General features: G+C 36.0%; 1 long non-coding RNA gene across 2 annotated transcripts; it reads left to right on the forward strand.

Moving 5' to 3' along the window:
• The first annotated feature begins 9,630 nt into the window (after positions 1-9,630).
• Positions 9,631-118,936, forward strand: LOC138698753 (uncharacterized). Of its 2 annotated transcripts, XR_011331935.1 has the most exons (4): positions 9,631-9,737; positions 12,537-12,635; positions 108,958-109,116; positions 116,698-118,936. It is a non-coding gene; the product is annotated as an uncharacterized lncRNA (long non-coding RNA). The 2 variants fall into 2 exon arrangements; XR_011331936.1 differs by lacking the exon at positions 12,537-12,635.
• The last annotated feature ends 25,243 nt before the right edge of the window (positions 118,937-144,179 follow it).

A 144,179-nucleotide genomic window follows, 5' to 3' on the forward strand; every position in this document is an offset into this window, starting at 1 on the left:
ACTATACTCTTTTAGAAGTCCAAACAAAGAAATGTAAAGTTTTAATTCGATGCTACATGACATTCTGCTGCGAAATATGGACTCAAACACACCTTCAACGTCTAGAACTCTAAACGGACTTCAACGAGCCAACTATAGAATCATCACTATAGACGAGAGCAGAAGTCAGATTCCCACTTATCTGAAATATTAGGAGGGGCAGGACTCTGCACAACAGTCTGAAAAACTTTAATTGCTGTTTCTCGAAGATTCACTTACATATTTTACAGAAAATAACATCGTTTGATTTTGATTTTTCATAATTATAATACCAATGGAAAATGCTTAAGACAAAATAGTTAAATACTACTGCCATTATGCATTACTTTTTCCCTTTTACTGCTTTGTTTGCCCTTCATTAATCCTTGCAGCGATGATGAACATGAGTAATTAGTTTCTTCCACTATACGACCCAATTTATAATTCTCTTCCCTTTCATTGCAGTTTTATTTTGAGCAGATTTCTTTATTAAGAATTTATCCTTATCAATAGTTACATTGTAATCAATGATCAAGTCCTCACTTAACAAGCACACACCCGTAACGACAATCACCACAAGACATATTCACTAAAGCTAAATGTTGATAACGATTACTTTTAAATTCCGTAAAAAATTTAATTGTTTAAGGAAAAGTGTTGAATATTAATAATAATTTGTTAACTGATATTGGGCAAAAATACATTAGAATACACAGTTAACATTTCAGTGCTCGCACTTATAATAATTCCGTTATTGCTCGTGTGGGCTACTATTGTAGCCAATTACAATTTTGGACTTTATTTTAATGTTATAATTTGTAATCAATTTTTAATTGTTAATTTCCTTGTTTTAATTTTTATTATATTATTTAATTTTATATCTTTTATTTTGTTGTTTAATCTATTTGTATTCAAGAGAAGTTTCTTCGAAAATAAAATTACTGGTTTGCTCGCGTGGGCTACAACTGTAGCTCAAGGAATAATAACCACTCTCAGTTTGAATATCTAAACTACAACAGACTGATGCATTGTTACAAGTGTGCATGAAAGGTATGGTATACAAAAGAAAATGTTGCCGCTTGATTCGCTAAAACATTACATTTATGAGAAGTTGCTTCGAAAATAAAGTTACGGGTTTACTCGCCTACAACTATAACCCAGGGAATAATAAGCATTCTCGCTCTGAACAACTGGTCAAGTCATAAACTATAAGAGCACTAATGCATTGTTACAAGCGTGAAGGAAAGGTACACAGAAGGAAAATGTCGCTGCTTGATTTGCGAAGACGTCATGGCACTATACAAAAGAGTGGGCTACAATAGTAGTCCACGCGAGTACTGAAGTCTTAATTGAATTATCAATTCCATATTATTATTTATGCTTGGCAATGTTTATGACCGTTACTGTTTGATCGCAATAGTTCATAGGTCTGTACTGAAAACATGTGGATCATAGACAAGGTTGCCGTTGCATAATGTGTGAGGATTCACCAATCCCAAATGCAAGAGAAAAGGACTGGAGAAGACATTGTGAGTTGCGTCACTGATCTAATAGCCTATGATTATTGAAACAGCTGACCCTCTCCGTGGATTTGAAATAACCATTTTTGGCTTATGACCTAGTTACTTAAGAAGTAGTTGCTCTTTCAAACAAATTAATTACATTTTTAAAATCCATTTTGAGTGGCGAGGCTCTTCTATTAATTTTATTGGTGCGACGCACCTGACTTCATAAGTTGAGAGGGCAGAAAGTGCCTTGTCCACCAAAGTCGGCACCTATGGTAGAAGTAAAGTGTAAAGAAAGTTGTGCCTTTCAATATTGTCCACACTAACCTACACTCAATTCTTACAGAATTTGAGCAACAGAATGTATACCTACGTGTAAACAGAACAACAGTGCCAGACCAGCATCCCCTAAACTTGGATAGTCTCAAACTTTCAACCCAAATTGATAGCAGCTATCAAGGCACTGTGAACCAGCCAGATTTTCAAGAAGGATATTTCGTACCAAATAGTCCAGAAGAAAAGATATTGCAGTCTGTATCGTTGGACAGAATTGTTGAAGAACTCATTAAGGTGTGAAATTCAGTAGTTATTATTAGAACTGAAGGGTTGATAGCAAAAACCGGACAAGTACAATATTTCAAATTTTGAGCATAGTAGAGTTTTCACTTCATATCAAGCGGCATCTATTGACATAACAAGTTTCTACAAAACCAGATTTGTGCCACTGAAATGAGTGTTTGAAAACGTAGAGTTTCTGTAAAAAGCGGATTAGTGCAATGTTTTTCTAGCAAAAGACTGACATGTCACAACCTTATCGGGTTCTTGTTAGAAAATATCATGAAGATGGCATTAGTGTTGTCTTCTTTAGTTTCATTAGCTGTTATTATCGATGTTACTGGTTAAATATTTCGTTTTACAAATGAATGCTCATCAAATGAATAAGAACCAAATATGCAATGGACAAAGAAGAGGAAGAGGAAAGAAAAAGAAAGAAGACAAAATAAGAAATGCCACAGTTAAAAGTGAAGAACATATAATTCATGTTGGGAAATTGATTCCAAAACATGTGAAAACAGCTATAATAATATTATTTTTTACTGATCATAGTTTATTGTGTTGTTATTAGAATAATTATTTGTTGGTACTTAATATACCTGGTAAGAAGAATTCAAAGACTGAAGGACACAAATTTAGAAAGAGAAAAATATAAACATAACAATATTGTTTTTCTTGTTCTGGAAATCAGTACAATATTACGTTTTTAATTTAATAAAACACTTATAAAGTATTTTTTTGTATATTGATTCAGTTAACAATATGAATGAAACATAATGTCATATACTTTTTCTCAATTAATGTGTGTACACATAAAATTTTCTGAAAAAAGTGGATATGTCCAAATGTTTTTTTTTTTTTTGTTTCAAGAAACCATACAAAAGAGAACAGTGAAACATTTTACCAAAGTCGATAGATATATAAGATACCTGTATAAAATATGTTAGATTATTATATTGTACGAGAAACGTAAGGGACAATTTTTTTTTTTTTTTTTTCGTTTTCTGAAAAATTAATACGTTGGACTTGTCCGGTTTTTGCTATCAACCTTTCAATTGTCAATTAAAGTAGTCCTGTTGAACGAGATGGTGCACTAGGACGACATGGCGTCCTGGACAAGCTTTCTTGATGCCCTCGGTTAAATAATGTACGTAAGTCTATTGTAATATTTTTATTTTATATATTCATCAAAATCAGAAGAACATTTGAAATCACACCTTTATTCTTTTATGAAAACTTATGCTAAAACAATGTAATTCCGAGCAATCGTTGGAATCCAAATTTCAAAGTTAATTTTCACTATTCAACGTAATCTACTAATGATTTAAACTGCATAATTGTTTTACAAAACTCAGTTTACTATATACACATTTTAAAAATAAACGTTACATTAATTATTATAATCGAATATCAAGTTAACTTATCTAACCAATAGTTTTTGGCAGTCGGAAATATAAGCACCTGAATAGCTATTGTCATTCTTTTATCAAATTCTTCGGGCCGATTAGTTAGATGCATTATTAATTATTACTGTTCTTATAGAAGTCTACTTTCGTGTGAATTTATTCTAAAATGGGTAAACAATAAAAAACGGTATTGTAATTATTAATTGGAGGGCAGAAATTGTTTCATTGGAAACACTGGAGCCCCTCCAATCTTCATAACAGCAATGCCTCTGCAGAGCTATATTCCTCTAGGTCATAAAAATTTTGTTACTGATTTTCCAATAAACTCCAAAAAAAATAAAATAAATAATCAAGCAGCACAGTTGAAATCAAAGTTATCGTTACAACAAAAAGCATTTAAAAAATTCGGTCGGTACTCGAACAGTGTATCTGTTGCACCATACAAAACATGTTTTCTGTTAATTTTGAGGAAGTCTTTCAGTGACGGGAATAAAACTAAAAAAAAAAAGCTATGTACTTCCGAACCTCTGTTTAATGATTATAATAAATAAATTCACACATAAGAAGTCTTCTTTCATCATAGTCTGCGGCTAGGGGAATTTATAATAAGTCTAGCGATATCCAATATCAGGTGAGTTACAGTATTAAGAATAATATAGTCAATAAATTAGTTTATAACAGAAATGTGTTAGAAACCTAATAATGTACATATTTGTATAATTTTAATAACACTAAAGTCACTAAACACTTCATACCTGCATCAAGTTGGTATGTGGCTCGAAGATAGTTAAAAAAACTTTCAGAACTGAGTTTGTCAGGCATGATTCATTCATTGATTATTCTTTCACTGCAAACCCAGTTTTCTCCAGTGTTTCACATTTTCTGCCTTCCTCTTTGTTTCCTCATATGATCCATATATCTTAATGTCGTCTATCATCTGATATCTTCTTGTGTCCCGAACTCTTCTCCCGTTCACCATTTCTTCCAGTGCATCCTTTAGTAGGCAATTTCTTTTCAGCCAGTGACCCAACCAATTCCTTTTCCTCTCACTGATCAGTTTCAGCAACATTCTTTCTTCACCCACACTTTCCAACACAGCTTCATTTCTTATTCTGTCTGTCCACTTCACACGTTCCATTCTTCTCCATATCCACATTTCTTGTCGAGTTGGTATAGCGCTGGCCTTCTATGCCCAAGGTTGCGGGTTCTATCCCGGGCCAGGTCGATGGCATTTAAGTGTGCTTAAATGTTACAGGCTCGTGTCAGTAGATTTACTGGCATGTAAAAGAACTCCTGCGGGACAAAATTCCGGCACATCCGGCGACGCTGATATAACCTCTGCAGATGCGAGCGTCGTTAAATAAAACATAACATTTAACATCCACATTTCAAATGCTTCTATTCGCTTCTCTTCACTTTGTCGTAATAATAATAATAATAATAATAATAATAATAATAATAATAATGATTTATTTAACCTGGCAGAGTTAAGGCCATACGGCCTTCTGTAACACTCAACCAGGAATAAAAACTGCGTTACAAAAACACTACAAATTTACAAAGTACACTACAATTTTACACACAAAACTGAATAAGATAATAATAATAATAATAATAAAATGTAAACAACAAGTAAGAAGAAATCAGACATAATATATAACATACAGAAAGAAAGAAAAAAGCAAAATAAAATGTGAACAGCAGATCAAAATAAATGAGACATACAAAGTATAAAAAATAAGACAATTATTGATAATAATAATAATAATAATAATAATAATAATAATAATAACAATAAAAATAAGAATAGTAATAATAATGATAATAATTATAATAATAGTAATAATACTAACATTAGTAATAAAATAGTGCAGTACAAAGCATACAATGAATACAATATTTTTAAGTACACACAGTAAGGAAAATTATGATTATATATAGCTCAACTTATCACATTAGAGATATACAATTATCGGAAAATATGAAAACAAAAATATAAAATAAGTTAAATATCACTAGAACATTTTGAAAAATGTGAATACGTGGAAACATGCAATACAACACTTGTCATAATAGTAAGTTAGTTTGGCAACTCGTCATAAGATAATTTTCTAACTTGGATTTGAAAGATTTCAATGTTCGGCAGCCCTTGACTTCAGGCGGCAGAGAGTTCCAGTGACGAGAGGTAGCAACAGTGAAAGATGAGGAATACAGAGATTATGTGTGAAGTGGAATTTCTAGTGTGTTATCGCATTGTGATCGAGCATTAATATTATGATAGCGAGAGAGAGTATGAAAACGAGCGAATAAATAATAGGGGGATGAAGTGTGCATAATTCGATATAAGAGAGAAAGTGAGTGCAGATTTTTCCTCTCACATAACCTAAGCCATGATAACTTCTCGAAAGAAGGTGAGATATGATCATAGTATCGAACATTACAAATGAAGCGGACGCACGCGTTATGAACACGCTGTAGTTTCTGAGCGGAATCAATCCTGAGATCACTGAACAAAACGTCGCAATAATCGAAGTGAGGTAGAATGAGTGTCTGTACCAGCGTCTGTTTTAATTTAGATGGATAATGATATAATCTTTTTAGTGAATGGAGAATAGAGAATGCCTTCTTACATGTATATTTAATATGCGTATCCCAATTGAGGTTAGATTCGAAATGCACTCCGAGATTTTTTACGGTAGAGCTAAACGGGATGATTGTTTTATTCAGTTTCACAGGTGGAATATTCAGGTCGTTGACTTCAGGAATTAATCTACGGTTCGCGAACAGAATAGCCTGTGATTTACATGCGTTTAGGTTAAGCTCAAATTGTTGAGACCAGGAAGAGATGGAATCAAGGTCTTCATTAGGAATATTAATGCTATCATTTAGTGCATCAGGACGGGCTGAAATATACAATTGAACGTCGTCTGCATATATTTGATATCTGCAGTGCTTAAATGATTTAGAAATTCCATTTATATAAATAGAGAAGAGCAAGGGGCCTAATAATGATTCCTGAGGAACTCCTGTGTCTACAGTACGCCAGGATGAGAAACGATTATTAGATATGACACGCTGCTGGCGGCCAGTAAGGTAGGAGTACATCCAGGTGATAGCACTATCAGAAAGGTGTAGCGTTTGTAGTTTAGTCAATAGTAGATCGAAGTCAACAGAATCAAAAGCTTTCCTATAGTCCAATAAAACTAGTACAGTAGCTTGTCGTTTATCCATGCCTGCGCGTATGGCCTCAGTAACATTCAACAAAGCAGTAGAAGTGCTATGGCCATTTCTGAATCCTGATTGTAAAGGGTCTAAAAGATTAAATTCTATTAGGTAGTCTGACAACTGCTTATGAATGATGCGTTCCAGGGCTTTAGATAAAACGGGAAGAATGTCCATGTTTCTGTCCCATACAATGCTACACTCCATATAAAGCACTTCACTAGCCTCTTCCTTAGTTCTTTTTCCAGAGGTCCGCAGAAAATGCTCCTTTTTCTACAGTATTAAAAGCTTCCTTGGCCATTGCTATCCTACTTTTGACTTCCTGACAGCAGCTCATGTTACTGCTTACAGTACACCCCAAGTATTTGAAACTGTCCACTCGCTCTACTGCCTCATTTAGAATTCGCATGTTTATCTACTGTATTTTCTCCCTATGATCATGCTCTTCGTCTCATTTGTATTTAACTTCATCCCATACTGTTCACAGCTGTCATTTAGCTCCAGAAGCATATCCTTTAGTATCATTTCCTCTTCTGCTAACAACGCTATATCAACAGCAAATCTTATGCACTTTATTCTTCTTCGTCCTATTATCATTCCTGCCATGTTCTGAAAACAGTTCTTTACTAAATTCTCCAAGTAGATGTTGAACAGGATAGGTGATAAAGGACATCCTTGACGTACTCCTCTCCGAATTTCACTTCCTTCTGACATTTCTTCTCTTATCCTGACTTTCACTCGTTGTTTCATATAAAGATTACTGAACAGTCTTCTCTCTTTCCAATCCACGTCAAGTTTCTTGGGATTTTCCGGTCTCTGATCGGGTCAAAAACCGTGATAAAACTGATATTTAATTGAATTTAATTGAATTGCGGTGGATTTCAGTGAAGTCCAGAGGACCTAATAATTAGTCAAATCCACTCTCCTCACCACCACGCTGGAACCCCCGGGATTTTTTAAAAATGCGAAAGAGAGAGTGGTGTGCGGAATGCAACGGAAAGCTACCGCATTTATCTTTCCCAAGGAAAACTGCAAACATGGCATGATGAGTCTTTCCACTGTAAAAAGGCATGATTGTAGGCCTACTCATTTTATAATAATTATATTATCACATTATTCAGGACAGACATAAGTACATACATAAATACATAGCCTACGTTGGCTACGTCATACGTACGAACGTACATACACACATATACACATGTAGTACGTACGTACTAATTCATTTCATTTTGATAATTAATATGCATTTACTTTAATTTAATTCGATTCAATTTATTGTAACTTAATTTAGTTAATTAATTAACTTTCTTTTATTTAATTTGTTTTAACTTAATCTAATCGAATTGAATTCATTTTTTCTATTAATTTATTGTAATTTATTTTGACGTACATACGTACACATGCACATACACATATACATACATGCATGCATGCATGCAGAGAATGATTTCCAGACTATATTTTATACCTGCTAATCCAAAATACAGGACAGCAAGAGCGCTAATGGGTTCATTGCCAGATGCCAGGCATTAAATAACAACAACATATTTTATACCCTCAATTACGCAAAACTAATCAATGTCTTGATATCAAAAGTAAATTACAAAATGTAATGATCATTTCAGTCATAAAACTTCAGTTGAAGTTCCACATCATGTTCTGGCAAAGATTGTTATGAAGCAGCAATAAATATTCACACTAAGTAGGACTCATCATAATCACTATCATCATCAAGGTGGACTCTTGGCCTGTTCTCATAATCATGTAGTCGACTGGGAAGAGGGAAACTCTCCATTTACCTATCAGGAATTGAATTCGTGCCCGCTAGGTTTATAACTTGAATCCCTACATCATTTGAGCCACAGTGGACTGTTCTCTTTATCGTAACTATTGTATTTTATATACTGCATAAATAGATTGCAGAGATACCGCACTGCGGCAACCCGGCTGTCAGTCGAGGCACTCGCAGACCCTAGTTATGCAGGCAGCTTGTTATCGGTGAAACGCTGCGCAGTATTAGTAATTCGACACACCTCAAAGTATAAATGTAACGCATTATTAAATATAGGTTTCTGAGCAGTCACTCACCAAAATTAATAAATATGTTGCTGAATCTGTTTATGCTCTTTTTCTAAATAATTTATCTCACCGGTTTAAAAATGACGCATCAGTCGTTGCATTTCCCGTTAAGAAATGGAGATTATGTATTTCCGGATGCTATTTTTCAGTTCTTCCGAAGTGTGTGGATTATTTTTGTGCACTTTGACTTTTAGATTTTCCCAGAGGTAAAAATTAACGTCACGTTCAGAGATCGAAACGGCTACACTTTCCTATTTGATAATTTTATCCTCGAATATTGTGTCAACTTCACCTATAGAATAGGCGGCTGTTTGTTCTGTCGTACAATCCTGTTGGAAAGGAAGAGTTATTTTTCCTTTTGCCTTCACTTCCATTTGTGAGAAAATCAAAAGATAAAGTGTATAAAGCTAATCCACATACTTTAAAACAACTGTAAAATACCATCCGGGAAAACAACGTCTCCATTTTTAACGCGAAATGTAGCGAGTGATGCATTACTTCTTAAATATATGTGAACAAATGTTTACAACAAAAGGAGAGAATGTCAGCATCACGTTCTTAATTTAGGTAAGTAAATTATATTTTAACTTATATTTCGCTATGTTTTATATTAATAGTTTGTGATGTGCTGAATGACTGATAATGCGCGATGTTTCACCGATAGCAAGCTGTCTGCGTAACCAGAGTCTGCGAGGAGCTCGGCGGAGACAGATTTTCCCGTCTTGCGGTTTTACTGTAATCTATTAACCTATTAGATATTCGATAATCAGTATTTGACAATATCTTGACATTTGAGCGAGATTAAATAAAAATGATTGACATTTTACAATGTTTATAGAAATATCAGGAAGAATATGATGCATTCAGGAAGATGGCTGAAGATCAACTTTCCTCCTATGCGGCTGCTTCAGTGGAATGGCACAGGATTTGGAATATTAACATAGAGAAGGTACAGAAACTTTACACTGTTTAATTATTTGTGAGTATATGCATGTCACATGTAAATTCATTTAAGAAATTGTTTGTTCAAAAATAAAATTTTGAAAAATATTATTCACTGATTTATTTAATATTGCATACTTCTGCAATGACGTTTGTAAAAGATAGTGTGAGATATGTTGCAAAAAATATAGACACAGAGGTTCGCTACACTGTTTACGCATACTAGAGTACTGACTGGTGAACGGATAGTCAACTTGAAACCACCGTAACGCACCGTATCGGTCCCCAACATTACAACCCTAATAATAGATGCGCAACAAATGTAACAAGCACACTGGAATTTTTTACTACAACTCCGTTTGTTAACATTATGTGTTGCTATAGGCGCCGCCTTCGGGCATGATCGGTTGCTCAGGAATGCCCTGGAAAGAAAGTGGGCATACTCAGCACACCCGCTCATGTGATTTCTACTTCTTTATTGTATAATTATTATTATTACTATTAGTATTATTTTTATTATTATGATTATGATTATTATTATTACTATTATTATTATTGTTATTGTTGTTGTAACTTCAATTTACTTACGAGGAAAGAGTAATAGAACGGAGAAAAATTCTCTCCAGCGCCGGGATTTGAACCCGGGTTTCCAGCACAAATTTGGATACCACACGGTTGTACATGTTTGTCGTTCTGATTCACTGACATTGAGAGGTTCGCTACCACTTTGTATTCTTAGAGATATAGTCCAAGCTCACGCAACTTAACAGTTTCTGATGCTTTATATTATTATTGTTATTATTATTATTATTATTATTATTATTATTATTATTATTATTAAACCTTCACGACAAAGAAAAACCCCATTAAAATTAGGAGGTGGTGAGACGTAGGCCTAACTTCTCAAACATTTAGGAAAGGTTCCGCAATTTATATTATGAGCAGAGCTAGGAAGTTGGTACAGAAACTGTCAAGTTGTGTGAGCTTGGACTATATCTCTAAGAATACAAAGTGGTAGCGCATCTCTCAATGTCAGTGAATCAGAACGACAAACATGTACAACCATGGGGTATCCAAATTTGTGCTCCAATCATCCAAGGCCTTATAAAAATAAAAGAATAAACGAATAATATAAAAAACAATAATTTGTAATTATAAACTTCGTAACCGCCAATCTGAAATAATTTACCCGCACATATATACATATATATAGGGTGTTTCCGGGCTAGTGTTACAAACTTTCAGGGATCATGTATCAATTTGAGATAAGGAACCCTGTCCGAAAATGACTGAGTCGAAAGTTATAAGCAAAAATAGTTGTATGGAAATAAAATAATTTTATTCCTCTGTACACCTTATTTATGTGTATTTATCTGTACACCTTACACATACTGTATTCATCTGTCGTTGTTTACGTTGTCTACTTACAGTATTCCATTCAGTGTGTTATCTGAGGGGTGGGGACAGGAAACTACACTAAAGCAATGCAGATAGCGTAATGTGTAACGGACATGGTCGGTCCTAATATGCACGTTTGTAGTCAGCAGTGTATGTGTACAAGTTGCAGTGTCCAGTTGATCAGTCCTATTAAAATGGAGGAATACACGAGAGCGAAATATGCATATCTGATTTTCGAATACGGATGAGCCAATGGGAACAAGCTCACAGATTGTATTGTGGCAAGTACCCACGTAGGAGACATTCGGCCCATATCATCTTCCCACGACTGTTCCAAAGATTAAGGGAAGGAGGGTACGTGGTGCCAATTTACAATTCCATTTCCACACAACTATTTTTACTTATAACTTTCGACTCAGTCATTTCCGGACCAGGGTTCCTTATCTCAAATTGATACATGTGCCCTTCCCCATCATCCCTGAAATTTTGTAACACCAGCCCGGAAACATCCTTTATATATAACATACAAGGAATACCGTTACGATTCTAGCCTCATTATAACAAATAACAATGAACATTTTCATTTTACCAAAATAAATACTCTTTTTATGTTCATAAAAATTGAAAACAATATTTGTACTTTGAACATATTCGTTCGTCACAAGACATTTCTGAAGCAAATCTGAAAATATTGTACAGTATTTCTTACTATCAAGTGAACAACTACTGTACATTCTGAATCTAATAGTGTATCTCGTATGTGGCACATAATATTAAACCCATAATTTGTTTTCAAGAAAAATTTTCATTTCTGTTGTAGTGACAGGTAGGAAGTTCGCATCATAATTCCAATGTTGAACTTGGACTGTAACACAATCGAAGGCATAGTAGCACAGTAGCACGAGACGTTAACAGACCAGCAAAATAAACAAGTATTGACGGCTGGTAAATGAACTTGTCTTTCTAATAACAGATGAGTTTACTTTTTGGAATCATGCATAACATTAGCATTGCGTAAATAATACAATAATATCACAATAGCTCACTTTGTTCAAAATCTAAACTATTAATATATATTAACAATATTCTTAAGAATACCCACGACAGTACACAGCTCCACAGAATGATACTATGCGTAGTTTATGTGAACTGCGTATTGCGTGTAGCTAGCGGAAACAGAGCGAGGCGCGGATGACATCTATACTCCTCGATGTACTCAACCGAAATCTTCTGTTTTGGTACGAGCTTCCTACCAATGATTATGGATAGTGGATCAAACAACAACAAGCTTGAAAACTCGATTTCCATCCGAAACAATGTCACATCTTGTAAAAATGGAACAGATTTTACTGGGCCTGTGTTATTTCTATATATTTCTATATTTCTATGTATGGTGACGATTGTGAAGGTGTAAATTTAACATCGATGGAATAGTCAACGAGTTCATCAGAGTTCATCAGTAAAACAGCTGTCAGGAAAAAACATTTTTCAGGTTCTATCATCGTAGGTGAGTGTATAATAGTTTTAAGTATGTATTTCATATTTGACAACAAAATTATACTAGTAATCATCCGGGGCTCTATAGCCCTTTAAGGGCTCAGACCGATCAGCCGGCTGCTGCTTTCAAGTCCACATGCCGAAGCAGAGGTGGACGATCATCCAACCAGAATGTAGGTATCGTGTGGTTAGCACGATGATCCCGCAGCCGTTATAGCTGGCGTTTGTAACCTGATTTTGCTACCTACTGCAGCGTCCCAAATGCATCACAATGCTTGTGGGCACCGATCCCGTACAATGGCAGAAATTTCATGAGAAAATTTATTTCCCCATGAGGACTCGAACCAGCGTGCATTCCGTAACGCGAGTTCTAGGCAGGATGCCTTTTAGGCCACGACGCCACGGCGCGGGACACAAAATTATATTATGAGTTTATAAATATAGGTACGCAGTGTATAACATGGGCCTCGGATCTTTAGGCTCGTTCAGTGTAGGCTGAAACATATGTTCTTTAATGCACCCAGTTTTTGGCAATATGATCGCTCGAGAATTTCTCGTGTTGCATACATTTAGAGATTTTTACATAAAATTGTTGTAGGCCTAACCTATAGGGGAAATCGGGGGACTATGGGCACGTGGGGAATATGAGCAATATTACGTTTTCATGTCGAAACTCTTGCAACGAATTATGTTTATTCGCTAATAGCGGTTAGTATAAAGTGAGGCTATCGTAATCGTTGCTGTGGGAAACGCGCTGTGCAGTATTCTCACGTATTAGTGTTAAAACAGACATCTAAAACGTGAGTATTGACTTCCAAGTACACTAAAACTTCACAATACGTATTTTAGATATATTATATGCAATAGATTACACATGAACTTTAGAAAATAGTTTAAATCTAATACTATACATACAGAATACACATCTTGAACTGCCGTTCTATTGAGTCAGACGTTGTTTTGTGAATAGTTTACGGTAATGCCAACTGTTGAAAGTAAACCCTATATGTCGGGGTAATATGGGCGCTAATGTTACACTTCATAAAAATGACTCTTCAATCTTGATAAAAATGGCCTACAAATGATTACAAGAGCGAAAGATGTCATTCCACCCAAAGAACACAAAGTGGTGCATTGCATTTACCCTAAAGAAAAGGGAGAAACCATTATCCTTATGGCGTGTTTCATTGCAGCAGGGAACTACTTTCCTCTAAGTATTATTATAAAAGGAGTGAGGACAATAATGACTGAAAGAACAGCTGCCTGCTATCAGTAAATTATAGTTCCATAAGAAGTCTCCCTACATTAACGGAGATACGAGGTGTGATCATTAAATTCCGAGACATGTCCCATAATTGGAAATAAAATTACCTCATTTAAATTTGGCTGCTATCCCCTTCAAGCTAGTCCACTTGGGCAGCTATAAACTGATCCCTACGTGTCTGCCATTTTTGAAATGCCTCCTGGAAGTCTCGTTCTTGAAGTCTGTCAAGCACCTTCTGCGATTCGCGTTGGATCTCCTCCACAGTGCCAATACGGTGACCCTTTAGCTTGAATTTCATCTTCGGAAACAAAATAAAAGTCGCAGGTGGCCAAATCTGGTAAATACGGGGTGAGGAATGACGACCATCTTATTACGGGTGCAAAACTGGAGTGTTGCGAGAGCTCTGTGAGCTGGCGCAGTGTCGTCATGGAGCATCCATTTGTTCTTTGTCCAGAGTTGTGGTCGTTCATATTCAAAATGGACGTGAGGATCATTATGCAAAATTTGCCGAATTTTTTTCGACATTTTCGGCAGTGTTGCACGTGTGTGGTCGACCTGGCCTCTCGTCGTTCTTCAGCGATGTTCTACCATTTCTGAAACGCGAATGCCACTCTAAACACACCTCGCCTGACTCACTGCTTCATTCCCGTAGGCTTGCTTCAATATTCCATGGGTTACGGTTGCCGATTTCCCAAAGAATTTGACGTTGGCTCTCTGTTCCAATTTCGAGTCCATCGTGATTTCGCAAATGCGCGGATGCACGTGTTAACAAAACCTTGTGTGACACAGGTCTCAATGAAGATAGCGCTTCGAAACTTTGCGTCACGTCTTTCAAGGTCGTCTAGTGTCACTGCTGCGCATGCGTGTCAATCACGTGATCCCTTCGCCCACAGCAGACACAATCTCGTAAATTATTGATCACACCTCTTATATTTTTCTCAATAATCAAGAACTTCGTTGTTTATTTCAACATCAGTAAGTATGCACCTGCAATTTTGATAGTAGATTGACGTACTGTAATTCACATAGTTGTAATCCTGACACTCTTAACTTCGCAGTAGAAAACGGATTATGCATGTTTTGCCTTACTCCACACACCACAGTCTGGCTTCAATCAGCAGATAGGTGTCTGTTTGGCCCTCTAAAGAAAGCTTACAACAGTGGTGCTATAGCTTTCTACAGGTAACATAGGAGACCTTTTACGAAGGTCGAGTTTGCTTCCATTGTCAAAGAAGCATGGAACAGCTTTGTCAATGTATGTCTGGCTGTAAATGCCTTCCGAGTTTCAGGCCCATTTCCATGCACATGAGTGTCATTCCTGATTATGCTTACATTGGCACTGCAGCATCAGGTGACAAACCTACAATTCATACAATTCCTTCCACTGATTCAAATGTCTTAGAATCTCCAACGTCATTCATCGTCAAAGAGTCGTATCATCTGCCATAGGCGTTACGCAATAACCATCACAAATTGCATATACAATATATAATATAGTTAATACAGTTATATTTTCAAGTATTTTAAGTGTTTTTTTTTCGCTTCTTTCAGTTGACTGTGATTCACATCATTAATGCCCATTTTACCCCCACACTCGGAGGAATATGGGCAAAGCACATTAACTTGCATTTTCTAGTTTTACTTGCATACGTTTATGAGTAAGCAGTCAGGATTCTTATATAGTATAGGTAAATTGTTAAGAAACATATCCCAGCTATGACATTAATTATTAGAAAAACCCGAGAGATATTGCACCCGAAATAGTACTAAGATGCCCATATTCCCCCGACTTCCCTTACCATTCGAGCCTAAAAATCCGAAGTTTAAGAGCATGCCCCAAAGAATTTCAAAAGTCGGCGCCTATGTGTATTAGTCGTAGTGATATGAAAGAAATCGAAATCTTAAATAATTTTGAACTCGTTAAAAAAACTCAGGCGCCACATAAAAATTTTGGTTGTCATGGCTACCTGGCGCCCGGAATTTGTCTTATTTACAGTTTCTACAATAAGTCAAATACATCTAGATAGGCTACTTTACACCTAATTAAAGTTTGGAATAAATTAACAAATGGAAAAACATAAATGTCACCAGAAACTTGAAATAAAAAATTATGGGTGTGTGCTTTACACATTACACTCAATGACTGTTTCAAATTAAAAAATTCTCTTTCCTCCTGATAAAATATATTTGAGGAGCCTGATATGTCACTTTTCAGAAAATGCTACAAATATGTGTCTCTATAATAAACGAATTTTTATGTGAAATTTCATGATTATCTATAGCAAAAAATAATATTTCACCACAGATAATATTTTATTTATTGCAGAGATTTAAGTTTTTGGCATCTGAAGTGTATTTTCTGAAAATGGACATGTCAGGTTTTGAAAGAATCCTCCTCATTTTCTTCTAGTAGAGTACTCACTTCTAAGCGCCTAGCTTTGTTTTGTTTTCGGATGTTCACTGAACAGGAGATCTGAACTATATAAGTAGAGTTGGATGCCACCGAGCTATACTCCATACATACCTACACTGTTACGGGTTGCTTGGAGACTCAGATAACCAAACGCAAAACTCTACATATTACACACAAAATTTGTTATGTCAAAATATTAAGTTCTCCGTTTTTCATTTGTGAAGGCCCTAGTTTTGATCTCGACATCTTTCATGCACTTTTAGCAGTACATAAAAGGTTGTAAGACCCTAGTTTTGTCCTGAACATCTATTTTTCCGACACGAATAGTAGAATTGTAATATGGGATACCCCAGTCCCATAATACCACTACTCATACCATAGAATACAGTATAATGTAGCCTTGAATAAATTAAATTTACACTAGCATTTGATTTTCATGATGATGAGTATTACAAATCTATATTTTCGAGCAAACAAAAAATAAATATTGAACGATATGTGACTATGGATGAGACACAGGTTCACCACTATAACCCTGAAATCAAAATCCAAGTACGAAATGGAAACATAAGGGTTCACGAACTCCTAAAAAATTAAAAGTGCAGCCACCAGCAGGCAAGTTTTACTCTCTGTTTCTTGGGATGCCCAAGATGTTATTTTGACAGACTATTTGCAGAAAGGAGCCACAATAACTGGCGTTTATTTACGATGCAAATTTAATTGAAAAATTACGGGATGCTATCAAGCAGAAACGCCGTGATAAATTAAGGCGAAAGGTTCTTTTCCACCAAGACAATACTCCAAGTCACAAGTCCTTGGTTTCAATGGCAGAAATTTCAACAGCAAGATTTGAATTGCTGGACCATTCACCCTATTCACCAGATCTGGCAACCAGCGGCTTCGAGCTATTCTCAAAACTCAAAGAACATCTGCGTGAGAATACATTTTCATCACATAATGAAGTCATGCAGTCCGTAAACCAGTGGTTTGCAGAGGTTGGACAACCATTCTTCCAGGAAGCTGTGGAAATATTGGAGCATCGCTGGGAGAAGTGCATCAGTCTACTAGGGGACTATTTGAAAAAAAAAATGAGGTAAGATTTTTTTTTTCAATTGTAAGTGGATCACGGCTAAAGCGTAGAGATCAGCCGTCGTGTTAGTAGGCTATGTGAAGAAAACAGATCTTTATATCAATCGTGTTGTGACGATCTGGGTAATAAATACATCACCAAGTGGGAGGTTACTGGATTAATATCTGGAACCAGATGAACAATTTTCAAGGAGACTCTTGACTTCCTGACCAATTAAAACACCGGTTGCTGTTATCCAAGCCATAGCGGCCTCCATACTGAAGAACTCACTCGGATCATTTTATACTCTGTTATTTAACTTTATTTAAGTAAAGTTTTAAATTATGAATTAAAAGGCAGAGAGCATCCACTTTGCTGACAATATACAGCATCTTAAATTAGTAATACAATTATTTTATTGATCTTACACAATGTTCGTTATGATTTGATTAGGAGGCCGATCATATTCATTTCCTAATTGGTGCGACTATCAAAGTGGATTCTTTCTGTCTTCACTGGAGAAGGTAGTCACAGATCACCCTGCTCCATTAGCTATCATGTTACACACAGTCTAATATATAGTCACGCAACTCCAAAGGCCTACGTATAAAAAATGCCAACGTTTGACAGCTGGCGCGGCAGTAGTACTCAGGCAGTTAGCAAGTTAAACGTTTACAGAGTACATAATGATAACACATCAGAGAAATGATTTTGCGTAGTTCATTTGATATTTTTATGTTATACCGTAATTTGTATATGGTTCTATTAATTTTATTTTATAAACCTACAAAAATTTTACACCCAGTTAATCTGAAAAAGTTATAAGTTTGAGAAATTGAGAATAAACTTAATTCCTTCTGTTACTTTCAAGAGAATCGTAGTTTGAAGTGAAGGCTATAACTTATTGAACATGGATGGAAAATTCAATTTATTCCTAAATGTATTTATGCGTCATTTGAACTCTGTACATGTTTCCTGTTAGAAAAGGCAATATTAGTAGCCTCAAAAACAAGGACGTCATTTTAATTTTAGCTTGTGGATATTTTTTAGAGCAGATCTATCGAGTGAAAAGTTCTTTTTTCCGTAAGTATTGGCTTTTTTATTAATTTAAGCCACAAACAGGGATGAAATGTCTTTTTATGGTAAGTTTTCCCCAATTTCCAATATATTTTCAGTTTTCACACACAGGCCTACTTTTAACTTATCCTACTTATACGATAAATTTACCGTTTATTAACGTTCTGTTTATTAGAATGGCCCACTGTGATACATTTTGGACAGGTCTTAGTGTGTCATCTAAAGAAACAATGTTAGTACTCGTATCTCATTAATAAATAACGCTACAAGGTTGCCTCCCATTAATATTACTTTCCCCTCTGAGTTGTACACCTTCTGTTAATTATGGTTCATTTAACGACGCTTGCAACTGCAGAGGTTATATCAGCGTCGTCGGTTTGCCGGAATTTTGTCCCGCAGGAGTTCTTTTACATTCCAGTAAATCTACGGCATGAGCCTGTCGCATTTAAACACACTTAAGTTTAAGTGCCATCGACCTGGGCCGGGATCGAACCCGCAACCTTGAGCATAGAAGGCCTAGAAGGCCAGCGCTATACCAACTACGCTACGCTACGTTTCTGTATGGAACAATATTTTTCATTTGGTGTTTGCGTACAAAGTTATTTTGAGTGGTCAAGATAAATGGGACACCTACATTTATAGTGAAAGGTGCTGTAAGTAATATCTGAAACGAAAATGTATCTTAATATTTTATGTTTCTGAATCGACAACGAATAAGAAAGCAGCATCTTTCACTAAACTATATTCTAGGCAAGCATAAGATTTGTATGAATTTGCTTGAGAATACCTCTTTTCATTATCGTATTCTCTTTTGGGGAACTGAAACATTACCACAATGTCACAAGGGGATGCAATTCATGAACACTCGTCTCTTTAACATCACTCTCTGTCAAATCATCCTCGAATTCTAGAACACTTTCAGATTCAGAGACCTCAAGCGATTTTCTTTTTTCAAGTAGCAGTTCTCTCAAAGAAGTCTGAAGCCCGGGCCCAACATTTAAAAGATGCTTGCTTATTAAAGATTATTTTTCATTTTCGGAAAGAAAGTCCTAAAGATTGAGCTTAGGCCTTTCTAATAGAAAATTTGATTCACTTTATCATAATGAACATTTTATTCCATTAGATCTATTGTATGGTTCAGCACAAGGAAATGAATGAAATTATACTTGAAAATCATAGAGGATACTGAAATCTATAAATATAATTTGATACCCATGTGTTGATTCAACACCGTCGAAAATGGTCTATTTGCTATTGTCGCAACAATGTGCTGAAATATAAACACTTATCAGTTCACAACTGTGATTAGCAGACGTACCGAAGGCTTGAAACAGAAATTACTAAAATGGCAGCCTGAAAAATGCTCGATAATAATAATTAAAAAAAAACGATTCTCGCATTATCGCTTTATAATACACTTTTGCAAGATCACACGCAGCCTATCTATTATTAGAAGTTACACGTCATTCTTTAGAGTGGTCTCAGCCATAGGCGGAGAGAGAACAGTTTCCATGGGGGAGGGGGTAAAGCAAAACCACAGAATCCCGATATAATAAGGTTATGGGGGACATTATTTACCTTCTCCCCCGTTGTACCTTGACCGTGGTACAGTATATCGGAATACGATCATTAATGAAGGTATTTTCGGGAGGCATATTTCTTACAGTGTTACATCCATATCCGCGATGTTTCAGACCAAGTTGTATAAGGCTAGAACTGTAGGTCTACTACAAATTATAACAGGACATAACTTAAAACAATCTCTATATTTCTCTGTCATACACACTACGTAAGTGCTAACAGAAACTTTTTTTATCTGAAGCTTACCTTCCTGAAGATATCATATGAAATGTAAATTCTAATTATTTTACTTAATCTCTCGTCTTTAAGTTTACACACTATACCAGGATCACTTTTCTTTTTTCTGCATTGTTCAGCAGTATGCTATTCATATTTCTCCAAGTGGCGGCCTGAACATCTGCAGACTTCTAACACGTGAGTACAGGCTGTTACAAAAGAAACATTACAGTGCTTCCATTCCCCAAATGAAGTATAGAAGTTACTATACATTTAGAAATTTAACATAAATATTATAGTCCAGACACATGATCTGAAGATGATCGTCAATTTAAGCACAGAAACTTTAGCAAAAAACATCTTTTCAATTCAATATTTTCTAATATTAAAAGAAAAAAAAAAGAGTTCAGACAAGTTTGGGGGGGGCAGTGCTCCCATGCCTCCCATAACTCCGCCTATGGTCTCAGCGAATAGAGAGTAATAAGAATGGACACAGCGAAATTCCAGGTTGTTTTTTTTTGTGCATGCGTTAGTTTAGCTTTAACTGGCAAATCTGCTAAAAGGTATGTCTTACATAAGAACTGCAACAATTAACATATACAATTTTTAACAAAACAGTTTAAGTAGTTATAACTTATTTTGAAAGATCTACAATAAAACTTTAGAAGAATATAGATGTCAATGGAATACCTGTACGAAATTCAATTAAAATGATACTCCTTTAACGATGCGTAAAATAAATAAACTTTGAAAGAATCTCTCTTAACTTAGAACTACATTTAATTCATCATTAATCTACACATAATTAAACGCGTTTAACACTAATGCCCGTGTGCACCATTCTTGATTAAAATTTGACGATGGTTAAGGCGGCACTTGACCATCTTCAACGCCAATTTGCGGAGTATCAATCTCGAACAAAGTTAAACAAGCGAGTTGACGATGATCAAATTTGATCACGGGTGTGGGACCGATTATCTTGAATTGAACATGGTCAAGTCGAGAAAACCAAAATGGCGGCACGATTTGACGTACTTGATGGAATTGAAGATGAAATGATGCATCTTGAACACGCAAATCACTGCGAAAATAACAGAATTGGTGTTATTGTAGAAAGAGTAAGTTTGTAGATGAATAATAAAAATGTTTTTTTTTTCTCAAAATAGACTAATGTGTTATATATGTTTCTGCTTTGGAAGATCGGGACTTTACTTGAGGACAAAATATTATTTAGGCCTAACTGTCCAATTTTGTTAACATAGTAATAAAATAGTTATTCTATGCCGGTAATAATATAGTAAAACTAAATGACCATTTTGTAGAATGCGAGATTATCACTTATTAGCTATAGATTTGCCGTTTGAAACTATTAGCACCTACCTACATGAGTACATGACGTTTTGGACAATTAGGCTATTTATGCTTGAATTAAGAGAAATTCCAACCTTGTGAACACAAAATAAGTGGATAAAATTCAGAACAAGGATACTTTCCTTTCCCTCTTACTCCAAAATTCCAACCTTGTGCACACAAAATAAATTGGCACCAAAAACTTCCTTTTCGTATGCATGACGATGCGTATTCGACATACACAGACGAATTGCTTTGTTTATATATATATATATATATATATATATATATATATATATATATATATAATTGTTAGCGAGGTATTCGTAAACTGAAATTTCCCGAATAAATTATTGGCACTGAAATGTGTCTTTTCGTAAGTAAGATGATGAGCATTCGACAAACACATACAAATCTGCTCTTTTTAGTAGCCTATTTCAAGATAATTGTCAGTGAGGTATCCGTATACTGAAATTTTCCCAATTATTATCAATAATATGAAATAACCACTGTATAAATTACATTACAAATGATGTGGAATTATGTAAACACGTATAACTCATGTTGAATTGTGAGGTTAAATCCAACCAGGTAGCCTGCTTTTCTCTTAGAGAACTTCCGTCAGTACTTTTATTCTCTAATATGGATACAGAATTGCTGAGGAGATCTGAAAGAATTCCCACTTCGAACTGTGAGAAGTTGGGTGCTCTTTTCTTTTTTTCTTCCATGATTATTGAAACTTATTATTTGAAAACTACGAGGATGTTTGAAGCAGTCCGACAAACAAAAGTGAAGCGATAATTGACAGTGTGTGTTCGTTCGCTGTTTTATACGCGGTAACCTAGCGCTCAGATGATTCTTCTCAATTGAGCGTACCGTCAGCTGACGGTACTGACTTGATCGAGGGAAAATATCGGTGCACCGCATCTGTAACTTGATCATTGTCAAGAATTAACCATGTTTCCGTGATTGCTGATAAACGGGCTAGATGATCGAGAATTGTACATTATTGGTTAATTCAAAGGCGTACAGGGATTCCAGAAGGGATGCGCAACCCCCACCTAGAACCCCACTAGCGCTTCCTTATGTCCCACGTAGATACGAGGGGGATCCAGGAAATAACCACCGTTTTGTTGTAATAATTAAAAATATATATATTTATTTGAAAAAACAAAGTCTGTTACATAACTGAAGCTTCCTTTACTTCTCTACATAATCACCACCTACATTTAAACATTTGTCGTATCTGTTCACTAGCTTTAGAATTCCCGTGTTATACTCCTCTGCCGCCAGTTCATGAAGCCAGGTGTTCACTGTCTTCTTCAACTCTTCATCACTTCCAAAACGCGTACCACCCAGAAAGTCTTTCAGCTTAGTGAAAAGGTGAAAATCGCTAGGAGCAAGGTCTGGACTATAGGGTGGATGGTCAAAGATTTCCCAACCGAATTGATCCAGCAATTCTCGAGTTGAAGCAGCAGTGTGCCGGCGGGCACAGATTTTGTGGTAGCCAAGATATTGCGACACAATTTCACCAAGCAAAGAACGAGAAATGTCAGGAAAGGCAATATGCAATTCGTCGAGTGATGTGCGCCTGTCTTGCAAGATTCTGTCGTTCACTTTATTCTTCAGGTCTTCTGTGATGAGTGATGGGTGTCCGGGTCGAGTTTCATCGTGGACATTTGTTCGCCCATTGTTGAACATTTCGCACCATTTTCTCACATTTCTTTCATTCATTACAGTATCACCATACACTTCTTTCAATTGCCGGTCAATTTCTGCAGGTTTCAAAAGTCGGGCATTCAAAAATCGAATCACACTCCTCACCTCACAGTCGACGGGATTATCAATCACGTCGTTCATTTTGAAGTAACACAAAATGCACACTGGCGACTTGTTGCAACCAGTACTCACAACATTATGAGAACACATGTTAAGGAAGCCAGTTGACCTTCAAAAAAGGAAGGGGAGTCAGCTGCGCGGCGGGTATGCGCGAACGGTCGTTATTTCCTGGATCCCCCTCGTACTTCATGTTGTGTTCGAGTTTCGTGCTCAGATCCCTATACACGAGCCCTTAGTTTTCTTTACACATCGCTGTACAAAGCACTGACAAGAATAGTATTGTTGCAGTGAATTACTGCGGAAACGATTTTAATTCTCGATTCCCTTGAAATTAGAGTTCGAAGCAAGATGGCTATGATCTTGCCATTTTATTGGTTATTCAGTAGCCTCAATTACTGCTGCTGCTTATTCTATACTTTGCGGCTGCGCAGAGGAGTTTACACTGTGGCAATACTGCTCTTGGTGAGTATTTTTTGTGCTGTACACTGTATGAAGCAGATGATTCTGAAACTGCAGATTTTTAATAGCGATTGCTTTAATATTGATCACTGATCTTCCTCAATTTTAGTCCGGATCAGCTTACTTAATACCCGAAGGGTGAAACCTAACCATTTTCCTCTGTTACCGGTACTATATATGCTAGTGGATTATAATCATTTTCCAGCTCTCAGATTGAATTTCCTTTTACCAACTTCGTTTCGAATTTCGGGTACTGAAAAATACTACAACTGGCAGTTATTTTCTGTTATGTTGACAGCAATAATTTCTGTTTGCACTGAAGGAAACTGATGAAAATGCAAGTACCTAAGCTTGTGAATTAATAATTAATTAGTAATACCGGTATTAATATTAATATCAATATACAATTCAGTAGGGATGAAGTTACAGGAGATTGGAGAAAGTTACACAATGCAGAGCTGCACGCATTGTATTCTTCACCTGACACAATTAGGAACATTAAATCCAGACTTTTGAGATGGACAGGGCATGTAGCACTATGGGCGAATCCAGAAATGCATATAGAGTGTTAGTTGGGAGGCCGCAGGGGAAAAGACCATTGGGGAGACCGAGACGTAGATGGGAAGATAATATTAAAATGGATTAGAGGGAGGTGGAATATGATGGTAGAGACTGGATTAATCTTGCTCAGGATAGGGACCAATGGCGGGCTTATGTGAGGGCGCCAATGAATCTCCGGGTTCCTTAAAAGCCAGTAATTAAGTAAGTAAGTACACAATTCAGTTCTGTTGCGTTGTGATTCCAATTCAACTCTATATTCAGGTAAGTGTAGTAGAAGAAATAGCTTATAGACCTACTTGATATGAAACGTGGACATATATTTCACATTTTAACGAATTTATTTCGTGTTTAGATTTTTATTAAAATTCCAAGAGAGGAATAGCGACTTCTCCAAGAAATAAAGTGTAAGTACCGTAGTTTCCCCTAACTATGGTCCACATTTTTCACATTTTTCTTTGTATATTCAGTACTATTCATCCAGATTAAGAGAAATTTTAGCTTCAGACTCTTGTAAGTGTATATTAAATAAATATTGACATATGTGTTTGAAATTATTTAATTACAATTGTTAAAAAAATAATAAGCATTGGTACATAGTTGTATTCTGAGTTGTCCAATTATGGTCCACTCATTCATTTATGCTTGAAAGCATGAATGGACTATAGCTGGAGCTGTAATTATTCGTAAATCAATACATTGAGTTTCTAATTTAAGGGTAGAAACATAATCTAGCACAGAAATATTAAAAATAAATTAAAAGTACATGGATTCTTTTTATTATTACACATTGCATAAACACATACGTAATAATCAAATGAAATCTGAAAGTAATTTTCCTGCAATTATGAACAACTACACTCACCGCCAAGAAAACCGGGACACCTAAAGTTTCTCAATTTTTTTATGAGGTGAGAATCAGGAAACCCATTATGAAATGAAGAAAACATTGCTTCCCAGAAAAAAAAAACTCTTTTTTTATTATCACTTGCGCTATTATTTTCAACGCCAAACAATGAATATAATTAAATTAAAAAATGGTATCAATTTTCTTCCAAATGTTCAACTGATTTTGTGGCCACCCAGATGTTACTAATAGCGGGCATTGCCTCTTCGTGACTGTTACCATTCGCCGACTCAACCCTTTGATCAGATTCTGGATGTCAGTCTGGTCGATTCTATTCCATTCCATTCTTTGCTTAGAACATTTAGGAGCTGCTGTAAATTGCTGTGAGGAGTTAGACGACTTCTAACCCACTTTCCTAGCATTCTCCACACATGTTCAATAGGGTTTATATCAGGACGTCTTGCTGGCCATGCAATCCTATTCAATCCAATGTTATGAAGGAACTCATCCACGATTTCTGTAGCATGAGGGCGAGCATTGTCATGCATTAACAGGAACTTTTCACCAATAAGTGAGGCATATGGTACCACATGTTAAATCAGACCTTCTTCGATGTATCTTGGAGCAGTCAAAGCACCTCCATTAATGAAAACAAGTTCTGTGTCAGCTTCATACGAAATGCCATCCCATACCATTACTGATCCACCTTGGAAACTGACACGAGAACTGAAGGTACATTAGAAAAACGTTCTCCTTCTCTTCTCCACACTCTTTCACGTCCATCTGTAAACTAAATCTCGATTCATCTGTGAAGAGAACTCGTCGCCACAACCCCAGGATCCAATTAGCATGATTGTGAGTAAACCGTAATCGTTCAACATGATGTTGCTGGAGCAATTCTGGGCCTTTAGCTGGTCTTCTGGAATTTAGTCCACATTCATCCACACGTCTTCTTACAGTTCTCTTACTCACGTTAACTTATCTTATTTTCTGGAAGGCTCTTCTGGTCTCAATAGCTGTGGAATGGCGATCTCTTCATGTGTTTAGGGCAATAAAATGGTCGTCACGATCCGACGTTACTCGTTTTCTCTCTGAACTGGGTCTCCTGGAATAACCTCATGTCTCTCTAAAGCGATGGCACACTCGTTGTACGGTCGATAGAGGAATCCCAAGAATTGCAGCCACATAACGCTGACTATTCCCATCTTCTATCAATGCAGCCGCTTTTGCTGAATGGGTAGGACTTAGTGACATTTGTATACAATTAAGTACTTCAATACTCCCTCAAAAGAGCTTACCAGTCTGTAGACTTTTTCACCTTAGCTTGAAATGAGTCCGAGAAGTTTACACACAATATTACAAGAAGAACGAATCTTTTTTCAGATCATTGTTGGCTATTACGCATTCATTATTACTTTGTTACGTATCACAAAATAAATGAATAACTAAATGAACCTCAGCACACCTATAATTATTTTAAAAATCCTACTATTTTTTAAAATTTTAAAGAAAATGTAGTTGGTCCGGTTTTTTTTTTTTTTTTTTTTTTTTGCCGGTGAGTGTATATTAAGGAACAAAAGTACGGTATCAAAATAAACTAACACATTCTTAGCAAATGCAAATAAATTCACTGATAATGTTTATACTGAGAACTACATTCAGTAGGCTTATTTTGATTCTTTGAATCTCCACTTTTCTTGTAATTCTGAAATTGAAAATAGATCTCTCTTTTTCGAGACGCATATCGGGGGTTTAGAGTCATAACAGCGTATCTACAAAATTGGCCATTTTGACATATCTACATCATTACTGACTTGGGGAACCAATCTATTTAATGACAAAACAGCGGAACGTCTATCTTTAACCGTTACGGAGATAGTGTGCTGCGTATCTACAAATGCACGTGATTATTTAATGTCAGAACAACGAATCTCTTTATACATTAATTTGACTCCATATATTACGCTATGGTGTTGAATGTCAAAACAGCGTATGTGTGGATCCGTTGTTTTGTCTCTAAATGCGTATCACTTATTTTCAGATACGAAATCATAATACAGAGTATCTGCATCCTTATATTCACTAACTGTTGGCGTAATCCTTGAAATAAAGGATTTTAAAAATTATTGTTATCCCTAGTGCACTCCAATTCTACATATTGTCGACCTGGTTGCCGAGTTGGTATAGCGCTGGGCTTCTATGCCCAAGGTTGCGTGTTCGATCCCGAGCCAGGTCGATGGCATTTAAATGTGCTTAAGCGCGACAGGCTCATGTCAGTAGATTTACTGGCATGTAAAAGAACTCCTGCGGGACAAAATTCCGGCACATCCAGCGACGCTGATATAACCTCTGCAGTTGCGAGCGTCGTTAAATAAAACATAACATTTAACATTTATACATATTATCGGTACTTTCAGTCATGCAAAGATACCGTTCAATGAACTTGTGCTGAGCAATCGATGTGTTTTTTTAGAGGAATAAAAATTCTTAAACTCCAGAAAAATGAAAAATGTGTTACTGAAGACAATTCAGATTCATTAACTTCCGCAATGCCTTTTCAACGTTAAGGACCAATACTGAAGTCTGCAATGGTAAGATTATATACCGGTAATGTTGTTTCATTACTCGTCGTTAATATTCAATTTTAGAATTTTGATAAAATCAACAGATGTCAAGTGCGTTATAATTGCTTATAAACCATTTTACTTAAAAATTAGTCACTACGTACATACTTCAAATCAAAATTATCCCTTTATGCACATTCAGAAAATTACGGCCATATTCCATAATCTGAAAGTTCAGAATATCTACCAAAGGCAAATCAATTGCTGGACGGTCAGTTAAACAGAAAGATTGTTCAAAATGTATAACGAAATGCAATTTCAAATTTATTCAGGCTGAGTGGCTACCAATTCATGAAGAATTTTGGAATTTAAATGACACAGATAATCAGATTTTAACCAAAGGTAGATGGTGAAAAATGGTAAGTCTGTCAGGCATAGTTTCTTGCAACACTCGATTTGCCTGAATCGTTCACACATGAAATGCTGTATGTATAAAAGGAATGAACATTATATAATTTCGAGAGATCAAAGAGGTCAGCACAAACCAGCTTGCCTAAGTCAGATGCTGTAATGGAAGGAATTACATTTCATATTAATGATTTTCCAAAAATAATATCACATTATGCCTGAAAATATTCAGAGAAAGAGTACTTGCCTCATTAGTTAAATCGTAGGAAAATGTTCAAACTGTACATTGAAAAATGTGAAAATGATGGCATAACTACTGAAAAGAATAATTTTATCGAAATATATTCACAACACAGAATTTAACTTGCCCTTCCATTTGCCTAAAATGATTTGTGCGATACATGCTACAGATTTTCTCATATGAATGCCACAGGCAAAGAAATTCACTGTCGAGGTCAGAATGCTCACAATGAACAGAAATGTTCAGCGAGGGCTAGAAAAGACAACATTGATGCGGAAGCTGCAACTGGAAATCCATTTAGCTGAATTTGATCTGGAGGCTGTCTGCTACTGTCGCAAAACAGATGCTAAAGCATTATTTTATCGGCGAAGATTGGCTGTGTACAACTTAACTGTATACAATAAATTTTCTGTAGAGAAGTCACATGTTATGTGGAGTGAAAGAACTGCCAAACGTGGATCTGCAGAAGTTGCTTCATGTCTTTTTAATTTCCTACAAAAATGCAGATGGTAAGGAATGGAATTCCTTTTTCAAAACATGCGGTGGGCAAACCAGAAATATAAAATATGTCTGTTATGTTTCTGCATGCTGTTGGGCATCTTGACATCCCTTTAATCAATTATATGTCCTTTGAGTCAGGCCATAAATAGAGTACGACTCTGATCATGTCTCAGTAGAGAAAAGAACAAAATTATTTCACATGGGATGATTCACTATTGTCAGAATGACAAACAAAAAAAAACCATATAATTAAAATTCAGCATGTACCGAATTTTTCAGAACTGAGGCGCTACATGAGAAAGGACAGAAAAGTTTTCAGTGACGTAAATAATGTCAATTGGCTCAAGATGGCTTGGTTTCAGTACAAGAAAGAAGACTTAGAATACACTTATTTTAAAAACAGCAACAGGACTTCTCAAGAATTTGAGTTTAGAAGAATACTAATCCGCAGAACTAAACCAAGAATGCGAGATTCTTTTACACTTCAGCCTTTGTTTTCTTCTCCAGTTCCTATTCAGAAACAAAAACTTAAAGATCTTCTGGATCTACGCTATATGAGGATTATTCCTGACCAGTATCACCACAATGCTATAAGTAATTAATAAATAATGTTACAGACGGGAAAGAAGCGAAAGTTAATGATGATAATGATGATAATCAGCAATGTGATGCACTTGGAGAGCTATGATAAGTAGAGAAATCCGGTTAAGAAAGCCAGCTATAACGGCTAGTAGGGGGACCATCGTGCTAACCACACGATACCTCTATTTTAGTTAGATTCCACCTCTGCTTAAGCATCTGTACTTGAGGCCCGCAGCTGGCTGGTCGGTCTGGACCCTTAAAGTGCTGTAGCGCTACCAATATTATTATTATTATTATTATTATTATTATTATTATTATTATTATTACTGAGGACTATTCCTTCTTCAATATAACAATTTTTTACTATTGTTTCAGTGATACAGGTTTTTGTAAAAGTCATTGCACTTTGTTATGGTGAATTATGGTATATTGCCATCAGTTTAGTATTTTAAGCATTTTGGCATATTATCCAGCACCTTGCTAATCAATATTAGAAGAAAGACTTATAAAACTGTTTGTTTCACAGTAATTAGATGTAATTACAAAATAATATATAAATAATTCAGTGCATTATTTCTATTGTCATTAATATTAAAAACAAGTGTAACTTGCAAAAAGAACAATTTATTTAAAGTCAAAACAACGTATCTACAACACAGTCTTTTTTTTTCTTATGTAACACTTAGCTTAAACACAAAAAAATTGTTGAGCGGATGTAAACATACTCTAATAACAACGAGTTATCACATATGTCGCACACAATAACATAGGTGGTAACAGTGATAGTGTTTCAGTTGTTGCAAAACTTCTTTTGCATTTATCTCAAAACATGAATTTTGTAGATACGTCGTTATGACTCTAAACCCCCGATATGGAGTCTTCAATTTGTTTTATTATGTTTTCCTTTCTATGGAACAAACTGTCTTCCATTTCTCACCACCTCAGTAATTGCCGCGTCTTACTATACATGAAACAATAGCTCTATTGTTCTTTAATTCCGAAACTTTCCCTGGCCACAATTCCTCCCCATAAGTAACTACCATATAACTATGTGCCTTTAGCATTAATTTAACAGATTTCGCCTTCTTTTCCACATCTGACTCACTATCTGTAAATATGGAGAGTACACCGGAAACATAATCTGTATCCAATTCAATTTCATCGCTCTCATAGTCACTTACAGGGACGTTGTTTTCCTTCTACCCTGAAGTTTTCGTTTTACCGGACCATCATTCGTGCTAGTACCATTGATGCTGGAACAGCTTATTTCTTCATTTACTGGACTATAATGTTAAATGGTGTTTTAGAATATACTGAGACACCGTATTCGCAGAAGTAAATAATCACATTGATCACATTTTATTAAAACAAATATTTCAAAATGAAATACAACTATGGTCCACGAAAAACTGTGGTACATAGTTGAGGCCTGACTTCTAGCCTTGAGGTTAAACATTTTTCACGCAGAGTCCTTAACCTCTGCCAGTGTAATTATTACGTGAAAGTAAACACTATATAGCCAGGTTTAATTGTACAAACAATTATATATCTATAACTTGCCAGTTCTACAGAGGAGAGCTTACTAAAGCAGACAAACACAAACTGAATGATTTGGTGTCTTCACACATTCATTAGAACGATGCACACTGACCTTTTTAAGCATCCATATCATTGCCACGTGTAATGGTAGAGGAAGCATCTATGGGGAACATAATTCCATCACAGTGGCGCCTCAAATACCGAATTCTTGGGGGACTAAGTAGTACATAATGCGTTTTGGACCATAGTTGGGTGCTTGGACCATAGTTATGGGAAATGATGGTATTTTAAGTAGGCTATACATTTCAAAACGGGACGAAATTTAAAACAAACTGCTGAGCCATTTATACCCGAACCCTTACTTTCTGAAGTCGAAATTGCGATAGAAAATCTGAAAAATTATAAGTATTCAGGTATCGATCAAATTCCAGCAGAATTAACACAAGAGGGTGGAAGCGTATTATCTAACGAAAGTTATAAGCTTGTACTTGCTATTTGGGAAAAGGAAATTGCACCAGAACAATGGAAGGAGTCCATAATCGTACCTATCTTTAAGAAGGGGGACAAGACTAAGTGTAGTAACTTTCGAGAAATATCACTTTTGCTGGCGTCGTACAAAATTTTGCCCAATATTCTTTTGAGAATATTAACTCCATAATATGAAGATGAAATTATTGGGGATGATCAGTGTGGTTTTAGGCGATATGACTCGGTTGAGAGAGAAGGTTTACATGAAATTCTTATTGAATTTGGTATTCCCAAGAAACTAGTGCGATTAATTAAAATGTGTCTCAGTGAAACGTACAGCAGAGTCCGTATAGTTCAGTTTCTGTCAGATGCGTTTCCAATTCACTGTGAGCTAAAGCAAGGAGATGCACTATCACCTTTATTTTTTAACCTTTCTCCAGAGTATGCCATTAAGAAAATCCAGGATAACAGAAAGGGTTTGGAATTGAACGGGTTACATCAGCTTCTTGTCTATGCGGATGGCGTGAATATGTTTGGAGAAAATCCATAAACGATTAGGGAAAATACGGGAATTTTACTTGAAGCAAGTAGAGGGATAGGTTTGGAAGTAAATTCCGAAAAGACAAAGTATAGATTATGTCTCGTGGCGAGAATATTGTACGAAACGGAAATGTAAAAATTGAAAATTTACCCTTTGAAGAGGTGGAAAAATTCAAATATCTTGGAGCAACAGTAACAAATATAAATTATACTCGGGAGGAAATTAAACGCAGAATAAATATGGGAAATGCCTGTTATTATTCGGTTGAGAAGCTTTTATCATCCAGTCTGCTGTCAAAAAAACTGGAAGTTAGAATTTATAAAACAGTTATAGGCCTATTACCGGTTGTTCTTTATGGTTGTGAAACTTGGACTCTCACTCTGAGAGAGGAACATAGGTTAAGGGTGTTTGAGAATAAGGTGCTTAGGAAAATATTTGAGGTTAAGAGAGATGAAGTTAGAGGAGAATGGAGAAAGTTACACAACACAAAACTGCACGCATTGTATTCTTCACCTGACATGATTAGAAACACTAAATCCAAACGTTTGAGATGGGCAGGGCATGTAGCACGTATGGCCGAATCCAGAAATGCCTATAGAGTGTTAGTTTGGAGACCGGAGGGAAAAAGACCTTTGAGGAGGCCGAGACGTAGATGGGAGGATAATATTAAAATGGATTTGAAGGAGGTGGAATATGATGATAGTAACTGGATTAATCTTGCTCAGGATAGGTACCAATGGTGGGCTTATGTGAGGGCGGCAATGAACCTCCGAGTTTCTTAAAACCCAGTAAGTAAGTAAAGTGGTATTCTGTTTTCGGAATTCGTACTAATCATTTCACGTGATCAAACTAAACGTATTTTTAGTTCAGGTCTCATGAATCGTAAACTGTTTAGTCAAAGCAATGAATTTGATATCGGCAGACAAAATAAATTTTAATATTAGACCGTACTAATCCAAATTAGCAACATAATATGCGAGACGTCCAGGAGGAAAATATACTATTTCATAGAAATTATTGAATAATTAAAGGAAACAGTTCGCAACGTAAATATGAGATGTGGTAAATAAGACATCGTTGTTAATACTATATAATTATTGTTATTATTATTAATAGTATTATTATTTCAGTACCTATCACTGTGATTTTACCCTCTTTGATGATATCTGGTATTAGTTGGCAACACTGAAGAGACGGCCAAATTAAACTTTTAGGAACGTAGGAACTACACTTACGTGATCCTCATTATAGTAACAAGCATAAAATCTAGATTATTATTTTCGTCTTAGACGTAGTCCTTGGTACACGACTTGAGATGAATCTATTATTACGCCAGTATGCTGCTGCTGCTGATGATGATGATAATGATGATGATGATGATGATGATGATGATGATGATGATGATGATGATGATGATGATGATGATGATGATGATGTAGGAATAATGCCCATTCTCGGTGCGGGAAAAGACCCTGCGTAAAAACTACCCAAGTTTTCATTATTCATTATTCAGAGGCAAACAGACTAACAGCTGGTACCTATGTTCGATGAAGGGAAAGACTTATTCTACATCAAATATTATCCCCAAGTTTCTATTATTCTAAGTAACATTCAAACGCTGACAACTGGAAAATGTACACTTAATGTTCATAGACACATACGTAGGTAGTACCTAGTATTCTTGAAGTTGATACAATACATTTTCGAAAGCACAACCCTCTCCTTACATACACTTATGCGCTCGGATGTGAACCGCGCTTCGGCCAGCAATTATTTCGCATCTGTTCTTTCGCATGCTGCGGCGTCCCATATTGTAATGAAGAAATGTCTACTTTGGTTCCACTTTTGTGCTGTGAACACAAAAACTAACGTTCAACCACGATCAAGACAAAGGAAAGTCATATTATGGTTAAGTGTAATTAATCCGTGGAAGTGCGATTATTTTTAGTAGAAAACGGACGTCAAAACTCAGTAACTGTTCGGAATTGGACTCACATTATTTTATTTGCAGCTTTTACTGGAAACTTTCTCGAAACCATATTTTAAGGTTATAGATTTTCTTCGTGAATTTTATGGATGTATATGATTACTGACACATCAGAAGAAATTCTGTAACCGAAATGAAATCAATTAAATTTTTGAATGTTTCTGTGATTATTATAATATGCATAAACGTTTCATGCAAATATAGGAGTTTGATGACTCCCCTGTTACATTTCTTCTTATAATATCGTTGAAGCTACCGGCGTAACTCAGGCGGTAGCGCCTTTGACTGCTGATCCGGAGTTTCGCTTGGGCTGGTAGTTTTTTCCGAGGTTTCCCCAACCGTAAAATGAATGTCAGGTAATCTATGGCGAATCTTCGGCCTCATCTCGCCTAATATCATTTCGCTATTACCAATTCTACTGACGCTAAATTGATACAGCGTCGTTAATTAATCAAGCAAAAAGAATGCCGTCGAACCCCGAATAGTGACACTCCACACTTGGCTTGTTAAATGATAAGATATGAGAAAACCTAAGTAAATACAACTCACCAAACTGGGTCATACAGAACCTATTCATGTTCTAGATCTCCATATTATGTACATACATCAGTACACTACAATCTTTATTTTGAGAACTACGAGCTTGGATGAGTTGTGCATATGTTAATTTCAGCAATGTCTTCTTACAGGTGTTGTATGATATTTCACCTATACGTCTCACGGTATACTAATATAAACCCTTATACAGACGTTTAACTATTGTATTTTATACTCACACAATGTACAGCTCGTTTATAAGTCGTGTGTAGATTCTTTACTAATAATCACTACATACATCGTGAATAACAGTACAACCCGTTATGGTACAACTGTTACATAGCTACGTCATAGCCCTGATCACAAATAACAGATTGGCCATCCCCATGTTAAAAAAGATAACATGTGAAAGAGAACAGCCACCAGGATCGCCACTGTCGATTGGTAACGACCGCTAGATGGAAGCACAGCTGCTGCATGCAATTCAAATGAGAGTTATAACATGACTTCTATCGCAGTCACTAGATGACAGCATAGTGAAATTAATAAAAGTTGTTGCCTTCAAAGCCCATAAGGCTGATCAATCTGTTACATGTGATCTGGGGTCATAGTATCATTATTACTTCATTACAAAAGGTAATAGAATAACTAAGGTTCTCTATTGCATCCGATAGAGCGCGCTAGTGTGCCGCGCTAAGTATCGATAGTACAACCGGGCCTGATCGATTACCACGCTATATTTTGGTCAAAGAGTACAGCTACAGCAATATTATTCTAATTATTCCGTACTCTTTGCTATGTTCTTCTGTGATTACAAGGTAACAACCAACGAGCACAGAATGCATAGAGTAGACATGAACAGCTTGGAGGTGAAGCCGCTTTTGTAGACCGTCGCCATTATGATGCTACCAAAACATTGGGCTCCCGGTTAGCACATGGGCAGTTGATTGTGATGTTGCATCGTTATTTTAATTAATAAATGAAGTAATTTCAATATGCCTACATGTACTACGTATGGCTGCACAAACAGGTTTTCAAAAAAATTCCTGAAATAACTTTTCACAGGTAAATGTGCGTGTGTGAAATGTACTTATTACCGGTAGATAATGAACGATTTAGCCTAGGTTACTCGGTTAGATTCGTATTGTTCACGTATTTGTTTGATTAAGAGAAAGGATTAGTGTATTAATATTATTGTAATTAATTTTTATAATTACGAAATCAGACATGCTTTGCAGACTTAGCATTTACGAGCGAAGCTAACCTAACAACCCATGTTGGAAGTTTGTGTCGAGTGCTGTAGAAAATGGGTGAACCGAGGTTTCTCTTAAACCGAATACACGTATTCGTTTGATGAAGAAAAAGAAATAGTGTATTAATATTATGGTAATTATTTTTTATAATCACGAAATCAGACTTATGCTTTGCAGAGTTAGTAGCTTCATTAACTCGGTCGTGATCTGACTTGACCCACTTGGTAATAAAACTTCACTTTTGTTCGCCGTTATAATCTAATTATATAATATAAACGAAGAGCCTATCAAATATTATATGGTTAAGAGCATTCCACTTTTTCTCTAAACAAAATCGGGACATCTATACGAAATACTGGCAAAAGGAAGAGAATGATAATTTGCGTTAAGAAGTAAGTTGCATGATTAAATCGAAGCAAATGGATCAACCTATAAAAGTAATTGTTATAGGGTAGCATTTTTATTGGACTAGTAGAAAAATAAGGTCAAACTGTTATCTTCCTTTTTTATCATTATTGTTTGTTTAATCTTCCAGAGTACCTATTAAATACCATACTGCAATTTGAAGAGCTGTCAATTTAAATAACCTGTATATATATGTGATTTATCGATGACAGTTTTGTAATTTTTGCTAAAAAATACGTGCCTAGCGATTTTGTATTACGAAACAAACAAGAAAGTGTGAGTCCTCCAGGAAATTAGGGACATATGGAATTCTTATTATCAAAAGATCTTCTATAACGTAATAGCTATTTTGCAATGTTTTGGTAGCAACAAGATGGCGTCAGGTCCATCAAACCGGCTTCACTCTGTCCAATGGTATTAAGATGCTAGTGTCTACTCTATGTATTCTGTGCTCGTTGGTAACAACTATCATGAAATGACAATCAATACGAACAGCTGTTGGAGGGGCGGCCATTTTTTTCTTTATATACAACACTTAAACAAGGGGTTTTGCGTATATAACTACTGCAAAGCAATTCTCATGTCTCTTTATACATCCATCGCTTATACAAGATTTATTAGTAACGTTTTATGTTCCAACTCTGCAAAAGTCTCGTTTAAAAACTATACACGGTTTATTAGCAAGCCGTACATGTTTAAAATAAAGAATATATTATTTTAGTAAGTTGCAATTTTGGTTTTTCAGCTCTACGATGCAGTAATATACATTTACTGGATTTTGATCACATATCAAGTGGAACCACTAAACGAGCATGTAACAGAATACGAGGAAAAAATCAGTCATTGTAAGTTAACAATACAATTTGATTTCTTCGGTCTCTTGTAATTCTATATTGATAGATACTAAATTGGGTCGTTCGGAATTTACCTATCGTTTTCATGAAAATGTTATAAAATTAATTATAGGATATAAGGTAAAAGTTGGTAATACTGTGATACGAGTAATATTGTGATAGTTCTTTTTTAGAATGTATTACAATTTTACTGAGCGAAAGGAAGATATGGTTTTTGCGTCAACGTATGAAGGGAATGTTCGTGGACAAATTGCTGCACAAAACCGGTCCTTCTCTCGCTCAGTAAAATTGTAATAAATTCTCAAAAAGAACTATCACAATATACTCATATCACAGTATTGCCAACCTTTATCCTATAGAATACTTTATAACATGTGTTGTAGTACATCGTTTTACATGAAGGAGAAAGCAACGGTAGATTATTTAGAAGTGTATAGTTTATATTATTTTCACAATTACTGGTGATGAAATGATCCCACAATGTTTCGAAGGTTGATTGTGCCATTGTTTTCATATTAAGAAGAAACAAAGGGGCGAAAATGACATTCTGCTCGTTGGAGTCGTTATGTCTCAGTCTTCCTACGAACACTTTTAGGCTTAAATTATTTCATTCCCAGCAACTGAAAAATTCCAAACTACACCTCTCGTGGTATGTAGTGCAGAAACGAATTCAAAGCTGAAACTGACATTTCTTTAATTCCTACCTATATCAATTCAACTTACTGTTTCAGTAACAATATAGCCTGCTTATCTTCGAAGGAATTACTAAAAATAAGTTTCTTGCGCCATTTTATGCAACGCCTCATTTTCTCCATGAGAAGACGTGTGCTTGTGCTTGTTTGTAGGCCTACTTCAAGAGCTATTATAGTGTGCATACAAAATCACCCATTACTTGGCTGAAGAAAATTCCATAATATTATTATTCAATCAAGACAAATCAATATTAATATGAAGACAGAAGTACGAGTATTGATGAACATTTAATTCGGTCTGTTGTTCTGTTTGACGGGAGAATACTACTGCAATTTTATGAAAATATTTTAACGAGTTTACTGGATGAAGTACCACTTGAAACTAACTCGTTTCAGTCAGAACCTCCTATATTACCGGACCTGACACTGTAAGCGGAAGTAAACAAACATTGTGGACAACTGAGTGGTTAACGCAACTGTGAAAGTATAAGTACTTCATGTGATGTTTATTGTGTTTCTTGTATCATTTGCCTCTAGTATAATTGTTGAAGGGTTTATAAGTTAGTATATAATAATAGAATTGTGACATTATAATTAATATAAATTGTTTTCGTTGAGAACAAACCTTGGAAGTGTTGTTACCGGTATGTCGTTACCAGACTTAACCTTAAAATGCCTTGCACGTGTAGTGTCCCAGGTTGCAAATCGAATTACGATAAAGAAAGTCCGTTTGTATATGTATTTTTGTTTCCAAAAGATAAAGATTTAAGGGATAGTGGACAAGAAGCATTCATTGTGAACATTTTATCCCAACAAACAACTCAGTGGTTTGCATAAAACATTTTGATTCTGATTTCGTTATCAGAGAAGATAAATTTCCATGTGCGGACGGTTCGTTTATAACTGTGTCTTGAATAAGTTTGATGGTGCATTAGAACATCTACATACAGTTGAAATTGACAGAAGTACACAGGAAATTCTAATCTGCATTGGTGGCTATGCTTCTCATAGTGTACTTAACTCGTTAGGATCGAATACAGAAAAGTATGTATCATGTGTGTCATCTTTGTCTACAGCCAAGGACTTGATAATTGGAAACAATAAAACATTTTCTTATTTTAATGGCTTAAACCGTGGTCTGAAATGCCCTTCCGATTTTGTTGTTAGTTTGTGTACACTTGTGTATAAACTATTTAACATTTTACGAAACGAAAAATTTTAAAATGACTTCTTACAGTTGAACTGTCAGAGGAAGCTTGTCATCAATTTAGCAATGGCTTTCTTTGAATTAAATGCCACAGATTTTGATGTAATGTGTAAATATGAAATGACTTTAAGTGAAGTGCAGCAAGTATTGGCCAACATATTTATTAATAATTACTGCAAGGTTCAAAATGAAAAGCATACATTGAAAGACAAAAATAAAACCCATCGAAAGTGTTCCAAGTTCAAAAAATAGGCTCCTGTGCTCTCCAAGCTGTGAATTCCTCATCCTTTTTAGTTGTACAGCCTAGCTAATCCCTTGTGTATGTATAAGTGGATATTACAGTGATAAGCTATAGTGAATAGTGTCATTTCATTCTGAATCAACATCAGTGGATATAGTGAGAAACTACAGTGAATAATGTCATTTCATTCTGAATCAACATCAGTGGATATAGTGAGAAACTACAGTGAATAATGTCATTTCATTCTGAATCAGCATCCGTGGATACAATGAGAAATTACAGTGAATAGTGTCATTTCATTCTGAATCAACATCATTGAATATAGTGAGAAATTACAGTGAATAGTGTCATTTCATTCTGAATCAGCATCAGTGGATACAGTGAGAAATTACAGTGAATAGTGTCATTTCATTCTGAATCAGCATCAGTGGATACAGTTAGAAATTACAGTGAATAGTGAGAAACTACAGTGAATAGTGTCATTTCATTCTGAATCAGCATCAGTGAATACAGTGAGAAACTACAGTGAATAGTGTAATTTCATTCTGATTCAGCATCAGTGGATACAGTGAGAAATTACAGTGAATAGTGCCATTTCATTCTGAATCAGTATCAGTGGATAAAGTGGGAAACTACAGTGAATACTGCCATTTCATTCTGAATCAGCATCAGTGGGCACAGTGTTAAACTGCACGTAGTAAATAGCTAGCTTTATTTTCAACCAATCTCAGTGAATACAGTGACAAAGTTTAGTGACAAGGAAGACAGGACTCCATATTATATAATTTCCAGTTGCTGATGAAATCGATTTGTATAATCCAGGTAAGATTTCCTAAATCCTGAAGTAGCAGCTATTCAGTATTATATTACTGCCTTCTATTTCCTCACAAATCTTAAATTTACAAGAGTTAACTGGTCAATTGCCAATATTCATATATAAAAACATATAGGCCTAGGCCTAATATAATAATAACATATTGAAGCTTTTAATTAGTTTTCTTTTATTATTGGTGTATATGTAGATATATTTTTATGCTACTGAATGTCCTATGTTCATTTATGTAGTGTAAGGAACTTTATTATTTATTGTTTTATTGAGAATTTTGTTAAAATAATCTCATCGATGCCGTATTTATTTTAACTCATTGCAATCTACGAAAGCCCTCTCCTGGCCGCCATCTTGGATGCCAGTGTCAGGTCCGGTAATATAGGAGGTCCTGTTTCAGTGATTGCTTGTGGTTTATGGATACTCATGAAAGTGTTTCTCCTCGTTCTAATATAACAGATTTCCAAATAAGTGGACTGTTCGTGGAAAATTCATTTCTACGTTGCCCTTTCACGGGCCTAAATATACTGAATTTTACTATCACGTTATATTATAAAATGTACAGATACGAAGTTAAAGTTTGAGGCGAGTCTTGATGGGAGTCCACCTGTATGTAGGCAACAATCTCACGCGGCTCTCCACAAATAGCATATATACAGGGGCTCTTGTTTATTGCACATGTGCAGTGTGTTGTAAGCGAAATTTACTCAATAAAGGAGCACCAAATTTTATTTCTGTATCTGTACCCATAGGAAAATTATTACAATAATGAAAAAGTAATAATTTCGATAGTTTCACGAAAATACGTGTTTCCAGCATTCCTACTAGAGAAAAATAGTGTCTGTCTGTTTATCTGTATACAGTTGTATCTTCTAAATTATTAGTATACTTTGGTCATAATAAATATCTAGAAATACATTTATCAGGGAGTTTTGTACAGTTTTTAGTAAAAATTTTAATTCATCTTTAATTAAAATAAAATGGGCAATGACAATTTAGTGCAAGAAACATCGTTTTTTTCTTTTGTTACTTTTAATATCACATAGTTATAATAAACTGAGAAATAAAATGACAAAGTTTATATCAAGCAAAAAATTGTAATCCTAAGAGGAATATTAAGAAAATAATTATGATGCAGATAATTGAGTATACAAGCACTTTTTTATTATAATTGGTTCGATTGATGAAAAGCACTTTAAATTATGATGCATAAGACTGATTACAAACACAGGACACAACGATACCAGAGTTCATTGTCTTTACCGAATTCACCACAAACAGCCACTTGCTGTTATTTTTTTTTTTCTGGTTGAATGTTGAAACGCAGGATGAGTATTGGGAAGCACAACCGCGTTTGAATACCCGCCATTATAATAGTTTGGCTGTGAATGGTCATGAAAGCACCGGAAGATGCAAGGACCAGGAACACAGCAGTTCTGCAGATGGCTCCCAAGCCGAAACTAGTCAACTAGGCATCTATAACTTAGTTCTAATAAACACGTGGAAGTTATAATATATTATATTCAAGTGAAAGCAAAGTAACAGATGACCTTTATACTCAAGTTAGCATAATTAGTTGTACTTTAGGACATATTACATAAAATCCAGATCACCCAGATACATATTACTTAGGTACCTCCTCAAACATAATGAAGCCACAAAATTATAAGAAAACTTCAAACAAATCGACTGACACACTGGAAGCGCTTGAATCAACAGTACAGCGCTAACACTCGACTAGATTGACGTTACTGATGTTGCCGCTAGACTAACTTACGGAACACGGCCATAGAATACTGTCATATTCTAAAACTTACCATTATACCATTACCCACTCTCACCTATTATTATGAATAAAGTATTATTATATAGCTGTAGTATAGATTCCATAGACAGTCTCTTGTAATTTCTGGGAATCCCATTGTAGCAACAACGGTTTGAAATACTAAAAATAATGTGCCGCTTGTTTACGCACTGATCTTCCGCGTCCTATAGGCGAACTCACTGTGCTGTTATTGCCATCTGGTATAAACAACTGACTCATAGTCAGTGGCGGCTCATACATATTTAATGCCTAGTGCCAAAATCAGTGGTAGATCCAGGATACCCTAAGGGGGAGGGTAACTCTTTTTCCTACTATTTCCTCCCTGGATCCGCCTATGGTCTAAACCAAAGACAAGAAATAAGCAATAATAATAATAATAATAATAATAATAATAATAATAATAATAATAATAATAATAATTAGAGACAAGAATTCGTTGCAAATGCATGTTTTTATAGGAACATAGGACATAGGTCAAACTTAGTACTTATCCATTTCATTATTTCCCGGTTCCAAATATGTGTACTTTTCCCGTGCATATTTGCATGTTTTCGACTTTTTGTGGATAAAAACATCCATAATACATATTTAGGTAATTTTTAGCTTAATAATGCATATAATATAGATTACATTCAGTTCAAATGCATGTTTTAATGGTTTTATGTGGACACCTCAGTTTCTCGATTTTATGTCCCATAATTTAGCTTCAGGAATCAGGATTGAAGAAGAAAAAGAAAAGAACTAAATAACAGAAAAATTAAATAAAATGTTAAGATTTTCACAATAAGGTGTTAGAAGACCTTTCCCTGGACGGAAGTCCACTTTTACAACACTTTACCGACGACCCTCTATACACTGCGTGTCATAAATGAATTTATTACGTTGGATATTTTGAGAATAGTAAGTAGAGAGGAAATATAGAGGGTTCAAGGAAATTGCCGACAAATAATTTAGGTCAAAAGCATTCTCTTTCAGGGAGGTTGTAAATTCTCTTCCTTTTCTAGTACTAGGAGCAATTTAGATTCTTCTAAAATTGGAATCATCATTAAACTGTGTTTGCAGTGTGTGAATATCGTAAGTTGTTAATGTGCTTGTTTATTCTGTTTGCGCGTGTTAATGTGGTTCTAATATGTTTCCAATTTAAAGATTCCAAAAGTGTACTCTTTGCACAGTGGATTACAGTAAAGGAAAAGATTTTATTAGGTCAGATGAGGATGTCGTATTTTGCGACTGTTGAAGTAAAGAGTTAAGCAATGCTGTTCTGTTTCCGAATATTTTATATGACAATTGTTCTTTGTAAAAAATTACAAAACTTGTTTAAAATAATTATTAAATTACGATGTCCGTTTTTAAATCGTATCTAGGTAACCGTAAGGTTTATTATAATTTCAGATGAAATGTACTAAAAAATTTCAAGTCGACCAGTATGTCGCATCTGTTTCACACACTGCAAGAATGCAACAAAAGAAAGAATCTTCAAAGAATTTCATAGATCCCTCAGTTATGCCCGTGGGAAAGTGAATGTAGCGGCGAAAAACAAATTGGACAGGGTCATAAATGCTAACCCGGACTGCGGATTCTTTTGTTCAGAGAAGAAGGTTATTTGTGGCGAAAACTTGACTGAAGAATTTGACCTGACACTGTCACAAATATGTTCATTCAAGTTTAAACCTGTAACTTCTTGCAATATAGAGAGGTCATTTTCTGCCTACAAAAACATATTGACTGGCAAGTGCAGGAACCTCACAGAAACCAATTCAAAAATGTTGTTAGGTTTTTAACTGTGCAAAAAAAGTGAAGTGAAATAAGACATTTGAAACAAAAATAAAAGTGCATATTTTAATGTATTTTTCGCTTGATCATGCATATTTCATTGTATGATAGTGCATGAATGCATGCATATTTTGGGATTTTATAGTGCATGAAGTTCTCGTCTCTAATAATAATAATAATAATAATAATAATAATAATAATAATAATAATAATAATAATAATAATAATCACTCACCAAAATTTATACAACTGGAGCACTTGAGCACTTTTGTTGACCAGGTTAATATGCGCGATAGATAAAACCCATTAGCCGATTCTTCTGACTTGAAAATAAATTCATCATTTTTTTGTTGAAGTTGTCTATTTTGCAAACAAAACTCCTCAGATTCATCGTGCCCTCTTAGTGCTAAATCTAGTGCCCCACAAAATCGTATGCAATTTATTATTAAATTTAACACATATCTGTTTTTATCAACTTGCTCATTGTGTTTTTCAATCGCGAGTCTGTAGTGTGAATTTAACTGAGTTTCAGTGTTCGCTTTACCCAGCATAGGCAAACTGAAGACGTTATTCATATTAACCTTTGACTTAAGATGTGTTTTTGTTTTACCCCATAAATGTACTAAATCTGTCACACCCACTTTTGACCAGCTAAGTTCACCTCCGAACAGAACACACGGGAAACAGAAGAACGCATTTTCCGCATCACATCCACACAACCAGTTGTTTTTTAAATAAATATCTGGGTTGAATTTGCGAGATCTGTTAACTTTAGCACTTTGCTGCTTTTGATGAATATTTAAGTGCGGTGTTGGTCTGCCTAATTCTTTAACACGAAGTTTGTTTTCATATGTTAATGTTAAAAGCGGAGATTTCAATAAAGCGCCAACCGAATTCATTTTTTCACAGTACACAACACGATAACACGACCACTATTACGATGACAATCTCACGACTTAACACGTTCACACAACAATTGGTACTGTTGTAGAAATAATAAAGTGAAAACTTTCTCAAGCCAACCTGGAGAGATTTTATTATCTTATTGTTGCAGTCTTCGCTCTAAGAAACTTGTTCCGACAAAGCGGAAGGACAGACAGAGCGAGAGGCAGTAAGGGATCGGCGTAGAAAATGGGGATGTATACAGTTTCACAAGCATTGCAAAAGCCGCGGCAAATTGTGCCTGGCACATTTTAGATCATGTTTTAGATGCTGAAAAGGACGAGCAAACATGAAGATTGCGCGCGCATCCCATTATATTTCTTATGGGATGTAGTGCCTGGCACAGATCCATCCTCCAAACACTGGTTACAACGTGTTTCCCTGCAAAGATCATATTGACGGTAGAGTTTGTATAAGCGTAACTTGTTTCTCTCAGATTTTGAGCGGAAAATATGAATTCCCCTTTTCCTTCTGTATTCCGGTAGTGCCATGGCACAACGGCACTACCTCTAAAGCCGCCCCTTCTCATAGTTGTTTCCCATAGCCTCCACATTTTTAACGCACTATTTCAGCCCTGGGCACAACGGGGAAGTGAAACGGAACTCAGAAACCTCCGCCCATGTCCTTTTCGCTTATACCGCCTTACAAACAAACGCACAGTAGGTACCGTGCATCAGTGATGGATTTCAGTCGACCAGAGAGAGCCAAAAGTTCGTAAAACTATGAAGTCTGTCTTATACATTCCGTCACTGAGCAATGTTTACCTTCCTGTTTACTTGTCTCCGCTGGAGAAGGTAGAGTGGGGAGTTAGAAGGAAATCTTCAGTGACTCGATTAAGGTATTATTGTCCAGGCCTGCACTGTTCTATGATATTACTACCGATACAAATATTAATAATAATAATAATAATAATAATAATAATAATAATAATAATAATAATAATAATAATAATAATACTTCATTGATAACAGTAGTAATGCGGAATGTGGAAATGATTTCACGTCTGTAATTCACCGGGATAAGTAACGGACTAAAGCTTGCAATACTGACTGAATTCCGGCTGAATTGTATTCTTTATTACAATTCATCTGATATGCGACACGCTTCTGAATTAAAGATAAGATCTGAATGCTGACCTCGATCTTCTTCCTCCACCAATCCAAAACACTCTAAATCAGTAATATTCGATCTTTTTTCTAGTGTATCCCCAAAATACACTTTTTTTACCTTCGTACTCCTAAATTGCATTGCAATTATGTAACAAATGACAAAAGACTATGATTCATGTTGAATTCAAAATAAGTTATTATTATTATTATTATTATTATTATTATTATTATTATTATTATTATTATTATTATTATTATTATACAATAGTTATTATCGCAGTAATAATAGTAATGAATTATTTAAAATATTACTGTAGGGAAGAAAAACAAGACTTGTTGATATTGTAAAAGAAAATATTATGTAAACTGCAATAATTACACCACTCAGCATGGGTTCTGCGGACTATAAACTAAACAGTTTTACTTGTCAAGTTTTCCGCGCTGATTACGAATGTAGTTTTTACCTAACACGTCAGAATTTTCCATAAATCTTATATTTTTATTTTATGTATAAAATAGAATCAATTTGTAAGTGCTTTTAAATTTTGGAACTTTGTATAACTTTTACGGACACAAAATACTTCAGTCTTTTAACAGTAATCAGAGGAAGAATAACGCCTTGGAAAGTTTCAGTGATCCTCACCTGTATACTCGAGATGCGGCTTCTTTTGTTGCATTTCCCCTTATTTTAGACTTATTGAAAACACTCGGAGACGAAATGTCTGGGGCCGATAAAAAAAGTTATTTTTTTTTCTTTTATCATATTAATAATGTAAAAAGAAGTGCTTATATAAAATTTGGTCACTCGACCGCAATTACGAGGGCCGTAAAAAATAAGTTCGCCAGGGGCCCTTAACAAAAGAAAACACATTTTCATTGGAAAAATTCATTGGATCAGACACAGCTATTGATGAGCTATTTTTCAACTTATTTCCCACTGAAATTGAGACATTTGTCATACCATGGGATCGACAGAGAGGTGCAGACGGATGTCAAACGCAGGTTCCGAACTCAGGCGCCTGACTTCTACGTCACCAAGATACAAAAATTGATAATAATAATAATAATAATAATAATAATAATAATAATAATAATAATAATAATAATATAATGGGTTATTTTCCTGAAAATCTAGGCGCCTTTAGTGAAAAATATTATTATTATTATTATTATTATTATTATTATTATTATTATTATTATTATTGTCCTTATACTGCTTGTACCTAGAGGACATCGTCGACCAGGAAGACCTTTAAGAAGACTGCTAGATGGGGCCGAAACAGGTCTACAGAGGCCTAATTCGTGAAGGATGATGATGATGATTATTATTATTATTATTATTATTATTATTATTATTAATTTATTTATCTATTTATTTATTTATCTATTTATTTATTCATTCATTCACTCATTTATTTATTTATTTATTTGTACTGACAGTTTAGGCCATAGGGCCTTCTCTTACACTCTACCAGGTCACAAAGTATACATGCAGTGAAAATTTAACAAATAGGTAAAAAGAACAGAATACTAACATAACTTATTACAAAAAAATAATAATAACATACGTTTTTTTTATTTTATTGGGTTATTTTACGACGCTGTATCAACATCTCAGGTTATTTAGCGTCTGAATGAAATGAAGGTGATAATGTCCGTGAAATGAGTCCGGGATCCAGCACCGAAAGTTACCTAGCATTTGCTCGTATTGGGTTGAGGGAAAAACCCGGAAAAAACCTCAACCAGGTAACTTGCCCCGACCGGGAATCGAACCCGGGCCACCTGGTTTCGCGGCCAGACGCGCTGACCGTTACTCCACAGGTGTGGACAACATACGTTTACTGATGGAAAAAAAATGGTAGGTTCCCAAATACGCAAGTTAATATTAGACAGTGAATTTGTAAATGTGATGAACGATATGGAGAAAAAACGCTTGGAATGGTTTCAAAATGGTAGTTCATAATTTCCTAAGGAATTATAAAGACCCTAATTATAAAGAAATTGTAGAAAATATGTTGAGGTTCAGAATATGAGTGTAAAGGTTCATTTCTTGCATGCCCACCTGGGTAATTTTCCTGAAAATCTTGGCGCTTTTAGTGAAAAATATGTGAAAGGTTTCACCAGGACATAAAACAAATGGAAACTAGATACCAAGGGAAATGGAATGTAAGTATGATGGCTGATTACTGTTCGATGTTTAAGAGAGGCTGTTCTTCAGAAACCATTTCTAGAAAGTCAAGAAAACGGAAATTTCAAGCAACGATCAGGGCAAGTTACACAAGAGTGAATATTATGCTACTAGCTTCATTATTCAGTTATTAGTTCCAATTTTATCACCAACTCTCATTTATGCATGCTTAACAAACATAAACATGATATATTTATCTGTAAAATAAAACTTTCTCGTATTTTCGTTTTTTGTAAATTGTGAAAAATTCTGACGTGATGGGGAAATTTGGAGGTCAGTTTCGAATACAGAACGAAAAATCTTTTAAGATTCACCTATCAGACCTAAGCAAAAAACATAAATAAAAAATGCAGGACTATTGTTATCAACAAGCATAATAAAATATGTCAAATGTTTACATATGTCGTCAGTGGAATGATTACCCTCGGAGGTACGCGTACCACAGATTGAATACCACTGCTGTAGACTTCTAGATGTTTCACTATGTAGTGCCAGCTCTATTATGTCCTTGTTGCTCTGAGGTATTTGCTTCTGAGGATTGGTTGTGATGAGAGATCAAGATGTCTATGCATTGCGTATAATCGTTTGGCGAAAAACGTTTACTTCCATCTGAGAATGAGTATTTATATTGCGTGTAAACATCAGTGTTGAATCTAGGGTGGTACCGGGAAGAAATTCCCCGTCGGCGATCATAGTTCCCTCCCCGGGTCTAATTGTTGTATATCTACTAAAATCTAATGATGCTTCTAATTTAATTCGATTTTTTTATTTTCCACTATATTTGGTTAGAAAATAACTAGTGTGGAAATTCTGATTTAGCCGTGTCATTTTAAGAGTGCGACAACAATCGATGTGTGTGTCATAATTTTTGTAACAGCGATTCTCCGGACTCCTACAGTTAGAGTGTAGCCAACTTGGGGGTTTTCCCCCAAAATTTGGGAAGAAAATACTTTTAGAGGGGGAGTTTTAGGGGTATAAAAATGTTAGGGGTATTTTCAGGGGAAAGATAAATTTTAGTGGGTTTTTTTTTTAGTATTTTACTGAACCCCGTCATTAGGATTTATTTTTTTAATTAATTATAGTGAAACTACTGTGTTGTGTAATTGAACAATTAATTTCACAATCATGAATCCTATCTTCGGCCGGCATCGCATCTTGTAAGCATTAGAGGTGGGGAAAAAATAACGTAACAGTTATTTTGGAACCGTTCCTTGTTTGGAACTGTTCCAAAAAGTAACAGCACCTTGGAACACTATGTTCCAAAATAACAGTGTTGCTCTGACCTAGTACGAAATACTTGCGGTTACAAATAGGCCTACTCGTTTCACTTTGGAACTACATTATGACAACGCCTGTTCCACAGAACGGAACATGTTTGGTACTATTGAAAGCAGTGACGCCAACTTTTGAAAAACAGTAGGTGGGCTCAAACATTTGACGAGCCTTAAGTTAAATAAATCTCACGATAAATTATTGGGTGGGCTCGGATTCCACGAGCCCATATAAGTTGGCGCCACTGTTTGAAAGCAGAATTAGGAATCCTTTCGTCGTATTGAAATAAATGTTGGAAACTAAAGTAAAAGATAAATAGTAAAGATACGAAGATAGCCTTTAAAAAATGTACACACTATCTTGGAGCTGATGTTAATTAAGTATAGGATTCTATCAAATAACATAATGCCTGTATTATAGGAACTACATTGTGAATTTTATCAAGGGAGATGAAAATATATAGGTTATGTTTTATTTCCAAATATTTTACAGTTTTAGTTTCATTGCCAATTCTTGAAATTAAACTAAAATCTGTTGAAACATGACTGTATTATTGAAGTTCTTTTGTTTAAAAAAAAGTACAACGGTAAATTTTCATATTTCATTACAATGAGATTATTATTCTTCATGACGATACATTATTAATACGAATTTTAGCACGGCCAAAATTATTATAGCTTTTATTTACGCATTTTTGGAGAAATTGAACACTACTGTGACCTTCAGCTGAGCAGAAGAGGAAGAATAGGTTAGGTTTTATTTACCACTGGGATCCATTTCGATTTCGTGACCAATTTACAAATAATTTAAAATTACATTACATTTCCTGCTTCGAACAAACCTGATCTACGAATTCAATTTAGCATTAGAAAAGATTTCATTTCCAGGAATTCACATCTCGACTCATTATGACATCGTACTGCATCACAAGTATGTGACCATTTAGCGTCCGTACATGTTCTTAAATACCACTGTTACATTACGTACTAGTAGTACGTGGCTCTTCCACTGTTACAAAAAATACTTGCTGTTACAAAAAATAACTTGCTGTTACAAAAAATACTCGATGTTATGGAACTACATTATGAGTCATGACTATAAAATAACGTAACGGCCTGTTCCAAACCAACACTGTTACATTGCATACTAGTAGTACTGTACCTGTTATACAAAATACTTGCTGTTACATGTTACAATATACTCGATGTTATGGAACACGGCCGACTTGATGATACCTTCGCTTTCAAAGGTGAAGCGAAGCTAGCATCAAGTCGGCCGTGAATGGAACTACATTATGACAACCGTTGCTGCAGTGTTATCAATTTACCGACTTTGTCACTAGATCTGGCTACTTTTAACAATTTTCAGGGACAAAATAAATACCAACTTTTTATCCTGAACTGGCGTCTTGCATTAATACGTGTATAACGTAACTGGTTTCGTGGTGTCAATACTGTCAGTATGACTTCTGGACTTTCTCATGGCCCTCGACTTATACTATTGCCTTTTTTACCCAAATGTTTGCATAAACTACTTTGACTAAAGGGTTTTAACAAAAATAAATTGTCACACGCTTCACAGAATGACAGAACTGAATTTAGGGACTTGACTCTGGAGGAGTTTCGTTCATTCCTGGTGTGTTTTATTTTGGTACAGTTTCCACATTATATATATATATATATATATATATATATATATATATATATCGGCGTAGGCTATAAAATATATGGTGGTACTGTTATTTTGGAACTGTTATTTGGAACCTAGTATTTTCATGGAACTGGAACAGTTGGAACTGTTACGAGAAAATAACAACTTTTCCCATCTCTAGTAAGCATGTTTTCTCCCTTGCTCTCTTTATACTCGTAGGTTATCGTATTATGACGCTCTCTCCCGCCCCATTGTCGAGTTGCAGAGGTACTATGCTTAGGTCATGTCCTACGCAACAATGTAAAATGTTGTTATATAGTTGTCCCGATCTAAATTTATTTATAACTTTTGATATATCTGATTTCCATTTCTGTCATATTCTGCACCAATATTTTCTTAATTAGATCTGATTTTATTCATTTTATATTAAATATGTGCGACAATTGCCAGTTACGTGAGCTATGAATAGCATGTTTAGTTTGAAACTTGCCTGCTTGCCCGCGTAAAAGTCGGCACTCAGCAAGATGCAAGTGTTCTGTGTTCTGTAAAGGTACGAGTGGATATGAAAGTAATTATTGTTAAGCGGTATTATAACGTGTTATTACTGCAGTTTCTAAAATTTGATTTTTAAGTATTTGCGGTTGCAATAGTTACACTCTGTGTTCAAATATGGCATTCAAGGAAAAAGGAAAATATGTTCAAAAATATTCAAAGCTCTGGGAGACAGATCCACTGTTAAAAGGTACGTTAACATAGGTAATATTTATATGTGGCAATACAAAAATAATTATTTAGTAATTTCTTATGTGGAAGGATTTTTAATTATTAAAATAAGATATTTATTCCAAAGGTACATATTCTTGAAATTCCTTTATAAATAATTTAAACTGATAGGCATAAAATAGTAATAAAAATATCCTTTATTTTAAATTAATGATCTAATTTATTTGGATTTCTCATAATTCGTCCTCGCATTGTAAGACTAGTTGGCTCCTGATCCATCCGGATAACAATGTGTTGCATTTTGCAAGTATTGCCACAGTACATTGAAAGCCCATAAAAAGATTTGTTGAACCATGAAAAAAAAAACACGAAGAAAAAATTAAACTTGACAGAATTGTAAAATCATGCCAGAAACTTCAACCAAATAAAGATATGAGCAATAGTGTTAAAACTACAGAACTGAAAATTGCTGTTCATATTGCTCAGCATAGTTCCATTAGGAGTGTTGATCATTTGGGAGAACTTGTTCTATCATTAGATCCTTCTTCCAATTCTTTGAAAAATTTGAAACTACATCGTACAAAATGCACGATGCTTATCAAAAATGAAATAGCTTGCAGTTTGCAAGAGGATTTAATTGCAGATATAGAAAATTCCTCTTATTCCCTAATAATTGATGAAAGCATTGACTTGACAACACAGAAACTTCTTTGTATTATGATAAAATACTTTTCTTCTGCCGAGAGACATTGTAACGACATTTTACTGTCTATTGCAATTAAGTACAGGTGATGCCTAACATATTTATCACGTTATAAAAAGCAAACTAGAAAGCGATGGTCTCAAATTAGAAAATCAGGCAGGAATTGGGTTGATGGTACTAATGTAATGGTAGGATCGTTCAATTCTGTATCATCTCATTTGAAGAATGACGTTCCTGATTTAATAGTAATGAAATGTGTTTGCCACTCCCTTCATCTTTGCGCAGAAAAGGCTGCCGAAGTTTTTCCTCGCCAATTAGGGTTTCTAGTAAGAGAAATACATAACTAGTTCTTTATACTGTCCAAAGAGACTAGAACAGTATAAAGATTTGTTTAAAATTATCAATGAAAATCAGAATCCAAAAAAAGTTCAAGGTCTCAGTGGTACACGTTGGCTTCCTAGATGCAAGGCTATTGAGACAATACTGGAACAGTGGGACGAACTAAAACTTTTGTTTTCTCTTTTTAAAAATGAAGATAAATGTTACACGATTGAACACCTGTACAATATCATGGATTGTTCTGCTTATAAAGCATTGCTTGCATTCCCTAAATTAGAATTAAAATCCATTTGCAGAGAAAACATGCTATTTCAAAGTGAAAATGTAGAAGCAGTAAAATTGCTGGAGGACATTTTTCTTTTTTTCAAATCTCTTCTCAAAAAGATAGTCAATTGGAAAAACAAAAAGATGCAGATCTCCCCTATTTCACTTTTGAGAACCATTTAATGCACACATCACGAATGTACTTTGATTAGGATTTTGAATACCTCTCTAAAACACTTAAAGCTGAAGATTGTTCTGATTTACGTGAACGTTGCAGAATGTTTGTAATTATATTGTTCTATGAGCTTCAAAAATGTTTGCCAGAAAAAAAAATTGAAATTTTGAAAATGATGACAATGTTGCATCCATCTGTAGCAACAGCACAGAAAAAACATGATATTATGCTGCTTTCTTCGAATTTCAGTAGATCAGATGTGCGAGATATGATAGATGACATTGTATCTGAATGGAATAACTTACAAAACAAGCAGTGGGAGAATACTTCTAGCTCTGCTGAATTCTGGCCTGAAGTACTAGAAGATTCTGATTCACCTAGAAGTGTACGTTTTGGCAACATTGCCAAGTTTGCAAATCATTTACTTACAATTCCAATTTCTAATGCTACTGTTGAACATGCATTTTCTTTGTTGAGTGTTATAAAGAGCAAATTAAGAAATAAACTATCTCTTGAACTAACGAATAGTTTATTGACAGTGAGATACTACCTAATGAGAGAGAAAATGTGTTGTAACCAATTCAGGCCATCTTCCAAAATGTTGCAGAAGTTCAGTGTTTCAATGTACGATCATAAAAAGTCAGAATTCTCCACAGAAGAAGATGAATTAATTTTAGAGGATCTTTCCGACATTCAAATTTAATTTAAGAAATTTTCTTCCAGTGCAAGAACATACAGGATTATACTGTGGGTATTCTATCTATTGCATGTCAGTGTCAGTATGATGTGTAAATATTCTTTCCATTCATTTGTGTATATTTAATCACAGGTCTAAGTTTTATGTTGCGTTTTTGTAAGTATAAATTTAAAAATTTAGGGGTTTCTCTGAATTTTATGGGGATTTTTAATATGATATAGGGAGATTTCTTGTTTCTCGGTTGCCAACACTGTACAGTTAATAGTTTAACGAGAGCAAACAAAGATTTCTTGTGCCATGTCAGGTCCGGGAAAAAATAGAAGTGTTTTTCGGACTTTTTCCATAAGGGACAAAGTGCGCAAAATAGCCAAAATTATGTAACTAATTCAGAATAAAAAAGCAATAAAATGGCTGAAGACAGTGTTACTGTTGGTGAAATAGGACCGGTTATAAATTCAGAGTGTAAAAGTAATAATGTAAGTAGTGAAAACGTTTCTGTTGATAGAAAAGTGATTAATCGGTTTGCAAGTTACTACAAATGAATGTAAAAGTGACATATCGGAGAAAAGAAAAACGGTAAATGTAAAATATAAGAAAAAGAAATGGGAGGCAAAATATGACGCTTTATTATTTAAAAAAATGATGACAGTGCGTCAATGACTCACAAAAGATCAGTGGAAAATTTAACATGATGCCTTTTATAGATTACAGAAAGACAATGGGTAAAACTGGTAAGTTGAAGAAACATACTAGTTCTCAGTATCACAAACAAAGCGTTTCCATGGAAACACTGTGTTCACAAAATATTAAGACACCAATTCACACAATAATACATGATGAGAACGTTAAACAAAGATCAGAAAATAGACAGTCATTGTCATCACTGATTTGTGGCCTGTATTTCTCAGCCAAGGAAGAGATTCCCCACACGACCAAATATGAACCCCTTGTAAAGAGAGTGATACTAAAAAACAATAACACACTAAATGATTGGATAAATAGTCAAAGTTATCACTCAACGCACGTATGCAAGGCAACTCGTAGTGAATTTTTACCTTGTATGGGTGAAGTTTTAGACAGCATGATTCTTTAGAATTACAAAATAAGTGTTTTCAATCATGGCTGATGAAATAAAAAATACAAACAATGTATCAGATTAACTGTCATTATTTGCTATGTGAATGACGATAATAAAATCAAATAAAAGTTTTTATGCTTAGTTGAAATGGGAAACTCAGATTCCGCAACAATCACGGAAAGTATTGTTCAGGAATTGTTGAAAAGAAAAATGGATTTTAGCCTACATTTTGTCTCGTGATTTTACTAGCGAACGCAGCAAATATTCTCCCATTAAACGTGTGCTTCATGTAAGGAAAGATATCAGTTGTTTCATAGATCAAGCAAACGAGAAAAAATTCTTCATGAGATATACTAGAAGACCCTATTTTGAAAATTCCTGAGTGTATTGATATCAGATGGCTTAGTAACTGTATTGTAAATTTATTTCAACTCAACAACAATGTAATTTATTATTTCAACAATTACTCTTCACTCTCTACAATTTAACTTCACTCCCGTCAACAATGGGATTTGCTCTCCGCACAGCAACACAGCGTTCGTTATTGCACTCCACAGACGACAATGACAATTTACTTGGACTATTACGAACAACAATGAACTGTTAATCTTAACTAATATTTACAAAGCACTATTTACAAATCAGAACTATCAGTTCTCAGTTCACAGTTCTTCTAGCTCAGTCACTCGAGTTCACAGTATCTCGAACCACAGACCTTCAGAGACAGTCCACTGTACTCGAACTCAGGTCCCTCCAACTGCGGTCCACTGCACTCGAACTCAGGTCCCTCCAACTGCGGTCCACTGCACTCGAACTCAGGCCTTCGGAAGCTGACACAGTTGCGGACGCTCACTCAAGTCGAACTCCGGTACACAAGCCTGGCTGGCTTGCTCTGTTCACTGGCTTACTGACTGAACTAATCACGAATCACACACTGTCCGAGTTCACTCGCGTTTCTTCTTTTATAACCATAGCGACGTAGCCTGGAAAGTTCCACGCGTGTCCAGAGATAGCACTCCAGAGAACAATCCAGATCCCTCTCCTCTCTGCCAGCACCATATGCGCGCGCAAACTCCCTCGCCGAGTAGGCCCTTTCCCCTCTCTTCTCTCCGCCGCGCGCCGTCCCTCAGTGCTCCGTGGAGCCCGTGTCGACCCACGCGCGATCTGCTCTCTTGCGGGACGCTGGTCGTGAGTTCGAATCTCACGTCGCTGTCACAGTATTATAAATCAGTTCATGCTGTGAAAATGCGTTATGTTGCCATAATAAGGGTGACCAGACGTCCTCTTTTATCCGGACATATCCACCTTTTTAGGCCTTTGTCCGGGGTCCGGGCGGGTTTTTAAAAAACCAAGAAATGTCCTTTTCGTAACTTGTATGCCTGGTATTTTGAAATTATCTGATTTGACGCCTTTTTTTCAAGTAATTTGCCTGTAGGTGGCAGCAGCATCAACAGAATATATTCTTTGCCAACGATCATAAATCTCTTTGCTTACAAAATAATATTAAATTCACACTTTGTGCGGCCTTTTTATGTATTTTGATAACAGTTATAGTAGCCCCTTGGCTTTAATATCTAGTTAATTGTAAACCCATTTTATATTATTAACTTTTATCACATGTAATGCTGTACTAAAAATAGATATTGACATAATTTTAAGTATAATATAAACCTGAGCCTAAATCTAAATATATATTTTCTGTCCTCTTTAATAATTATAGTTCCCTTGATTTTCATATGTGTCTACCTGTAAAATCATTATTATTAAGTTATGTCTAAATTATTTTGTAATATTAATATACTTTTAAGTATGATATAAGCCTAAATATGTACTGTAAATATTGTGTAATAAAATAGATATTGACATAATTTATAGTATTGTGGCACCCGTCTGGAACTTTCTGGTCGCGTCTGGTTGTGCGCGCATCTAGCGAGAAGGAAAGCGCGGGGAAACGGAAACTCGAGCTTCGGTAGGAGGGAGGGGGAGAAAAGCTACTATAATTGGGCGGAAGTAAGGAAGCATCTGGAATCGGATTGTTGTGGAGGTCCAGAAGCTTCGCGACGCAGAACATTATAGATGTTCGTGTAAATAAAATAACACCGTGAGTTTCCAACGAAAGTCAGTCTTCGGACTTCAGTCGCGAGTAAGTTAGTCTTCAGTCAGCCTTCAAGTCCTGAACAGCAGCGAGCAAGGTGGACTTTAGTTCGACGTGCAGTGAACTTGAGTGAGTCCGTAACTGTGGCAGCGTCCAGGCGAAGGCGACGCGTCCGGAAGACCTGAGTTCGATGTGCAGTGAACTTGAACAGTGAGCTAGAAGAACTAGCCAGGGCAAGCGAACTGAGAATTGGCAGTTTTGTTCTGCACATAGTGTTTTGTGAACATTAATTGAAATTAGGGAGTACATTGTTGTTCTTCTCAATAATACACATGTATTGTCATTGTCGTCGTGTGGAGTGCAATAACGACTATTGTGTTGCTGTGTTGAGTGGAATACCCATTGCTGTAGGGTGAATTATTGAGAATAAAAGTGACATTGTTGACGGGTGTGTAGTGGCAAAGTAAAAATAAAAAGTTACAGTATAATATAGGACTAAGTCTAAATCTAAGTATATATTTTCTGTCCTCTTTTTTCGAATAATGTCCTCTTTTTTATCGATGTGAATCTGGTCACCCTAGCCATAATGATGGCTTGTAAGCATGCACTGTACACTTGGAAGGCGCGGATCTATAGTCGCGACGCTGTTATTCCCGGCGTGATTCCTCCTCTTTGCTTACGTCTTAGGAAGTGAAGGCTCTATAAAGTCTAGGTAGGTAGTATCGTTCGCCATTTTTGTTCTCTTGTTGCCGAGCTACCAGACGAGGAATCTATTTGCCACACCGTTAAATATTATCATGTCATAGCTCCTATGATAATAAATCAAACGCACTGTAATTCAGTAAATAATTGAGCGGCAAATAATGTCCTCGTGTGCTCTCTGCGAACGCCAACGAAAGAGCCAAAATGGCGGGCGATTATATGAAGTATTTATCGAGCCTTAGGAAATGCATAACGTCTTTATCAGCGAATCACAAGACGCAGGCATGTTTAAATGTAGCCGACCTGCAATGTGATTTGCTGCCGGAAATTAGAGCGACAGGACTATAGCATCAGTAGCAGGGGGAATTTTGCTGGAAATGGAAAAATCAAGCTTTCTGTTGACAGTAATTATTTTGGATATGGCACTGTTGACTGCGTAAAATTAACCAAAATATTACTAAGGGAAACTGTAGTATTGTCAACACTTCCTACTTTGATATCAGCAACTTACAATCACCTGCAATGTTTTGTTTCAAGTGTGTTGTTCCAAACTCCCACAGTAAAATTCTCCAAACTTTTGACGACATGAAAAAAAAAAAAGGCATCCATATCCCGATGTATTGTTCCTAATGAGTCAATTGGCTACACTTTGAAATCTTCCAAGAAATTTGTTGATACAATGATGGACCAAATGAAGGCTAGGTTCAATGATAAAGCTGTTTCCTAATAAGTATAAGTGTCAAATTTCACTCAATTAAAGCATTTAACACACTAACTCATGATATCATCATCTTGACTATTTATCTAAATATCAGCAGGCCTAATAAAAAAACAATGTGGGCTCATATTTGTTCGTTTAAATACATATATTGGCTATAGAAAAACCTGATAACCTTGTATCTTATATTCTTCAATTTAACGTTGGGTATGAACATATAAAAGCACTTTGTATTCCTTTGTGGTGCTTGTCAGTTTTTACAGTCACAACAGAACGATCTTTCTGCGCAATGAATTGCGTTTGCACAAGACTCCGAAGTCGAATAGAACAAGAGACACTTAATGCATGAATGAAAATTTGTATTGAAGTAAAAGAGAAATTACCCACCAAATAATGGACATGTATGCCAGGCAAAAATCTCGAAGAATAATAATATTGTAAAGGTAAAGTAAGCCTACAAGCTTCAAATTCATTATTATTTGCATGAATATTTCTGTCCTCATTGAAAATTTTTAATTTAGAGTCTTAAAATATTGCTTAGAAACCTTTTGCAGTGAAAAAAAAGAGAAATATACGAACCTCAACATAAAAAATTGTTATAAATAGTGACTTACAATAACCTACAACATTTTAAAGCAATATAAAAGAACTCTGAAATAATAGTCCCCGCAATAAATGTTTATATAATTACTCTTCAAAATTTTCAACCCCTCCTGGAGAATCATCCCCCCTTCGAAGCAAAGTGGCTGGATTCAACACTGGTAAGGTAAACATTATATTTATTACACTCTTCATTGGTTGCTTTATTTACGCTGCATGTGTCACTCAGTCCAACTCCTACTCCCAACAACGGATTGCCACCACATAGAGATAGTTCTAGTATCCCTATATGTTTTAGAGTTAAAATTGCTTTATTTGAATATTACTGTAATAATATGATTCCTGCATAGTACTTAGCACTTGAACCATTGTTTACGTCTAATTTTACATAAGCTCTTCATTCTTCTTTCCTTTGCAGACTTTTTATACCTGAAATTAGGAAATTTTGTAATACTAGCTGTGGCACCAGGTTTCGAGATATTACTGCTAGTGGGTACGTACCAGGTATGCTGTCAATGAACATACCATATAGGTCTATCGAATAAGTTTCATTCCTTAGTTCGATATATTATTTTACCAGTAATATCATTTCATAAACTACATAATGTAAAATGAACTTCTCCAAAACATATTAAAACGAGATAGGCCTACTTTATAACAGCTTGCATAAATAAAACTATTTGAGAAACCGAGATTTGTAACTATTCACAAGCCTAACGTAGAATAATTTGAAATAAATACACTATATGTACCTAGTGGTTATAATTAAACTGACGGTGTTCAACGTGGCACAGCACGAACTGTAATGATCGTAGGAGTGTGAAACCTCGTAGATATGCTAATCAAGCAATGCGCTCGCGAATTATGCAAGAAAATGTTTAGTTTCAAATCTTGCCACCAGGTGAAAATATGACGCTGTAAGCAGTCGGAACGTGGTATGAGCGCAGGAAAGATCAACACATGATAACGGTGGTTCTGGTACGTTTATTAGGGACTATGGTTACAAACACCTCAGCAACATGCTGCATCCGTAACACGGCATGGTCGACAGTTTCTTGCAACATATCTGATGAAATCCGGAGCGACATGTCGTTGTATTCTAGCCTTTATATCAGGCAGATACCGGATATGCCTCTGATAAAGACGATCTTTCAAATATCCCCACAACCAGAAGTCACATTGATTTAGGTCGGGGGATCTTGAAGGCCACACATCTGAAAATTGCCTAGAGATGATGCGGTCGTTACTGAAAGTTTTTCACAGCAAATCTTTCACCTGGCGAGCAACAAGTGGTATTGTCCCATCTTGCATGAAAATAATGGTGTGGTCAGTTGTGTTCTTGCAAAGCTGGAATCGCGTGTTGCACAAGCAGGTCCCTATAACGTGCAGATATCACTGTACACCTAATAGGCCCGCGAGGTGTAATCTCCTCAAAGAAAAACGGACCAAGAACGAAGGAGCTTGTGAAACCACGTCAAACAGTAATGTAAGCTGAGTGCAATAATTGTTCCTGCACAACATGTAGAGGAGTCAAACCCCATACGCGACAGTTCTGTGTATACACTGCACCGTCCAGAGTAAAATGCGCCTCGTCAGTCCACAGGATATTCCCCGGCCACATGTTACCCACTTTCATGAGTGCCAAAAACCGAAGGGCGTTGTGAAATATCTTGGGGTTTCAATTGCTGCACAGTATGAATTTTGTAGGCATACCAGTGTAAAATCTTGCGAACTGTTGACCAGGGGAGCGACACTATTGTAGACCACTATTTATTCAAGAAAAAAATTTTAACTGTCATAAATTTATATATATTCCAATGTCTAATGAAAATTAAGAAAAACTTTAAAACTTATCATCCTAAAACAGAAGTTCATTACTATAATACAAGATACAATCATTGTATCTCAGAACCTAGAGTTAGATTAAGTAAGTCCAAAAAAATGGTTCAATTCTATTGCTATAACAATGTTTAATGTTTAATAAGTTGCCACAAAAGGCGCATGATGCAACTTATTTAAATCTGTTTTGTATAACTGGTTAATCAACCATGCATTCTACAGTATTAGTGAATTTCTTGACTCCACTGTAGGCCTAAATGTTTTCTAAATTTGTAAGCTGCATTGCTCTTTATTATTACGATTATTATTAGTATTGGTTATTGTTATTATTATTATCAGTATTGTATTTCATTTGTATTGTTGTATTCATCTGTTTTTATATTTTATGTCAAATATTATCTCTTGTAATTTAGTGTAATTTATATCTACTGCAAGAAACTGTTGCTCATGACATTAATAAACGATTGATTGAATGATTGATTGATTGATCGATCGATCGACATGACACATCTCGAGCACTGGTTGTAGAATTTGAGAGATGTGCTACACTGTCAGCTGTATCTACAGAAACTTCGTCAACAACTTCCATGTGGATGGGCCGTCGTCCTTTCCCTGGTGCGACTCCTAATTCACCTGTTTCTTCGAACTTCATCATTTTCTTCAGCCATTTATTGACATGCAACCGGGAACTGACACAACGCAACGCCACCGGAAGAACATACTAACGTCAGAGTTACAGCCAATTGCACGTTCTGACTCCATATTTTCACCTCGTGGCAAGACTTGGAACTAATTTTTTTGCATAATTCGCGAGCGCATTGCTTAATTAGCGTTCCTACGAGGTTTCACACTCCTACGATCATTACAGTCCGTGCTGTGTTACTCTGAACATCGCCAGTTTAATTATAATCATCTGATATTACAATTACTTTAATTACTTTAATTCCGTGTAACTAAACTATTACAAATTTCATTAGTATACACGTAAAGATTTTAATAAATAATTTTAGAGGAAAAGTTGTTCCGGAGCCGGGTATCGATCCCGGGACCTTTGGCTGAGCGCGCCAACGCTCTACCGACTGAGCTATCCAGGAACTTCACCCGACACCGTTCCAATTTTTTCCCTTTATATCCACATACTTCGAGTGGCTGACAAGACACCAGAAACCCACATCGAGTGCACACAAACTCTGTGTGACGGTGTCGGGTGAAGTTCCTGAGTCCTTATACTGGATAGCACAGCTCGGGGATCCCAATCCAAGGACAACATTGACTAAACACTATTTATAGCGATCTGAACTGTAACTATTATCCTAATTTAATTACAACGTGTCTCAAAACGATTGCTCCGATTTTAATATGGTTTATTTAGGAAAGTCTGAAAGCTGTAAGAATGCAGTGAGTCTCAATAGACAGTTCCTATTTCAAATAATTTATTAAGCGTATGGCTACGATAAAATGCACATGTATGTGTGTTGGCTATTGTTGTGTTGGAAAATGTTACAGCTGTACAATGTACGGGCTATTCCATCTCAAATCGACCGAAATATAGAGAAAATTGACCTTGCAATTATTAAATACAATGAGACTTTTTCTGTCCGTAGACAACTGTGATACAATGTTTTGTGCAACGTTTGAGGCATCAGAACTTCATAGTGTCTAAATTAAAAATTTTTAATTTATCGTATTTTCATAAAATTAGCAACTTTAAACTGTTATGGCTCCGAAACCCTTTCACCCAATGATCAAAATCATGGTTTATTTTGATGGTGAAAAGTTAAAGTTTATATTGACATGTAAACAGTTTTTCTTACTTTTTATGGAAATGGAGAAATTTAGATTTTTCTTCATTAAGACGCCTTTGCCCACGAAAAAATATTTTAAAAATATATGGTTAGATTCCGCATTGAAAGTACAAATAAACACATATTTTTTACTGGTGCACCGTTGGTAAGAAAGTACTGAAAATATCAAATAAAGAAAATAAATAGTACGCGCGTGAGCTAACCAGCTGACTGTGAGGCGGTATCTAGTCGAGGGAAGCAAGGCCAGGAGACATACACGTGATGTTTCGTCTAGTAGCGCATAGCTGGGCTAGCTTTATCACAGGTTTTCATAAACACAGGAGTAAAATGACGCCCAACGCTCGCTTATCTTCATCTCTCGGCCAGTGCGAGCGGTACTGCGCCGTTCAAGTCCAGGCGTATGAAAATAATTCATTTAATATCCCCGAAACTTATTGCCGTGACACTAAGCAAACAATACCGAATCCCTCTTAATAATGCAAGGTTTTTTCTCAATATTTTTTTACATTTAAAAAAAATGGGCAAAAAGCCTAAAAGTAAGTAAAATCAGATTATCTCTCTCTCTGTATATAATAAAAATAAGAATTACTTCTTATCATAACCTACCAAATGTCAGCTTCAAAATGAGCTCTCGTTCAATGTTCTGCAGTAAATGGTTCCAGAGTTCTGAGCGCTGAAAGAGGCTTGTTTTTCTAAAATATGCTAAATTTATTGCTCAACAATACGAAAATCGCTAATATGTTTTCGCGGGATATCAGCCGAGTTAAGATTTTGGAATGCTCCAAGCTTTCGACTGCTATCTCTGCAGCCATCTTCAGGGAAGTGATGTCCGAACAGAAAGTCGAAAGTTTATATAGATGTTAGGCTGTCTCAGGTGAAACGGGATTGGTTGGCCGATCCGTTGGCTTGGAGCTCACATATTTAGTTTTGTACAGCCCCCAACCCCTTGCAAGGACGCGTTTTGCGTACCTTTTAAATTTTCCTCCCAATTCTCCTTCGATTTTGTCGGTTTTTTTTCGGGTTCGGACATCACTTCCCTGAAGATGGCTGCAGAGATAGCAGTCGAAAGCTTGGAGCATTCCAAAATCTTAACTCGGCTGATATCCCGCGAAAACATATTAGCGAACCAACGCCGAGAAAGCCTCAAATCATAAATACGAAAATCGTTAGACTTTCGATAGTATATTTTTGCAAATGCACTTTCCTCAGCACCTTGTATAAATAGGGAAAAAATTATGGTATAAAAAAATGGGAGCTTTTTACTGATCTATTTCATATGGAATAGCTCGTACGTAGGTACACGGTAATATGCAATACTTCTAGCACATATACCACCCCTATGATGGCTTGCTGAAGTGGAAAGTACGTGAATGTGTAACGGAGACGGATTGTGTAATTCGTTGCTGGAAATAACGTTTAGTATTTCGACCTTACATTTTATATGGAAATAAATGTCATATTTAAGGCGATGGAGCACTCAAATTTGTGAAAAAAAATGGCCAAAAAATGCATTTTTTGTTTTATGCATATAAAATTAACTTGATGTTTCAGCTTTCTAAAACTGATTTCATTTCTGCCCTCCGACCATTTAAAGGTCTTTAAATGACCGTTTAAATGCCTTGGTGCGTAGCAAAGGCGTGGACGTGGCATCTCCCTGTTACCTGCCAAGCGAGAATCTTGAAAGTGATGTAATTTGCTTGTTATTAATTCATATTTCCCGCAAAAAGTTTCTGTCTGTGTGCGTGCGTGTGTGTGTGTGTGTGTGTGGGGGGGGGACGCGAGAGAGTAAGGGATATTTCTGTGAGAGTCAGCACTGCAAGAGCAGAGCTTCCAAGTTTGTTTTTGTAGAAAAAGGAAACTCTGTTTGTTGTTGTTTTGGTGTGCTTTCACACGTGTTTCACAGTTTCTTCATTGTTCCGTGTTTATTTGGTCGTTATATTAGATTGTAGGGTGTTTATAGTATTTTTGTTTACTTCTTTTGTGATATAAATTCGTTTTTACAGTTATTTTAGTAGTGAATGTAGTCACGTTATAAAGTTATATAATTTACAAAATCATGTGTAGGTTAGAAAATTTTTGTATATAGTGTTCTTTAGATTTTTACATAGCTTAGGTTTATTTCGAGTGATTTATTATAATTTAAAATAGGTAGAATTTAAAAAGAAATTAAAAACAAGATTATTGGTGCACAAGTGGTGGAATAAGAATGATAGGCCTACACCAGACATTGAACCCCAACCTTCTAGCACAGTCTACTATATACAGTCGCGAAGCTTGAGGCGTTTTTTTGCAAATCTCGTGATAAAGCGCTCCAAGCGGTTAGCAACTAGAAACAATAGACTGTCCATGGTCGACTTTGGACTGTGTCGTATTTCTATCGAGTGATAGCTCGTTGCGTATTTCACATTGATGCTTGTGAAATGTTCGTTATTGGTTATAATGAAAATGTTAATGGCTAAAATATAATAATTGGAATAATAATATGGGACAAGGAGGAGACGTTTGTAGTGCTATAAATTGTAGCAACAGTAAGAGAAAGAGGCCAGAGTTATCCTTTTTCCGATTTCCGAAAGATTCAGAAAGGTTCCTAGGTTTCCACAAGAATCTGTGCAGAAACAAAACTCTTAATTTTGAAGTTCTTTGTGACTGTTAGAATATATTATATCCTTAAATTTCACAATGAAATGTTTCAGTCTAACCGAAAGGACATTAGATACCAGTTAAAGTTCTGTCACTTAGGCTGCTAAATTTCCAGAGAAATAAAGGTTAGGTATACTTTTTTTTTTCAGAGGATATATTTTTAATTGTAGCTATTAATTTTGTTATTATTTTTATGTGTTATTTTACTAAAGACGTAGAAAAATTAAGTTTGTTTTAATGAAATTTATTGATTACGTTTTATTTTCAATTCTGGTGGGATTATTATTGCTTAGGCCTACTTTTTTTCAAAGGATATGTTTTTAATTATAGCTGTTAATTTTGTTGTTATTTTTATTTGTTGCTTTACTAGAGACGTAGAAAAAGTCTGTTACAATAAAATTTATTGATCACGTTTTATTTCCAATTCTGGTGTGATTATTATTGCTTAACCTCATCCCACTTTGTTAACTATGTAAGCCTACACTACAAGTACCGGTACACGTAAGTTACTCCATTAATTCATGTTTCCATTATTATTATTGGTGTAAAGGAAAATGCAAATTAATATTTATTGGTTTCATAGTTAATTATCGCTATAATCTTGAATGAGTGAAGCCATTATAGTAAATTTCAGTTCGTTTTGCACAAAGAAAAATTATATTAACTTATTTCTTGCCGGTATCTTCGAGTTTATAGTGTAATTTAATATACTTCATTAAAATAATAAATTAACTTTATGCATTTAATATTTCAATAAATGGAAGGAAGGTGTTAATTTTTCCAAAAGAACACGACAACGAAAGTGTAACATATTTTGTCGTCTGCTAGGAGAGAGATCTGCGATGATGAGGCGATAGTAGCGATCCTAGTGGTGGGCAACTACCCATGTTTGCATTTTTACTACATATTGAGCTTCGCGACTGTATATAATAGACTGTGCTTCTAGTTTAGTTGAAGAAATTAGGCCTACTGTTATTCCTATAGCTACAGCTGATTCACGTCCTTCAGCAAGCGTGAGAAAATTATCAACATTCAGTGTAGATCAAGATAATTTAGGCCTTCTTATAAGTGAGAGTAAAAGGGCAAATAATTATGTGTTATTCCATACAAGTATGTTGGAAAATTTATTTCAAAGTTTGATATGTGTAAAGTGTGGTGCTACAGGTCTGAATATAGTGTAGAAGATTTTCAAGGTTTTACTGCTAATGTAACTGTGAAATGTCCTGCCTGCCAGACATGTTGTGCACAGACATATACAAGCCCTCGTGTCTCCTGTGAATCATCATCTAGACCACCATTTGAGGTAAACAAAAGGGTAGTGTCTGCTTTTTGAGACTTTGGTAGGGGGCTATGCAGCCATAAAAAAAATTTGCATGTCAATGGGGATGCATGTCATGAGCAAGTCAACTTACATTTCACATTTACAAGATAGGGCAGAAGATGACAAAATATTGCGACATAATGTTTTGGATATGGCACATAATGCTGTTCGAAAAGCATATACAGGTCTGAATCAAGATCAGGCTCCTGAAAATGTTGTAGACATAACTGTGTCTTATGATGGAAGCTTGCACAAAAGAGGCCATATGTCACACTATGGTGTAGGCATAGTTATTGATGTACTGACTGGTCTTGTCATAGATTTTGAGTACGTTCCACATATTGTGCCACATGCAGTAACAAGGTAAAAACTCTCAATAAAGACAGTGAGGCATATAAAGAATGGATGCAAAACCATAAAGAAAGTGGTGAGTGTGAGGCTAATTATAGTGGGTCAGCAGGGTCGATGGAGGTGGCAATAACTGAAGTTCTGTGGAAGCGTTCAGTAAATGTATGTGGCATGAGATATGTTACTATGCTCTCCGATGGTGACTCTAAAGCCTTCAACCATCTAGAGTCCCTGAAGGTGTATGGAAACGAAGTGAAGTTACAGAAAGATGAATGTATCAATCATATATTTAAAGACTGGTGACAGGATTGAACAATACAGTGAGTGTGTGGAGAGCAAAGGGTGTGACAATTGGTAGTACTAAAACAGGCAGACTGACAAAGGACAATCCTAAAGCTGCAGCTCTATTATCGACAGGCAATTAAAAACAATATTCCAAATGTGCAACACATGAAGACTGCAATATATACCACTGTGTACCATGCAATGTCTACAGCTGAAAAACCTCAACACTTCAAGTGTTCCAGCGGAGCATCGTCATGGTGCTTCTACAATCGTGCTACAGCCAGAGGTGAAATACCGCCAAAACATGACAAGACCACCATGACAACAGTACTGGATTCCTCAGTGGTAACTAAAATAATACCTGTGTACCAAAAGCTTGCCAGTAATGAACTTCTTGAAAGGTGCAAGCAAGGCAAGACACAAAACTTCAATGAATGTCTACATAGCGTCATCTGGAATTATTGCTCTAAGACTGTTTTTGTGGCAAAAAAAAAGTGAACATTGCTATTATTTCATCTGTTAGTGTTTTCAACGTAGGTTGTGAGGTTAGTGAAAAACTAAAAGAATCTGCAACTGGCTTGAACATGAGTGAGAGTGGAGTGAAAGTAACTGTGCAACGCGACAAGCGAAGAATTAATCAGAGTGAAGTAACACACAATACTGGACACCATTCAGTCAGGAAAAGGTTGAAGTTCTCTGAAATGGCTTCTCAACACCAGGAAAAGAGAGCAGAGGGAACCACATATGTAGCTGGGCAATTCTAAGGTAACATATCATGTTAGAAGCATGTTTTATTTCAGTGTTAGTTTTCTCCCATTTAAAATTTTTAATATACTGATATCATAAAAGGCCTATTACAAAGGAAGTTATGACTCAATAGAGTTGAAATTTGCCATACATATAATATAGTGTGTAATAAAAATAGTGACATGCTTTTTTCCAGTCTGCATGCAGGAACTGTGCTATCATTAAAAGAAATTAATAGTTATAATAAAATTCATTATTTTTTTTAAATATGAAACATAATATTTTTTTTTTTTAGAAGAAAGAAACATGATAAAACAAAATGCATATGTCACTTTGTTATTACAACTCTTAGGAGTATATAAAAATAATTTTATTGATTTTCTCCCAAAACTTTTTTTTAAATAGCATTTTTTATACGATAATGAATAAATTAATGTAATAATTAATATCTCAAAAACTAATTGAGATAATCTAATGAAACTTGGTACAGGTGTTTCACTTACAATATGAAATATGCAGTAAAAATTTCGAATCATTTGGTTAAGAACTATGGAAAATACAAATTTCAGTGCTCCCTCGCCTTAAACTAATCATTTAGGATAGGGTTTATTCACATCACATTTTAATTTATTTACATGCCGATTCCTCGTTAGTGATGTTAGTTATGTTGTCTTGTTCATTAATCCGGTCGTGTAAGTATAACACATGGTATTTTAGTTCATGAATTCCCAACTGTTTCTTAAGCTTATCTTGGACGTGACCAATGATGATAGCTGCTGGACTATTCTTTTGTCATTTACCGATCGTAGAGACGGTCTTCATAACAGTGTACAATTCATTAATTAATGCCTTATTTGGTGTTCTATAAAATCAACCTCTATTTTTTTTTTCGTTTTTTTCACCCGATTTATCTTTAGATGCAGAAAAATCCAAACGCCCCTTAGCTTGCACAGCAGTCTTGTCAGTAATCAAACACTTTGACATGCCAGCAGCTGTGCTAGCCGAATCAGTAACATTGTAGCTATTACAGTTCATTTTTTCCGTGTCTACAATACTGAATAACATTACAGAGTGGCAAAAGTGTTGCAGCTTGTTAGTAAAATAGGAGAAGCATACTGTAAGTCAGAGGAATACTCTAAATCCAACGGACTGATGGACGACTTGTAGCAGCCAGTTCTCTACTGAGCATCATCGAAGTATCTGAAGTCCCGCTCGTATTACTGTATACGCGATATAGCTATATTATTTGGCTGACGAAATCTCAGAGAGCTTTTTATGTTCTGAATTTCGTAGCTCATAATTCTGTTATAACTGCAGGAAGAGGAAAACGAGTTCATTTTTCAGCAAGATGGTGCACCACCTTGGAAAGGGAAGGGATACTTATGGCCCAGCACTGCGACCTGTTACGATCTAATGTGCTAACTCTCAAGCTAGGCGCATTCCCAAACCCACACCGGCTGACTAGAATAAGGTTCGCTGCGTATCCAGGTTTCGAACAGAAAACCCCCTCGTCCCTAGGCACGCTCCCTCTGTGCGTCGCCAACCGGCGATCGGGAAATGCTATGGAATGACGAAATGGAGAAATTGTGACGGAATTATGTAATGTTTAATATGGAGAAAAACGAGGGAACTCGAGAAAAACCCCCCAACTGCGACCTTGTCCGCCACAAGTGTCACTATGGATTTTTCAATTAAAAATTCCAGACCACTGGGACTCGAATCCGGGCCGCCTGCGTGACAGGCCGGAGGCCTAACCACTCACCACCGCAGGTAATGTATAACCTTACTTCCACCATCATGAGCGTCTCCCTCAACGTTGATTGGCCGTTGAACTGCCGAAGACCAGAACTTGACGAGGTGGTCTCCGTGTACTCAATTGACCTAACTTTCTGTGTTTTTTCTAAGAGTGTACGTATAGTACCTGATAAAAAATAAAGTTGTGATTGCTCTTATTGCATGAGCTTGCACTTGTGGAGGTTGCCCAATAGCAATAAATTCATGGACCAGCGATGACGTAATGGAACAACACTCATCGCTGTCACAGTTCGTTTTTTTCTTAGTAGGTTATTTTACGACGTTGTATCCACATCTCGGGTTATTTGGAGTCTGAATGAGATGAAGGTGATAATGCCGGTGAAATGAGTCCGGGGTCCAGCACCGATAGTTACCCAGCATTTGCTCATATTGGGTTGAGGGAAAACCCCGGAAAAAATCTGAACTAGGTAACTTGCCCCGACCGGGATTCGAACCCGGGCCACCTGGTTTCGCGGCCAGACACGCTAACCGTGGACCGGTTAGCTCGTATCCGATCGTAATGTCTGCATTCCACATTGTTCCGAGTGCAGTGCATTATGTTTGTTTTTATCACAGTATGCAGGATACTACAAGTTTCGATTCTCAACAGATCTTCGAAGGCACTGAAAACAATGATAGTGATAAAGAAGAGAATTTAGATGTTGCGCCATTGGAGACTTAAGGTACGGTCACACGTCGCTACTTTTGCTGCGCAACTTTCGTACTGCAGCTGCAAAAGTTGCGTATCGTGTTCACACGTAAGCCAAAAGTAGCGCGCTGCACTCTACTTTTCGTGCTGCGCAAGCCGAGTGCAGCAAAAGTTGCAACTGGAGGTTGCGAGTCTGTTCACACACAAGGCGCTACTTTTACAGCCGCAGTCATACTGCAGGTTTCCATCTCCGTGTTGACTTCTCAATATACATTTTGTGGTTATGTTCGCATTATTAAGAAACGCATGCGAAAGCTTACTTATCTATTATTTCCTTTTTTGCCCTATTCAGAAATTGGCATTATTTTTACTATAAAGCTTTTAAAGACGCCTATATACTTAAATGATAACCAACAGCATAGTCACGTAATCAATGTTGGCAACCCTCCTATTTGAAACTACGCTACTGTGTTGTGCATTTAATAACTGTTACAAATAATTTATTTTCATCACATCTGACATTAAAATACATCCAAACAATAAAAGTATTATTGGCACATGGGTGGCAACACTGGTCGCAACAGTAGCAAAAGTTTCAACAAAACCGATATGAAAAATGCTGCGGCTGCAACCCTGAGAACCCTGTTCACACGTCGCTACTTTTAAGCTGCGCGCAGCATGAAAAAGTAGCGAGCAGCAGATTCGGCAGCCGCTACTTTTTGGGTTGCACCGTTGTTCACACGTCGCAGTACGAGAGTTGCGCAGTTTTTTGTACTGCTTCGCTGCAAAAGTAGCGACGTGTGACCGTACAGTACCTTTACAGCGAGTAAAAGGGAGTGTGCCAACCTTGCTTACGAGATTACACAAGCTGGCGCATAGAGCTTGAAAAACGAGTCTGAAGTGGTTCCCTCGTAATGCCAATTCCGCCGCTCGGAGCGCTGTTCTGCCCTATATATTCATAGCAGAACTTAAAAGACATTGACATTTGGGACATTTAAAGGACTCACCATTGCTTATTAAATGCTTCGTACAATATTTTATGGACAATAGACGTAATATCCAAACTTCTACTCCTCAATTATATTACAATAAAAGGCTGTCATTCTTGATATTAAAACATATTACATATAAACTGAGGGACTGTCTGCTCTGTACTTCAGTTCATACACCAAACATTTCCGGAAATAAATTAACTTGACATCTTACATATACGCACTATAGCCTACCCTTTTCACCTAATATTATTAATATTGTTATTAAATACGATATTGCAACTAATTAAGGTACTGCATTATCTTTAATTTCCTTGAATTCATAATTAAGCATTTGCAAGAAGGCCTGTAAAGGGCAATATTTATATTGAAGTGTAGGCTTTCAAGGCCGGTGTCAATAGTAGAAAAGTTTTCCGGGCTATGAGGCCGTGGTCTGTTGGTTGCGTGACCAAACGTTTCGTTCACTGCTGCGGTCAACATCTTCAGTGGTGTCTATTGCTGGTGAGGCTGGTTCTACTGCGCGTGCCGATTACGGTCTGCGCTCGAAAAAAAATCGAAAGAGAATTGGGAGGAAAAATTTAAAAGGTACGCAAAACGCGTCCTTGCAAGGGGTTGGGGGCTGTACAAAACTAAATATGTGAGCTCCAAGCCTGTTAGCCACTAGTCTCACTCCGGGTTACGCTGCTCCACTGAAGGAACTCTAGAAAATTTTGAAGGGGAAGCCGAAATTGGACATAACCTCTTAGGTACCACATACGCGAGGGGGACTGAGATTTGATCAAGTGATCACGGAACGGGAAGAGGAAGAGCTGGCTGGTGTTTGCCGTTAGGATGGCAAGACGCTGTCATCTGTTGTTCGATGACAAAGCATGTGAAGGCCGTCGGAAGAAGCGCCGTGAAATCTAAATCTGCAATTTGAGAGGTCCCTGTCCTTTCAAATTGCGACTAATTGAGTGACCTCGTATATTTAATAGACAATTTATAGGTTCTGAACTAGGGCATAATAAACGGGAATATATATGGGGAAGGGCATATAGGTCCGTGGCCCATTTCTTATAGGGCTCATCCCGACATTTGTCTTACGCCTGAGGAAAACCACGGAATACCTTGGGCAGGATGAGTAGTCTCATATAAGAGACCAGCCAATTTGGCTATTATGTAGGAGGTGATTGTTGTCATGAGCCTTGTTGATTCGTCTCAATTTCGAGACCAGCCATTTGGCTATATGATGGCTCAATTACGAAGGGAGGGAGAGATGTAATAGTTAATTAATTTAGAGTTAATTAGGGAGATTCATGGGGATATGAGTGCAGGTTCGTGGCCCATTTCTTTTAGGGCTCATCCCGACATTTGTCTTAGCGCCTTAGGAAAACCACGGAAAAACCTTAGGCAGGATGAGTTGTCTCAATATCAGAGACTAGCCAGTTGGCTCTTAGGTTGGATGACTCTATGAATCGATGGATCTATACTAGCCAATTGGCTCTATGATAGTTCCATCGATCAACAAAAGTAGATATTGTTAGGGAGGGATTGTGTTTAGCCCAGTTAAGACAAGGTCATTTTAAAGCGGTTGCACTATCCAAAGAGTCTCATGGAGTTGAGTCGTGGCTACCAAAACCTGGGAGTAACGGCAGCCTCCCTGTCCTCCTGTCTCAATAGTATAGCTAATGGACCTGTCTGGTGCAAGACCCCACACTGCCAGCTGCGCAGAAGATACGACTGGACCCAAATTGAAGCGATCGCTCGCCACCATCTTGAGGAGGACGGAAAGCAATGCTGATAGAACGCAATCGTAAAACAAACTAAGATATATTACTATACAACATAAAAACAATCGAACATGAGCCTAAGAGTAACAAGGATAAAGACAAATATAAATAGTAAAACGTAATTACCTGCATTCTTGTGGTATAACATCAAAATCAAAGATATTAATCCTGCAACTGTCAGTCAATAATCTGCGTCGTCTTTGTGACTTGGGGGTATTTATATTTACATTATTCATATCCGTAGGATGGGCTTGCTGAAATATATTTCAATAACCGAGTGAGAAAATTAACTTAATCTTGCACATTGTGTGAGGACGAAAAGTAATGCTGATAGAACGCAACCGCAAAAGACACTAAGATTTATTACTAGGCCTATACCATAAAAAACAACCAAATATAAGCTAAAAGGGTAACAAGGATAAAAAACAAATATAAACAGTGGAACGTAATCACCTGCATTCCTGTAGTAGTCTACAACAGCAAATAATTAAAGAAACTGGAACTGTCAGTCAGTAATCGTCATCTTTGTGAACAACAAATATTAAGATGTTATGCTAAAACTGTCAATTAAAAATTCTTGTCTTCGTGATTAGGCCTATTCATATTTACACAATTCATCAAATCTGTACCGATGGAATTCCTGAAATATTTAATTAATCGAGTTAGGACATTAACTTAATCTTGCACACTGTGTGCATTTTGCTTAGACCTAATAATAAATATTTCAACAAACAAGGAATGCATCAACTATTATTATTAAATCGAATATGTGCAAGAATGTCAAAATATTGTAACTAGGCCGTATCTAGATAGTATGAAAATACTTAACCACATTTATTTTGCTCTCGCTTATTGATTCATAAATAAAATTGATTTAGAGAGATGCTGTCTAACTATCTTCTTGTGCAAAGCAATACTGGTGGTGAATTGATGGTATAAATTTATCTCGTTTAACAGCAGATAACCATTTACTGAGAAGCTCAGGCTTTTGCAATGGAAACCTAAAAAGAAAGTTTGCGCTTACTCCTATAAAACATTCTCTTCTATTAACACAATAAATATGTACTAATGTTCTCAGTCATTTTACAATATCCTAATACAATATATGTAACTAACTTACTTGTGAAAAGAAATTTCCGAATTCTTCTTACGTCGATTCGTACAGTTGTTTGCGGCACAACTATGCACCATGATTCCACTTACGGAATTTATATAGGAGTACGATGAAAATAAATGATAAAAGAACACTATTTGTACAGTTGTATGCAGCACAAGAGCACACGATGGTTTCACTTATAACAAAGAAATATGATTAAAATACTACTATTTGTATAGGCCTCATATGTAGCACAGTAGTAGGCCTACACTGTGATTTCACGTATATCACAAGAGAAAGATTCATTTAAACTATATAAACACTATATATATATATATATATATATATATATATATATATATATATATATATATATATATATATATATATACACACACACACACACACTATTGATTAAATTAATACGCGCTTACTCCTAACACATTTAATAATACTGAATAACCTTCTATGTTATTTCAAATTAGGCGGAATCGTGATGTAAACATATAGTAGTCACATGGCATTCACCCTCAAGATGGAGATGCTCAATTTTTGGTCGAGGAACAGCGCTCGTAGTGAGTCTAGGTTAAACTATAAAACGTCTTTGGTCTGGTGTCTACGCCGTAACCTAGGATCATACTGGCCGAGGCCAGATATGAGCGGGTTGGGGTTAGCACGAGCTTCCGCATACAGGTTCCTAGCCAGTCGAGCAATGAACTCGTCTATGGTTGGCAACTCTAGTTCATCATGGAACTTTCTTCTCGAGGCGACTCGGGGGAGATGGGTAATGAGTCGAATCATCTGGTTTTGGATAACTTGGAGTTTACGGAGATGGGACACTGCCGCAAACCCCCATGCGGGTGCGGCATAGGTAATGACAGAGCGAATGAGGGCCTTATACATGCTAAGTCCTACCCTCAGGTTGTCAGGAGTTAAGGCCGCCAGAATGGGATAGTGTCTAACTATCAGCCCGTTGGCCTTACGAAGAAGAGATTGGATATGATCTCGGAAGGTGAGATGAAAGTCCATAATGATCCCTAAATATTTAATTTGGTTCATCCACGGCATTTCTTGTCCGAAAAGTGTAGGTGGTGGTGGTATGTCTTCGAGCCTCGCTCTTAGTGAAAAGAGTATGGCCTGACATTTGTCTACATTGACCTTGATTCTCCAGTCGTGGAACCACGGCTGGAGGTGATCTAAGATCGACTGCAATCTACGGGACGCTAATCTATAGGTTTTGCCCATCGCCAAGAGGGCAGTGTCGTCTGCATAGATATACAGATGACTACTTCTGCCGTGGATATAGCGAAACGGGAGGTCATTAATGAATATATTGAAAAGTATGGGCCCGATAATGGAACCCTGTGGGACTCCTGCGTGAATTTCACGGGGGGTGGAGAAACTAGTGCCTACACGGGTTTTGAATGTACGGCCTCGGAGGTAGTTAGAAATGAGGCGTATCATTCCATCTGGGACTCCCATGCCCAGTAACTTAACGAGGAGTCCCACATGCCAAACCTTGTCGAATGCTCGCTCGATGTCCAGGTAAGCTGCAGCTACTAAACGCTTCGTGCTCATAGCTCAGGTAATGTCCTCCGTCATGCGGAGTGCCTGGAGTGTAGTGGAGCGACCAGGGTGGAAACCGAACTGCTCGTTCCTGATTTGAGGCAACACTACTTCAGTGAGGCGTCTATGTATGACCCGCTCCGCCAGTTTGCTGAGACAACTGAGGAGACTAATAGGCCTATAGTTGCTTGGATTCGTCTTATCCTTTCCGGGCTTTGGAAAGAGAAGTACGTGAGCCTCTTTCCAGGGAATGGGATAGTGACCGGAGGCCAAGATGTTATTAATTATCTCTGATATGCGCTTCATAGCTGACCTTGGGAGATGCTGCAATATAATTCCTTGGATACCGTCGGCTCCTGCGGCCTTATGAGGGCCGAGGCGACGAATGAAATGGGCGACCTCGTGGGTGTTCGTAGGTCGTATCCCATTTTCCGGCTCCCTGCTAAGGAGGTCTCGAACCGATTCCTCAACAGCTCTGATATGGGGCAAGTTTAAATTTTGTTCCACGGGTTGAAAAGTGGTCTCTAGAACGTCTGCCAGTGCGGTAGCCTTCTCCTCAGGAATAAAGGCCGTGACATCTGGACCGACTACTAATGGGTGAATAGATTGAGACGGATTGGACAGAGCTCGAGATACACGCCAGACATCTGACATGTTTCTGCTGTCCATCGTCTCAACCTTGGATTTCCAAGCATCCACGACCGTTTCGTGGACCGCCTCACTGATCCGCCTGTGCAAACGGTTCATTTCTATTCTATGTTAATCTAACCTAGTACGCTTCCACAATGTTCTTACTCTATTGCGGGCGATCTTTAGGTCTCTAATATAGGCTGGGAGCTGCATCTGTCCCGGTTGTGAAGACCGTTTCGGTATTGCAGCAACCATTGCCTTCTGTATGCACTCCGTCAGGTCGCTAACTGACCTATCTATCCCTGCCGGAGTGATTTCAGGGGGGAGTGGTGGAAGCGTAGCGGCTACCTGGTCTTGGAAGAACACCCAGTCTGCCGCCTTGTAGTTGAATTTCTCAGCGGTTGGGGAGAGTTCTACTGGGTGCATGATCTCCATTACCACCGGTAGGTAGTCGGACGGAAGATCATCCAGGGTTGTTAGTCTCGCTCTAGTTGTGAGACCTTTCACCAGAGCGATGTCCAATATGTCAGGGAGTTGATTTGCAGCATCCGGTACGTGTGTGGGTTCCCTAGGGGCCATCACGACGTATCCGTTTCCTGTAGAATTTAGAAAAAGCCTATCGCCCTGCCGATTGGGGCGTCGACAGTTCCAGCTAGCGTGCTTCGCGTTGAGGTCGCCGGCGACTACGAATCTATCGGATAGACTTGTCACTATATCTAAATCGCCTTTATTTAGTGTGCCCGGAGGACTGTAGCCAGCCATAAGCAGAAAGGGGAGTCTGCCTATGTAGGCTCTAATAGCCACTGCCTCTAATGCCGCTAGCTGGGGAAGGAGATACTTACAGTGCGCGATCGAAGAACGAACGAACACCGCTACACCTCCGCCTCCTCTACCCGCTCCATCTTGTCTATAGACTTTAAACCCCGCGCATCTTAAATTTACTTGGGGTGTCAGGAACGTTTCTGTTATAAATGCAACGTCTATATTATTAGCGTCTAGGAAAGCCCTGAACTCATGTCTATCTTGTCTAAGGCCCCTGGCGTTCCATATACACATCCCAGCAACTCCGTCACTACGTCTGGCCATTGAGAGAAACGAGGGAGGTTAGGAGCTTAAATATCTCCGGGAGGGCAGACATAGGATTCTCCATAAGGAGAACTATCACTCTGGTTAATCCTTCTAGGATTGGGGCGAGCGGGAGGTTGGTGTTTGCTAATTGCAACGCCTCGGCAAAGTGCTGGACTTGGTCCAAGGTCGCGCCTTGACCGGTCGGGTCTTTCGAGGTGCTTGCAATAGCTTCCTGCTGGGCCGGTGGGACAGGGGCGGAGATGGACTCTACCGTGGTAGCCTTGGTGGATTTCTGCTGCCCCTGTTGCGCTTAGGGCGCTGGAAAAGGGGTCCTACATTATTGGCAGGAGTTTGGGGGGCTGTCGCTGCCACGGTGGACCACAGAGGCGCGGGAACGGGCACTTCCAAAAGCGAAGGGATGTCCGCCTGCTGCTGCTGCGTTTGCTGCTGCTGTTGGCGGACCGGCCCGAGTTCCGTGCTTCGCTCCGCACGAGGCCCCTGCACAGGGGCGCGAGCCTGAGGCTGCGGCTGCTGTTCTCGGAACAGCTGCTGCTGCCTCGCAGCCCGCTCCACCCGCTGTTGCCGGAGCCACTCGTATTGGAGCGTCCGCTGTTCCTCGATCTCTGCCCTCCTCCGTCGGGCAGCCCTGCTCGTTCCTTCCGTGGCATCTCTAACCTCTAACAGGACGCCCTCCGTAATTGGCGGTGTGAGCGCCACCACAGAGTGCGCATGTAGCGGGGACATCGTGCGGCTTGCGACAATCTTTAGTCCTATGTGGTCGTGCGCAAGCTCGACACATAGGCTGCGCTTTGCAGCTAGCCTGCGTGTGGTAGTACCACTGGCAGTTGCTGCACTGAGGCGGGCGCTTGCTGGGGACGTAGTCCTCAACTGTTACCCTCATCAGGCAGCACTGCCGCAAGGCTCTCATCCTATCCCGGGTTTCGGGGGAATTCTCCACATCGACAATGACCATTGGGAGTTTGGCCTTTGTCCTTGACGAGTGCATCCTCGTCACTCGCCGGACGATTATGCTTTGGAATTCCAGGTCGCCCTGGATGTCCTCCTCATCAGTATGAGTATCTATTCCTCTCAAAACGAATCGCAGAGGCTTGTCGTTCTTGGGCGCAGCAAGTTGTACGCTACTCCCCGTTCGGTCAGGAATCTGCAAAGATTTGCGTAATCCCTTTCGCAAACAGTTTTCACGGCCGTCCCGCCGCGCGCCCTGTACGAGCATAAGCCCAACGGTTCGTATTCGGCCTTGAACTCTAAGTTCAGTCGGCCCAGCGAGCCAGTGAAGGCTGGCGTAATAATAACGGATGGAATATCACCACGTCGCCTAGTGAGGGCCGTCTCAACATCATCTTCCTCGTCTTCACTCTCCGACACGTGAGTACGAGCTGGGGAAGGGGGGCAGGGAACTTCCTGATCTACCTCAGGGACAGCAGCCGTCTCCTGTGGGGCCTCAGGCTCGGCGGGGGATGCTGCCTCCTCGGTCACGACTTGAAGAGTCGCCGCCTCTAATTGCTCCAAGGTAGAGAGAGCAGATCTCTCTTCCTTGGTGAGCTCACTGGTGCTATAAAGGCCGCCTTGATGAGTGTTAGCTGAGCCCTTCTTCTTCTTCTTCTTCTTCTTCTTGGCCTTAATGACCTGAAGTGCGCCGGACCCAGATGGCATCGGCAGCACTTCATCAGCTTTCACTCTATCTGGCTTACTCAGTCCGCTAGGACCGGGCAAGTCAGGACAAGTCGCCTCAGTGACCTTGGGATCTACCTTGGGGGAGATGAGCTTGCGCGAAAGTCCAGAAGGGACTGGGATGGTGACAGGGGGACAAAGCTCAAGGATTTTGGCGACGGGGACCGGGACAGTCGGCGTCCGTATAGGACCGGCCGATCGCAGGTTCCGACGCCTGGGCGGAGGAGTAATCTGCGCGGGACGCGATACGCGCAAGTAGGAAGTGGCGGGCCCTGTCTGGCTAGTGCAAACTAGCAACCGCTTTACGCCACCTGCATTAGGTTGGCTCGTGGCCTTGTTGCTCTTAACTGGAGCCATTCGAATTATAAATTCGTTCCTATCAGGGGGGAACCCTAAGCGGCACTCTGTCCGCAGTGCAAGAACCTGCTAGGCCCCTTTCCCACTAAGGGTGGAAGCCCAGCAGTTACGCCCGACCGGTCGCCGAAGCCTAGCCCGGTTAGCTGATCGCAACAAGCGTTGCGGAGCCCGCCGTGGACCGTCGGTTTAGTTCGCTAATTTCGCTGGCCCTGATAAGGGCCGGACGAAAATTTGCGTAGCCCTCAGAAGGGCCGGACAATAGTAAGAGAGTGGAGGACGGAAAGCAAATTAGCCCAAAGGCCCTGCCTTTAGGCAGTCACTCCGGCACAAAGGCACAGAGTCTCTCCCTAGCAGGAAGCCTGCCTAAGGACCGAGGACGGCTAGGGGTCTCCTCAAGAGAGGACCCAATCCCCGACCGGGATCCGCCTGGCCTAGGGAAGTTAGTGCGAGCAGCCCTCCGTGGGCTGCGCGGCTTTCTTCGCGCTGCGCGCCGGTGCGGCAAGGGAACCAATAGGCTGCTCTTTAAAAAGTGCCGATCACGTAGATGTCCGCCGCCTGGCCGACAGAAGTACGATGCTCGGCGCCTCGAGCCTCCCTGGCCGAGAGCTGCTTGGCTGCTGCGCTCGCTCGCTGCTGTAGCACTGAGGAATCTGGTTGGTTGTCCGCGGTAGCTGCTTTCGAACATAAGAACATAAGAACAATTTCAATCGAAAAGAGCAAGGCCTCAAGGTTAACAAGGCCTGGTATTCGGCATTAAGGAAAACTAACATCAAACCCGCCCGCGTAGCACAATTAACACAACCCCGGACATGGAGCGCCTAGGCAACAGCAAGCCGCCCGCGAAGCACATTCGAGCGCGGACCGAGGCGACAACAGCAAGCCCCCCCCCTCCCGCACGATATATACAACGATGCAGCCAGCGCAGAAGTAGCCATCTGTATATCTATGCAGATGACACTGCCCTCTTGGCGATGGGCAAAACCTACAGGTTAGCGTCCTGTAGATTGCAGTCGATCTCAGATCACCTCCAGCCGTGGTTCCACGACTGGAGAATCAAGGTCAATGTAGACAAATGTCAGGCCATACTCTTTTCACTAAGAGCGAGGCTCGAAGACATACCACCTCCACGCACACTTTTTAGACAAGCAATGCCGTGGATGAACCAAATTAAATACTTAGGGATCATTATGGACTCTCATCTCACCTTCCGAGATCATATCCATTCCCTTCTTCGTAAGGCCAATGGATTGATAGTTAGACACTATCCCATTCTGGCGGCCTTCACTCCTGACAACCTGGGGGTAGGACTTACCATGTATAAGGCCCTCATTCGGTCTGTAATAACCTATGCCGCACCCACATGGGGGTTTGCGGCAGTGACCCATCTCCGGAAACTCCAAGTTATCCAGAACCAGGTGATTCGCATCATAACACATCTCCCGCGAGTCGCTTCGAGAGAGAAGTTCCACGATGAGCTAAACTTGCCAACCATAGACGAGTTCATTGCTCGATTGGCTAGAAACCTGTATGAGGCCCCTCGTGCCAGCCCCCAACCCGCTCATATCAGGCCTTGGCCGGTATGATCCTAGGTTACGGCGAAGACACCAGACAGGTCCACTAGGAAAACAGGGAGGCAGGTGTCACTCCCAGATTTAGGTAGATTATTAATTCATGACTTAATCGAATAAGCAACCGCTGTGAAATGACCTGCTCTAACTCGGGCTATAAATTCATTCTATCCCTCTTACAGGTCTACGGAGTGAAGAGTCAATTGACTAGTCTCCGAATCTGACAGAAACCATCAAAAAGCCAATTGGCCAATACCGTTATGATGGTTAAATAACTTGAGCTAACATATTGTTCCCAATAATTCGGTTTTGCTGATCGATGGAGTTGTAATAGAGCTAATTGGCTAGTCTATATCCTTCGAATCCAGTATTTTACCAAAGAGCCAACTGGCTAGTCTCTGAAATTGAGACATCTCATCCTGCCTAAGGTTTTTCCGTGGTTTTCCTAAGGCGTTAAGACAAATGTCGGGATGAGCCCTAAAAGAAATGGGCCACGGACCTGCATTCACTTCCCCAGACATTGGTGACGGCTCAAAATTAATGATTATTCACATCTAACTCGGGCCCTAACAGAATTCAATCGTCCCCTTGTACAGATCAATGGAGTCATCAAAGAGCCAATTGGCTGGTCTCCTGATCTGAGAAAAATCAACAGAGAGCCAATTGGCTATTGCTGTTAAGATTTTCCCTATGCGTTCGATTCTTCAAACAGCCAAACTGGCTATTACCGTTTCGTGCCTAGACTTCTATGACTCTTCTTCCTAGTTGGTACCATCGCGTCTCTCCTCCGGATCAGGTCACTGTACTTCTGCCCCTCTTCCCCCCCGTATGTTGTAGCTAATCAGTTACGTGCATTTTCGGCTTAACCACTGGAAATTTCTAGCGCTCCTTGACTGGGGCGGCGAAACCCGAAGTGAGACAAGTGGCCAAGAGGCTTGGAGCTCACATATTCAGTTTTTCACAGCCCCTACTGCCCCCCTTGCAAGGACGTGTTTTCACGTACCTTTAAAGTTTCTCCTTCCACTTCCCCCCCTCTTTCGTTCATTCATTCAGCGCAGACCGTAATCGGCACACGCAGTAGAACCAGCCGCACCAGCAATAGACACCACTGAAGATGTTCACCGCAGCAGTGAACGAAACGTTTGGTCACGCAACCAACAGACCACGGCCTCATAGCCCGGAAAACTTTTCTACTATGGCAATATTTATGTTCTTCGACCAGCAACCTGCACGAGTTTTGTTGTCAGTGCTGTCACATGAGAGCTGCGGTGCAGGAGATAGATTTATGACAGGCTGCGCAAAGTTTGGGAAGAATTGGAATAACATCTAGTTGAGTGATGTGTGACCAGAGGTTCGTATATCGAAAAGCTGTAGAGGATTAAACAAATTTGGATAGATTATTATATGTTATTCAGAAGAAGACGAACGGAAGAAATGTGATTTTCTTGAGTCTGAGTGCTGATTATTATAAACTTCGCTCAGATAAGCATCCGAGTAGCAAAGTTATTACCCAGGCTGAAAATGTAGTTAAAAAATGTCTATGGAAATTAAAAGATACTAATAAATTATTATATACTTTCATAAAGCAACTATTAATAATTTTATTGCTTAATATAGTACGAATTATAATTAATAGCTAAGCTTTTCACATCCTTAGCACAAGAGCAATGACTGATGAATTCTACATATTTTTAATGAGTATTATCGGTACTACTTCATATAATAATGTAAACAATTCATATCACTGACGTTCTTCCTTTCTTCCGCCTCACCTTCCGCTCTTCATCTAATAACAAGCCAGAGGCAGCTTTTCAGGTGAACCAAGTGAAGCACAACATCACCATATAATTTAAAAAAATTGGAAAATTCACATTATTTTTACTATACATTACAATGCGACTGATTTTATGATATTTATATTTAATGTACGTTCGAAATTCGCGCCACGCTGAAGAATTAACGAACATAGCGCCGGTGAGTCCACTTCTTGCATTGCGACTTTGTATTTCGCCTGCTATGGTTACCATAGCAACAAAACTCCGATAAATTTAAGTTCTGCGCTGGAGAATGAGCTCGATTTTTCTCTTGTTAATGTTTCACTCAGCTATGGTTACCATGGCAACAAGACTACACCCCCTCACCCCGCATCAACAGTTAGTATCGTGGTCAGACGTGAAATACCCTCCAAAGGAGACGAATTCACAACGTTCCGCCAATAAACGACAACGGGACTAATCAGGATAGCCAACTCTAACAATGAAAATTACAGAAATTTAAAAGCGTAAAATTAATTTCGCCTATAGGAAAGTTACACTAAATGAATATATTTGTAATTTTTTTTATTGTTTTGATAAAGAAACAAGCATGGGTCTTGAGAAAAGTGAAAATATAATGTAAGAAGAATTGAAAAAAAAAACATGGTTATGGTGTTAGCGTTGTAGGTACTACTGTAGCCTACACATGTGCTTACTTAAATGTTTAGTAATATTTTATAAAAATGAAAACTGCACACCCAAGACGAAAATTCACGAGCCGCTACTGGTTACAGAGATGAACTACTGCGAAATCAGAGCAATAATTTTGGGTCACAGTATACCACTCAAACTTAAAGTTTATGAATACAATCATGTTCTACCTCCTGATTGTTTAATATTGGAAAATGTTTTCTGTAGCTTTCAGAGTCATTGTTACTCGAATGAGTACTCAGATATGGAGACACTGTCCATCTGACTGTGATTGTCTTTTTCTGTCTGAATGAATATGCGTTGCCTGATTATATAACTGTATATTGCAGCATATAATTATGAATCAGAGACGAGACGCAAGCCATTAAAATAAAAATTATACTTGGGTTTTTAAGATTGCACTGTGATTGTGTCCAGAAGCAGACTTCAGGGTATTCTGTCGTGTCCTGGAACTTGATATCTCCAATGTTCCACAACTGCAAGCAGGTTCCATCGTCAGAACTGGTACAACCTGAAAGTGATCTACTCTGTTGGCTCCAGTTGTTTCGATAGCCACGCATAACGAACCCGCGTGAACTTTCAAGTCATACCAATAATTTGTCCTAGTGATGGAACTTTTAAGTAGTTATACAACACTGAGACGTTAAGTTCCAGAACACGGTGGAATACCAAAAGGTCTACTTCTGAAAATCACATATATTAGGCATAATTCATTCAATTTTCACCTTCTACATGAATGGACCAAGTATTTGATGAAAATTCACTTTACATTGTCAAAATTTGTTTTGTGGACTATGGTACAATACAAAATGTAACAAACATTAAAATTCATTTCGGACTGTTTGCAGAGAGACATTTTCATGTTGGAATTATGGCTGGTATATACATTCTACATGAGGATAGTCATCAGCACAATCCTAAGTGTCACTACCGCCATTGTCTACATATGCTACACATTCTGGATCTATGGAACTGTCTTTATTGTGATTTGTCTTCTGGCAACAGGTGAATGCATTTTCATTGGTTATTATATTGTTTTGATATACCGGTACCTTACATATTTACGTGATTGACACAGGAATCAAAGGAAGAGATATAAGGTCGGAAATGCATAGGCATATACCGTAGTATTATTAAATATCAATTTATTTATACCCCTACTAGCTAAAAGTACCCGGCATTGCCCGGGTTTTCCTTATTGCTTCTATATTTAAACTGCTTGTTAGAATTTTCGGAAATCTCGGAAACTCAACTAAAGACAACCAAAACAAACTGTCATTACTAAGTTTTTCTCGTGCATAAAGATGAATCTTTACATAGCGTCACTTACATGAATTAATGAACTTCTTAGCCAAATGCCTGCCTGGGTTAACTCAATTTAAAACAAATATAGATCAGGCACCGAATTATATGCATATTTATTTGTGTTTATGTATTTAATTTGATGTAGTTAAGCCCATCAGACCATCTCTTCCACACCACCAGAAATACAAATAAAATAATAGAAAAAATCAAACTATAAACAAAATAAAACCAAACGAAAGTATACACAGGCTACAGTCACACAAACTTTAAATGAGTTAGCATTGTCTTGAAGTTCAGAAAAACAAAAACACAACCCTCAGTCCCTATACGTCCACTTAGCGTTGACTCAACGTTCTACAGATATTACACTTTATCTCTGTCAGTCAGTGACTGTTAAATTTCAAGCAGCTTATGTTATTTGTGAGTGTCAGCATATTAAAAAGCATAACAATCTTTCTGCAGTCTCCTTTCCTCCCCACCACAAATATGGCATTACACAGAGGCAGAAATAAAATAATCATAAGATCTGTACATCGATCTGAACCTGTCCAGACAAACATTTCACGTAATTTCATGTCTATGTGTGCTTTCACTTGAACTTCAGAGACAGCTGATGGTAAATAGAGAATTCCCTTGTTCCCAGTCTGAACCCGCTGGGGTATCATTGTGAGCTAAGATTTATTTCTTTATCAGTCATACCAAAAAATCAATTTAATATGGTATATAATTTAATTTATATTGAAAGATTGTTTTATCCCTTGACCGCTGTATGCCTGTTTATATCATACCCGATTCCTTTCTTAATATTACTTGAGAAGTTATATCTCACAAATTCAGAACATATTAATTACCGGTATATTATTTATTTGATATACAGAATACAGGTACAACATAAACTCCCAATAAATCAGTTTTAACATAGACACTAATATTCTGAGAGACGTTGCCTATATTTTATAAATTAAGAGATTCTTATTTCCACAACACTTAACATACTACATTGGCAACGTAATTAGGACTGGAGAAATCAGTTATGTAAGTTTTGTTGTTGTTTTGTCAACTGTCTGAAGACAGATCTGAACCTCACAAGTGTTACAACAGTGCATCACTTATGAGGCAACTAGGCCAGGAGATAATGGGGTAGGCCAGTTCCTTTCCCCCTCCATTGCATACATCTTCGATTATCTATATGTTACACTACTCAGACATCATGTGCATACAAGCAATTGTTCTTCCTCTGACACATATCGTCAAGTGAGATGTACTACCTGATAATGTACGTATCAGCCAGAACCTCAATCAGATATGTAAGTTTAAACATCTAAATGTCTTTACAATTAGTCTGTGTCAGTACAATACAATAATCTTTAATTAGTTACAATCCAAATTCTCAAATTGCATTTTCAGACCCGATGTGAATATAAGATCCTTCCAAATTTAAAGACAAGATTCTGATGAAAAAATGGGGGTCTTATTTTCGAGTAAATACGGTATTTTTTTTAGATATAGCCATTCTTAAAAGTTTGTCTTTTAGCGCTAGGCAAATGTGTTAAAAATTCACTACTGGTCCTATATGATAGTGTGTCAAAGCTACTTTTAACACTAGAGCGACAAGTATTTTTAACGTTGAATTTCAACTGTTTGTATTGGCTGTCAAGTTTTTCTTATCAGATATCACACGGCAGCAATCACAGCCAATCATTAAAAGGGGTTCAAGGCTAGACCTACTGTTAAAAATGTTACTTTTTTGTTAAGAAATGTACACAAATTAAATAATTGCTTCAGCAGCTAGTTTATTGATAACCATAATTTTCACTACTAGTATAACACTTGTCAAGATTTAAGGGAATTAAATTATGGTTTGCAACATCATCAGAATGAGTGGAAAGAATCTTTTCCCTGTACTTACTTCAACATTCTATGTCTTTCACTATTCCATAAATCTGTTGTACGATAATTTATATTGCTTCCTTAAGTTTGCTGGTAATAATTCCAGTTTTATTTGCATTGCTTCTTTTATTTCTCTTGATTGACTTTCAGAATTAGTATTAATTTTCGAACGCCACTTTGAATCTCCAGCAACTTGTCATAAATTTACCGTCAGATGGCATTCAATGCCACACCTATCATGTCAATCAATACTCTAAATTTTCCGCCAGATAGCATGTCCAATATTTTTTAACTAATATTATTTAGCCTTACAACTTTTCAACTACACACAAACAGGAAAAGAGGTGTGGGCCACCCGAGGAGACGATGGAGAGACCAATTGTGATGCCGAAACAGGTCATCAGGACCAAGTCATGTAGAATATGATTATTTAGCCTAAATAAATTATTAAATTATGTACTTGTATTTATGAAGACTGAACAGCTGTCTAAAAAAAGAGTACTACACACATGTGACCTCATTTCTCATCACTACTCATTAAATAAAATTATATTTTTAACATTTGTATTATAAATAACTTATGTGTTTTTTATAAAATTTAAGAGGAGCCTAACAAAAGTATTAGAATAAACTCTGTTTCCTGTATGGAATATACTTAACCAATAGTATCGTAGATATAGGAAATCATTAGATATTAAGAGATGCATCAAAATGCCAGGCAATAGACAATAATTATTGTTCCATGATGTGCAGATGTCGATTAAAGATTAAACTTATTTTTGTAATATTATTTATTTACTTATTTATTTGTTTGTTTCTTGATTTGTTTGTATGTTCGTTGATTTACTTATATATTTATATATTTACTTACTTACCTACATATTTATTTATTTCATCGAGGCTTTCGTACATTTAATCACATAACAGTGACTCATACAATAGGCATGCATTTATTTATATCATATGAGCTACAATTTTAGGTGCTCAAAACACAAAACAGAAACCTCCCGTTCAGGTGTTGATATTTTGAAGTCTCAGTATCCCTAACATTCCTTTTATTGTTAAAATGTTCTCACAGGCATCTACAATAAAATTATTTCCAGATGCTTCCCTAGTTTTTCTGTAGATTTATAATACATACATAAATTACTTTTGATATATGCAAGAGAAGTACTAAAATGACAAATTATTACATCATGTTACAGTGATGATGGGAAGCGAAATTCAGAATTCAGCAGCATTTTGAGTAAATGATTTTCCTCGATGTCGATGTTTAAGTGTGTGCATTGTATGTTGTTACTCTAAAGAAAAAACTATAATTTTTAATAATTTTTATACCCACTGCAATACTTTGCACTCGCAGTTACTTAGCTTCATGAATGATCTATCTATTTGTACAGATGAGGGATTTAATTAGTACGTTTTTTATTAATTTATAATATGTATTTTAATTATTTATTTGCTTACTGTCTTATATATTCCGTATTTCTTTTCTCCTGAACCATAAAAAATGCATATTAATGAATCATAATTCTAATATATCTATATAAATTACTGGTAAAGCCCAGAAATCACATAAATCTAGGTTATGGTCAGATAATAATGACACACATTACTCAGCCACACTGGGTAAAGTAAGCACAGTCAACTCTGGATATAGTGAACCTAAATCGTTGGTCCTGACCCGCATACATTAATATTTCCGTTTATAGTGAACCCTCACTTCAGTCATAGTGAACCTTAAAAATTGAAGTTAGCCTACAAGAGTTGTTATCCTGACAAATTCTTATTTGAAGTCAGACCTTCTTGTATAAAATTGAAAGGATGTGTTGAGAACAACATTCTAAGTTTCTTACTGCTTTAGTCAAAGGACAAAGGTAGAATTAGTGATTCCTAGAAAATGAGCTGTACTGTAAATCCAAGCAACGCGTGACGATCTTGCCTCACTTCACTGCTGAAGGGTTGCCATTCTGTTCTCAGGCACACTACTCTACTGCTATTTCTAATCTTCCACCATCAGAGGATTGCCTTTTGTTCTTAGAAACATTTCCATTATGACGGATAGCATCAGAACAACGGAAAATGAATTTGCCTTCTTTTATTAAAAGGGGACGGACATTATGTCCAGAGCATAAATGAAGGTAAGATTCCAATGGCTTTCAAACTTCATCAACCCCCTCCCAGTTTCCATTAAGTGGCCCGGGAAATTCTAAGACTTTGTATGCAGTGACACCATAACAACGTTTTTCATTTCTACCTGATCATTCGGTTTCTGGTGTTCAAACAGCGAATGTACTGTATAAAAATGTCGAAGTGTAAAGTGTTTTCTTTGGAAGATAAGGCGAATATTTATAAGTGACATTGAACGTGGTCTTTTGCAAGCAGACGTGAGTCGACAGCATAGTTTAAGTACCGTAAATCACAGTATACAGTGTTATTGATTGCACAAAAATGAAATATTTTAATTACTGTACTTATATCATTTTATTTTCTTGTTTACAATTTCATTCATTCCTGTCATTTAAGGTTAGGGGAGAGAGACTTCGAATTTAGTGAACCTCCGATATAGTGAATGAAATATGCTGGTCCGCAGAGGTTCACTATAACCAGAGTTGACTGTATTAAAAATAAAATGTTATTAACAGCGGCAGTTGCCTGGTGAAGAGCTCATAAAAATGTAGCAGAAATAACTTCAAGTACTCTCTGACTAGGGCTGAAGACACAGCTCGAATTCAAATCCCGGAGTTGATTTTGCAACATTTTTGTTTAAGAGATATTTAAGAGAGAGAGCAGACATTAAACAAAATATTGTAATTGGCTTAGTCAAAAAACTTCATAAATTATTTTCAAATATAAGATCTAATTTACCAGCCATTTCAAACTCGTTAATATTATAAAATGCTTTGGTCACAAGCAAGTTTTTCAATACCCTCTTAAATTTATTAATAGTACAGGATGCTGCATTCGGGAGAAGTAAATCAAAAAGCTTCATTCCAACAACCCTATAACAATTTTGAACTTTTGCTAATCTAATGTATTCAATACCAATATGATTCCCTTTCCTAGTGTTATATTTATGTACCGTGTGTTATAATTCTCTCTAACAAACAATAAACTGTAAAAAATGTAAAAACAAGGTACAGTCATTATTTTCAACTCTTGAAAATACCTCCAACAGGAGTCTGTTTACTTAATCCCCATTATAGATCTTACAGCCTTTTTCTGCCATAAGAAAACCTGTTTTGCCACAGTTGAATTGCTCCATAGGAGAATCCCATATGTTAACTGTGAATGATAAATCGCAAAATATGCATCCAATACTAAATTGGTTTGTGAACATAATTTCAATTTTCTAATCAGATACAACATTCTTGATAACTTAATAACCACCTTATTAGTATGAATGTCCCAATTCAGTTTATTATCTAAATAGGCTATATACCTAATAATTTTACACTTTTAACATTAACATTACATAGACTAAATATTAATTCTTCTATCTTATTTTCATTTATAGTTAATCTATAAGAATCAAATCAAGTTGCACATTTACTTATTACTTCTTCATTAAATTTTTCAAGAGTATTCATAGATTTAGTTGTACTGTAGTTAAAAAAAGTAGTATCATCAGCATACAAAACACTCCTATCCAGTATGTAATTTGGAAGGTCATTTATATAAACAATAAAAAAGGAATGGGCTAAGTATGGTATTGATCCTTGAGGGACATCATTAGATTACACTAAGAAAGTTAGAAATTTGACTGTTCACTTTAACACACTGAAACCTATTAGAAAGATACGATTTAATAATTGAAAGCGCAATATAATTTATTCCATAATACTTTAATTTCTCAACAAAAATGTCATGAGACATAGTGTCAAATGCTTCAGATAAGTCAACAAGAGAAGCAGCAGTACTTTTTTACTTGAAAACCATTACATATGAAAGAAACAATATTTTCAACAGCTTTAACAGTTGGTAAACCTTCTCTAAAACCGTATTGAGAATTAGATAATAAATTATTATGTTCAAAATGGAAATTAAGTTGGTGAAAGATTAATTTTTCGACAATTTAGATATAATGGGAATAAGTGAGATTGGCCTATAGTTATCAAGTTGTATCATATCACCTTTTTTAAATACAGGTATTACAACCGAAATCTTAAGACAATCAGGGCAAAATATTCTCGTGCAACATCCTATTACTTAAATAGTATGTGAAAGGAACTATTATAAAATCAATCGTTTTCTTAAGGATACGATTTGATAGACCGTAAAAATCTTCAGACTTAGAATTTCCCAAACTATTAACAACACTTAGTACGTTAGTGTGGTCCACACCTGTGGAGTAACGGCTAGCACGTCTGGCCGCGAAACCAGGTGGCCCGGGTTCGATTCCCGGTCGGGGCAAGTTACCTGGTTCAGGTTTTTTCCGGGGTTTTCCCTCAGCCCAATATGAGCAAATGCTGGGTAACTTTCGGTGCTGGACTCCGGACTCATTTCACCGGCATTATCACCTTCATCTCATTCAGACGCTAAATAACCTAAACTGTTGATAAAGCGTCGTAAAATAACCTAGTAAAATAAAAAAAACGTCAGTGTGACTGAAAGTTTTCCACTGAGAAAGATGTTGGTGCTCTAAAATTGTATTTAAATTGAGAGCAAGCAATTCCTTAATCTTATTTCTATCAAAATTATCATAATTTCTATTAACTCTTTACAGATATTAACAAAAAAAAAAAGTATTAAGATCATCAGCACTAACAGGTGATTTAAATTTTTTTCTTTCATCATTCTTAGAACATGATGCCTTCTGAATTATTTTCCATGTAGCCTTAGGTTTATTTACAGAATTCATTATACAGTTTTCATTAGCCTTAAATTTAGCTATTTTAATCTGGCTTCTATAATAACTTTTTTATTGTTTATAACAATTCATGAATGTTTCATTCAACTTTGCCCTAGTATAAGAAAACAAGGTGCATACCACTGATCTAAATCAGCCTTTCTATTGGAATTGCATGTCACAACTTTAGTTGCAATAGGACAACACTCATTAAACACCTCAAGTATCTTAATATCTTAAAAGCAATCTCAACAGTAGTTTGTCCAGATAATAACAAATTCCATTCAATACCAGCTAAGATAATTCTTAATCTACTCATTGATTCATTATTTAATTTTCTGTAACACTTGGTTTAAATATCTGGTTGTCCAGTTTTGGTTACCAGTACCTAATTGGTAATTTCGTCCTGATCACTTCTATTTGGCCTATGTACAAATAATAGTTGTCCAAAATAGTTTTTCCATCTGTTCAGGATTGAATGAGACTCGGCAAGCAAGTCACCATTCTCATCCTTGACCACATTTACCCTTGGCGATATTCAGTCTTAAATTCCTTTATGCCCTTATATAAATCTATAATGTTTTATTCTTACTATTTGTTTCTACCTTGTTGAGTTATTCCTTCAAGTAATCTCTCTTTTTATTCCTAAGTGTACGACTTGCTTCCCATTCTTCATTGAAATAAATATCTTTATTCGCCTCCACTGGATCCTGTAAGAATTTCAATTTTGCCTGTTTCCTTCTTTCTACTACTATGCAACAATCTTCATCAAACCACGGTTTCTCTTTCATGTTTCATAATAACCTATTCCCTGCTCTAATTCTTCCTCAACTTCATCGGAACTTACTAAAATGGTAAACCTATTTGAAATTTCGACCTGATAATGTTGCTTAGTTTCCTCGTCCTTTAATTTCGAAATATTGAATCTCCTAATATTAACTTGTTGCTCTACTCGCTTGGCTACTGATAGTCTTTCTCTTAATTCTCCAATTACCAAATGAGGCGTTCAGAGCGAAAGTGATGTAAGTCAAAATTGAGTAATGAGCTTTAAAGTAAAAATCCTGTAAAATACAGCGCAAAGTAGCAGTTAATATGTCCTCCTCGCTATGCACTCAGTACTAATAGTTTAAATAAATTGAATATTAATTGCTACTTTGTGCTGTATTTAACAGAATGTTTACTTTAACCCTCATTACCAATTCTTGACTTACATCATTTCTGCTCTGAACGGCTCAAATAATAGTCAGAATTACAGTCTGAACCCCCTTAAAGGTTCGAATGTCTACTATACTAGTATGTCTTCGTTTATCTATCAAGATGTGATCTATTTGGTTGCGTGTCAATCCATCTGAAGAAGTCCAAGTATATTTATGTACATCCTTATGGGAAAATGTTGTACTTTTGACAATTAAATTTTTTGATGTGGCAAAGTTGACTAACCTAACGCCATTATCATTACTAGTCACGTGTAGGTTCTCTTTTTCAATAGTCGGTTTAAAAATATCCTCCCGTTCTACTTTAGCATTGAAATCCCCCAATAAAATTTTTATGTGATATATAGATAACTGATCAAAAGTGTGTTCCATTTCCTCATATAAGCTATCTTTTATATGGTCGTATTTATCTTCTGTAGATGTGTGAGCATTTATAACTATTATATATTATTTCAATGTACCGAAGTACATATGATATTTCCATGCAGATATTCTGCGTCATCATACGATGGAAGAGTGATGGAACGGAGAAAAATTCTCTCCGGCGCCGGGATTTGAACCCGGGTTTTCAGCTCTACGTGCTGATGCTTTATCCACTAAGCCACACCGGATACAACCCCGACGCCGAACAGAATCGTCTCTGATTGAGTTCCAACTCTTGGGTTCCCTCTAGTGGCCGCCCTTTGCACTACGTCATAGATGTCTATGAACATCGGACCGAAGTCCACACATGTGCTCAGGTGCACTCGTTATGAGTGACTAGTTGGCCGGGATCCGACGGAATAAGCGCCGTCTTAAATCACTTCGTGATTTACGCATATCATATATTATTTCAATGTACCGAAGTACATATGATATTTCCATGCAGATATTCTGCGTCATCATACGATGGAAGAGTGATGGAACGGAGAAAAATTCTCTCCGGCGCCAGGATTTGAACCCGGGTTTTCAGCTCTACGTGCTGATGCTTTATCCACTAAGCCACACCGGATACAACCCCGACGCCGAACAGAATCGTCTCTGATTGAGTTCCAACTCTTGGGTTCCCTCTAGTGGCCGCCCTTTGCACTACGTCATAGATGTCTATGAACATCGGACCGAAGTCCACACATGTGCTCAGGTGCACTCGTTATGAGTGACTAGTTGGCCGGGATCCGACGGAATAAGCGCCGTCTTAAATCACTTCGTGATTTACGCATATCATATATTATTTCAATGTACCGAAGTACATATGATATTTCCATGCAGATATTCTGCGTCATCATACGATGGAAGAGTGATGGAACGGAGAAAAATTCTCTCTGGCGCCGGGATCTTCCATCGTATGATGACGCAGAATATCTGCATGGAAATATCATATGTACTTCGGTACATTGAAATAATATATGATATGCGTAAATCACGAAGTGATTTAAGACGGCGCTTATTCCGTCGGATCCCGGCCAACTAGTCACTCATAACGAGTGCACCTGAGCACATGTGTGGACTTCGGTCCGATGTTCATAGACATCTATGACGTAGTGCAAAGGGCGGCCACTAGAGGGAACCCAAGAGTTGGAACTCAATCAGAGACGATTCTGTTCGGCGTCGGGGTTGTATCCGGTGTGGCTTAGTGGATAAAGCATCAGCACGTAGAGCTGAAAACCCGGGTTCAAATCCCGGCGCCGGAGAGAATTTTTCTCCGTTCCATCCCTCTTCCATCGTATGATGACGCAGAATATCTGCATGGAAATATCATATGTACTTCGGTACATTGAAATAATATATGATATGCGTAAATCACGAAGTGATTTAAGACGGCGCTTATTCCGTCGGATCCCGGCCAACTAGTCACTCATAACGAGTGCACCTGAGCACATGTGTGGACTTCGGTCCGATGTTCATAGACATCTATGACGTAGTGCAAAGGGCGGCCACTAGAGGGAACCCAAGAGTTGGAACTCAATCAGAGACGATTCTGTTCGGCGTCGGGGTTGTATCCGGTGTGGCTTAGTGGATAAAGCATCAGCACGTAGAGCTGAAAACCCGGGTTCAAATCCCGGCGCCGGAGAGAATTTTTCTCCGTTCCATCACTCTTCCATCGTATTTATAACTATGATATCGCACCATCTACCCTTAGATACCGGTACTAAATACAATAACCTGTCACTGTTAAATTCGACCTTTTTTACTGCTGATTTTATTCTTTTATGAACATTTATACCCGAATCCACACTTTCAGAAGTCGAAATTGCGATAGAAAAGATGAAAAATTACAAGTCTCCAGGTATTGATCAAATTCCAGCAGAATTAATACAAAAGGGTGGAAGTTCATTATATAGCGAAATTTATAAGGTTGTACTTACTATTTGAGAAAATGAAATTATACCAATGGAAGGAGTCCATAATTGTGCCTATCTTTAAAAAGGGGGACAAGACTAACTGTAGTAACTTTCGAAGAATATCACTTTTGCTAGCGTGGTACAAAATTTTGTCCAATATTCTTTTGAGAAGATTAACTCCATAATATGTAGATGAAATTATTGGAGATCATCAGCGTGGTTTTAGGCATAATAGATCGACTATTGATCAGATTTTTTGTATTCGACAGATATTGGAGAAAAAATGGGAGTATAAGTGTACAGTACATCAATTATTCATAGATTTCAAAAAGGCATATGACTCAGTTAAGAGAGAAGATTTATATAATATTCTTATTGAATTTGGTATTCCCAAGAAACTAGTTCTATTAATTAAAATGTCTCTCAGTGAAACATATAGCAGAGTACGTATAGGCCACTTTCTATCTGATGTTTTTCCAACTCACTGCGGGCTAAAGCAAGGAGATGCACTATTGCCTTTACTTTTTAACTTTGCTCTAGAATATGCCATTAGGAAAGTCCAAGATAACAGGGAGGGTTTAGAATTGAACAGGTTACATCACTCCTTGTTTATGCAGATGACGTGATTATGTTAGGAGAAAATTCACAAACTATTAGGGAAAACACGGGAATTTTACTTGAAGCAAGTAAAGAGATAGGTTTGGAAGTAAATCCCGAAAAGACAAAGTATATGGTTATGTCTCGTGACCAGAATATTGTAGTAAATGGAAATATAAAAATTGGAAGTTTATCCTTTGAAGAGGTGGAAAAATTCAAATATCTTGGAGCAACAGTACCAGTAACAAATATAAATGATTCTCGAGAGGAAATTAAACGCAGAATAAATATGGGAAATGCCTGTTATTATTCGGTTGAGAAGCTTTTATCATCCAGTCTGCTCTCAAAAAATCTGAAAGTTAGAATTTATAAGACAATTATATTACCCCAATCTGCTCTCAAAAAATCTGAAAGTTAGAATTTATAAGACAATTGAATCGCTTATTTCAGAACCCAATCAAGTGCCAAAACAAGAAAAAATGAGTTAATGGCGGCATAATGTTCTATGAGGGTATACACATACATTTTAGTGCTGAAAACAGTCAAATGCTGTCCTCCTTTAATGATCAGGCATTATGGTGTTTAGATCAGAAGCCAGTCAAGTGACACCACTTGGCTGGTTTCTGCAGTAAACTGCGGGTAGATGTTCGTTTTCGCAGTTGTTCGATTTTTTATGAACTCTGTGACAAAGGACCATTTGACAGTATCACCCACAACTTCCCTGTTCGTGGTCACTCGTATTCACCCTGACACTCCAGAGGAATATATGGAGCTTATACGAAAAGTCAGTAAAACAAATTGTTTTACTATTCATAGAGTTACCTCCCAAAACATGGTGGCCTCATTCATACAAAAAGCTTAATAACTCAGACGAAACCCTTGGTAGAAGTGTTCCTAAAGATCAAAAGGAGAGTTTCAAGGACATACAAACAGTTTTCTTACAAAAAGAACACTCCTGGAAAAGTGATAGTAAGGCCAGGAGTGTTCTTGTTGTAAGAAAACTGTTTGTATGTCGTTATCTTGAAACTCTCGTGGAATTATTCAATCAACCTTCACTCTGCTGAAAACAGATCTTGCTCCTGACTTACAACCCAAATGGCCTACCCTTGAGAAAATGTAAGTTTATAAACATAATTTATTAGGCATACTTACCAAAATATTACTTAGGCTTACGTGTAACAATATTCTTTCATTTAAAAGCTTATAAAAACTCTAACATATATTGTACTATAAAATATACTTTTGGACACTCTTCATTAGTGTTTTGGTCTGAGCCCTAAATTTCTTCGTTATTGTTTTAGGTTCCCATTAATATCAAGAAGCTACAAGACCTAAATGTCCTAAAATCTTACCTGGTTGGATATGTACACTTTTATGACCGCATTACTACAGAGGTAGAATGTGCTGCAGAGTTTGTTTATAAGGATTGATTAGCTCCTATCATGATGAGTAGGCATAGCTGATTATTTCATCCTTTTATTAAAATTATATTTCTATTAGCAATGTAGTCTAAACCTAATTAGAATTAAAAACATATGGGTTTTATAACAAAATCGAGAATTATGTCATAAAAATGCATTTCCACCATTCGTTTATTGCAGAAACCGTTAAGTGCAAACATTTTTTCGTATTTTTTACTCCAAAGTTAAAAACGTACAAAATAATTTTCCTTAGATAAAAAGTATTGAAATATGTATTAGTTTCAGCAAAGAATATTAAAACCACTATCAAACAATTTAGTCTGATGCTAGAAAGTTTTATTTTCCCACAATTGGCAAACTTGGCGCTTAACTGGTTTCTGAAATAAGCGATTCAATTAAGTTACATTACCGGTTGTTCTGTGTGGTTATGAAACTTGGACTCTCACTTTGAGAGAGGAACAGAGGTTAAGGGTGTTTGAGAATAAGGTGCCTAGGAAAATATTTGGGCTGAGAAGGATGAAGTTACAGGCGAATGGAGAAAGTTACACAACACAGAACTGCATGCATTTTATTCAACTGACATAATTGTTAGGAACATTAAATACAGACGTTTGCAATGGGCAGGGCATGTAGCACGTATGGGCGAATCCAGAAATGCGTATAGAATGTTAGTTGGGAGGCCGGAGGGAATAAGACCTTTGGGGAGTTCGAGATGTAGATGGGAGGATAATATTAAAATGGATTTGAGGGAGGTGGGATATGATGGTAGGAACTGGACTAATCTTGCTCAGGATAGGGACCAATGGTAGGCTTATATGAGGGCAGCAATGAACCTCCTGGTTCCTTAAAAGCCGTAAGTAAGTAATTGGTAATTTCATTAACAGTCCTAAATGATCAGATAAATGTAGTTGTATAACATCTTGCATATTACTTCTATGTACATTAGTAATAATATTATCAAGACATCTGTTAAGTCTCGTAGGTTTAGCATTAATACAATAAAGTTGTAAGATCTAAGCATGTTACAAAAATCAATTGTGTAACCATCAATATCTTTAGGGTCAAAATTAAGATCACCAAATATAAATATATCATAGTGTTTAAACCTTAAGAAAAGTAATTAATCCTTCCATATTTTGAGTATATAATGCTATATTAGAATTTGATGTTCGATAAACAGTTACAACAATTATATTTAAAGAATTAAGATAATAGCAGAAGCCTCAAAGATTTTCTCAATACAAAATTGACTTATATCAATCAAATTAAATGTAAGTTTATTATTCTTAATGGATATAGATAGCTACATCCCCACGGGTAAAGTTGATATCTAATAATAATAATATTTGTTTATTTATTCTGGCAAAGTTAAGGCCATCAGGCCTTCTCTTCCACTTAGCCAGAAACAAAAGAAGCTGATACAATTTTACAGACCAACAGAAACTACTAGCAAGTTGATAATCATCTGGAACATATAAATTTATCTCATTATTATTTAACTAATGATCATTCACACATAATGCATCACAATTCACTGAATACAAAAATAAAGTCAGCTCATCAAGTTTACATTTAAGTTAATTGACTGGATGGTTATAAAAATAAATATAAGAAATGACACATTCATTACAATTGGCAAACGCATGTTGGAATTGTAATCAGAAGATTTATTAAAAACGTCCTGATTAAACCACTTTTAAGATCAGTTATACCAACAGTTGTCGTCACCTCCAAGACGTCGAGATGATCTGTGCTCTTGGTTAATCCTCTATGATTGTCTGACGTGGATGAAAAAACCACGTACACAAGTTTTAGCTGGCCAGGTATTCGTGTTTAATGCTACCTTCAAATGCTCTTCCACAATGTCAATCTTAAAAGATGAATAAATCTCTAGATGACGAGAGTTCAATTTCTCACAACTTATTACTGGGAGAACAGGCTTCAAAAACTGTATGATACTCTCTTGTTTAAGATCTGGGACAAGTCTATATACATGTAGTGAAATCATTTTCGATACATCTAATACCTTAACATCATTAGTACTCACAACTACTGGTCGTTTCGTTCTCCTATGCGAAACTACCTGTGACCAACTTTCATTATTATTTCTTATAACATTGTTTTGCAAATGTCCGCTAGGTTCAGATTGCTGAGTCACATTTTTAAAGTTTTCGCCCGTGAAAATTACATTTATTTCGGATTTTAACCCTCAGATTTTGTTATCCTGAGAATTTCTTTTTTCACTAGTATTTACACACGAAGATTTATTCTCCTTCACCAGATTTGACTTGGCCCTTGACTTAGCATTCACAGTCTGCTCAGAATATAGTCTATGGCTATTAATTTCATTTAATGTATTCAATGTGTCTACATGCTTAGTTAAAATACTTATTTGTCACGAAGTTCATTAATTATTATTTGTTATTAATATAAAATATACTTCACTAATTTCAAGTCAAGTGTTGTGATAAAGAAACAAAAAAAAAAAAAAAAAGAAGCTTTATGTGAACTAGAAAACGAAAATGGACCTGTCCCCCAAAGCCTTTTCTAGGAATCAATTTTCGACTTGCGACAAAACAATGGTCAATTTGAAAATGTGAGTATCACCCAAGTGACATGTTTTCTCACATTTTGTAGCCTATTTTTCAATCGTTCGGTTCCTTCACCATTCATTCATAGTGTTCTGCCCAAGGGCAGGTCTTTCACCGCAAACTCACCATTCTTCAGTCTTTCCTATTTTCTGCCTTCCTCTTTGTCTCCTCATATAATCCATACATCTTAATGTCGTCTATCATCTAATATCTTCTTCTGCCCCAAACTCTTTTCCCGTTCACCATTCTCTTCAATGGGAATCATTCAGAAGGTAGTTTCTTCTCAACTAGTGACCCAGGCAATTCCTTTTCCTCTTTCTGATCAGTTTCAGCATCATTCTCTCTTCATTCACTCTTTCCCAACACAACTTCGTTTCTTATTCTATCTGTCCACTTCACAGGCTCCATCCTTCTTCATATCCACATTTCAAATGCTTCTATTTGTTTCTCTTCACTTCGTCGTAATGTCCATTTTCTGCCCCATACAATGCCACACTCCACACAAAGCACTTCACTAGTCTCTTCCTTAGCCTTCATCATGTTGAGAATTATATTACAGTTCACTTCCTTGAACTGCTATTCGAAAAATACAGTATAGCTCCTGTTCTGTATTACACAATATTGTCATCCTTTATAATTAGACAATTAAGATATATTACTTAATTCATAAATGGTGAGGGTTAAATAGATATAAGTTTTTTTTTTACAAATTTGCATGAATATTACATGTATATTGTAATTGTATGTAATAAGGTAAGAGCCCAGTTTTGGATATATATTCTCGAAGTGGTGTTAAACAATAGTATATTTTGACATTTCTGAACAAAAATTAATTTAAATTTAAAAAAAGTACACACTAACTTTTGACAAATATAATTAAATTTTATCACTCTTATCATTGAAGATATGCTGTAAGAGAAAATGAACATAACTATCCAATAACGGACATTGGTGCCCTAAAATGGATAATCAAAACAATTGACAAAAAAAATCGATTTTCTAATCATTCTGTAAACTTTTTAAAGAACAATTTTCATGTTCGGATAGCAGGGGCGTATTTTGCGGACTACCGGGGCTACCGGCGGTAGCCCAAGGAAATTACAAAAGAAAAAGTTTATAATATAACATAATGTAATAATTTTGTATTATTAGTTTTACCATTGTAATTAAAATTAAAGTAATTGTTAGATTTATATGCGCTCTCTGCTCTCGAAAAGAAACAAGTTGTCAAGGCTGCATCGCTGGAGAAACCGCTTGCTATGTGAGGTAGCCTGTACCGCGCACGCTGTTCTGTGGCACAACTGCCCGTCCCCCCCTCTCCCTTCTGTTTCCATCGTGCAATGTAGGCAGGTGAGTTGCCGCTCTCGTGATCGGTTTCTTCGCAGGCGCGAAGCAGCAATACGCTTAGTATGCTAGCTCATGAATGTGATTGTGTTCTTGCAGTGCATTATTTTAAATCTGTGATTTGTTCGAGTGTCTAAGAGTTATATTAATTGTGAATTATTAAGTTTTTAATTTCCCAATTAAGTGATATTGTGAAAAATATGGCAGAACAAGTTTCTGGAGAGGTTTGTGTTGAAAATGACTGTGTAATAGAAGGTTTATTAAAAGTGCCTTTTAACCGTCGTACATATCAACGAGAAAGTTGAAATTGTGAAAATGGAAAGACCAACTCCTGAGTTAAATTTGTCCATGGACGTAAAAGAAAAACAGCGAGAGTACACACGCCATTTCACTTCAACATCATATGGTAAGTGGAATTGGTTGTGTGGTACTTCTAAACTGTCTAAACTATTTTGCTGGCCATGTTTGTTATTTAGCCACGAAACTAATGTGTGGTCAAAAGAGGGGTTTTCTAATATGAACTCCCTTCGAACGGCAGTCCTAGAATACGACAAATCAAAAGCTCATATTTGTAGTAGCATGAACTTTGCAAACTTTGGGAAGACAAGAATTGATTTACAGCTAGATAAGCGAAAAGCTCTACACATCAACCAACACAATGCTCTTGTGAAAAAAAAAAATCGGGAGATTTTACTGCATCTTATTAACGCAGTCTGCTTTCTAGGAAAACAAGAATTGGCTTTTCGGGGTCATAACGAGAGTGTGGAATCAGACAATATAGGAAATTATATTGAATATTTAAGTTCCTTAAGTGAATTTGACCATTTACTGGCCAATCATCTTGAGAGTTCAACAGTATTTCGTGGTACTTATCTCGCAATTCAGAATGACTTAATATTTGCTATAAGTGGGGTTATGATAAAGAACATAAAACCTTTTGTGGCCATTGTTGTTGATGAAACAAGTTACTGCTCTAATCAGAGTCAATTGCCCACTGTTTTAAGATACGTCGACAATACTGCCAATGTTCAAGAACGGTTTATAGGATTCACAAATGTCAGTTCGGACAAGACTGCTGCTGCTTTGTTTCAGCATGTGGAAGGTGTTATAGCAGAATACAATGTCGGCAATAAGTTAATTGCACAGACATACGATGGTGCTTCAGTTATGGCGGGAAATATTAATGGCTTAAAAACAAAAGTTCAAGGAAAGTATCCTCAAGCACTATTTGTCCATTGTTACAGCCATGTTCTCAATTTAGTTTTGCAACAAACTACTTCATCCATTCCAGAATGCCGCATTTTTTTCAAAACACTGGCGGGTTTAGCTGCATTTTTCTCATCATCTCCTAAAAGATCAGAAAACTCAAGGAATTTATGAACAAGAAACTCCCAAAAGTAGCACCAACTAGATTGAATTTTACATCTCGGCTTGTAAATACAGTAAAGGAATACAGAGAAAAACGGACTGCTTTCTTTAAAAATATCATTTGTAATGACTCTGAAGAAAACTGGGATGATGCTGTAAATGTGCAGGCTCAAGGATATTTGAATTTTTTCACACAGTTTCAGAATATATTTCTTCTTGAAGTCTATGCTAGAGTGTTCGCACATACAGATGTGCTCTACAATATTCTTCAGACAAAAAGTCTAGACATAGCATACTACTTGCAAGAGGTATCAAAGTTAAAAAAAATACTATATCTGAATTCAGAGGTAGTGGGTTTCCGTCCATATGGAGTAATATGGAAAATGAAAATTCTTCAGCCAATACAATGGAACCACCATTAAAGCGAAGAAAAGGAGATGATGAATTGAAATACAGGCAGCTGTACTACAGCATACTAGATCGTATGCACATGGAAATTACTGACAGATTTTCTGATTATGGAAAGCTTCAGTTCACACATCTTCTAGATTCTCAAAAATTTTCTGCTTATAGATAAAACTTCCCGAATGAGGCACTAAACAAATTATTTCGTCCTATAACAGTCACTTTGATCAAGTACGCTTGAAAAATGAATTAAGTGTAATATATTCAGCAGAAGTCTTTGATTTTTCGAACAAACCTATCCATGAAATATTATCTGCCATATATGACAACCAGCTGAACCAAGTTATTCCTGAAGTCCTTAAATTGGCAACATTAATTGTGACAATACCAGCTACGTCAGCATCGGTAGAAAGAACATTTTCTGCGTTGAAGAGAATAAAATCCTACTGTAGATCAACTCATACACAAGAACGTTTATCCGGCTTGGCACTAATATCCATTGAAAAGTCATTTCTACAGAAACTTTGCAAGTGGCCCAACTGTAATTTCAATGACGAAGTCATCAACGTATTTTCGTCCCAATCAAAACGTCTGGAATTCACATAAATATGTAAGGAATTTTATTATAGGGATTTTAAAATATATTTTGTGTAATAATAGGGTCAGTGGTAGCCCAAACCCTTTAACCAGTATACGCCACTGTCGGACAGTATCACTTGAGCTTCTTCATTTATTATAGAAAGTTTTTTTTATCAAGCATAAAATGCCTGGGATTGGGTAGAAAAGTCTCACTTTGAATGTTTACACTATGCGCAAACAAATCGCTTAAGATGTGCTATGTTTGACAAGCTCTGGCATGTCTAATGAAACCAAACACTGTAACTCTGGCAGGAAATCCATGATTCCCATGACAGTCATCTATGAATCTCCTTTTCCAAGAACCACAACGTTCTTCTTCCTCGTCGTTATCTTCTGCTTCAACTTCATCTTCTTCAGCACTGTCATTGGTACTGCTCTCAAGGATCAGTTTCTTTATCTTCTCTTTTGCTTTATTTTCTTTTTCTTGAATTTCGGCAAGAAACCCATCAGATTTTAGGCATCTTGTTTTGGTTATTTGCCTTTTCATCTTTGTTTGGTGGCTGAAACATTTCCTTTATGACTTCAACCACAGAAGAAATATTTTTGTTCTCCGTATGGTAGGCCTACTTGACATCTCGGCAGATTCATTCTGAATCTCCAATGGACCAGGCTGTGAATTATTAGCCCCTGGATGATTAGGTCTAGAATTAAGAGCATTGTTATCTCCCATCACCATTCCCATTCGAAATTTGCTCTTGTTGATGGGCCATATTCCACTGCCTTCAAAACCATCTACAATATTGTTTGCCAATTAATGGAAATTTCTACAGTCTGCACAAGGCACACAACGATCAATCCGTGTTCTTAATATGCGTATTATTATACTGTAACTACATAATAATGTTTAACTGCAGTAAGTTTCGAGTGAATTATTTATTTATTTATTTATTTATTTATTTATTTATTTATTTATTTATTCTGGTGTAGTTAAGGCCATCAGGCCTTCTCTTCCACAACACCAGGAATACAAATACAATAACAGAAATAAAAAGGAAAAAAAAAACACTATAAACGAAGTCAAGTCATACAAAAATATACACAGGTTGCAGTCACACAAACTTTAAATGAGTGATTAAGTATAATTAATTGTATCCTAATTAACTAACATAAACAAGAAACTTACGATTTTAATCTGGAGTAAAAAAAACACAAATCAACACTTCTAGCAATATCTAAAAAGCATTAAACAAGACAAAATTTTCCAATTTAATTTTGAATTGTGATAAAGTCCGGCAGTCCCTGACATCATTAGGTAGCGAATTCCAGAGACGAGGTATTTCTACAGTGTACGAGGATGAGTATAGAGATGTTCTATGATGAGGGATAGAAAGAAGTGCTTGATGTCGGTTTCGAAGAGTTGTAAGAGATTGAAAGCACGATAAGAGATAATTCGGAGTAGAAGTATGCATGATTCTAAATAGAAGAGACAGTGAATGTATTGTTCTTCGTTCCTTAAGACGCACTCATGAAAGTAACTGGAGGGAAGGTTTTATATGGTCAAATTTACGAGTATTGCAGATGAATCGTATGCACACATTATGAACACGTTGTAGTCTCTCAGCTAAGAGTGAACTTACATTAGTTAGTAAGGAATCGCAATAATCAAAATGGGGCATTACAAGCGTCTGAATAAGATTCTTTTTTAGACTAAGTGGTAGAAATTCTTTCATATGAAACAAAGAGTGAAGTTGAGAAAATTTTTTTTGCAAGTGTGTGTTACTTGGGTGTTCCAATTTAGATCGCTATCCATAAAAATGCCAAGATTTTTAACTGTTTCACTGTATTTAACAATAATCCCATTCAATGTTATATGTGGTATAGTACCACTATCAAGAGTACTTCGTAGACGATTATGTCCCATTACGATTGCTTGTGATTTCTCTGGATTTAACCTTAATCCAAATTTGTGTGACCACAGTGAAATCGAATTTAAGTCTTCGTTTATTTTATTTACTGCGTCACTAGTCTCATCAGGGTGGAAATGCAAATAAATTTGCAAGTCGTCAGCATACATATGGTATTTGCAGTGTTTTATCATTTTAGTCACGTCATTAATATAGATCATGAAGAGTAAAGGTCCGAGAACTGATCCTTGTTGAATTCCAGATTTCACGACACACCATCTTGAAGAATAATCGCATGCAATGACACATTGTTGACGTTCGCGAAGGTAAGATTCAAACCAAGTAACAGAACTTTCAGAAAGATTCAGAAGTCTTAATTTACATAATAGAAGGTCCGTGTCAACTGTATCAAATGCCTTACTGAAGTCAAGTAATGTCAGTAATGTTAATTTACGTTCATCTGTGGCTTCACGTATATCCTCGTTCTCTTTTAGTAGTGCTGTAGTCGTACTATGTCCATTTCTGAACCTGGATTGGTATTCGTCCAGTAAGGCATGTTTGGTTAGATAGTTCATTAGTTGTTTGTGAACAATACGTTCCAGAGCTTTTGATAGGGCAGGTAGGATACTAATTGGACGGAAATCATTTGCACATAATGGGGTTTTAATTTTAGGGATCAGACGGATAAAGGCTTTCTTCCAGAGGTTCGGGTAGGTAGAAGTTATGAGTGAGGCGTTGAATATATGTGTTAATGTCGGCAGTATTATGTCCAATATTTTCTTCAATAATATTATACTAATATTATCCACACCTTCAGCTTTAGAAGTAATACGTTTTATTGCCGCTCTCATTTCAGTTTCTGTGACATAAGTGAAGAAAAATATTTCACTATCCGGAATTGGAGTCATTTGTAATTCGTTAACTGTCTGCTGTTTGTCGACCGTATCCAAGGTTATTGACTGTACAGTTGCAAAATGGTCATTTAGTTCGTCAAGAGAAACTGGCACACTGTCTACCTGAGACTTGGGATTTCCTAAGCCAATTGTCCGTAAGTTTCTCCACAGTTTGGAAGGGTCAGCTCCCCCTTTCAAGATGTTATGAAAATGTCTCAGTTTTGCGTTTCTAATGGCTTGAGTAGTTCTGTTACGTAAGAGTTTATAATAATGATAAGAGATTTCTCTCTTGTCATGTTTAAACGTTTTGTATGCAGCGTTTCTGTCCGTAATCATACTACGTATGTCCTGAGAAATAAATTATTTCCTTCTGTTATGCACAAACAACGTTTACTCTCTTCCAGCGTCATCCGACAACTACAGAAAATAATTTTCCTTGGTAACGTAGTGAATGCCAATATTTAAAGCCTTTTATACGTATATGAGTTTTTACTGTGATCAGAATTAGGTTTTGAGTATTCCACAGTTCCAGGACACGGTAGAATACCCAAAAGCCTAATTTTGAAGGTCTGACATGTCTCAGCTTTATGTACATACAAAATTGCCTCATTTAATTAATTGCAATTATGCATTACTTTTGGACAGTTCTGTATATAAAGCATTATAAAAGAGCATAATATTTTGAATCTACGTAAAGATTAATTTTTTGTTCCTGTTACGGTAACAACAATTTGAGACGTAAGTTATTATTCGTCAAAACAAAACAAAAAAAGTATGTTATAATAAACATTGGCCCGAAAATTAATATATTTTAAGAATTACAATACAGTGAAATTGGTATAGTAACAGCATAATATCTTTTAATGTGAGCTATTTGCTTGTTTTTTTATTGAAATGAAGTAAAGAAGAGTACACAGGCAGATATGATGCACGAAAAAAGAATCGAAGCACAGGATGAATTATTACCATGTTTTCTGCTAGTACTTCTAAAAGTATGTACCGTACTTTTCATGCGGTCCCTTGACATTCCTACACAACACAATGTTTAAAAAATGTCTGTAATTTGATTTTTTATGTAATTCGAAGTGAAATACAATGACATTCAGTTCCAAAATTACTAAAACCTGCACGCAATATAGCGCCAGCAGACTGTCACCCTCTCTTCAGATGAAGAGGAGCCATAACATCCAGAGAAACCATTGTCTATATTGGCGCGAAACCAGGTGGCCCAGGTTCGATTCCCGGTCTGGGCAAGTTACCTGGTTGATGTTTTTTCCGGGGTTTCCCCTCAACCCAATATGAGCAAATGCTGTGTAACTTTTGGTGCTGGACCCCGGACTCATTTCACAGGCATTATCACCATCTCATTCAGATGCTAAATAACCTAAGATGTTGATAAAGCGTCGTAAAATAACCCACTTAAAAACAAACCATTGCCTACAATCGCCCAGGCTATGCACAACATACAAGAATTAAAATGCTATGTTGAAGGACAACAAAATATGAGTTAAACAATTTTCCAATCGTTCAGTGAACTCGAAGAATTTTTGCATGAATCAAATATTAAATGTTAAAAAAATAAAAAAGTATCAAACTTTTCTAAAAAATTTTAATGTTCTGTATTTTTACAATGTTGTACAAAATCTTGAATAAATAATTTTTCTCTTATTATTACACTGCATTTAGTTTTTATACAAGAAGTTTCGGGTACAATTCCCATGGAGACTATAAATTTTGTTGGTTGGTTTGGACCTTTTCTTTAAAAGACGTTGATATATTTAAATTAAAATGTCTCTGGCATAGAAAGTAAGAAAACAACTGTAACTTGTTGAATTCTGATTCTTGGATAATTCGATCGTTTTTAATAACTCATTCAACTTCGAATTAACCAAGTTCGACTGTAGTAGATGCGTGAATTTAATAAAATTAATAACCTAACCTGTGGCTAAATTATATTATTTTTCAGATAAAAATTAAATGTTGTATGTTGTGCCATCTATTGTAAATAAAATGAATCCAACATAATTTTTTCTGTAATTTATCAGATGGCTGGAAATCGTAGATACTCAAACTTTTAAGGGGACATTATGATGAAATAATGGTAAAAAGTTAAGAAAATCCACTTAAAATGTATTGTTACTCTCTATTTAGACTGACCTCAAAAAGCTAATTAATATATATTCCCATGACTATTTTCAAGCTTTTGAGCCAATATGAACTAAAAATTTTGAAAACTTTGTTGCAAGGAGCTTTTTTAGTCAACGTCAATGTAAAATATATTTAAAAATATAATTTCAAAACTACTAGCCTTAATGGCACCAAATTTTATATAGATGATAGTATTGTAAGCATGTTTAAGCCTATGTTGTTTAAAATTCATAAATTTTGGATAAAAGTTGCAGAGGTTTTAAAAATCACATAGGTAGGTAAGTTATAATTCTTCCGGCCATCTTACAAGTAATCTTATAGCAAAGTAGTAGTATTTAAAGATGCCCAAACCAATTTTAACAAGTCAGGAAATAAACAATTAGAAACAATAAGCATACCATACTTGATAAAAAATATATATACAGTACTATAATATATTGTGCATAATAAGAATAAGCTACCTTGTCATATGTGCTGTATGTGTTACAATAACTTTGCAGGGTTCCTGGTGTATGGCTTCTGTGTGGTGTGCAGTTGTCACCGCAGTTTAAGTCGGAAACAACATTGGACAACTCCTAGAACATCTAGAACAGGGATCTAAGTCTACCCAAAGTTGACCTGTACCCGCTCTTCTAACCCACTGTACACAAATATTGAAAGTATGTTAGGACTTACTTCAAAACAGTATTTAATCATCTCTTTAACTGTCTTAGCAAATTAGATATTTCACTGCTCTCTTATTACTATGTGTTAACTAACACTATCCATGTTTTAATTTGTTATATTTTTCTTCAAATATTAGTGCCAGCTATTTCTTTTTTCGATTTTATGTGGCAGGTACGCTAATTGGAAATTAACGTGCTAATCAATATTAACATTTAATAGGTGTAAGAAAAAATGCCTTTCTAAGAAATAATTTTTCCCTTGATGTGAAGTGTGTCCTTCATTTGTTGGTGTATTACCCATATACGAAAAACAATTAAACACAAAGACCATCGTTATATTCAACTTGAACTTCATTACAGTACCGTACCACTTGTTTAACAATGCGGTATCAAGAGAGTAGTTATCTGGCACCAATGGAATTGGCAGTGGTAGGTTATTAATTTGCCAAGATGAATTGAGGACCGTTTTTGCAAAACTTGCTAACTGCAAAATTTGCAAAATTGAGATTTTTATGGATTCGTTAACATAAGGCAGGCCTCTACATGATGTTCAAAGCATCTTAGTAAAATTGGGTTATTCCTCTTCATTATAGTGTGTTTTTTCAAAACTTGCTTTCTGCTATAAGTGAGAGTTACAGCAAAACTTGCTTATTATAGTGTTTTGTCTCTCCTGTAAAATTTAGTTTTTTCAGTTAGCAAGTTTTGCAAAAACGGTCCTCAATTCGAGGATTCACCATGGGATTATCTAACATTCGCCTTATAGTTGTAAAAACCGTTTGAATAAAAAAAAACAAATACCGGATCAGCATAAGCGAGATTTGCAGCCCTGGACCAACAGTCCCATTTGCTAACTCTTACATCCATTTATTTTGTTTGGAGTACTCAATACACTTTTTTGTAATATCAATTTTTATCTTCAATATTTCAATACAATATTATTGGGTTGCAGTTTTCATATTCACTTCTGTACTTCACTGTACTTTCACTCGTAGGCTTATTTTATTTATTTATTTATTTTTTTTATTTTAGTAGGTTATTTTACGACGCTTTATCAACAGCTTAGGTTATTTAGCGTCTGACTGAAATGAAGGTGATAATGCCGGTGAAATGAGTCCGGGGTCCAGCACCGAAAGTTACCCAGCATTTGCTCATATTGGGTTGAGGGAAAACCCCGGAAAATACCTCAACCAAGTAACTTGCCCCAACCAGGACTCGAACCCAGGCCACCTGATTTCGCGGCCAGACTCGCTGTTACTCCACTCGTAGGCTTATATTGCCACAGACCGCAGTAACAGAATATAGAAGCCTGGACCTCTAGGTAGCTATATAAGTTAGAAGATTAAATTAAATTAGAGAGACTTAATTTGACAGAGAAGAAGAGAGTATCTGAGTACTATATTACGTACCGTATGTACAAATATGCTTACATGCTAGAAACGAGGAGATTTCATAATTTCAAAATTAAACTTGTAATTTTAAAACCTTAAATTATATTTACTTACTTCATTTCCAGCAAGTTTTAAGAAGGGTTCCCAATTTTAATCCGACAGAAAAACTGGAAATGAGCAACATAAATATTGGACTGACACATTTTGTAGAGATGCTTCTTGATGTTTGAGTGGCTCCTGCAACTAGGACCCAGAGTAGAGGGAAATGTATGAACATCACACCACATGAAAGTATTGAACTCCAACATTCAGTACAGCAGAATTCACGAAATGAAGATATCTCTGATTCATCCTCTTCTGAAGACACTTTGGAAGCCAATGGTTCAGATAGCACAGAATGTGTCATTTGTGTAAGCTGTGGTCGTGAAGTAAGCCTGGACAAGTCCACTGCTGTGGAGTAATGGCTCTAACCGTGAAACAAGAGGGCCCACATTCAAATCTTGGTTGGGACACGTTACCTGGTTGGGGTTTTTTCCAGGGTTTTCCCTCAACCGATTGAAACAGAATTCCTGGGTATCTTTTGGCGTTGGACCTCGGACTCATTTCGTCATCATTAATTCGCATATTCATCATTAATTCACATCCCTACAATAGCTTGGGTTAAGATCACTGTACGGCATTCTGTACTTATACAAGATCGTGGTTGTTCTGCTACCCATCATTCACAGAATAGGAGTGGTGAGCACAATAAGCCTCAGCCTGCAGTGTAAGTCTTCGAGTCCCTCCTCTATACAAAGGAAAAAAAAAAAAGCCTGAACAAGATTGGGTACAATGTCAGATTTGCAAGGGATGAGTACCGTACATGAGAAGAGTGCAGGATTTCCCAGAAAGCAATACAAATACCCTAATTGTACAAAAAGTGAGTGTAAAGGTGAAAAGAAAAAAAATTGCGAAAATAATATTTGATTCTGAACATTTAAATTTGCTTAATTTTGTATTTTTATTTCTGCTCATAATTGTAAATACGTGTATATCATTAAAAGAAAATTTATTATAATCTTACGAAGCCATACTAATACATGTACTTGAAAGCATAAATAACATGTACAGGTAAGACGAGTATCTAAAGACACTCGTATTCAACAATATAAATCATATAAATATTTTATTTTATCTCTGCCTCTGTGTGCAACATCACAGTTTGTGGTGAGGGGGAAGGGATATACCAAAAGGTTGTAATGCTTTTTTATACTGTGATGCCCACGACTAAGATAAGCCACTTGAAATTTAACAGTCACTCACCGGCGAGATATAATGAAACATCTGTAATACATGCAAAATTCATTATGTCCGAAGTCATCCCACATTGAGAGGTGACTACGGACAATATTTATATTTGTTTATTCATTGTTAAGAGCAGAAATGAATCATCAGATGACTGAAAGAAAGTAATGGTCTCTTAAACCAAATTATAGTAATTTAGCAATTACCGTACTTCTGATACCCAAAATTTTGTCAAGAGGTAGTGAGGTCATTATTAAAATTGTTTACAATTTACATTACCAGTAACTTATTTTAAATTTGGTGTATTATTATTATTATTATTATTATTATTATTATTATTATTATTATTATTACACAACGCAGAACTGCATGCATTGTATTCTTCACCTGACATAATTAGGAACATTAAATTCAGATGTTTGAGATGGGCAGGGTAAGTACTACGTATGGGCGAATCCAGAAATCCATATAGAGTGTTAGTTGGGCGACTGGAGGGAAAAAGACCTTTGGGGAGGCCGAGTCAGAGAGGGAGGATAATATTAAAATGAATTTGAGGGAGATGGGATATGATGATAGAGACTGGACTAATCTTGCACAGGATAGGGATCGATGGCGGGCTTATGTGAGGGTAGCAATGAACCTGGAGGTTCCTTAAAAGCCATTTGTAAGTAAGTCTTATTATTATTCGGGCTTAGGTAAAGGCGGCAGTGAACCTCTGGTTCCTTAAAAGACATTTGTAAGTAAGTACCTATTATTATTATTATTATTATTATTATTATTATTATTATTATTATTATCATTATCATTATTATTATTATTATTATTATTATTATTATTATTATTATTATCATGTTACGGTATATTTATTAATATTATACTATGTTCTAATAGAACATAATCATGAATATCCTTATAAAAACAATGAAAAGTAATTTTTTCACAGTCATCAAAGTTTAACAAATTTTAACTTCTGTTTAATTTTATATACCGGTAATAAAAAATGCTTGTGTCATTATTACACTTATACAATAATTATATATATGAGGGAGTCAGAAGCAAAGAGGTACAAGAAACATTTCTAAAAAATGAGTTAAGTGCACCCAGGGTACGCTAAAGTATAAAAAATTTTAGCGGCAAAGGGATATATATTTTAAGGACATCACATATTAAAATTTAAAACCAAAACTTCACGGAATTTACGAGCGTTTAATCATTTTCAACCACATTTTCTCAAAAGTAACTGCCGTATATATATATATATATATATATATATATATATATATATATATATAGTCAACAGTTATTTGTATATGCCAGGCAAGACATTTCACTTTACAACTTACTTACAAAGGCTTTTAAGGGGAGAGGGTGGTATTTCTTAAAACTTTTTTCCTATTTGGTGTAAAATATTAATTTTTTGTATGTAGAGAGCTCATAGCTGTGGCAACTCAACCAAATAAAAATATTTTGAAAAAGAAATTATTTGGGGACCCAAATTTGAAAAAAATATACCCAATGCAGGATTGTACTAAAACCGATATATCTAAACCGTTTTTAAAGATAGATTCAAACAATTTTTTGCAATGTATTTGCAAAAGAATTTTCTACAAACAGTCTGTAACAGAATTTTGATATTAGTTCCTACGTTTGTAAAATAAACAATTAAAATTTAATAATAATTTTCTGATTTCCTTTCTTGCAAACAAACGGACATATTTTTTAAATGAAATCAATTAACAAAATTCCGTTACAGAGAAAAGTTTCCTAATAGTCTAAAGAATGTATGTTCTAAATTTCATGCATGTATCTTTAACAGTTCAGAAATTATATCCATTTTTGTCTGGCAATGTAGCAAAAAAAATGAAGTTACTGGAAACCGATAAAAGCGGGCGTGTGATTTAAAAATCCATAGTGCAGAAAATTTAAAAATGACGCCTTAACATTCGATAAGGGCACAAATACCCACAAAATGTTATGCATTGCATTCCACACATATGAAAGGGTATTTTAAAGAAAAAAATTTTTTTTTTTTATTTAATTTACCTGAAACAACAATAAAAATGGGCGAGTGATTTAAAAATCCATAATGCAGGAAGTTTAAAAATGGCGACTCAACATCCGATAAGGGCACAAATACTCACAAAATGTTATGCTATGCATTCCACACATATCACAGAGTATTTTAAAGAATTTCTTTGTTTTTTGAAAATTTACTAATTTTTCACCAAAAAATACCATCCTCTCCCCTTAAGGAACTTGGAGGTTCATTGCCACCCTCATATAAGCCCGCCATCGGTCTCTATCCTAAGCAAGATTAATCCAGTCCCTATCATCATATCTCACCTCCCTCGAATCTATTTTTATATTATCCTCCCATCTACGTCTCGGCCTCCCCAAAGATCTTTTTGGGCATGATTGCGTACAGGGGCAGTGGCATTTTCTCTAAGGTTGGAGCACAGTTTAGGTGTGTGTATATTACTCGAAAATTAGGAGCTAGAAAATACTGAGAATAGGACGCATGTCTATATGACATTTTTTTTCGATTAATACACACACACACACACACACACACACACAAACACACATACCTAAACTGTACGGAAGTGCGCCCGTCTTTTTCCCTCTGGCCTCCCAACTAACACTCTCTATGCATTTCTGGACTTGCCCATACGTGCTACATATGCTGCCCATCTCAAACGTCTGGATTTAATATTCCTATTTACTATTATAGATTTTTTATTAATTTTTCCTACAGAATAATATCTGTAATATTGACAATTAATATTTGAGGAGAAAAATTTGCTCCGGCACCAGGGATCGAACCCGGGTCCTTGGTTCTACATACCAAGTGCTCTGACCACTGAGCTACGCCGAATCCAATCCACAGCACCGGATCGAACCTTCCTCCTTCAGTGTTTCCCTTTGTGACCTGACTCCAAGTTAGACATATATGTTGACGTCCTCAAATACTAATTGTCAATATTACAGATATTATTCTGTAGGACAAATTAATAAAAAATCTATAATATTCTCATAGCTGCAGTGCATATATTTGTACAGATTACTGTGCACGTAACTGCGGAATCCCGGCCAAACAAGTCACTCAGCTGAGTCCACTCCTAGTATAATGGCAGTTGACATTTGACATACCGTCAACCGGGTATACTTTACACATTTCTAGAAAAATGTTTAGAAGGCAGCACATTACAATGTATAGCAACTCCGTGGAACTGATTCTATGTGACAAAAGCTCACATGTGTGGTAGACTGAATTGTGTGCCATTATTAAAACTGTTATACACCATTTTTCTAGAAATGTGTAAAGTTACCCCCCCTTGTGTAAAGTATACCTGGTCGACGGTATACGTCAACATATATGCCTAACTTGGAGTCAGGTCACAAAGGGAAACATTGAAGGAGGAAGGTTCGATCCGGTGCTGTGGATTGGATTCGGCATAGCTCAGTGGTCAGAGAGCTTGATATGTAGAACCAAGGACCCGTGTTCGATCCCCAGCGCCGGAGCAAATTTTTCTCCTCAAATATTAATTGTCAATATTACAGATATTATTCTGTAGGACAAATTAATAAAAAAGCTATAATATTTTCATAGCTGCAGTGCATATATTTGTACAGATTACTGTGCACGTAACTGCGGAATCCCGGCCAAACAAGTCACTCAACTGAGTCCGCGCCTAGTATAATGGCAGTTGACATTGGACATATACGTCAACATAGGCTATATGCCTAACTTGGAGTCAGGTCACAAAGGGAAACATTGAAGGAGGAAGGTTCGATCCGGTGCTGTGGATTGGATTCGGCGTAGCTCAGTGGTCAGAGTGCTTGGTATGTAGAACCAAGGACCCGGGTTCGATCCCTGGTGCCGGAGCGAATTTTTCTCCTCAAATATTAATTCCTAATTACGTCAGGTGAAGAATACAATGCGTGCAGTTCTATATTGTGAAACTTTCTCCATTCTCCTATAACTTCATCTCTCTTAGCCCCAGATATTTTCCTAGGCACCTTCTTCTCGAACACCCTTAATCTCTGTTCCTCTTTCAAAGTGAGAGTACCAGTTTCACAACCATACAGAACAAATGGTGATATAACTGTTTTATAAATTCTAACTTTCAGGTTTTTTGAGAACAGACTGGATGACAAAAGCTTCTCAACCAAATAATAACAAGCATTTCCCATATTTATTATGCATTGAATTTCCTCCCGAGTGTCATTTATATTTGTTACTGTTGCTTCAAGATATTAGAGCTTTTCCATCTTTTCAAAGGATAAATTTCCATTTCATACTACATTCTGGTCACGAGACATAATCATATACTTTGTGTTTTCAGTATTTTCCAAACCTGTCTCATTTCACTTTACATAACAGGAAAATCCATTGAACGAATGAAATATATTGAAATATATGTAATTTTTTAAGTTCAAGGTTCAAACCCTGTAACCTCCTCTTGCGTGCACCCCTGGTTGAGAGACTGTAAACTATGGTTTTAGTCCATAAACATATTATTATGCAGGCATTGGTGATACTAAATTTGTTTGCATGTTATTTTACTGTTAATATTAAGAATGCCGAGTTTATAAAAGCATAAAAAATCGCCCCAGATTACTACCATTTCACTATCACCAATTCCATTAACACTAAGAATGCTGGGTTTGCAGTGAAAGACCTCCCCTTGGACAGAAAACTATGAATGAAATGAGTGTGATCACTGATAGGCCTATATGCAATGGAGGGGGGGGAGGAACTGACCATTCTACTCCATTATCTCCTGGCTTAGTTGCTTCATATGTGATGCCTTATTCGTATCACTTCTGAGATTCCAATATATCTTCGGACAGCTGACTAAACAACAACATATTCAAACATAATGTTTTATGTCTGTTTCAGATCACAGTTCATCCGTCTTTCAAAGTATTGTGCATAACAGGACCAGCAGGACAACTGGAAGAAGGAAGAATAAACATTTTGCAGTCTTACATGAAGATCAAAAACACGAAATAATGTGTTCCATGCTGTAATTATTATTATCTGAGTTCTCAATCTGAGGAAATTGCAGAAATTCATGGCAGTAATTAGGACATTGAATTTAATTCAGAAATTATTTTCAATTATGATTTTCTGCTTTGAAAATCGATGCTTCACCCCTGTACTTATAATAGGAATCAAAGCCATAAAAAGTTCTGGAAAACTAGCTGAAAGAGAATAAATTTTTCACTATGAATAGAGAAGTTCACTTAATTCTGTGGCTTTGAGATCCCATGACTAAGAGTCGATTGCATACTTAGAATCGATCATGCATGTACTAAGAAACTGTCTTTGCTGTGTAACAGCTTCAGGGTCATTCCACGAAATTAAGGACAAAATCACTGAATTTTTAAATAATTTTGTATGGAACTTTCATATTTCCTTGAAGTACATTGAATGAACTTTCAGAACATTAACATATTTTCTTCTGGAAATGTGTTATTCTTTTATTGTTCCGCGAGCTTGATAATAATATATATATCACTGGTCAACAATGATTTTGTTAAATAAATAATTTCGGGTGTTTCTTATATATTGCCACCTGGTGATTCCAAAAATGAAGTCAGAAATTTTCTATCGTACCTTTTTTTTTATTTTGAAAATAATTTTTTTCCTCTTTATTAGCATTTCTGGTATATAATATGCTGATTGGAAGGAGTATTTTACCATAAAGTGGGGTTACTTTGTTTTTTAGCTATTTGTGTAGAAATTCAAAATAATAGGTCCACTAACAAAATTTCAACGAGATAATGGTACACATAAATTTTAGAATAATTTTTAGAGGTAGTATCATTGTTTCAAAGTGTGTGCTGCATATTTGCTAATAGAAAAACACATTCGAATGAGTTGTACGATACAAAGTTGACCCCTGTTTGAGGTTACTTTGTCTCACTTGATAATTTCAATTGTTCTTTGAGACTGTGGCAATGTGAGACAAAGTTGTACCATAAGAATTAATTCTACAGCTTGTAAATTATCTTATCTTGTACCGTATTGAAATTCAAAATCTACAAAAAAATCTTCATCATCAGATGATTCTTCTGGTGAACTCTTTACTACACGTCTTATTTTACTTCTATCCTTGTGTCATGGGCCTCATAGTACTAGTGCTGGGGCCATTTCCATTTCTAACATCTGAATCGGGGCAAATGTTTTGTCCTGTTTTTGTTTTTGCTAGACAGCTAGAGAGTTCAAAATCTTTATTGGTCGAGATTATCTCTTCCAAGAACGACTCCCCAATCATGTCAACTGGAACCTGCTCATTTTGTGTTTAGGCGATCAATAATCTAGTGTTTATTTATTGGAAACACACTAGCTTTTCGAAAACCAGACTTTAGCTTTTCTTTTGTTGTCGGTTTCAGTGAATCTAAAGCTTCCTTCAATAAGGTTGGAAACAAGTCCTTAGGAAAAGTGTTATTTCTTACCCCACTCTCTGATGTTTTCCATGACCTTAAGACATCTCTCTATTTCATTCTGAGTGGCCGAAAATAGGCAATGTCCAGTAGCCGGGTAAGGTGAGTGGAATTTGGAGGTAAGCATACGAAGGAAATATTTTTTGACAGGTTTTTGGAACAAATTGGCTGATATGACAATTCAAATTATCACCTATGATGACCTTTTTTCCTGCTTTTTCAAGACAGGAATCAAGTGTGTTCTCAGATGCCTTTCTTTAACTATATTGACCCGACTTAAAGGCATATAAACAATTTTGAAGTTGTTCAGGACTATAGTTCTTGTAGTACCTGGAACCGGGACTTCTTTTGTATTTTCGAGATATGTTGGATCTAAACCAGGACCCCCTTTTCAAAAGGAGAACTAAGTAGTCCCGCGGGGTGTTGTGAACACCCCAGTCAGATATTACGGAACTCGTAACTATATATTCAGTAAGCATTAACTTCTGAAACTTTCAGTACCTTTATTGGAATTGGTAAGGCAACAATAACCGTAAACATTTTTGAAATCGGAATTCACATACTCGAGATAATAACGGTTTAATTGGGTAGGGTGGTTAAGCACGACTGCTTAAGGGTTAAGTGCGATGTTTATGTTTAAGTGCTCACTCTGTCTCGTAATTATTGCAAGCACCCTTCAACGAGTTCGTACCGTTGCTTACGAGATTATACAAGCTGGCGCATAGAGCTTGAAAAACGAGTCTGAAGTGGTTCCCTCGTAATGCCAATTCCGCCGCTCGGAGCGCTGTTCTGCCCTATATATTCATAGCAGAACACTTAAAAGACATTGACATTTGGGACATTTAAAGGACTCATCATTGCTTATTAAATGCTTCGTACAATATTTTATGGACAATAGACGTAATTTGCAAACTTCTACTCCTCAATTATATTACAATAAAAGGCTGTCATTCTTGATATTAAAACATATTACATATAAACTGAGGGGCTGTCTGCTCTGTACTTCAGTTCATACACCAAACATTTCCGGAAATAAATTAACTTGACATCTTACATATACGCACTATAGCCTACCCTTTTCACCTAATATTATTAATATTGTTATTAAATAAGATATTGCAACTAATTAAGGTACTGCATTATCTTTAATTTCCTTGAATTCATAATTACGCATTTGCAAGAAGGCCTAACTTTTCCCTCTCTTTTAAAAAAAAATACGGACGTCACAATAACTGAGAAGTATAATTATTGCGCGATTTTTTCTTGCAGTGGTGAAAACATTTCTATAGGCCTACTGATTAATCTATTGAGCATAGTAATAGTAAACGCTGTAGTATTTTAGTGCGTGTACGCCTACTCAGCTCTTGTAAAACGAAATTTTCACTTTCACTTTCAACGGAACACTTACTTACCTGGGTATATTCAGTTCTTGTATCTTGCAGTAAATTATCCATTTGTGATCATCTTTCCAATATAACCTCCCATTGAAACGACCACTTAAAATCATGAGCTAGAATTTATTATTTTAAAAACATTTCCACGTACATACTGTTATAATTATTATGAACCACAATACAAAAGACAACACTGTGAAATTGGACTAATTTACCAAGATCAACATCAATACCGGTAGTATAAAATCACATATAGGCCTAGGCTATATTATTTCATTACTTTATGGTATTAATTAGAAGAATTAATTTTGAAGAATTTACAAATATGCTGAAATAATTTATGACACCTCTTATAGAAATGTAAAAATATGTATGTACATTTTGAAACAATGGGTATAGCACCACTTGAAAATGTTGAGCATTTTAACAGTAACTTGTAAATTGTTCCATCACGTTGTCTATAGTGTTCATTTATTGTAGCACTTTTAGAACGAACGTGGTTCACATACATAAGAAGAAATGACGATGGAATGAGTCTAACACATACAGTTTTTCTTTAATTTTTAGCAAATGATGAAGTTGAATATATACTGTTACTTCATATCCTAACATAAGTAGAGTTGCCACCATAGATGTAACACCTGAAATGAATATTATAAAATAAATTAATGTATTGGTAATGATACAAGAATAAAAAGAAATTAGGCTAGACATAACCTCACAAAATTACAAACACATGCTAAAACAAAACAAAAAAAAAAACTTTACGTATCCGTATATAATAAAACTAGATATTCCAGATATAATTTGTTTCACACGATAACCACCTCAGCCTATTTCGGCAGCAGCCATTATTAGTTACAGTTTGAGGTGCATACCTAATCTCATACTAACCTTGTTAAGTTCTCTAACCTAATTCACTGATAATTACGTAACAATACACAGGTCTAAAATACAGACAAATACACATTAATTACCTAATAAGTACAGCATGAAGATAATTCATTAATTTTGTCGGTATTTTCTAAAAGAGAAAGGGAAAATAGTAACAACATTATCTTCAATGTTTACATCACGTCGTTCACATTTTCATTAGGCCTATATCAGTAATGCTTGGTAAGTGAAACAATGCATGAAATTATTTTACATTTCGGGTCACATCATTCGAGAGTCGGAAAATGCAATTCGCCACTTTTAACATAGCATTGCTTGTTATACGAGAGAACTTTGACATTTACCTTAACCTATAAAGATACGACCTGTTGGTACCGAGTTCTTCACATAGCAAAACACAGACAATTTTCGAATATAACTTAGCTGAACAAACTTCAAATAACACTGTAATATGCTTGGCATATTTATAATATTCGTACTCAATCAGTAATGCACAATTAATCGAACTATTTTCACGATGCACAATGCTTTGTAATGGTACTATTCATCATTTCATAGGGCAGAGAGGCGAACCTAGCGGCAGAAATTGTCATGACTCACAGAGACCTACTCTCGATCGTGCTATGCGCCAGCTTGTGTAATCCCGTAAGCAACGGTTCGTACCATTACACCATCTAGCTTGTTGCCTTATACCAAAGACGTTGTAGTTATATATCTAGACACACAATTGGCGCTGGTGTCGTGTACAAATTTGAAACCTCTCGCTCAGGTTCGCGCGACGCCATGTTTGGGGAGCATTCGGAGTTTAGAAAATACCATTGAGTATATAGGCGTTTTCTTAGTGGATTTCCCCCTTCACTGTAATATAACTAAACTTATTTACGTATTTTCTAACGTATAATATAAAATAACAGAAGTAAATCTAAATATTGTAACTAAGCATTGTTTTAAATATAAACGCCTTATATTGCTCATAAATAGACTTATTAGTTTATTTCTATTTCCTAAGACCGAATACATGGAATATTTTTACTTATGTTATTATATACGTTAGAAAACACGTAAATAATTTATTTAAATTATATTACTAAGAGAGGAATGTCCGTTAAAAATGTCTATATACCCAACGGTATTATCCAAACATCTAACGCACTGTAATAATAATCCTCAGTGTTTTGAGAATCAGAGGCGATATGACTCTTCTACTGCAGACATTGATTGCAATTCCCTCATTCTTACATCATTCTCAATGACACAATATTGTTAAAATGTGATTGTATTCATTGCTGGCTTAGTTGTTAAATCATTAAGAAAAATATGGTGTAATAAATCTAAAGACTCAATTTATGGTACAGTTTCCCTAGAAAAGGATGAGACGATTGAATATTCCTAAGTCTCAGATGTAAGACACTGCGCATGATCAGAGACCAGAGCACTGATACACAAGATAACGAATATTGGGAACAACTGGATAATACGCACGGCAGACCAATATCGATAGTCGACTCTACTCGCTGGCCACTAGTCACCGGGCCGTACCGAGCCGTATCAAACAAAATATAATCGAAATGGTGGAAGTCAAATTCGCGACTATATTCTTAAATAATTCACTCCATTAGTCAAGTTCAAGGTTTTATGTAGTACAACGGCGGTTTTTTGAATGCATTAAAAGAAAATGAAGATGTAATAAGATAATAAACTAGGTTATCACAAGGAAATTAACAGGATAAAGGTGTGTTTCACGGAATACAATTAAAATGACGGAAAGTAAATTTCAGGTTAATGTTCGCCAAAGCGTAAAGTACGTAATTATGACGGCGTTGCTGTTTTATTTCTGGCCTATAGAAAAATACTTAGCCTTTTACGAAAAAAAATTTAAGGACCATGAAATTATTCACCGCTTTCATTATAGGCCTATTATTTTTTAACCAAAGCTAATCTAACCTAACCTAACCTATCCTAACTTAACCTATCCTAACCCAACCTAATTTATTCTAAACTAACCTAACCCAACCTAACCTATCCTAACCTAACCTATCCTAACCTAACCTATCCTAATCTAACCCAACCTATCCTATCCTAACCTATCCTAACCTAATCTATCCTAACCTAACCTATCCTAACCCAACCTAACCTATCCTAACCTAACCCAACCTAACCTATCCTATCCTAACCCAACCTAACCTATCCTAACCTAACCTTACCCAACCCAACCAAACTTAACCTAACCCAACCTAACCTAACCTTCTCCCATTCCTCGACCTCATATCACTTATCACATGCGGCTCGCGACAGGATATTGCCTGTCTGCGCATGCGCGGACTTGGCTAATAAAAACCTAAACTAACCAAACCTAACCTTCGTATATCCAAGGTCTGTAACCGGAACAAGAAGGGATCTCAATCATTTAATCTTCAATGTACACGCGAAAATAATTTCAAGGATCACGCTTCCACTGCATGAGAGGTCCGCGCATGCGCTACAGCAAAACTGTTTCTGTCGCGAGCCTCTCATCTAAGCCACTCGTCATAATTTACCCGCAATATTTGCGCAAATACACCTTGTACCTAACAGTGGTGCTTAACATTTAATAAAAAAAACAAATATAGCAAAACTGTTTTGTCTCGAAACTCTCATCTAAGTCATGTAATAAGTTTCAAACAATTATAAAATACGATAATTTGGTCCAGGGAGCATCCGTTTTTGATGCAAAGATAATTCGTTTGGCTTGTTTCTTAAATGAAATTACGAAATGGCGTTCCTGTGCTTAAGTCACGTAATCTACTTGCAATATATTTGCGCAAATATACCTTGTAGCTAACAGTGGTGCTATCTCTCAGTAATGTTCAGAACGAAGGAGGCACAGAAAGAAAAGAAACAAATTTCTCTCTCTAATGAGGCCACACACCAACATCGTGTTCTTATGTTGGCGAGATTGTGTATTTAGTAAAATTTGGCGCTAAACGTAACGGCACGGTTCAATGATACCGTGGGAATTCTCCAGTATAGCGGAATATTGAGTTACTTAAATTCAGGCTATTTGGTTTCTTACTAGCATCGTTCCGAAATTCACTTCAAAAACTGCAAAAATATGATAATATTACGTAAATAAAAGATAAATATATACATAAATCGTGTAGTTAAATCGACCATGGACCTTCATGACTAGATTGACACTCCGCACAGAAAGGAAAGCTTTCGTGTCGTTTCCATTGCTCAGACTCTAAGACTTCTGCGTCTCGTGTAGAAGAGTGCGAGTTCGATTCCTACTCTACACAACGATTTTTTTTTTTTTTTTGTTTAAATAACTTTGAAATAGAGTTTTACAAGTTTTAAGTGTTAATGATCACAGACAATACAAAATTACAAGTTATAATATTGTAAACGTTAATCTAATGAATGCATTTATACATACACACACATACAATGTAAATGCATATATATTAAAAATTAACAATTAAAATGAAATTAAAAAATATTCCTAAGCCACACAGACAAACTTTTACAAAGGTTTAGAGTCCTTAGGCTATGTCATTTGTTGAGTAGTTATTACAATATTTTATTAGTAGCTTTCCCATATGTGTAAGAAATGCACTCGCACAAAACAATTTTTGTTAAAACTGTGGCTTTGGATTATTTCATTCTCACCACTTCAGTTGATTTTAACTATTTTATCTACGTGTTTGCAAAAGTGTTTAATTTAATGTTCATTCAATTTTATTCATGTTATGATTGAATGAAAAAGCACTGTTGCAGTTATTGACTAATTACATATATTAATACTAATTATTAAATGCATCTCTTAAATAACCAATTGCAGTATCTTTTGCAAAATCTTGAATGTTTAAGTTGTCAATAATATTTCTGGACTATATACTATAAGACATTAAATGAATTTGCAATAGATTTGGGGTTCTCTAGTTTATAATCACTGGTTTTAATGAAAAAATATTTTCTTTCTTAGAATATCTACAAGTTTAACTTCAATAATATTCCGAATAGCCTTAATTGCATTATCTGAATGTTGTACTTTTCTATTCGAATGTACTCTATTTCCCTCTTTCATAATTTTTTATAAATTACACCGTACTTCTTGTAGTATTTAAGAACATGAGGATCATTACATTGCAACTCATTACATATAGATTCTTCCTTTTAATACATGAGATTTTTAAGTCCCTGCGTTATCTACATGTTTTTACTTTTGAATTTTTTCACAACATTGAGTGGAGAACATCCGCCAAAGTGATTCTGAAATTAAAGTGAAAAATACAATACATTTACTCTTAATATCAGTAGTACCAGTATCATATACGTTTTTCCAAGATTCATGTTGTAGACATAAATATGAATAGTCACTAGATACAGCATTTACGACCCTTTTTTAGTTTTTAAATTAATATTTTGAAATTGTTCAGTGACATTGGAAACACTTAGGATTTATTTATCATGTTCAGACAAGCCATTGATTATAGGTTCTGTCGAATAGGAATTCAGTCTAATTCTGTGTACAAAACTTTTATCAATGGCTGTGCTACTTCAGCTTTATACTGGTGGGAAAATGGCTCTACGACTAAGGTTTCCAGTTTCAAGGAGTGAATTTAATTTACTTTTACGGAAAAGTTCCGAGAGATAATCCATGTTTATGTCACTACAGATCACAAATTCCATATGAGATTTCTAAAGTCTTTTCTTTACAAATTCAATGTTGGCTATAAATAATAATAAATAATGTAAGAAATATGAATGATTGTACTTAGAAGTCTGATTTACATTATAAAAAGATAGAAGTTACATTCCGCGGCAACATTCGAACTTTCGATGTTTGGTTTTGTCGTCCAACGCATAAGCACAGACCTATTCAATGCTTATGTTAATAACATACAATTTAGCTGTAGCAATGTGGTGTCATAACTTGGGATTTGTTTACTTAACGTAATTAGATTTATTTTGATTAGTTTCGCAACAATAATTGGACTTCCTGTTATATCCTGTTATTTAAATATTTAATTTAGGGTTGATTTATTAACTCTTACTGTACAAAATGCCCCTTATTTCAATAATTCTATATCACGCTAAATAGTCATTGTCTACACTAAAGTATTATCGTCATCCCTCATTTCTCCATATTTTTCGACAAATTATACAGTCGAGGAACTCTGAACAAATTAATTACACCTCAATAAAAAAAGAGTTTTATGTGGGATCGAACACGAAACATTTCGGTTATACTGTGGAACCGGCACGCTACTATATGAGCTACCGAGACAAGACAGTGACAGCAGCAGTCCAGAATGTAGATCCGATAGGCATTTGCCATTCGGTACAGAGAAGCAATGATATTTTGTTACCCGAGCTATATTGTGAAATCGTGGCCTTAAATGGCTGTCTTCTTCGTGATCCTTATTCTGATCCTTGTCCTTGTTGTGGTCCTTGTAACAATTCTTGTTCTATTTGTCATGGTACTTATCGTTATACGTCGATATCGAGTGAACCGCGCTGTAGAACTTTAACTTCCGACAACCAAGAATCGTCTCATTCTTTTTAAGGGTAACTGTACGTAGGCTACCACCAGTAAACAAAATCTCTTTTATTTTTTAACGAAAGAATAATGGGAGTCTTGTCATACCATCATCTGAGATTATAGAAATATGTCGCTTAAGTGAAAGAGTGATTATACAGATGCTGACAGTTCAATGGCATATTACCATTCACTCTTACATCGTGTGAAAGCAATGTGCTCTAAAAGTGGAATACTTGTGCAATATTTCTGTACTTATAGGAACATATTTTATAAAATGGATCCCAGATTCCTCCCGATAACCATATTTTAAACTTGCTAAACTGACCATAAAAGTGCATAAAGATCTACTGACGTAGCTCAGTGGGCTAAGGACTGTCAGTCCGGAGTCGCGCTCGGTCGCAGGTTCGATTCCCGCTGATTTCCTGGTTGGGTTTTTTCTTATATCCCCAACCGTAAGGTGAATGTCAGGTAATCTATGGCGGATCCTTGGCCTCGTCTCGCCAAATATCATCTAGCTATCATCAATACCATCGATGCTAAATAATCTAGTAGTTGATACAGCGTCATTAAATAACCAAATAAAAGAAAGTACTACATCAAGAGCAGATGTTAGCACACACTTAAGGTTACCAGTACAACACGACTTTACATAAAAATGTTGTAAGACAATATTTAACGGAGTCAATAATAATAATAATAATAATAATAATAATAATAATAATAATAATAATAATAATGAAGAATCAATAGGCAAGAAGTTATGTACACTAGGCCTGAGTTTTATTACATGACTAATTGACTAATTCATGCCTGTGACGTTTATTTCATACTACAGCTGTGATAATAAGCTATTGCACGGTAGGCCTACTTATATTTCTAACTAAAACATTAGGGACGTGTTTCTATTTTACAGGTGTAGGCCTATATTATGTGATATGGAAGCGAATAAATAATCATTGTTTATTTCTCGTCCACATCAAAGCAAACGTGTTTACAATATAGGCCTAATGTAATGTCTTACACAGGCAGTGTTTTGTTAATAATAGTTAACACTAACAATTTTCTTTTCATCTAAACTATTACTATAATATGCATTTGTATTTCTGTTCGCTCTATGTTGTCAAATAACTATACATCTTTAGTTACGGTATCAAATTGTTGCAGTTTTCTTTCGTTTCATGTCAAACTAACGGTAACTAAGCTTGATTATGTCTTTAACGTGGTCGCTATAAATGTTAATTTTCATTTATTCATTCAGATTGATTTATAAGAGACACCAAACATATATATTAAACATTCAGCATTGTATAGTGCAGCTGTCTGCTAGCCGGTGCTTCTCCCAAAGCATGGCGGCGGACGCAAGCTTCAATTTGTCCCTACTCTAAACTTCTGCGCAGCCTCGGCTGTAGGGGCTCGCCTTATACATACAGACGCTCAACTCCGACACAAACAACTACATCACTCTGCTCCCTGGTAACCATGACATCAGTTCAACAAATAAGATAGCTGGTTAGCGGATTTTTTAAATTTGACTAGAACGAGCGAGGGGAGCCTAATTTGGAGAAGTTCTACCCACCATAGACAAATAAATAGCTACCCACCGCTTACAACTGTACTGCCTATAGTCACAGTCTAGTAGATAGATAGATAGATAGATAGATAGATAGATAGATAGATAGATAGATAGATAGATAGATAGATAGATAGATAGATAGATAGATAGATGGATGGATGGATGGATGGATGGATGGATGGATGGATGGATGGATGGATGGATGGATGGATGGATGGATGGATGGATGGATGGATGGATGGATGGATGGATGGATGGATGGATGGATGGATGGATGGACAGACAGACAGACAGATTTATTTGTTCCATAATATTCTTACATTTGCTTTACAGCATAGAATAAAGAACATGTCCAATTCTTACATTTAACAATAAAATGCAATACATATAAAATGCAAATATGAAATATGTACAGAATGAATACCTTAATAACAATAATATTTTATACAATGTAATATGTTTACCATTTAATATTATTATAATATTTACACAGTACTGTGAAATGTCAAGAATTCATCTACAGAATAGAAAGTGTGAGATATTAAGTAATTTTTTAGTTTTGTCTTAAATAATGCAGGGTTATGGCTATGATTCTTAATGTCTTCAGGAAGACTATTGAACAATTTTATCGCCATGTAACGTACTCCCCTTTGAAAGCATGATAAATTTGATGATGGCGTATGAAAATCATTCCTTCTGCGGGTATTTATATTATGTATGGCTGAGTTAGTTGGAAAATTTTCTTTATTACATAAGAAGAAATTTATTGTAGAGTATAGGTATTGATTTGTTAAGGTTAGAATCTCTAATTTTTTTTTAAATAATCTACATGATTCTCTAGCCTTTGCTCCAACTATTATTCTAAATGGCTCTTTTTTGTAATAAGAATATATTTTTACTATCTGCAGAATTTCCCCAAAATATTATTCCGTAGGACATAATGGAATGAAAATAGGCAAAATATATTGTCTTTAAGATACTGCTGTTTAGAAATTGTTGTAACGACCTAATTGCGAAGCATGCTGAGCTAAGTTTGGGGGTTATTTCTTTGATATGATTTTTCCAATTAATTGTATTATTAATATGCAAACTAAGAAATTTGGTTGTTGATGTTTCTAGTAGAGGTATATTGTTGATAGTTGTGTCCAATGTTTCAGAGATTAAATTTGAAGTGGCTTTAAATTGAATTATGTTAGTTTTATTAATGTTTAATGCTAGTTTATGGCAAAGTTCTTGTCTGTAATTATGATACTTGTGTCATCTGCAAATAGAGTAGGATAACCTATTCCTTTTATTATGGGGGCCAAGGTCATTTATAAAAATTAGAAAAAGAAAAGGCCCTAATATAGATCCCTGTGGGACCCCTGTATGAACATTTCCCCATGTTGAAGTAGATTTAAAGGAGTTATTAAATGCGTTGATTTCCACTTTTTGTTTTCTGTTTAGGAGATATGACTCAAACCACTGATATGCTATGCCTTTAATACCATAGTATTCTAATTTTTGTAGTAGAATTTTATGGTTAATACAATCAAAAGCTTTGGAGAGATCACAGAATATCCCTCCTACTTGTAATTTTTTATTAATAGCTTCCAGAATTTTATCAGTTAAATTAAACGTCGCTTGCTCAGTTGATTTATTCTTTCTGAATCCAAATTGTTCCGGAATGAGAATGTTGTATCTATCAAGATGATGATATACTCTCTTATATATAACTTTTTCGAAGACCTTTGAGAAGACTGGTAGAAGGGGTATGGGCCTGTAGTTGTCGGGCGAGGTTCTGTCTTCTTTCTTGAATAAAGGAATAACAACTGAATATTTCAGTCGCTCTGGAAATACACCATTAAACATTGAAAAGTTACATAAATAAGACAGAGGCTTGGCAATTATTTGTGAACTGGCTTTTAATATTTTGCTAATAATTTCATCATATCCCGAGGAATTTTTAAACTTTAATATGTGTTGTAATGTATTTTCTAGTAGATGAAGAAAATGTTTGAAATCTCCAGAGGGCGACCTGTATATACCTATAACTATAAGATTACCAGATTTTAATTCTAATTCTACCGCACACAGTTCTAAATCTTTTTCTCTGCTAATTTTTGAAAGGCTGATATTTTTAAAGTTTATATCGTTTCTAAGAAATATGCACACACCTCCTTTCTGTAGATTCTGTCTACAATAGCTATCTCCTAGTTTGTATCCTTCCAGTGAAAGTGCCGATAATTCCTGTTGTTTCATATGATGTGCAGTGACTCATATTATATATGGGTTTATTTGTTCTATTTCTAAGAATTTAATAACTCTGGTGACTTGTTTCTAAGGCTTTGTATGTTTTGATAAAATAAACTAAACTGAATTCCGGTATCTTTTGGTTTTGAATTTGAATTAACCCTACAAATTTTACGATTTGTATTTACTTCACTGTTCTGATTACCTGAAGAATTTCGCAATATTTAATCGAAATAAAGGCAGGTATTACACATACGAACAACGTAATTTTCACAGCAAAAATAATGTTACTGGCAAGTGAATTATGTCTGAAGTGTCTCATAATCATTGTTTTAAATTTTATTAATTGAATTACACTACATTTTAGAGAAACACATGTTACAGTTTATGCATTCCAACTAATTTATATGGTTGAAACGCCGCCCTTCGTGATCGGGCTAAGCGAGTTACATGGTCTGCCTTACGTCTTGAATTAGATCACGATGGCTGTGGCACAGTTTATTGTTCCTAGTACTCACAGCGCTCCAAGCGGCTAGCAACTATTGCGAGATTTGCAAAAAATAATCCCAAGCTTCGTGACTGTATATGGTAGACTGTGTTATAGTCACAGTTGATTTCGGCTGTGTTGGGAAGCTCTCTTTCTTTTTCTCTTCTTGGTTTTAGAAATTTAAATCACGTGTTGTTAGTTTTCTCTCCCTGCGTGAATGTTTTATGTTAGATTTTTCTCTTGTTTGCGGGTGTCCCTGTTACATTTTTTTCTTTTATGTTACGAGACGTATTTATTTATACAGAATTCATGGGCAAATGCAGATTTGTCTCTAGCTTCTTCTAGTAGCAGGTGTTCACTATGTTCTGATCTAATTGATGGGTTTGCGAAGAAAGAGGATCGTCGAGTTAATTTGCTGTAAAATTAGACTATGTAATAGTAATGAGCAGGGAAAGGATTTATATGTAAATACATATTTACTTATAAAGCTAATATAATTTATATTTTGCATTATCTTTATGTTTCACAATGTGTAGGGTTGAAAAATCCTACTTTTATTTTCCATATTTTTCCATATTTTAGAGTTTAGTACATATTTTCGTTAATTTCCATATATTTTCCATATTTCATATAAAACAGTCCATATTATATTAGGTTTAACAATAAAACAAAACAAAATTCCATTAACTTTTAAAAATACATTTCAACAATAGAGATTTAAACACATGTTCAGTAATCCCTTTAACATCAGAGTTATTTGAAAATTAGCAGTCCTATCAACAATGGGAAAGTAAGTTACAAAACTGTATTAATTTAATTTAAAATTTTTAACAGACTTCAGTTGTGCAGCTCAACAGTTAAATGCCAGTCAGAGTACACATAGGTTCAGTTTTGTAAATCATACTATAAAGACGGTAAATATGCCAAAAGTACGTCATTCAGTCAATTTAAAATCAAAACTAACAAGTTACATTTCAGAATTTAAAGAAGATGGTTTATCAACTGACAATAAAATATTATTTTGTAATTTGTGTCAGTGTGCAGTATCATCTACACAAAAGTTCCTGGTGCAACAACACATTACAACTAGTAAACATCAGGCCAACAAACAACTAAATTCCAAGCAGAGACAATTGTTTTTAACACAACCAACAACATCGAATGTAAGATCTGAGTTTAACATCGACCTGTGCCGTTCTCTCATCTCTGCTGATATTCCTCTCTACAAACTAAAGAATAAGGTCTTCAGGGAATTCCTTGAAAAATATACTCAACATACAATCCCGGATGAGTCAACACTTAGGAAGACGTATGCTCCATCCATCTACGATGAGACAATACAGAAGATAAGAGATGAAATTAAAGATAGTTCAATTTGGGTTTCCATTGATGAGACTCCCGACAAAGAAGGTAGACTTGTTGGTAATGTAGTTATCGGTTTGTTAAGTGAACAATATTCTGAACGAATTCTTTTACATTGTGATGTTCTAGAAAAGTGCAATAACAAAACTATAGTTAAACTGTTCAACGAAGCTATGGGTATCCTGTGGCCAAAGGGTATTATGTACGATAATGTGTTATTCTTTATTAGCGATGCTGCCCCTTATATGGTCAAAGCTGGACAAGCATTATCTGTTGTATATCCTAAATTGACTCATTTTACTTGTGTGGCGCATGCATTTCATCGTGTGGCAGAAGTGGTCAGAGACAATTTCCCTAAAGTAGATTTGTTGATTTCATCAGTGAAAAAAGTATTTCTCAAAGCTCCCAGTAGAGTTAACGTGTTGAAAGAAATGTACCCTGAAATTCCATTGCCACCAAAGCCAATTTTAACTAGATGGGGTACATGGCTAGAAGCAGTTGAATATTATGCCGAACATATAGACTCTATTAACAATGTTCTCCTTGCATTGGACTCTGAAGATGCAGTCTCAATTGATACTGCGAAAACAGTTACCTGTGACATAAGTGTGAAGAATGACTTAGCTCACATTCAGCATACATTTTCATGCATCATAAAAACGCTCAAAAGTCTCCAAAATAGGCACCTTTCACTATCTGAAAGTTTTGAAATTATAAATAGTACTGTGGAACAACTGAATCGTGGTAGAGGTAAAGTTGCAGATGCAGTAAGAGCTAAGGTGGACACTGTACTTTCAAAAAACCCTGGATATGAAGAACTACAAAAGGTTGTTGCTGTGATGAGTGGTGAATCAACAGTGAAGATTAACTTGGACTTATCCCCAGCAGACATTGTGAAATTGAATTATGTACCAGTTACTTCTTGTGACGTCGAACGCTCTTTTAGTCAGTATAAATCTATCCTCAGAGACAATAGAAGAAGATTCACTTTTCAGCACTTGAAAGAAATGTTTGTAACCTATTGTTATGGTAACAGACAATAAAAATTGTGTTTTGTTGAAACTACATTGGAAGATAAGGTACGTCCATTATATTTTTTGTTTAGTTTGATTAAAATGTACCAATATTTAACGTACATAGTCATTTTTTTATAATTTTAAGTCCATATTTAATTCCATATTTTGGTAAAAATCCATATTTAATTCCATATTTTGGTAAAAATAACTACATATATATTTACATATTTCATATATTTTTAGTCCATATAAATCCGTTCCCTGGTAATGAGCAAACTCCGGATTCTCAGGTTCGAACCAATTTTGTTGCTATCTTGTTACTCTCGAAATATTGCTTTTCTTATTCGTTTTATGTAGCAAACAGTAACTTCTTAAATTCAATATGACCTAAGAAGACCTAATTCGTAGGTTAGGATTTAAAATATCCTAAAGAGAGGCAATCTTTACCAAGCCGTTGCAATATATTAACAGTAGGCCTATGTTGTTCATTTTTATTTTTTTCCCGTAAAATAATATAAATTCCTAAACATAAGGTTTAAAATCCTAGAACATAAATTGGAAAACATGATTTCAGTTTCTTAAACCTATAAATTCTGCGCTTGGTAATGAGATACGTCACAGGCCTTATATTTTTATATTCTTATCAGTCACGTCTTGGCCTCCTCAACTTTCAAACCCACCGTCCGCTACTGCAGTCCAACCAATTAGAATAAGGTAACTTGTAGGTCTGATATTTTGAAATTATCTGATTTGACGCCTTTTTCAAGTAATTTTCCTGTAGGTGGCAGCAGCATCGACAGACTATACTCTTTGCCAACGAGCATAACTCTCTTTGCATACTAATATCAAATTCACATTTTGTGCGGTCTTTTTATGTATTTGCGTAATAATTATAGTTTTCTTGGCTTTCATATGTAATTGAAGTCCGGTTCAGACGGTGCGTGTTTCTGTGATGGATTCCAACGTGGCTGCGCGGATGGGTAGCCTGCGTGGTCACGCGCCGGAAGTAATGGGCTCTGGTGCCTCAGTGGATGCCTAGCTTGCTGGCAACGAGTTAGATACCACAGTCTAATAGATACAGTCACGCAACTCATACGTATAAAATATGCCAACATTTGACAGCTGGCGCGACAGTTGCCCTCTAGCGGCAGGCAAGTTAAAAGTGTGCACACGACATATGATAACACATCAGAAAACGGATTTTGCGTAATTTATTTTATATTTTAATGCTATACAATAAGTGTATATGGTTCTTATTAATTCTACTTTAGAATCCTGGAAGAATTTCACACGCAGTTAATCTACAAGTTTCAGAAGCTGGGAATAAACGTAATTCTTTCTGCTCCTTACAACTGAATCATGGCCCTGATCACGTATCATGGTTTTAAATAATATAATTGTTTGTACGTGGTCGGTTAATTCAATTCATTCCTAAATATATTTATGAATCACTGGAACTTTGTATATCCTGTGAGAAGAGTAAAAATTACGTAGCAGCTTCAAAATTGTAGGGAATATCTCGTAGGGTACATCGCATGGTGAACTCCTCTCCCTATTTCCTGAGAAATTAACGATTTTGCATACCGCAAATTGGGGTAAACTCGGCCGCTGAGGTAAACTTGAAAATAAATAAAAGGGGAGGATTTAAACATTAATATGAAATTCATTATTTTTCCATTTCTTAACAACCGATATTTCCTTTATTATTTTGAGTCACAAATAGTGCTGATGTTATGGTTTAAATTTTTATGGCAAGTTTACCGCATTTTACATTACATTTCCAGTTTTCACACATAATGCCTAATTTGAACATATCATACCCATAAATACGTAATTTACATGCACTTATTGTTAATATGACGTAGGTGAGAACAAATAAATGAACACACAATTTTGTTGAAAAAATGGTAACTTCAATTAACTCAGAAAATGTAGGCCTAATTTTATTTTCAGAGCAGAAGTGGTGTAAGTCAAAAATGGGTAATGAGGGGTTAAAGTAAACATTCTGTAATATACAGCGCAAAGCGGCAGTTAATATTGAATGTATTTAAACTATTAATAGTCAGTGAATAGCACGAAAGATATATTAATCGCTACTTTGCGCTGTATTTTACAGAATTTTTACTTTAAACCTCATTACCACTTCTGCACTGAATGGCTCAAATAATGACTGGGAATGTAAAATCAACACCAATAACAGTCATGCAAATTATTGCAGAAAAGATTGCTTTTTATATTAAATTTAAAAAGGCTCTTTTATTTCTTGAGAACTTAATACGTCTGCCACATGAATCTACACGAAGACATCAGAAATTTATCGACATAGTTTGGATTTATTCAAGAAGTGAATATTTTGCAAAAGGATTACTATACTCCATGAATTCTTGCAAAATTAACACCATGATACCTACTTGAATGGTATATAACATTCAACTTTTGAAAAATATAAAGAAAAAAACACGAATACAAAAATTATGGAATTACTTGCATTAAAAACTGTAGATACATTATCCAAAATCGGAATGGTTACACATTTACACATGATCTCTGCAAAACAATAATATACTGTAACAGGTATTTACTTTGTTTTTATTTAAACTCTCCTTCCTGACATACAAATAGGTAACTGATAAGTAATAAAATAGTGTTTTATAGAACACAATACGTAGGCTACCTACAACGTGGATTATTGGTTTTGACTGAGTTATGGTTTTCTCTTGGTCTTTAGGGAATCTGAAAAACGACAAATTCGGAGATTTAAACTTGTTGTTACTGCAATTTTCATCATTGCACACATTGCCTTTATTCCGACGCATGATTAAAACGTTATTATAACATATCGCATCCCTTTAAAGCATGTGCTGGCTGTATCAACCCTATGACCAGTGCCTTGCCTGCCGCTTGGGCGCTAGTGTCGCGAATGTTGGCAAAAAAAGTGTTGAAGTTGCGCGACTGTATCTATTAGACTGTGTTAGATACTATAGAGAGGCTAAAGACTTCTGATAAGCGCTCCTTTCGGAGGTCAACAGTACTATGGATCGTTCCCTACAAAACATGGCGGTCTATAGTACCACCAGCCTCCGCAAAGAGTGCTTATCAAAGGTACACTGCCTCTTTGAATGATAAGGTGTCCCGTAGTTTCCAATGAATACTTTATTTCACATTCATGTATGATGCACTTTCAATAATAATATTTCACAACATATAATTATTATTATTATTATTATTATTATTATTATTATTATTATTATTATTATTATTTGTAGACTTGGGTCAGTGGAAGAGCAGGCCTTAACTCTGCCAGGTAAAATAAAATAAATTATATTTTTCGGATACATCAATATTTAATTTAAACATTTCGCTATAGGTTTTGTAAAAAGCTGATTTATAAATGAAAGCGTAATAATTAAGACTTTAAAATTTCCAAAAATGTCTCATTCCCTCGGATTTAAATTAAATGTACCGTAAATCATAATATTCGTTTCTGGATAATTAACCCCTCTCAATACAAGTACCATTGCCCCAGAGAATTATAAGATAAGACGGACTGAGCATAAGCGAAATATCTGTATTAATAAGTTTGTACCATCAAGAGTTTAGTATTTATTGTGTTTATAGGGCCTACTCCAATTTCCTTTTTATTAATGCGTAGGGCTCTTTTTGTTAACAAAGAGGAAAGTTAGCACTTGCATCGCACACAATTTGTCATTATTGTTCAAAATAATGTAAGAACAGTTTTATTCTGAAAAAGCCTCTGCTTAGTTGCGAGACACGTGTGAGATGAATATTTGTTTCAAATTATATTAGACTACACGATGTCTCCATCACGCGAAAAGAAGTGCACCTAGCTGTGGCTCCTGTTGTTTCTGATAACAATGTTATCGTAAGTATCTTATCGTTTTAATAAATGTGGTGAGTTATGATCACGAGTAATTTTCTTTAATTATTATGTTGCATGCTAAGAGGTTATTTGTAGTTTTAATAATTGCAGTTTTCAAAAGTTCTCTGTGTTAATTCCAATTTCAAATGAATTTTTCTCAATAACTTAATTATTGGATTTTTTTTTTAATTTTCGCCACTACTTTTCCTATATTTTACTCATATTAATTACATACGTCGTCTCTCTTGAAATCACCTGGTGAGCACTGAATTACATGATTTCATATTAGGTGAGATTAGCTGTAAGGTCATTAAATTTGTGACGAAGTCAAAAAATTATTTATTTTTCTTCTACCGAATACATTCATCCGTCTTTAGGTGCTTTGCTTTGGTTGCATTGAGTATAGCTTGTCATTTAATATCTGGGCTATATTTAGTGAAAGTAATAAAACATAGGCCTACAGCTGTTATAAAACGTAAAGTTTTGTGTGTATTTTACTTTTTACTTATTAACATAGTCTTAACATGTAACTCAGTTCACAATAATACTAACTTCATCACAGTCTTTTCCTACAACATCCGAGCCACGCCCCTTTGTTTTGACTAACCAAAATATGGCGGACCAATGTTCAATTGTCTTCAACTTTCAGAAGTCTTTGGCCTCTCTATAGTATCTAGCTCGTTGGTAGTGACAGTATGGTACAGTAAATATGGCGATATCAATAATCACAGTGCATGTCATTTAAAAGTATATGGATATATTGGGATTATTAAACCCAGTAATGATCTCGCTAAATGGATTACCGGTATAATCGATGCAACGCGAGACTACATTCTAAGGCATGAAATAACACAAAATATTGATGAAAATTATGATTGTACCAGGGCGACAGTACTCGGATACCGCCAGATACCTTTCGCGATCACTATTCATCCGAACTTTAATTAATGGTGAAACGCGGTCTAGATCATGGTTAGTGTTTTCTAATACTAAATGCTCAGTTTATTGTGCTTCCTGTAGGCTCTTCACAGAGACATATACCTTAGCAACAGAAGGTTATAATAACTGGAAAAATTGTTAGTGTTTTCTGTAACTAAATGCTCAGTTTATTGTGCTTCCTGTAGCTTCTTCACAAAGACATCTACCTTAGCAACAGAAGGTTATAATAACTGGAAAAACGCAAACCAAAGTATGAAAATTCCTATGAACATAAATGTGCAATCACAACAATGTTGGCTAGAAAAAATACGATAGAAAGAATTAATAGGGTTTTGCTACTTCAATTAGAAGAAGAAATTATGTTTTGGATGGAAGTTCTAAAGCATATAGTAGCAACACTAAAATCATTTGCTGTACGTGGTTTGCCGTTTAGAGGCTCAAATGAAAAAAATGGTTCGAATATTATAGTGGAAATTATAAATCATGTCGTTAGAACTGATTGCGCAGTTCGACCCATTTCCCTCTGAGCATATAAAGAGATATGATAAAATGGCGGCACAACATCGTATTTGTCATCAAAAATTTGAGATTTGTTCATTAAAATAATGTCCCTGGAAGTGATAAATTTTATAGTGAAAGAAATAATAGCAGCTAAGTATTTTTCAATAATTTTAGATTCTATTCATGACATTACACATACAGACCAATTAGCATTCATCATTCGATACTTAACTGAATGCGGATCACCAGTTGGTAGATAGTGCTCAATCCTTTGATAACGTTAATATTATGTCAGGCATAATCAGGTCTTCACGCGCGAATTTATGACTTAAATCTCCTCATTTTGTAGGCCTATGTTCCATGCTCAGCTCATTCTCCCAATCTTGTTGGTTCTTCTACTATGAGATGTATGCACATAGTAAACTTCTTTGGTGTTGTTCAGGAGCTATATAGCTTTTCCTCAATGTCCACAAACAGGTGGAAATTTATCTCATCTGAAACCAAATTCTAGGGTGTTGAGAAACCTTTCCAAAACAAGATGATCGGATAAGCACGATGCTTGTAGTAGTTTGTGTTCTTCATAGTCAGAGATCCAATCAGCTATAATTGCAAAATCTAAACACAACAAAGAGAAATCACTTATTCGTTCTGAAGCTTCAGGACTTCATGAGTCGCTCCAAAATTAGGAGATCTGGGGCCTATTTCATAAAACTTCACAATGGCATATATTATGTCATTCTGAAAAGTAACAAATTACGACTCTAAAAATTGTCAAATTTCTGTTTCATAAAACATTCCGCCTGTGAGAAAAAATCGTGACAATTTGTCAGATTCCTATTTCATAAAATTTTTACCATTTTAGAATTCGTCAAGACTTTTCTGACATATTTTATTTTATGAAACAGAAAAGTGTTAGTGTTGACAATATTTGTCTACATGTTTCTACATATTTGTAGATTTTTCATTAAGTTATGACTCCTCATGTTTCGTATGTCATAGGAAGTTAACAATTTATTGTTGCAGTAGTTGGGCCATATTGTAATTGAGACTTGAATATTGGTGTGGATTTTAGGGAAAATACTTTATTTTAAGTAAGTCATGCTCAATACTAGCAGCGGTAGCAGCAGCAGTAGAGAAAATAATGATTATAGGGGGAACCACGTAGGACAATGTTTTTAAAGAAAGGATATATCTAAATTACATTTTCACTGAATTTGTATTCATAGATAATATTCGTATTAGCAAAACATCAGCTGAAAATATAATGACCAAAATAGGAGATTTGCTGCACAAAACAAAAAGAAATAAAACATTTGATTAAAAAATAATTATATATTCTTACACTGGATGGGAACTGGAGCTCAATATCAGTTAACTGCCGATGCACAGTATATAGCTTATCGAAATCATTCCTCAGCTCTTCATGAGAGCATGCAATTTGCCAAGAGTTGATGAAATTATCGATGGTTCCTTAATAAAAAAATGGATGCTTCCTTTGAAAATGAGGCTACAATTGTTGATAGGAATATCGTCGCTTTTTTAGTCAACAATCAGGTAATTTAATTTTAACACAGTAAAGTAGTTATAAAGTTAATCTGTGATTGAAAATTATCTTCGTTCGACAACGTTGTAGGAGATGCTGAATACTATGTCTATTCTTTGCATTGAATCCGATGTGCTTCGTCAGATCGACTTAGATGACATCATCAATCTGTGAAGAAAGTGAGAAGGAAATCTCTATAATGCACAAGTAAGAAGATTGTATTTTGAATCCAGTAATTCATTGTTTTCTGAATTGTAACATTTCATTTAAAAATAATTTAAACTATACATGAACTGTATAATAACTCCTTATAAATTATTTGTGGGAGTTAGGGGACGAGAAATTTTAGCACAGCCTCTGGTAGCACTATACCTAAATCCGGCCCTGGCTGTTCCTATACTGACACTCCTATGAAATCACCAAGAGCAAGCAGCATGCCTCCGAGAGTATAAAAATTGTAGGGTTAAAATTGGTGATACAGGACAATTTTTTAAAACAAATTTATTTTTTTGAAATTAGTGAACTATTAATTAACAGAAAAGACATAGAATCATATCAAATAACTTAATATCATGAAATGAGAACTTATCTCTCCGTCTTGTGACAAATTTCTTCATGAATAAGACCAAGAAGTAATATTACTGAAGGTTTTGTCAAGCGGAATCACTTAAAAAAAAGCTCTTGATGGTCCAAACTTTTTAAATAATTTCTCCATGTTTTGAATATTTTAGGTCTTCCTACATTATCTCAAGCTGTTCATCATGAGTATCATTTTCAATGGAAACTATATGATTTCTTTTCGTCATTTTATTCAGTTGACGACAATATAATATAACGAACTTTTTTTTTTCTATTAATGCTTTACTGGAAGATATACTGCGGTAAAGATAAGTTCCGGTTAGGCGATATTTTACCGGGAAATGAGTTCTAACCGGGCATTGTAAAACCAAACCGTTGGTAAAGTCCCAATAAAAGTAATCGTATAGGCCTACTTATATTTAGCTGGCGATCGTAAAAATGGGTCTAAAGTGTTATAGCTAACTTTCTTAAGGGGAAACGACCATTTGCAGTCTCGTGCCTTGCTGCGTTATTGTAAGTGCAAACGAATTATCGAAACTGTCTTTACTAATTTGCAAATAGTATTGAAAAATTTACTATTATATTCTTTCAAACTATTGAACAACTTATAAAATTGTCCATTCAAAAATCTCGAGCTTGGGCGTGGGTTCGATTCCCCATTGGACTTATTATATCTGGTTGGGTTTTTCCGAAGCTTTTCCCAACTGTAAGGCGAACGTCAGGTAATCTATGGCGAATCTTCGGTCTCAACCCGCTATCATCAATCCCATCGACCTAAATAACCGAGTAGTTGATACAGCGTCGTTAAATAACCAACTAAAAAAATCTCGAGCTTATAATTGGATACACTCCTATTTTTCCTTTATCTATTAAGGAGATTACAGTGCTAATGCATACTACTTCCACAAAATCCGTTGCGAAATACGATTAATAATCGCATATGCGCGCCAGTCAAGGTCTACAATTAAACTTTTTGCCAATGGAATTTTTAATCGCTACTAGTGTCAAGTTCCCACACTGCCAGCTGCGCAGAAGATACGACTGGACCCAAATTGAAGCGATCGCTCGCCACCATCTTGAGGCCATGACGATAGCGGACGGAAAGCAATGCTGATAGAACGCAATCGTAAAACAAACTAATATTTATTACTATACAACATAAAAACAACCAAACATGAGCCTAAGAGTAACAAGAATAAAGACAAATATAACTAGTAAAACATAATTACCTGCATTCTTGTGGTATAACATCAAATAATGAAAGATATTAATGCTGCAACTGTCAGTCAATAATCTTCGTCGTCTTTGTGACTTGGGCGTATTTATATTTACATAATTAATCATATCCGTTGGATGGGCTTCCTGAAATATATTTCAATAATCGAGTGAGAACATTAACTTAGGCCCAATTGTATAAAACTCCCTGACTAAAGATCAACTTTGATCGAAGATCGAAAAGTGAGCCGAGTTCAGACACTTCTTCTATTGTATAAAACTTTTCTGCGATCAAATTACCTTGGTTCAAATGCAATCTAAGTTGACGTGAAAAGGATTTGGCAACATCGCATAAACAGGTGAAATACGTGATGCGCGGACAGGTTTCAGTGTTGCCAATCTAGCGACTTTAACTCTTTTTCAACAACAATTTCTTTTAACTTTTATATTGCTTAAATAGGGATTTAGTGATCTTTTTAGCACCCCATAGTGACAAAATTTAATCTTTCTTTGTTGATAATGAGTAATCTAGCGACTTTACAACTACGTTTTGGCGACGTTTCGTACACTCTGTTGGAGACACTGGTTTTTTGTGCAATGTAAATAATGGCGGACAATAAGAAGAAGGTTGACTGTTCTCCGAGTTGTTATCATGTTATGGTGTTTGATACTGCTAAACATAATAAAGCTTTATAAAACGACAATTTTCGTTTAGTAATACAGTTAATTGAAAATTTATGAATGTACTTATCATATCCATTAATAATTAATGGTTGTTATAAACATAATATAATTATAGGTTATGTTATTTGTTACTGCTGAACACGATAGAGCCTTACAAAATATAAGATTGTTTGTGTATTAAGGCAAGAAATTGAAATAAATATATATAAATGTACATATCATATCTATTAATATTAATAATAATGGATATTTTATTTGCACAATCTGTCACTCGTATATTTCAAACAGAAAAGAAATAACTGAACTTGGATCATCTACTTTAATCGGAGAAATTTCTTCAGTCAAAGTTGACTTTAGTTTGAGACAAATTAATCTCAGATTAGACTTTATATAACACAAAATTCCAAGTTCAGCTGAAACAAGGATCAATTTAACCTCTGATCTAAGATTAAATGGTTTATACTATCGGGCCTTAATCTTGCACATTGTGTGCATCTTGCGGTCGTGAAAAATAGCGGACGAAAAGTAATGCTGATAGAACGCAACCGCAAAAGACACTGAGATTTATTACTATACCATAAAAACAACCAAGCATAAGCTAAAAGAATAACAAGGATAAAAACAAATATGAAGAGTGAAACGTAATCACCTGCATCCCTTCTTGCTGTATTGTACCATGTACGTAAGGTATTGACATGTGGTAAAGAATTATTTAGATTCTGCCTGAGATATTCATATGCAGCTGGTGAATAAAAGTGCATTGTTATGGCAAACTTCTTAAGTATATCAGAATATTCACCCTTCTGTTCCCCGGCTGCTCTAGAAATGATATCTAACATCACATCCTGCATGACTGATAGTGTGTGCTCAGTGGCAAGATTTTTTCTTTCAATGCTTTTACTGCTACTTTCAATTTGTTGATTGAACCCTCTTGTTTGTGAGTTTTCTTTCTGTATGTAGAATTTAGACATCTTAAATTTTCAATTTGTTCATTCTTTCTTTCCAGCTCTTTTTCCATTAATTTACTTTTTTTTTTTTTCTGGGACTAAGAGCATAGTTGTACTCTGTTACGACCTGATCAGTATTTATTAAAATAGTACCACTGTTACTTTCTTCATTTGTTTCATGTTTATCTGATTCTAATGATCTCTTTCATACTCTACGGGGTGGTTGTTCAATCTGAAATAAATTTTAGAAGTGGTAAGAATTCTGAATTTGGACATACGGGTTCCAACACATAAAAAAACCTTAACTTATGAGCATTTTAATTATGATTTGCAAAATATAGACATGGATCTACTGTATGTTATAAGTAACTTTCAGTACCGTACTTCAGATATAAGTTACAAATAAATGAACATAAAAAATAAACATTATTTTAAAGGTCAAAAATCTAACTAGGCTATGGCCTTTTACATCTTATTTTATAATTACCTTTGTGAGATGGGCTGGAAAATTAAAAACTGATGGAACTGCGTCAGCTTTCAGTAACTTATTACCATTAGACTTCAAGAAACAAGATTCTATAAAATGAACTGAACAAAGCCTGTGGTGAATTGATGGTATAAATATATCGCGTTTAACAGCATATAACCATTTACTGAGAAGCTCATGCTTTTGCAAAGGAAACCTAAAAAGAAAGTTTGCGCTTACTCCTATAAAACATTCTCTTCTATTAACACAATAAATATGTACTAATGTTCTCAGTCATTTTACAATATCCTAATACAATATATGTAACTAACTTACTTGTGAAAAGAAATTTCCGAATCCTTCTTACGTCGATTCGTACAGTTGTATGCGGCACAACTATGCACCATGATTCCACTTACGGAATTTATATGAGTACGATAAAAATAAATGATAAAAGAACACTATTTGTACAGTTGTATGCAGCACGTTGGTTTCACTTATAACAAAGAAATATGATTAAAATACTATATAAACACTATTTGTATAGGCCTCATATGTAGCATAGTAGTAGGCCTACACTGTGATTTCACATATATCACAGGAGAACGATTCATTTAAACTATATAAACACTATACACACACTATTGATTAAATTAATACGCACTTACTCCTAACACATTCAATAATACTGAATAA

This window comes from Periplaneta americana, chromosome 1 (assembly GCF_040183065.1).
Source record: "Periplaneta americana isolate PAMFEO1 chromosome 1, P.americana_PAMFEO1_priV1, whole genome shotgun sequence".
NCBI lineage: Eukaryota > Metazoa > Arthropoda > Insecta > Blattodea > Blattidae > Periplaneta > Periplaneta americana.